The following is a 144179-nucleotide window of genomic DNA, read 5'->3' as shown; positions in this document are numbered from 1 at the left end:
CTCACCCTGACTGCCCGAGTGAGCTCATTAAACATCCTCCTGCACTGTGTGTGGGACCTGGGAACCGCAGTGCTGCCCATGACGTGGTGTGCCACCTCCCTCCACATAGTCCGGCAGACTTGTGGCAAAGGCATCCTGCCAATTGGTACAGGACCGCCTGCCTTCTCTCCACCACTAAAACCAATGCCTCCAAAGCTTCCTCAGAAAACCCCCGGGCTCTCTCCCTGGGGCGGCAATCAGCCATCAGCATTTGTAAATAAGTGCTCCTTCTCTTTGTCCTTCTTCTTGTGGTTGTTAAGACAGCTGTACACCCAACAATGCTGAGAATGAGGTACTGTAGCATCAACAGACCTCCCCTTTAAGCAGTGAAAACAGCCTGTGGCATCATTACTTGCGTTTAGACAACACCCGATATTGGTCCATATTTTCAATGTAACGCCAATGAGTTTGAGTTTTTTACTAGATTTATGGCTCCAATCATTTTAATGAGGAGTGAGGATGAATTTTGTGTGCAGTGTAGACGATTTTCACCTGGCGCTAATTCACCATTTTCAGTCTAAACACTGCCCATTCCTTGGTTATAACAAATTTCTAGCCCTATATGTTTTAATGCGATCACCTCTCATTCTTCTAAATTCCAGAAAGTATAGGCCCAACCTACTCAATCTCTCCTCATAGGACATCCCTCTCATCCCAGCAATAAATCTAGTGAACCTTCGTTGCACCACCTTTAAGGCAAGTATATCCTTCCTCAGATAAGGAGACCAAAACTGTGTATGATGTTCATGAAGAGCGGAGAAAGAGGGAAGTTAACTAGACCTTGACTTCGGTGGATAGGTTCTACAGAACGTAATCAGTTTTAGACCATATGTTAAGCTTCCAGGTAAGGAAGATATGTTTGAAGTAAAGTTCAAAAATGTTCAGCTGCTGCATGACTTTTGGGACCTTTTTAATATTAAAAACCAGCACAAAAAATCTTGGATTCTGATCCTGGAGCAAACTTTATTGGATAGGGAAATAAAAGTTTTAACAGTACCACCGTATAATGGAGCTGTATGCAACTGTGATCATGAAAAGGCGCTGAAAAATATATTTCTCGTGTTGTTTAAAGCATCAACATTTGTTTATGTGGAAGGAGTTGGAATAGAGCCCCTAAAGTGAATAATTAAGTAATGACTCATTCCTGTTACATTTCAGGCTTTCCCCAATACTGATTTTTTGGGAAAAAGGTCTAATGACAGTTTCCAGAATTAGGCTGTGTCCCTCAGTATCTGAGCCTGCATCGTTCGCTCTCTGGCAGACTTAGTTATCTTTTTCCAGGTTGAAGGATTAACCCTGATCATGGTAAGTCACTACTGGAATTTACGTAGGATGTCCACTACATCTCCAGCACCTTCCTCCCCTGTATCACAGAGAAACACAAGTGAAGCAATGCCATCACCTCCATCCTGACATAGACCTATACCGGCATTCCATTACCGTCGCTGGGTCAATATCCAAAGACTGTAGTGGTTCAGGAAGAAAGCCCAACACCACGTTCTTCGGGCAACCCCGAAAGGACAAAAAACAACTTCGCATTTTCAGAGATAGCCTGAATGCCCAGTCAGGACGTCATGGGAACACCATTATTTTCTAGTTCCCCTCCAGGACAAACACGATCCTGACTTGGACATCTATCAGTGTGCCACCATGGGAGCAACGTTAGTGCAAACATTACAGCAGTTGAATGAGAACGCCCACCACCGCCTTCTCAGTGCAACATGGGATGATGTGTTAATAGGTTCATTATTAATAGCTGAGCCTTGTGTGATGGTACATTCAGTATTGAAGGCCAGGCTTCTGTACTAGTGCATTAAGTATTAAGGGCTGTGCCTGGCATGGTGGTACATTTATGTATTTAGCCATGGTGAAGGAAGGCATTCATTTTCTGAAGGAATATACAATCCGTTATGAACTCTCACATCAAAAAATGAAGCACAGGTGATCAAAGGGGAGCTAAATTCTGTTGGGTCAACTGTTGCCAGTGTAGCATTTATTCACCAATAATGTGATTAAAATTGTGGATGGGGGGTGACATGAATCAGTCATTCATGAAAGAAAGACTTATGAAATAATACTGTGTGGCCTTCGGTTGTTGCTGTCCAGGGAGAGTATAAATATTCGGGCACAGGCCCAGCTTGCGCAGGGCATTCTTAACAGGAACTAGTGAAGGACACAACTAGACCTCCATGTTGTAAAGCAGTTGATTAAAGCTTAGTTTATCGCTTAGACCAAGTGCCTAGTAGTTCTCTTACGTCAGGGGAAGTTGCTTTGGAGAGATTTGCACATAGAAATGAATTACAATGTGAGGCTTTTAAGATTAATTAATGTGTATAATCCAACTGAGCTTAGGAACCTATTGAGAAACCTGTTAGTTGCAGAAAAAAGATGGTTAAGGTGGATCATCAAGGAAACTTCTTAAAAAACTTGTATAAGATACTGGGAGGATAGAGTAAACATAGAAGATAGGAGCAGGAGTAGGCCATTCGGACCCTCGAGCCTGTTCCGCCATTTAATGAGACCATGGCTGATCATCCAAATTCAGTACCCTGTCCCTGCTTTCTCCCCATATCCCTTGATCCCTTTAGCCTTAAGAAATATATCTAACTCCTTCTTGAATATATTTAATGAATTGGCCTCAATTGCCCTGTGTGGCAGAGAATTCCACAGGTTCACCACTCTCTGGGTGAAGAAATTCCTCCTCATCTCAGTCCTAAATGGCTTACCCCTTATCCTTAGCCTGTGGCCCGTAGTTCTGGACTCCCCGACCATCGGGAACATCCTGCATCTAGTCTGTCTAGTCCTGTTAGAATTTTATAAGTTTCAATGAGAGTAAATGATGTTGGGAATAGAAGAACAGAATAGACGTGGATACGATAGCAAAATACTGCGGATGCTGGAAATCCAAAATAACAACAGAAAACGCTGGAAAAACTCAGCAGGCCAGGCAACATCCGTGGAGAGAGAAACGGCGCTAACGTTTCAGGTCAAAGACCTTTCGTCAGAACTGGAAAAAAAGAAGGAAGAGGGATAGATTTTAAAGCAAGTGGGGGCTGGGGAAAGGGGGAGAGGATGAAAGAACAAAAGGGAAGGTCAGAGATAGGATAGAAAGCAGGAGAGATAAAGAGACATTGAGAGACATTAAGAGATATTCAAGGAACAAAGGATGGCTCTAGATGAAGTGTGAATGGCCCTGGCAGAATGAAGGACAGCTGCCATGGATTTAAAAAAATGGAAAATATATATATGTGATAGGGGCCGAGGTTATGATCTGAAATTGTTGAACTCTATGTTGAGTCCAGAGGACTGTAGAGTGCCTAATCGAAAGATGAGGCACTGTTCCTCGAGCTTCCATAGAACAATGCAAGAGGCCGAGGGCGGTGAGGTCTGAGTGGGAATGGGGCGGTGAATTAAAGTGATAGGCCACCGGGAGCTGGGGGTCCTGTAAGGGGTTTTCGATCGCCGAGGTTTCTCTCTCTAGCGGCCTCTCTCTCTTGCACAGTAAAAACCTTGAGTGGTTCGACCCACTCGCCCCTTAGGTTCTATACACTGGACTTTGAGGCAGGAACTACAATGTAGAGAATACTCTATAGATCAGGTTTAATGAAAATGAAATGAAATTTTATTGCATAAAGGAACAAATTGAATGTAAGCCAATAAGGTACATGGGAGGGAAAAACAAATCATAATACAGTACTAACCAACATATATACAGGCATGTTATACTTTACCAAAGTTATCACGAAATGGGGAAACACACGGAACATCGAGGGACAACAACTCATAATTAATTATACCCAAAATGCCCACCCCCTAAGCCTAGCTAGATCAGATTATGAGGGGCCAGAAACATGCTCACCAATCCAATTTGAAAGTATAAGATTTTGAAATGTCTGCGTTTTGATCCTCTCAGGCGTCCTGTCTCCACGTGGTCAACGCTGCGGGCTGCGACACTCTCTCTTCTTCCTCGAGGTGAAGGTCACGGACAGGCTGGATGCTGGCAGGCCTGGACGTCGTCGGGGACGGAGACCAACTGTTTGACCATGGTTAGATAGGTTTCTTCGCAGAGCCCAGCTGGTTTACCATTTTCAGATAGGTTTCTTCTGAAGGGCTGCTGTCCTTTGTCTCGTCAATGGCCCGGGGTTTGTCGATGATCTCCCGATGGTTACCCCGGGGCGGGATGCAGACTCGAATCACCTTCTTGACTGGTCTCTGGATCGACGTTCCTCCACGGCTCTCAAAAAGGCAAGCTGGCTCAAAAAGGCTACCGATGGCTACCCCGGGACTCCAGTTATACTTCTCAAAGAAGCCCTTATCTCCCGCCAAATCAAGGTTAGTCTTTGTTTAACTTTTGGCGGGCTTGTAGCACAGCGGGGTAGTCTTTGTTTTTAAAGAATCTTCGGGATGGCCGGTAACTGCCATCTCTGGTCTGGAACAACCCTGTTTTGTCTTTAATGTCCTTCTGATGTCTTAGACAGTGCTTGATGTTCCCCCTATGAATATGAAACTGTTTCCCTTTGTCTGGGTAAACATTTTGATGGCCTTTACCTACAGGCCGATCTGATCGGATCTGCATCCAATCTATATGTATGGGGCTCTGTCTGGTTTTGTTTTCCCTGAAACTGCCTTCCAGAACCTACTGTGGGCTGAATCCACAAAAAGCTGTCTGGGGACTGCAGGAACCATTTTAAAGTGTCCCAAAAGCTGGTCACGGGGTCTGGCGGCCATTTTGTGTGTCCCTTTTTCTGGGCTTCTTTTAAAACAGTCTTCAAAAGTTAAGGCCTTTTCTGCCAATAGACCCTTATAGGACAATGTTCAATTTCGCGAATTCTACAGTCCCCCTTACGGACTGAACAGAGGTGTTCCGCAAAGCGGAATAGACATGGAGTTGTTCTAAAATAAATTGAATATTCACGGCTGTAAAGACTAAGAGGTTCCTCTGGAAGGTGCCAATTTTTTCAGATGATTGGATTGTTGAAATTCAGTTTCTTTTTCTGAATATAATACTGATGGGGAAAGAATTATAGAAGTGAAATCCAATTTTGTTGGAGAAGCAGATGCTTCGTAAGTAGCCCAAAAAATGTGTAGGTGAAGAAACTCTGGAACATGTACCTTAGCAGCTATTCCTTTGCAAAGGAGCTGTGCCAGAAAGTGATCCCTTTTCATATAATTCTGTTACTGGATTTAGTTGAGCAAATGAAAATGTATCACTTAGTCCTTAGTTGGGTTAAAGATGGAGGTTTCTTTTGGAAGCATGGCTCATTGTGGACGCAGTGAACCTAACTTCATGATGGTGTGCAGGATTATATTTTGTTAAAACAAAATGTAGAGGAAGGAAATGTTGAGGAATCTTTCTGCTAGGTTTTCCTTTAAGGGATGGTTGGATGGAAATATTTTGCCACAGTGAATCGAATCAAATGAAGATTTTTAACAGTGAATGATGTAAGAAAAATACTAGGAACTTGGTCTAAGTGTTAAACAAAGCTTTAATCAACTGTTTTACAACATGGAGGTCTAGTTGTGTCCTTCACTAGTTCCTGTTAAGAATGTCCTGCGCAAGCTGGGCCCGTGCCCGAGTATATATACTCTCCCTAGACAGCGCCACCCGCAGGCCGTTCAGTTGATTCATGTCAGTGAATATGCATTTTATCGCTTAGTATGTATTTTGCAGAAATTGTGATTTGCCCAGTTTTGCCCCGTATCAGAGTTTGAAAATATAGTGTAAATGGCATTGTACATTTTTTTTAACTTGCATGCTGTTAAATGTGGCTCCATTGCGCCTTTTTTTTGGCGCTACGGGTGTCGAATCGGGTCCAAAATGGCGTCCGAGGAGCGCGTGCGCACTTCTGGTGCGGCCACTGTGATATGTTTAGTCCCTAATATATTGCATTGGAACCTCAATGGATGTAATTTAGTATCCTAGCATAAGGGGTGAAAGTGTAATTCCTCACTTGGGTCTGAAAGGAGTCTAACATAAACACAGTTGGTCGCAGTTACGTTCACAGGACTAGCTAGTGTAGTTATTATAAGAAACTGTGGTTCTGGGTTTGTCTTCCAGCATAAGACAGATGTCAGCAAACATATCTCTGGTGAAGTGGAACTAACAGAAGCTCTGCTGTTATGCCAAAACTAAGTAGCTAGTTCCTGGCGGCAAACCCATCGGAAAATGCAATCTCTGTAATTCATAGCTGTTTCCTGCTTCCTCTATACTATCTCTGCTGCAAAACCTCAGCAACCAGATCAGACTCTTCATTCATTTCTGAAGTTGCAAACATGGGAAGTGCATGAGTGTCACAGTGATGAACTGACTTGGAGACTATTCAATGCTGAAAATCCAGTTCCTGCTCATCCTCCTCCAATAATTGCTTCAATTGACGTTTGTACGCAAACTGCATTTTTGACAGAAGTTTGAAGCCGTGAAAGAAAGTAAGACTTGCATTTCTATAGCGCCTCTCACCATCTCAAGATGGCCCGAAGCGCTTTGCAGCCAATGAAGTACTTTTGAAGTGTAGTCACTGTTGTGATGTAGGAAATGTGACAGCCAATTTGTGCACAGCAAGGTTCTACAAACAGCAATGTGATAATGACCAGATAAACTGTTTTAGTGATGTTGATTAAGGTATAACTGTTGGCCATGGCACCAAGGAGAACTCTCCGTTTTTCTTTGAAATAGTGCCATGGGATCTTTTACATTCACTTGAGAGGGAAAACGAGGCCTTGGCTTAACGTCACATCTGAAAGACGGCACCTCCGACAGCGTTAGCTACTGTAAATGTTGCATTATGTAATAGCATACTAAATATTACCACACACGGGATGGTCCAACAACTACCATGGAGGCATCATTGTTGAACCCAAGCATATCCTTACACATGCACTTCCGGCACGAGTCACTAGGTAGTGATCAGGCATAGATCTCTGGCCAATTCTCCCCTCCCTAACTGGGTGCACTGAGTTCAATTGTGGTGCCTCCTCTGCCACAGTAACCAAACTCAATTCACTCAGCTTCCTGGTCTATATGACTCAGCTACTCATCGCACCATAGAATCATAGAATGGTTACAGCACAGAAGGAGGCCATTCGGCCCGTCGAGCCCGTGCCGGCTCTCTGCAAGAGCACTTCAGCTAGTCCCACTCCCCCGCCCTTTCCCCGTAGCCCTGCAAAAAGAATTTCCTTCAGGTACTTATCCAGTTTCCTTTTGAAAGCTATTATTGCGTCTGCCTCCACCACCCTCTCAGGCAGTGAATTCCAGATCCGAACCACTCGCTGTGTAAAAAAGTTTTCCCTCATGTCGCCTTTGGTTCTTCTGCCAATCACCTTAAATCTGTGTCCTCTGGTTCTCGACCCTTCGGATACAGATTCAACTCACTGGATGAACTTGCCGAGTTGGTGAAGGAGTGGCCACACTACTTTGGTTTAGACTATTTGGTTTGTATATTTTTTGCTGAAAGCATGTCCCAATATTTCTCCTTGGAGCAGAGAAGGCTAAGAGGAGATTTGATAGAGGTGTTTAAAATCATGATGAGTTTAGATAGAGTAAATAAAGAGAAACTGTTTCCCATGGCTGAAGGGTCGACAACCAGAGGGCACAGATTGAAGGTGATTGGCAAAAGAACCAGAGGCGACATGAGGAAAAACTTTCTTATGTAACGAGTGGTGAGGATTTGGAATGCGCTGCCTGATAGGGCGGTGGATACAGATTCAATAGTAGCCTTCAAAAGGGAATTGGATAAATACTTGAAGGAGAAAAAATTGCAGGGATATGGGGAAAGAGCGGGGGAGTGGGATTGACTGGATTGCTCTTCAAATAGTCCCCTTCTGTGATATGCTATTCTATGATTCTATAATTCTGTCTAATGAACACTCCTTTCTTTTATTAGTTTGCATTTGCTTGCAGCATGGAGATAACCTTAGTGTTAAGAGGAAAAGCCATAGGGATGGGCAATAAATGCTGGCCTTGCCAGCGTCGCCCACATCTCAGTCACTGAAAGCAAACATGCAGGTGCAGCAAGCGGTTAGGAAGGCAAATGGTATGTTGGCCTTCATTGCAAGAGGATTTGAGTACAGGAGCAAGGATGTTTACTACAGTTATACAGGGCCTTGGTGAGACCACACCTGGAGTACTGTGTGCAGTTTTGGTCTCCTTACCTAAGAAAGGATATACTTGCCATAGAGAGAGTGCAGCGAAGGTTCACCAGACTGATTCCTGGGATGGCAGGACTGTCGTATGAGGAGAGACTGGCTCGACTGGGCCTGTATTCACTAGAGTTTAGAAGAATGAGAGGAGATCTCATTGAAAGTATAAAATTCTGACAGGGCTAGACAGACTGGATGCAGGGAGGATGTTTCCCCTGGCTGGGGGGGGGCGGTCTAGAATGAGGGGTCACAGTCTCAGGATACGGGGTAGGACATTTAGGACTGAGATGAGGAGAAATTTCTTCACTCAGAGGGTGATGAACCTGTGGAATTCTCTACCACAGAAGGCTGTGGAGGCCAAGTCACTGAATATATTTAAGAAGGAGATAGATAGATTTCTAGACACAAAAGGCATCAAGGGGTATGGGGAGAGGGCAGGAATATGGTATTGAGATAGAGGATCAGCCATGATCATATTGAATGGAGGAGCAGGTTCGAAGGGCCGAATGGCCGACTCCTGCTCCTATTTTTCTATGTTTCTATGTTTCATGAACAAATAAAAAAAATGTCAGATATTGATATTGCACATCAGAGAACACACATAATCGCCACTACCTTATCAGAAAGAGTCTTACTCGTGCAAAAGTATGACTCCATGACAGGAAATGAACCATGTGGAATTATATCTGAATGGCTGAAAGACTGAAACATCTGCCTTTGTACATCATTTGACAATGCTAATGATATGGAGCTAAAGAATTAACATAATTAAACCTTTTATGTAAATTTGAACAAAACTTATCATACTAATTGCAGGTGCCTTGTGCCATCTGGATAACACTGGGGAGCCATTTATGGGAACCGAGTCTTTAAACACATTGCTTTAGCCTGGTTGTTTCAATGAAGCTTTCTATCATCTGCGGTGCATTGATCAATTATAGCTTGAGAAGAGATGACAACGTGTATGTCAATTATCCAAATATTTTCTTCTGGATGCATCGAATCGTTTCATAATTAATTTTCCACAGGGCCAAGGAAACAAAATTATTTGGGAAAACCCATTCCGAGAAAAGGGAAAGATCAGCGCCAGCTGCACTCTCTGGGTGGTCTGGCGTGGGTTTGCATTGCCATTCATTCTGTTAAATATTGCTCCAGTGAGAGCACCTCAATACAGGACCTGACCCAGCAGTGCAAGTCAGGACACTTTTTATACAGGAGCTGGGATAGTGCGGGAAGGTAGAAACATAGAGATAGGAACAGGAGTAGGCCATTCGGCCCTTTGAGCCTGCTCCGCCATTCAATGAGATCATGGCTGATCTTCGTCTGAGATCATAGCTGATCTTACCAGTTCAGTACCCCGTCCCCGCCTTTTCTCCGTAACCCTTAATCCCCTTAGCCTTCAGAAATATATCCAATTCTCTCTTGAAAATATTTATTGAATTAGCCTTCACAGCCCTCTGTGGCAGGGAATTCCACAGGCTCACCACTCTTTGAGTGACGAAATTCTTCCTCATCTCTGTTTTAAATGATTTGCCCGCTATTTTTAGACTGTGGCCCCTGGTTCTGTGCTCCCCGGCCATTGGAAACATTCTCTCTGAATTCAGCCTGTCCAGGCCTGCCATAATTTTATATGTTTCGATGAGATCCCCTCTCAATCTTCTAAACTCCAGTGAGTACAAGCCCAAACTATTTAATCTCTCTTCGTAGGTCATTCCCGCCATTCCAGGTATCAGCCTAGTGAATCGCCGTTGCACTCTTTCCATGGCAAGAACATCCTTCCGCAGATGGGGCGACCAAAACTGTACACAATACTCCAGATGCGGTCTCACCAGCACCTTGTACAGCTGTAGTAAGGTATCCCTATTCCTATACTCGAACCCCCTTGATATGAAGGCCAACATACCATTTGCCTTCTTAATCGCCTGTTGCACCTGCATGCTCTCCTTCAGTGACTGGTGCACAAGAACACCCAGGTCCCTCTGCACTTCCCCATCTCCCAATCTATTGCCATTTAGATAATAATCTACCCTCCTGTTTTTACCCCCAAAGTGGATAACCTCGCATTTATCCACATTATAGTGCATCTGCCACGTATCCGCCCATTCCCCCAACCTGTCCAAATCGCACTGTAGCCTCCTGACATCCTCATCAGAGCCCACCCCTCCTCCTAGTTTAGTGTCGTCGGCGAATTTGGAAATATTGCATCCAATTCCCTGATCCAGATCATTTATATATATTGTGAACAGCTGGGGTCCCAGGACAGATCCTTGCGGCACCCCGCTGGTCACTGCCTGCCACTCCGAAAATGAGCCGTTTATTCCAACTTTCTGTTTTCTATCCGCCAGCCAGTTCTCTATCCACGTTAATACTTTGCCCCCAATCCCATGAGCCTTAATTTTGCATGATAATCTTTTGTGTGGAACCTTATCGAAGGCTTTCTGGAAGTCAAGGTACACCACATCCACTGGCTCTCCCCCATCTATTTTACCAGTTACTTCCTCAAAAAATTCCAGCAGATTAGTCAAACACGATTTACCCTTTGTAAATCCATGTTGACTCTGTCCGATCCTTTCCCCATTTGTCAAGTGCTCCGCTATTTTATCCTTAATAATGGACTCTAGCATTTTGCCCACAACCGATGTAAGGCTTACTGGTCTATAATTCCCTGCTTTCTCTCTACCCCCCTTTTTAAATATTGGGGTAACATTAGCTACCCTCCAATCCACGGGTACTGTTCCCGAGTCAATGGAGTTCCGGAAGATGATCCTTAGAGCATCTGCTATCTCCAGGGCCACCTCCTTAAGTACCCTAGGATGTAGTTTATCAGGCCCCGGGGATTTGTCGGCCTTCAGTCCCCTCAACTTACCCAACACCATATCCCTAGAGATACTAATTTCTGTCAGCTCCTCCCTCTCATTAGTCCCTATGTTTGCCGATATTCCTGGGAGGTTATTTGTGTCCTCCTTTGTGAATACAGAACCAAAGTATGAGTTTAATTGGTCTGCCATTTCCTTATTCTCCATTATATATTCTCCCGAATCGGACTGCAAGGGACCGACTTGGGATTTTACCAGTCTTTTCCTCCTGATATACCGATAAAAGCTTTTGCAGTCTGTCTTTATGTTTGCTGCAAGTTTACTTTCGTATTCTATTTTCCCCTTCCTGATTAATCCCTTTGTCCTCTTTTGCTGTATCCTGTACTGCCCCCAATCTTCCGGTCTGGTGCTTTTTTTTGCCAGTTGATATGCCCTTTTTTTTGATTTTATGCTGTCCCTAATTTCCCTCGTTATCCACGGTTGAGTCACCTTTTTAGGTTTATTTTTATGCCAAACCGGTATAAACATGTTCTGGAATTCTTCCATTCTATCTTTGAATGCTTGCCATTGTCTATCCACTGTCAATCCCCCCAGAAACACCACCCAATCAATCTTACCCAATTCCCGTCTCATACCCTCGTAATTCCCTTTATTTAAGTTCTGGACCTTAGTCTCTGATTCAATTTCCTCACTCTCCATCTCGACTGAGAGCTCGATCATATTATGATCGCTCTGACCCAAGGGGCCTCGTACAAGAAGATTGCTGATAAGTCCCTTCTCATTGCACAATACCCAGTCTAAAATGGCCTGATCTCGAGTCGGCTCCTCGACATATTGGTCCAGATAACCGTCCCGAAAACATTCCAGGAATTCCTCCTCCTCAGAATTTTTACTAATTTGGGTAGTCCAATCAATATGCAAATTAAAGTCACCCATGATGACAGCTGTGCTCTTATCGCCCGCTTCTCTAATTTCCCTTTTTATGCCTTCCCTCACCTCCATATTACTATTTGGAGGCCTATATATCACACCCACTAACGTTTTCCTCCCCTTGCTATTTCTCATTTCTACCCATACAGATTCCGTTTCATCCGAGTTAATATCCTTCCTTTCCATTGCATTAATCCCCTCCTTTACCAGCAATGCTACCCCACCTCCCCTACCTTTTTGCCGATCCTTCCTAAATATTGTATATCCCTGGATGTTAAGTTCCCAGCCTTGCCCACCCTGCAGCCACGTTTCTGTAATCCCAATCAAATCATACTTGTTTACCTCTATTTCCACAACTAATTCATCCACCTTGTTCCTAATGCTTCTAGCATTAAGATACAAAGCCTTCAGGCTTGCTTTTTTCACACTCTCATTATGAATTAGTTTGGCCCTTTGTGTTTCTCTCCTTTGCTTATTGCTTCTCACCTTTCTACCATCTATTTCTGACTTCATATGACTTCCCTCTTTTCCACTACCTAGGTTCCCATCCCCCTGCCAAATTAGTTTAAATCCTCCCGAACCGCCCTAGAAAATATTACCCCGAGGACATCGGCTCCCTCACAGTTCAGGTGTAGACCGTCCCCTTGGTACAGGTCACTCCTCCCCAAGAACTGGTTCCAATGCCTCAGGAATTTAAATCCCTCTCCCTTGCACCACTGCTCAAGCCACGTATTTAGCTTATCTATCTTACTCTCTCTAAACTTATTAGCTCGTGGCACTGGTAGCAATCCAGAGATTACTACCTTTGAGGTCCTACTTTTCAATTTAGCTCCTAACTCCCTAAATTCAGCTTGTAGGACCTCCTCCCTCTTTTTACCTACATCGTTGGTACCTACATGTACCACGACAACTGGCTGATCCCCCTCCCCCTTCAGAATGCTCTGCACCCGCTCCGAGACATCCTTGACCCTTGCACCAGGGAGGCAACATACCATCTTGGAGTCTCGGTCTCGGCCACAGAAACTCCTATCTATCCCCCTTACAATTGAATCCCCTATCACTATAGCCCTATCCCTCTTTTTCCCGCCCTTCTGTGCAGCAGAGCCAGTCATGGTGCCCTGAACCTGGCTGCTGGTGCCTTCCCCTGATAAGTCATCTCCCCCAACAGTACCCAAAACGGTAAACCTGTTTTGGAGGGAGATGACCGCAGGTGACTCCTGCACTACCTTCCTGCCTTTACCCTGCCTTTTGGTCACCCATTTACTGTCTGAGCTAGCCTTTACCTGCGGTGTGACCAACTCACTGAATGTGCTATCCACAAGATCCTCAGCATCGCGTATGCTCCAGAGTGAGTCCATTCGCAGCTCCAGCGCCGCCATGCGGTCCGCTAGGAGCTGCAGCTGGACACACTTCCTGCACACATAGTTGTCAGGGACAGTGTCCCTGATTTCCCACATGGCACAGGAGGAGCATGGCACGGGTCCGAGCTGCCCTTCCATGACTTAACCCTTACAATACCCTTTTATTTACTACGATTTAGCTTAATTATTGAATTCTACTTAGAATAAGTTTGTGAAAGTACTCACCAACCAGTCACCTACCTGTTTTCTGGTGTTGTATTTTCACTGCCGCCTCCTGTCCTGGAACCTTTTCCACCTAGGTTAGGCTCCTGAAATAAAATAAATTGAACCTACCTTTTCAACTTCCCCTAACCCCTAAAAGGTTAGAGGAGGTGGAAGGGTGGGAGACACTACACTGTAGTGTTTCGGGTTTAGCAACAGCTCCACCTATATAAGAGTTACTGGCCTCCTGCTCTCCCGACTGCACCAGCTGTGAAAGAAAAAGCCCGCGAAAGGTGAGCTTTTAAACTCACCAGTTACTGGCCTCCTGCTCTCCCGACTGCCCCAGCTGTGAAAGAAAAAGCCCCCGAAAGATGAGCTTTTAAACTCACCAGTTACTGGCCTCCTGCTCTCCCGACTGCACCAGCTGTGAAAGAAAAAGCCCGCGAAAGGTGAGCTTTTAAACTCACCAGTTACTGGCCTCCTGCTCTCCCGACTGCCCCAGCTGTGAAAGAAAAAGCCCCCGAAAGATGAGCTTTTAAACTCACCAGTTACTGGCCTCCTGCTCTCCCGACTGCACCAGCTGTGAAAGAAAAAGCCCGCGAAAGGTGAGCTTTTAAACTCACCAGTTACTGGCCTCCTGCTCTCCCGACTGCACCAGCTGTGAAAGAAAAAGCCCCCGAAAGGTGAGCTTCTAAACTCACCAGTTACTGGCCTCCTGCTCTCCCGACTGCACCAGCTGTGAAAGAAAAAGCCCCCGAAAGGTGAGCTTTTAAACTCACCAGTTACTGGCCTCCTGCTCTCCCGACTGCCCCAGCTGTGAAAGAAAAAGCACCCGAAAGGTGAGCTTTTAAACTCACCAGTTACTGGCCTCCTGCTCTCCCGACTGCCCCAGCTGTGAAAGAAAAAGCCCCCGAAAGGTGAGCTTTTAAACTCACCAGTTACTGGCCTCCTGCTCTCCCAACTGCCCCAGCTGTGAAAGAAAAAGCCCCCGAAAGGTGAGCTTTTAAACTCACCAGTTACTGGCCTCCTGCTCTCCCGACTGCACCAGCTGTGAAAGAAAAAGCCCGCGAAAGGTGAGCTTTTAAACTCACCAGTTACTGGCCTCCTGCTCTCCCGACTGCCCCAGCTGTGAAAGAAAAAGCCCCCGAAAGGTGAGCTTTTAAACTCACCAGTTACTGGCCTCCTGCTCTCCCGACTGCACCAGCTGTGAAAGAAAAAGCCCCCGAAAGGTGAGCTTCTAAACTCACCAGTTACTGGCCTCCTGCTCTCCCGACTGCCCCAGCTGTGAAAGAAAAAGCCCGCGAAAGGTGAGCTTTTAAACTCACCAGTTACTGGCCTCCTGCTCTCCCGACTGCACCAGCAGAGGTAGATCAGCCAGGATCTTATTGAATGGCGGAGCAGGCTCGAGGGGCCGAATGGCCAACTCCTGCTCCTATTTCTTATGTTCTTATGTAGTCCCCTAATTGTCAAATCCAAAAACCAGACAGGGGGCAGTATAGTGACAGGCCAGGGTGGGATTGGGAGCTGAGTTTTGACGTGTCTTTTCTTGGAGGCAAACCATAATACTTTCTGCCTTCGCCTCATCAGGCACAGAAATGAGCGCAAAAGGTAGATGTGATTTAAAAACCAGATTTCTGGTCTGTCTCTCTTTTTAAACTTTTTCAGACAAACCGTTTAAAAACCAGACCTCCCAGCCATAAAAGCAGAAGGGCAACAACCCTGTGTAGTCATTGTGGAGCCTGACACGCAAACAATCCTACTTAAAATAGGGGGAAAGTGAGTGAGAGGGATATATAGATTTAAGTCACCAGTGTGAGTTAGCCCATGCGCATTTTGTTATGCATCATATGAATGGCAACATTTAGAACACACTTTATAATTTCTGTACTATACCTTTACAATGCCTTCCTGATATGGAAGTTTTCTCCTCATGTCACACCTCCAACATTTAACTCATAAATCACAAGAAAATCGGTTTAAAGGAAAACACTTAGTTCTCTTTCCCTGATGGGTCCTGCCGTGATGTTATATCTGAGTAGATAATGGCCCTGAAATTAGGATCGGGTGCTTGCCGCGCGCGCACTCACCCTGCGCGCCGACATCTGAAGCCCGGGCCTGCTTGCATTTCCTGTCACAGGCCCGGTTCAGCTGTCGGCGCGATGTGCTTACCTGATCCAGCGGCGTAGTTAGTGCGATGTGCCGGCTGGGATCAGGTGAGCACTGTGCAGCCAATCAGAGGAGGGGAAACTCATCCATGAGTTTGACAGTAAGAGCTGTCAAACTCATGAAAAGTATGGGCTGCCAAAACACTACTTTAACTTTAAATAAAATTTAAAAAAACATCCCACTGATTATAATAACTATAAATAAGTTTTTAAAAATGTTTTAAACAATTAATCAATTTTTTGAAAAAAATAAAATTTTTAAAAATAGGGTCTAAAACTAAACTTACCATCCTGTAAATTCTTTAAAAATAACAAACCTGTGGAAAAAAAATTTCTACATTGTACTAAAAGCCCACTTACCTGAAAAACTAAATACCTGTACTTACGTCTTGTTTTTCCACGCGTAAAGACCGGAGGCCTTTACACGCGCGCAACTCTGGAAAAAAAAAGGAATTTTACTGCGCACGCGCTGCCTGTGCAGTCGCGCGCGTTCTGCCTCTGAACCCCTTCGTTCAGAGGACAGGAAATGCCGATTTTCCCCGCATGTGCTGTGCATTTCCTCCGGCCAGACGCGTGAGTACCCCGACCGTACTCACGCGTTTGGAACGGAATTACTGGGCCGTTATGTATCAGGAAAGCAAACAAAGTTTTAAAATATGGTTCTAGATTTCCTGCATTCCCCCATCGATTTTTCGGTAGACTCGGGGCATAACATTGCTGCTGTAACCCCACCTTCTGCTGTGCGCTTCCCACCCCGGGGGGTCCAACGCCATTCCGTACATACTGAAGCTCCACACAAATGAGGCATGTCCTCTGATTCCTACATTACAGCAGTGACTGCACTTCAAAAGCGCTTCTTTGGCTTTAACGCACTTTGAGACATCCTGCAAGTCTTTCTATCTATTTAAACCGAGGCTGACACTCCAGTGCAGTGCTGAGGGAGCGCTGCACTGTCGGAGGTGCCGTTTTCGGATGAGGCGTTAAACCGAGGCCCCGTCTGCTCTCTCAGGTGGACGTAAAAGATTCCGCGGCCACTATTTCGAAGAAGAGCAGAGGAGTTCTGCCCAGGGTCCTGACCAATATTTATCCCTCAATCAACAGATTATCTGGTCCTGATCACATTGCTGTTTGTGGGAGCTGGCTGTGTGCAAATTGGCTGCCGTGTTTCCCACATTATAACAGTGACTACACTTCAAAAGTACTTCATTGGCTGTAAAGCGTTTTGAGACGTCGGGTGGTCGTGAAAGGCACTATAAAAATGTAAGTCTGTCTTTCTTTCTATCTATTTGCATCATTTGGACGCCGGCTGCAAAGGAGGTCCATTAGGCCCAGGTGACCAGCATTCTAAGGTCAACGGAGGGAGTCAAGGCCTGTGCATGAACTCACAGAGTGTGGCCTTGCACTGCCGAACAGGAGACCATAACATTTTTCAGAAACTAGTTTCTACTTTGTTCCAAAGGCAAAATACTGCGGATGCTGGAAACCTGAAATAAACACAGAAAGCACTGGTAATACTCCGCAGGTCAGGCAGCATCTGTGGAGAGAGAAACAGAGTTAATGTTTCAGGTCGGTGCCCCTTCGCCAGAACTCTGAAAGGTCACCGACCTGAAACGGTAACTCTGTTTCTCTCCCCAAAGATGCTGCCTGACCTGCTGAATTTTCCCAACAATTTTTGTTTCTTCTTTTTTCCACTGGGTTTATAAAGAGGAACGTAGCATATAAGAGCAAGCAGCTCATGATAAATTTGTAAAGCTAATAGTTAGGCCACAGTTAAGAGTACTGTGCAGTTCAGGGTGCCCCATTATAGAAAAGACATTAAATCCATTAAGAGTGGGGAACGCTGATTCACCAGGCTGACACCAAGGATGAGAAAAGTTACGAGGAGAGACTTGAGATATTGGGTCTATGTCCAGTGGAGTACAGAAGGCTAAGAGAAGTTAATAGAGGTAATTAAAATTGTGAAGCATTTTGATAGGGTAAATAGTTCCTCTACTTGGGGAATCAGAGTGGTTAGGAGAAATTCTGTCTGCAGAGAGATAAAGAAAGAAAGACTTGCATTTCTATAGCTCGTTTCACGACCACTGGACGTCTCAAAGCGCTTTACAGCCAATGAAATACTTTTTTTGGAGTGTAGTCACTGTTGTAATGTAGGAAATTAGATCACGGAGTGCTTTGCCAAAGGGAATAGTTGAGGTAGAGATTGTTATGTTGGAATTAAACTCATATGGATGTGGTAATAATGAATTCCTTTTATTTCCAAACCCTTAAGAGCATTCCTGTCAAAGAATACTAAACTAACACAAGAAAAATATAATTGCTACAATGTGCTTGCTCCCATCTACGTTCAGTTAACAATATGCAAGTACCATACATGACAGAGACCATTACATCCATTGCATCCAGAGACCATTACACCTTTTAAGGGAAGAGTAGATAGATGTTTGAAACTGAGAAAGGTATAGGGAGAATCCGGGGCATTGAGACATGATGGGCCGAACAGTCTCCTCTTGTGCTCGAAACCTCTATTGTTCTAATACTTGTTTATCTTTTTCCTTCATTTTGTCAGTGTTTCCTCCACTCAAACAACCTTTGACACAGCTATGTTCAGATAAAAATAACAACAGAAAACGCTGGAAAAACTCAGCAGGCCAGGCAGCATCCGTGGAGAGAGAAACAGAGTTAACGTTTCAGGTCGAAGACCTTTCGTCAGATGAAAGGTCTTCGACCTGAAACGTTAACTCTATTTCTTTCTCCACGGATGCTGCCTGGCCTGCTGAGTTTTTCCAGCGTTTTCTGTTGTTATTTCAGATTTCCAGCATCTGCAGTATTTTGCTATTGTATGTTCAGATAAACACTGGATACCTCTAGGACCAGCATCAAATGGCACTGTAAGTCCAGCAATTGAGAGGAATACTTACCTGGTGGGTGACGTAGACTACAACTGTTGTCGTCCTCAACTCCCTGGAAAATCCCAAACTATTGCTTACAGAACATTTAGGTTCCTCCCATTTGTGAAGTCACTGTTACATGAAGTGTGTTACATAGCACCTTGTAAAATCCAGGCACACCTCGCAATGTGTCAATACAAAAGGAGAGAATAGAAGGAAGATTTTCTATAAATAATGTATTTTTCTGAACTCAATTTGATCAACTTTATTTCAATAGGAATTGTTGATTTTCTTGTAACTTCCTTGACTCCTAACATTAGCATAATATTGCAGACCTTGCATTATGCATGATACAATATGTAGTGTGATGCCTTTAATTGAAATAAACACATTGTCGCATTCAAGATCTCATGCCCTGGTTCATTTATGGTTCAAATTAGGGGTTAACATAGAAACATAGAAACATAGAAGATAGGAGCAGGAGTAGGCCATTCAGCCCCTCGAGCCTGTTCTGCCATTTAATGAGATCATGGCTGATCATCCAAATTCAGTACCCTGTCCCTGCTTTCTCCCCATATCCCTTGATCCCTTTAGCCTCAAGAAATATATCTAACTCCTTCTTGAATATATTTAATGAATTGGCCTCAACTGCCTTCTGTGGTAGAGAATTCCACAGGTTCACCACTCTCTGGGTGAAGAAATTCCTCCTCATCTCTGTCCTAAATGGCTTACCCCTTATCCTTAGACTGTGACCCCTGGTTCTGGACTCCCCCGCCATCGGGAACATCCTTCCTGCATCTAGCCTGTCTAGTCCTGTTAGAATTTTATAAGTTTCAATCAGATCCCCTCTCATTCTTCTAAACTCCAGCGAGTATAAGCCTAGTTTAAGAAGTAGTGCTATATTTTCCCCACTAGTGCAAGAATGACTACAAGTGCATTAACAGTTAGCCTCTGCCCACATGTATTTCCTTCAGTTCTTCTAACCTCAAAGTGCATGTAAAGACAAACAACACTTCGCTTTCAGACCTGTGTCACATCCATAAGTATAATGCTTGCAGAGATACTTTTATACAGAGAACATTATTTTTCTACCTTTTAGCATCACCTGCCCTCTTTAGTCCTCATTGGACAAACACTATTGCACAGCTGAGCATGCCCTGCTATGCGCCTTCTACCATTATTGCCATTGATCTAGCCACCATCAGCAGTGGAGATTGGGAAACCAGGGCGGGGCAGTTTTCCTCTGTGCGCGATGTGTCACAAACTTGTTCATTGTAACTTCGTCCTGCATAATGCACTGAGGAAATTCAATCTCCCCATCCCCAATGTAGAAAACTGTGGCATTAGCCTACATCCCACCAGTCCCATACAGAAGTTTGTAGGGAGCACCAAGGCACTGCTCGAACACACGGTCTGTAAGGGAATAAGAGGATGATTTCAAGGGAAAGGAAAATCGTACGGCATGTATAACGGGGACCCGATCCACTACCGCCCATTTAACATTCCCCCTCCCCCCACCACCCCCTGCCCCCCCACCCGCCCTGTGTTTTTAAAAATCCAAAGGAGATGGCGCACAGTCTGTAGCCAATCCTACATTTTTTATTAAGTTACGGGATTTGGGCATCACTGGCAAGACCAGCATTTATTGCCCATCCCTAATTGCCCTTGAGAAGGTGGTGGTGAGCCGCCTTCTTGAACCGCTGCAGTCCGTGTGGTGAAGGTGCTCCCACAGTGCTGTTAGGGAGGGAGTTCCAGGATTTTGACCGAGCGACAATGAAGGAACGGCGATAGATTTCCAAGTCAAGATGATGTGTGACTTGGAGGGGAACTTGGAGTGGTGGTGTTCCCATGCGCCTGCTGCCCTTGTCCTTCGAGGTGGGAGAGGTCACGGGTTTGGGAGGTGCTGTCGAAGAAACCTTGGCGAGTTGCTGCAGTGCATCGTGTAGATGGTACACACTGCAGCCGCGGTACGCCGGTGGTGGAGGGAGTGGATGTTTAAGGTGGTGGATGGGGTGCCAATCAAGCAGGCTGCTTTGTCCTGGATGGTGTCGAGCTTCTTGACTGTTGTTGGAAAGTATTCCATCACACTCCTGACTTGTGCCTTGTAGATGGTGGAAAGGCTTTAGGGAGTCAGGAGGTCCTTCCCGCCTATCATTATACACGAGGATTCGGAGTTTGTGCACTGAAGCTGGGAATGTCCAATTATAAATACCACAGATGGGCCCCTGTTTATCCTGAGATTGGAGTGCAGCTACTGACCATAATGGAAATATTTATTAAATATAAGCAGTATTTTTTTTGTAAAGTTAACGGTCAACTGGAGGCCACAGTCCTTACTGTCTGGAGATAGAGTTTGTATTGAAATCTCACAGGATTCCAGGCTCAGCCATGCCTGGAAACACACCTGAATATCAAAATTCCTCATTAATAGTGAGCAATGCACACAAGGTGCAAATTGGAATTCTGTGCATATTTGCACATCGAGTCTCTGTGGTTCTGTTTATAGCCCCAAAGTCTGCTCGTGATTGGAAAAGAGAAAATCAAGTCTCCGTGTTGTAGAACTTGTGCATGTTTCCTACCGTCAACTTTTTATTGAAGTCTGGAAGTACTCAACACCAGTTCTGTTTGTAATTATATTGGAAAATTCAAGGGAACTATTGCCTTAACCACAAAGAATTTTTTGGTCAAATGAGAAATAAGAGATTGGAATTTCAGCTTTTTGTGGTTGGTTTTTAAAAAAATGTCCATATGCAAAACATAACTTGTAAACCCTCTGTAAACTTGAGCTCATTCAAAACTCTGCTGCCTCGAGTCCTAACTCGCACCATGTCCCGTTCACACATCACCCCTGTGCTCGCTCACCTCCATTGGCTCCCAGTCCAGCAACCCCTCGATTTTAAAATTCACATCCTTGTGTTCAAATCCCTTCAATGCCTCGCCCCTTCCTATCTCTGTAACCTCCTCCAGCCTTACCACCTTCCCAGATCTCTGCGCTCCTCCAATTCTGGCTTCTTGCGCTTCCCTGATTTTCTTCACTCCACCATTGGCGGCCGTACCTTCAGCTGCCTAGACCCTAAGCTCTGGAATTCCCTCCCAAAACCTCGCTGCCTCGCTACCTCTCTCTCCTCCTTTAAAATGCTCCTTAAAACCTACCTTTTGACCAAGCTTTTGGTCAGTTGTCCTAATATCTCCTTATGTGGCTCGGTGTCAAGTTTTCTTTGATGCTTGCTCCTGTGAAGCATCTTGGGACGTTTTACTGCATTAAATGAAAAAAGAAAGACTTGCATTTCTATAGCGCCTTTCACGACCACCGGACGTCTCAAACGCTTTACAGCTCTACTTTTTTTTAAGTGCAGTCACTGTTGTAATGTGGGAAACACGGCAGCCAATTTGCGCACAGCAAGCTCCCACAAACAGCAATGTGATAATGACCAGATAATCTGTTTTTGTTATGTTGGTTGAGGGATAAATAATGGCCATAAATAACTCCCCTGCTCTTCTTCGAAATAGTGCCACGGGATCTTTTATGTCCACCTGAGAGAGCAGACAGGGCCTCGGTTTAATGTCTCATCCGAAAGACGGCACCTCCGACAGTGCAGCGCTCCCTCAGCACTGCACTGGGAGTGTCAGCCCAGCTTTATGTGTTCAAATCTTTGGAGTGGGACTTGATACCCACAACCTTCTGACTCAGAGGCGAGTGTGCTACCCACTGAGCCACAGCTGACACTATATAAATGCAAGTTGTCGTTGTTGTTACGTTATCAATTTCACTTCTTTCCATTTATTCTTGGTCTGTGGCCTTCTCGAGGTGCTGCAGTCTGTGTGGTGAAGGTGCTCTCACAAAGCTATGTCGCAGTTTGATGCAACTGAGTGACTCGCTGGGCCACTTCCGAGGGCGGGTGAGAGTCAACCACATGGTGTGGGACTGGAGACAACGGGTAAGGATGGCAGCTTTCCATCCCTAAAGGACATTCGTGAACCAATTCTTTTACGACAATCCGACAACTTCACGGTCATTCTTACTGACGCCAGTCTTTTATTTCCAGATTCCAGAATTCAAATTCTCAAATTGCCGCTCATTAGTCCAGGCCTCTGCATTGCTGGTCCAATTATAACATATATTTATATATACAGGTTGACTATCCCTTATCCGAAAACCTTGGGACCAGCTGTGTTTCGGTTTTTGGAAATTTTCGGATTTCAGAAGGAATTATTTCAGACTGGGAAACTCTGAACATTAAATTAATTTGGTAATTAGTATTTGTATTTAATATAAATTTTAGAAGTTCAGGCTACCTCTTGCGACTGTTCCGTGTCTCATTCCCCTTCCTGCTTCTCTGTGCTGCCGCTCACAGTCTGTTTACAGCTCCCCCTGCTCTGTGTCTCATTCCCCTTCCTGCTTCTCTGTGCTGCCACTCCCAGTCTGTTTACAGCTCCCCCTGCTCTGTGTCTCATTCCCCTTCCTGCTTCTCTGTGCTGCCACTCCCAGTCTGTTTACAGCTCCCCCTGCTCCGTATCTGAATTCCTTGACTTAGCGGGGGTCTGGGGCTCGACTGCCGCCGCCAGTGTGGGAAAGCCGGATATCGGCTGACTCCTACGCTAAGCTGGCTCGCAAATCAGGTCAGAAAGGCATCGGCCGCGTCGGGTCATGTTTGGCGCCACTTGGGTTCTGTCGTGCGCACGACTTACGCTCCGCAAAAAAAACTTTCGGTTTTCAGAGGTTTTCGGTTTTCAGAAGTGCGGATAAAGGATAGTCTACCTGTATATATACATACATGCATTCCACCTGTCAGGCCTCATTCAGATTTTGTTCCAACCAACTTGTTTTAAAATGAATTTCCCGCCTTACCATACATTCCTAAATTTGTTCCCCTTCGCTCTCCCGTCGACACATACACATTGGCCCAGTAATTCCTCTCCCAACGCGTGAGTACGGACGGGGTACTCACGCGTGTGCCCGGAGGAATTGCCGGTTTTCAGCATGCACAGCGCATGCGGGGGAAACCGGCATTTCCTCTCCTCTGACCCAAGGGGTTAAGAGGCTGAACGCGTGCGCGGTATCGGGCAGCGCGTGCGACTTGGATTTCCTTTAATTTTAGAGAGTTGCACATGTGTAAAGGCCTCCGGTTTTTACGCATTGAAAAACCACACGTAAGTACTTAGTTTTACAGGTAAGTGGTCTATTAATAAAATTTATTTAAAAATTTTCCACAGGTTTATTATTTTTAAAGAATTTACAGTAAAGTAAGTTTAGTTTTAGCCCCGATTTTTTATATAATAATTTTTTTCAAATTTTAAAATTATTGTTTAAAATAGTTTTTTTACAGTTATTTATGGTTCATTTAAGTAGTGCAATGTTTTTTTTAATTTTCTTTCAAGTTTAAGTAGTGTTTTGGGGCCAGGAGTTTTCATGAGTTTGACAGCTCTCACTATCAAACTCATGAATGAACTTTTGCAACCTCCCATTGGTTGCCCTGTGCTCACGTGATCCCAGCCGGCTCATCGCACTAAGTACGCCGCTGGGTCACACACGCACAGCGCGGCAGGACCTCAAGCAGGCCAGTGAGAGGAAATGCAATGCAGGCCAGGATTGAAATGTCAGCGCGCCGGGTAAGTGCACATCGGGGGCTTGCACACGCGGCAAGCTCCCGATCCTAATTTCAGGGCCACTGTCGCGCTCATGCGGTCTGTTTAGCAGACACGAAAATAACTTTTGATGTATTAAACTGTTGGTACAGTTGGTAAGAGAGTATTCGGCCTGTTCAGGTGAAAATATCAAAGACCGAAGCTCAGTAATGTTAATTTGCACTGGTTGAACAGAAAAGGCTGAATGAGCTGCCATTATGGCTCAGTGTTCAGTGTGGAGCTGAGTCCAAGGGTTGATCCCTGGTCTCTGCTCAGCAGGCAGCTCTCAGCCATGCAGCGTCCAAGACTATACAGTATTGTGTAATAATGTATGTATCCAACAGAGTGAGCTTAGTCCAGCAGATACTGCTGTCGTTCATTTTGATTTTCATCACTTATTTCAATTGCAGTCCCTGTGCACTGTTGGCTCATAAAGGGAGCCAGCACCTCCCCTTCACCAGTTGCGACTGGTGGTTGTTCTCAGAACCCCTGGGCTAGGGAAGAGAACAGTTCAAGGAGGGATCTCCAGTGGGTGCTGCTATAAACTGCTGGTGCACAGGCTTTGGATGGGGACAGAAATGTACATAACTGGTGAAGTGTACATCGTGGGGGGATATGCTGGGTCCCTTCTAAAGAGCACAAAAGTTGGAATCTCTGTGGTCGAATAGCCTGAATACAATCCTGTCTTGGAAATCTGAAAAATGGACTGGTACAGTGGCAATTACAGTTGTCAACAAGAGAATCCTTGTTTAAAAGATGTATTAAAGAATAAACAGTGTAGAAATTCTACAGGTGTGTGAAAGCTAGAATTCAGGCCTTCCCATCCCTACCCTGACTCCACCATCCTGCCCCTCCTGCCCCTCCATCCCACCTCACCTGCCCCTCCACCCCACCCCACCTGCCCCTCCACCCCACCCCACCTGCCCCTCCACCCCACCCCACCTGCCCCTCCACCCCACCCAACCTGCCCCTCCACCCCACCCCACCTGCCCCTCCACCCCACCCCACCTGCCCCTCCACCCCACCGCACCTGCCCCTCCACCCCACCCCACCTGCCCCTCCACCCCACCCCAACCTGCCCCTCCATCCCACCCCACCTGCCCCTCCATCCCACCCCACCTGCCCCTCCATCCCACCCAACCTGCCCCTCCATCCCACCCCACCTGCCCCTCCACCCCACCCCACCTGCCCCTCCATCCCACCCCACCTGCCCCTCCACCCCACCCCACCTGCCCCTCCACCCCACCCCACCTGCCCCTCCACCCCACCCCACCTGCCCCTCCATCCCACCCCACCTGCCCCTCCACCCCACCCCACCTGCCCCTCCACCCCACCCCACATGCCCCTCCATCCCACCCACCCGCCCCTCCACCCCACCCAACCTGCCCCTCCACCCCACCCCACCTGCCCCTCCACCCCACCCCACCTGCCCCTCCACCCCACCCCACCTGCCCCTCCACCCCACCCAACCTGCCCCTCCATCCCACCCACCTGCCCCTCCACCCCACCCCACCTGCCCCTCCATCCCACCCAACCTGCCCCTCCATCCCACCCAACCTGCCCCACCATCCCACCCCACCTGCCCCTCCATCCCACCAACCTGCCCCTCCACCCCACCCCACCTGCCCCTCCACCCCACCCCACCTGCCCCTCCACCCCACCCCACCTGCCCCTCCACCCCACCCAACCTGCCCCTCCATCCCACCCCACCTGCCTCTCCACCCCACCCAACCTGCCCCTCCATCCCACCCCACCTGCCCCTCCACCCCACCCAACCTGCCCCTCCATCCCACCCCACCTGCCCCTCCACCCCACCCCAACCTGCCCCTCCATCCCACCCAACCTGCCCCTCCACCCCACCCCAACCTGCCCCTCCATCCCACCCCACCTGCCCCTCCACCCCACCCAACCTGCCCCTCCACCCCACCCCACCTGCCCCTCCACCCCACCCCACCTGCCCCTCCACCCCACCCCACCTGCCCCTCCACCCCACCTGCCCCTCCACCCCACCCAACCTGCCCCTCCACCCCACCCCACCTGCCCCTCCACCCCACCCCACCTGCCCCTCCACCCCACCCCACCTGCCCCTCCATCCCACCCCACCTGCCCCTCCATCCCACCCCACCTGCCCCTCCACCCCACCCCACCTGCCCCTCCATCCCACCCCACCTGCCCCTCCATCCCACCCAACCTGCCCCTCCATCCCACCGCACCTGCCCCTCCATCCCACCCCACCTGCCCCTCCATCCACCCCACCTGCCCCTCCACCCACCCCACCTGCCCCTCCACCCCACCCCACCTGCCCCTCCATCCCACCCCACCTGCCCCTCCACCCCACCCCACCTGCCCCTCCACCCCACCCCACCTGCCCCTCCACCCCACCCCACCTGCCCCTCCACCCCACCCCACCTGCCCCTCCACCCCACCCCACCTGCCCCTCCACCCCACCCAACCTGCCCCTCCACCCACCCCACCTGCCCCTCCACCCCACCCCACCTGCCCCTCCATCCCACCCCACCTGCCCCTCCACCCCACCCCACCTGCCCCTCCACCCCACCCCACCTGCCCCTCCACCCCACCCCACCTGCCCCTCCACCCCACCCCACCTGCCCCTCCATCCCACCCCACCTGCCCCTCCAACCCACCCCACCTGCCCCTCCACCCCACCCCACCTGCCCCTCCATCCCACCCCACCTGCCCCTCCACTCCACCCCACCTGCCCCTCCACCCCACCCCACCTGCCCCTCCACCCCACCCCACCTGCCCTCCACCCCACCCCACCTGCCCCTCCACCCCACCCCACCTGCCCCTCCATCCCACCCAACCTGCCCCTCCACCCCACCCCACCTGCCCCTCCATCCCACCCCACCTGCCCCTCCACCCCACCCCACCTGCCCCTCCACCCCACCCCACCTGCCCCTCCACCCCACCCAACCTGCCCCTCCACCCCACCCCACCTGCCCCTCCATCCCACCCCACCTGCCCCTCCACATAACCCAACCTGCCCCTCCACCCCACCCCACCTGCCCCTCCACCCCACCCCACCTGCCCCTCCACCCCACCCAACCTGCCCCTCCACCCCACCCCACCTGCCCCTCCACCCCACCCCACCTGCCCCTCCACCCCACCCCACCTGCCCCTCCACCCCACCCAACCTGCCCCTCCATCCCACCCCACCTGCCCCTCCACCCCACCCAACCTGCCCCCTCCACCCCACCCAACCTGTCCCTCCATCCCACCCCACCTGCCCCTCCATCCCACCCCACCTGCCCCTCCACCCCACCCCACCTGCCCCTCCACCCCACCCAACCTGCCCCTCCATCCCACCCCACCTGCCCCTCCACCCCACCCAACCTGCCCCTCCACCCCACCCAACCTGTCCCTCCATCCCACCCCACCTGCCCCTCCATCCCACCCCACCTGCCCCTCCACCCCACCCAACCTGCCCCTCCACCCCACCCCACCTGCCCCTCCACCCCACCCCACCTGCCCCTCCATCCCACCCCACCTGCCCCTCCACCCCACCCCACCTGCCCCTCCACCCCACCCCACCTGCCCCTCCACCCCACCCCACCTGCCCCTACATCCCACCCCACCTGCCCTCCACCCCACCCCCACCTGCCCCTCCATCCCACCCCACCTGCCCCTCCACCCCACCCCACCTGCCACTCCACCCCACCCAACCTGCCCCTCCATCCCACCCCACCTGCCCCTCCACCCCACCCCACCTGCCCCTCCATCCCACCCCACCTGCCCCTCCACCCCACCCCACCTGCCCCTCCATCCCACCCCACCTGCCCCTCCACCCCACCCCACCTGCCCCTCCATCCCACCCCACCTGCCCCTCCACCCCACCCCACCTGCCCCTCCACCCCACCCCACCTGCCCCTCCACCCCACCCCACCTGCCCCTCCACCCCACCCAACCTGCCCCTCCATCCCACCCCCACCTGCCCCTCCACCCCACCCAAACTGCCCCTCCATCCCACCCAACCTGCCCTCCATCCCACCCCACCTGCCCCTCCATCCCACCCCACCTGCCCCTCCACCTCACCCAACCTGCCCCTCCATCCCACCCCACCTGCCCCTCCACCCCACCCAACCTGCCCCTCCACCCCACCCCACCTGCCCCTCCACCCCACCCCAACCTGCCCCTCCACCCCACCCCACCTGCCCCTCCACCCCACCCCACCTGCCCCTCCATCCCACCCAACCTGCCCCTCCACCCCACCCCACCTGCCCCTCCACCCCACCCCACCTGCCCCTCCATCCCACCCCACCTGCCCCTCCACCCCACCCCACCTGTCCCTCCACCCCACCCAACCTGCCCCTCCACCCCACCCAACCTGCCCCTCCATCCCACCCAACCTGCCCCTCCACCCCACCCAACCTGCCCCTCCACCCCACCCCACCTGCCCCTCCATCCCACCCCACCTGCCCCTCCATCCCACCCCACCTGCCCCTCCACCCCACCCAACCTGCCCCTCCATCCCACTCCACCTGCCCTCCACCCCACCCAACCTGCCCCTCCATCCCACCCAACCTGCCCCTCCACCCCACCCCACCTGCCCCTCCACCCCACCCCACCTGCCCCTCCACCCCACCCCACCTGCCCCTCCACCCCACCCCACCTGCCCCTCCACCCCACCCAACCTGCCCCTCCACCCCCACCCCACCTGCCCCTCCACCCCACCCAACCTGCCCCTCCACCCCACCCCACCTGCCCCTCCACCCCACCCCACCTGCCCCTCCACCCCACCCAACCTGCCCCTCCACCCCACCCAACCTGCCCCTCCACCCCACCCCACCTGCCCCTCCACCCCAACCCACCTGCCCCTCCACCCCACCCCACCTGCCCCTCCACCCCACCCCACCTGCCCCTCCACCCCACCCAACCTGCCCCTCCACCCCACCCCACCTGCCCCTCCACCCCACCCAACCTGCCCCTCCACCCCACCCCACCTGCCCCTCCACCCCACCCCACCTGCCCCTCCACCCCACCCAACCTGCCCCTCCACCCCACCCAACCTGACCCTCCACCCCACCCCACCTGCCCCTCCACCCCACCCAACCTGCCCCTCCACCCCACCCCACCTGCCCCTCCACCCCACCCCACCTGCCCCTCCACCCCACCCCACCTGCCCCTCCACCCCACCCCACCTGCCCCTCCACCCCACCCAACCTGCCCCTCCATCCCACCCCACCTGCCCCTCCATCCCACCCCACCTGCCCCTCCACCCCACCCCACCTGCCTCTCCATCCCACCCAACCTGCCCCTCCATCCCACCCCACCTGCCCCTCCATCCCACCCCACCTGCCCCTCCACCCCACCCCACCTGCCCCTCCACCCCACCCCACCTGCCCCTCCACCCCACCCAACCTGCCCCTCCATCCCACCCCACCTGCCCCTCCATCCCACCCCACCTGCCCCTCCACCCCACCCCACCTGCCTCTCCATCCCACCCAACCTGACCCTCCATCCCACCCCACCTGACCCTCCACCCCTCCCCACCTGCCCCTCCACCCCACCCCACCTGCCCCTCCATCCCACCCCACCTGCCCCTCCACCCCACCCCACCTGCCCCTCCACCCCACCCCACCTGCCCCTCCACCCCACCCAACCTGCCCCTCCATCCCACCCCACCTGCCCCTCCATCCCACCCCAGCTGCCCCTCCACCCCACCCCACCTGCCTCTCCATCCCACCCAACCTGACCCTCCATCCCACCCAACCTGACCCTCCATCCCACCCCACCTGCCCCTCCACCCCACCCCACCTGCCCCTCCATCCCACCCCACCTGCCCCTCCACCCCACCCCACCTGCCCCTCCATCCCACCCAACCTGCCCCTCCACCCCACCCCACCTGCCCCTCCACCCCACCCAACCTGCCCCTCCACCCCACCCAACCTGCCCCTCCACCCCACCCAACCTGCCCCTCCATCCCACCCCACCTGCCCCTCCACCCCACCCAACCTGCCCCTCCACCCCACCCAACCTGCCCCTCCAACCCACCCAAACTGCCCCTCCACCCCACCCAACCTGCCCCTCCACCCCACCCAACCTGCCCCTCCACCCCACCCAACCTGCCCCTCCATCCCACTCTACCCGACCCTCCACCCCACCCAACCTGCCCCTCCACCCCACCCCACCTGCCCCTCCATCCCACCCAACCTGCCCCTCCATCCACCCCACCTGCCCCTCCATCCCACCCCACCTGCCCCTCCATCCCACCCCACCTGCCCCTCCACCCCACCCCACCTGCCCCTCCACCCCACCCCACATGCCCCTCCACCCCACCCAACCTGCCCCTCCACCCCACCCCACCTGCCCCTCCACCCCACCCAACCTGCCCCTCCACCCCACCCCACCTGCCCCTCCATCCCACCCCACCTGCCCCTCCACCCCACCCCACCTGCCCCTCCACCCCACCCAACCTGCCCCTCCACCCCACCCAACCTGCCCCTCCACCCCACCCCACCTGCCCCTCCCCCCACCCAACCTGCCCCTCCACCCCACCCCACCTGCCCCTCCACCCCACCCAACCTGACCCTCCACCCCACCCCACCTGCCCCTCCACCCCACCCCACCTGCCCCTCCACCCCACCCCACCTGCCCCTCCACCCCACCCCACCTGCCCCTCCACCCCACCCAACCTGCCCCTCCACCCCACCCAACCTGCCCCTCCACCCCACCCAACCTGCCCCTCCACCCCACCCAACCTGCCCCTCCACCCCACCCAACCTGCCCCTCCACCCCACCCAACCTGCCCCTCCACCCCACCCAACCTGCCCCTCCACCCCACCCAACCTGCCCCTCCACCCCACCCAACCTGCCCCTCCATCCCACCCCACCTGCCCCTCCACCCCACCCCACCTGTCCCTCCACACCACCCAACCTGCCCCTCCACCCCACCCCACCTGCCCCTCCACCCCACCCCACCTGCCCCTCCATCCCACCCCACCTGCCCCTCCACCCCACCCAACCTGCCCCTCCACCCCACCCAACCTGCCCCTCCACCCCACCCAACCTGCCCCTCCACCCCACCCCACCTGCCCCTCCATCCCACCCCACCTGCCCCTCCATCCCACCCCACCTGCCCCTCCACCCCACCCCACCTGCCCCTCCACCCCACCCAACCTGCCCCTCCACCCCACCCCACCTGCCCCTCCACCCCACCCCACCTGCCCCTCCACCCCACCCCACCTGCCCCTCCACCCCACCCAACCTGCCCCTCCACCCCACCCAACCTGCCCCTCCACCCCACCCAACCTGCCCCTCCACCCCACCCAACCTGCCCCTCCACCCCACCCAACCTGCCCCTCCACCCCACCCAACCTGCCCCTCCACCCCACCCAACCTGCCCCTCCACCCCACCCAACCTGCCCCTCCACCCCACCCAACCTGCCCCTCCACCCCACCCAACCTGCCCCTCCATCCCACCCCACCTGCCCCTCCACCCCACCCCACCTGTCCCTCCACCCCACCCAACCTGCCCCTCCACCCCCACCCCACCTGCCCCTCCACCCCACCCCACCTGTCCCTCCATCCCACCCCACCTGCCCCTCCATCCCACCCCACCTGCCCCTCCACCCCACCCAACCTGCCCCTCCACCCCACCCAACCTGCCCCTCCACCCCACCCAACCTGCCCCTCCACCCCACCCCACCTGCCCCTCCATCCCACCCCACCTGCCCCTCCATCCCACCCCACCTGCCCCTCCACCCCACCCAACCTGCCCCTCCATCCCACTCCACCTGCCTCTCCATCCCACCCCACCTGCCCCTCCACCCCACCCAACCTGCCCCTTCACCCCACCCCACTTGCCCCTCCACCCCACCCAACCTGCCCCTCCACCCCACCCCACCTGCCCTCCATCCCACCCCACCTGCCCCTCCACCCCACCCCACCTGCCCCTCCACCCCACCCCACCTGCCCCTCCACCCCACCCCACCTGCCCCTCCACCCCACCCCACCTGCCCCTCCATCCCACCCCACCTGCCCTCCACCCCACCCCACCTGCCCCTCCACCCCACTCCACCTGCCCCTCCATCCCACCCCACCTGCCCCTCCACCCCACCCCACCTGCCCCTCCACCCCACCCAACCTGCCCCTCCACCCCACCCAACCTGCCCCTCCACCCCACCCAACCTGCCCCTCCACCCCACCCCACCTGCCCCTCCATCCCACCCCACCTGCCCCTCCACCCCACCCAACCTGCCCCTCCATCCCACCCCACCTGCCCCTCCACCCCACCCCACCTGCCCCTCCATCCCACTCTACCCGACCCTCCATCCCACCCAACCTGACCCTCCATCCCACCCAACCTGCCCCTCCATCCCACTCCACCTGCCTCTCCATCCCACCCAACCTGCCCCTCCATCCCACTCCACCTGCCCCTCCATCCCACCCAACCTGCCCCTCCATCCCACCCAACCTTCCCCTCCATCCCAACCCAACCTGCCCCTCCATTCCAACCCAACCTTCCCCTCCATCCCAACCCAACCTGCCCCTCCATTCCAACCCAACCTGCCCTTCCATCCCAACCTACCCCTCCATCCCACCCATCCTGCCCCTCCATCCCAACCCAACCTACCCCTCCATCCCACCCATCCTGCCTCTCCATCCCACTCCACCTGCCTCCCCATCCCACCCAACCTACCCCTCCATCCCACCCATCCTGCCCCTCCATCCCAACCCAACCTACCCCTCCATCCCACCCATCCTGCCTCTCCATCCCACTCCACCTGCCTCCCCATCCCACCCAACCTGCCCCTCCATCCCACCTCTGCCTCCTCCATGTCATCTCTGCCCTGCTGCCTCCATCTCGCCTCCCATCTGGATTTAGCAAGATGTGGGAACACACCTTCCAGCATTTCCTATTTTTCTGAGACACAGCTTATACAACCAGTCAAGTCAGGAGGTGTTGCATCTTTGTACCTTGTTCCTTCTAAACAACTTAATGCAGTAACCTTTCAATAAAGAAAAGAATAAGCAATATTCTCGCGAATCAGAGATATTTCCCAGTGTTTGTGGAAAGGCTTTGTTCGACCCTAGAATTGACATGTGCTGGAGGGGCATTAACAGGATTGCATATAAGGGATGACTGACTTAATAACCTAGCTATAGCTTGAGGAATGCCTTGGGTGGATCTGGAAGTAGTAGAGGCAAAATGAATCAACGTTGTGCCCGTCCCTTGATAGGAAGCTCATTGAGAAGCTAGGTCAGGAGTTTCCCAGTCTAATTGTTCTCCACTATTATGAAGGAAAACTTTTTCTCTCTACATTGCCTCAGGAATGGAGCTGTGCTGTGTGCGGGTCGAGAAGCTAACGTTCAAATAATGGATTGTTTGCATTTATTTGGTCTGTCTGTTGCGTGGAAAAAATCTTCTTGAAACATCAATGTTTATTATGAAAATCAAAAGTCCATGAAAAAGCTGTTAAGAGTATAACAAGAAGCGCTTTGCTAGTTGATATCATTAGTACTAGATATTTCTGCTAAGTAAATAAAACCTTATGATGGATGTGTCTGCAGAGCCAAGTCTCTCAAAACCCCTCACAGCTATGTTTAATTCCCAGCCCATCTATCCCTTCTCCTGAAGAGGCTAAAGCAATTCCGTGCCATTATTGTACAACTATTTGGTTTGGAACAACAACAAACTCTTAAAATAGCCCGCGGGGTGGGGTGGGGGTGGAAATAGAAAACAGATATTAGCAAACAGGCCCGAATCCTGCCAAGATATTTCCACAAATCTGGTGAAAGTCCTCAGTGTTCTCCCTCAATAGCTCTGTGGGTTTATCCAGTAAGTACTGCAGACAAGGAAGCCCCCCCAGCCAATACCCGATCTGTGCAAGATAACCGATCTCAGAGGGAATAGTGCTGCGGCACTGCCATTGGCCGCAGCCTCCTTGGATTGGGATGGGGAAACTCAGCCAGAATTCCCACTGCTGATCGAATCGGAAGTGCTTGTGTGTGACCGACGCTCTCTATGGTCCAATTGTCTAATACCACTCACTGTCAAGGCTTATTCAAATAATGGACACTTTGGCAAAGTACCAGAGAGTGACCAGAACCATAAAGAAATCAATGCTTTCTGAAGAGAAGTGTAAGGAGAAAATCAGTGAAGAAAGATTGACATCGATAAAAATGAAGATATTTTTGGCAAGGGAGAGACTTGTGAGCCAAAATATATAATGAATGTATTTTAGGAAGTGGTGACGTTCTGGAAAATCCACTACTTGGAACAAATGTAGTAAAAACATCAAGATTTCAATTTGAATTCCTGCCACAAGAATATTTCTGACATGTAAGAAGAATAAAAATTTGTTTATCAGAATGATGCATGTCCAAATGATTCATAGAAACATAGAAGATAGGAGCAGGAGTAGGCCATTCGGCCCTTCGAGCCTGCTCCGCCATTCAACGAGATCATGGCTGATCATCCAAACCCTAGCACCCGGTCCCTACACCGACAGCCATCCCACCCAAGCCCTATCCCCATAACCCCGTAACCCCACGTATTTAATCCCCCCTAACACTAAGGGTCAATTTTTTTTATCATGGCCAATCAACCTAACCCGCACATCTTTGGACTGTGGGAGGAAACCGGAGCACCCGGAGGAAACCCACGCAAACACGGGGAGAATGTGCAAACTCCACACAGTCACCCGAGGCTGGATTTGAACGCGGGTCCCTGGCGCTGTGAGGCAACAGTGCTAACCACTATGCCACCGTGCTGATTCAGTAATCAAAATTCCCATAAATGCAAGCAATGCTATTCTTGCCCTCCCTGTGTACATCTGCTGAGTGAAGCCACTATAGGCCTTGCATTTCTTCCAGGCCTAGGAATTCTGCCGTTGTTTGCTCTTCAACAATGAAGCTTATGTTGCTCAGAGGATCCCATTCCCTTTCATTGTGGAGGCAAGTCAGCGACTTTCTTTCTTTTCAATGAGTTTTTAATCTTATCCTGATGAAGATGTCAGTCAGCGCTGTGGGAGTACCTTCACCACACGGACTGCAGCGGTTCAAGAAGGCAGCTCACCACCACCTTCTCAAGGGCAATTAGGAATGGGCAATAAATGCTGGCTTTGCCAGTGACGCCCACATAGAAAACAGAAAAATAGGAGCAGGAGTCGGCCATTCGGTCCTTTGAGCCTGCTCCGCCATTCAATATGATCATGGCTGATCCTCTATCTCAATACCATATTCCCGCTCTCTTCCCATACCCCTTGATGCCTTTTGTGTCTAGAAATCTATCTATCTCCTTCTTAAATATATTCAGTGACTTGGCCTCCACAGCCTTCTGTGGTAGGGAATTCCACAGGTTCACCACCCTCTGAGTGAAGACATTTCTCCTCATCTCAGTCCTAAATGTCCTTCCCCATATCCTGAGACAGTGACCCTTCGTTCTAGACCCCCTAGCCAGGGGAAACCATCCTCCCTGCATCCAGTCTGTCTAGCCCTGTCAGAATTTTATACGTTTCAATGAGATCCCCTCTCATTCTTCTAAACTCTAGTGAATACAGGCCTAGTCGACCCAATCTCTCCTCATACGACAGTCCTGCCATCCCAGGAATCAGTCTGGTGAACCTTCGCTGCATTCCCTCTATGGCAAGTATATCCTTTCCTAGGTAAGGATCCCACATCCCATAAACAAATTTTTAAAAAGTGCAGGAGGTGGATCGTTTTCCACTTGTTGCACCCAATGTTCGCACTGAACACTCTCAGCTCAGCCAGTAACAGAAGTAAAATGTAAAGTTCCTCTTACAATGCCTGAAGCGTAATCACAGAATAACTCATATTACTGTAATATTGATTATTCCATTTTCTACCTCAGCTATCCTGACGGTGAGTGACACTGCCCAATTCCGGCTAAATTGCTGTCAGCTTTGAGCTGTAGACTCACATTTACTAGTTTGATTGGGTTAAGCTGCCCAAGGCTCAATTCACTAATGGGCCGGAGTTTCCTCCTCGCTAATTCTGGCCAAACAAAAATGTGAGTAAAGAGAAGTATAGAGCGTTATTGGACTATTTTACCACGTTGATTCTGCCCTGAGCTTTCCTGCCCCTCCAAAAATGAATTTATGTACATCAGTGAAAAGTGAGCACTTTTGTATTCACAGTTGCACAGTCAAATCAAACAGTAAATATAATGGGTCGCATTTTCCGACCCCCACGGGTGTGTACGCGCCCGTAGGGGCCTCGCAAGTGCCGGTTTCAGGCGTGCGAGGCGCATGCGCTAAAACCCGGCACTTGCAATTTGTCAAGAATCCTCTTGACAGATCATTCGCCTGCCCGGGAAAAGGGCCTCTGCAGGGGGAGAGTTCCGCTTTCTGCACAACCTCCGCCCGCTGAAAACCTTTAAAAATCTTACGCCTGGTAAAAGCGTGCGTAAGGTCTGCTTTTACCAGCGTAAGAGTTTTAAAAAATTTCACTCATTTATAATTTTAAAATACTTTTTAAAAAGGTAAGTTTATTTTTAGCCCTGTAAAAAACTTTAATTCTTTTTTTCAAAACATTTATTTTTTGTTTAAAATATTTAATTTAATGTAATTTTAACTCATTTTAAATAGGTGATTTAAAAACATTTATTTAATATTTAACTTTTTTAAGTGATCCCCATTCATATTTTTGAAAGATCTGTGCGTAGAGGCATGTCAAAAGTATAAAGGGGGATTCCCTTCTTTGATTGGTCCCCCTTGGTATCCATGGGGCGCATGCGGTTTGCAAGCGTCCCTGGGATCACCTGGGCCTCTGAGCATTTCGTGGAGCCGAGGCCCAGGATCGCAAGTCTCGGGACCTACGGAGCCAGTGGGGAAGGGCGTAGATTTTTCTCCGATCGGAGGCATCCGCCCGCAGGAAGCCTCTGATCGGAAATTCAGGGCCCATTATTCCAGATTGATGTAGAGTTGCTGAGCTTAATTAGTGGGAAGGTTTTGAACGGTTTCTGCATTTGAAAGCTTAGTAGTTTCAAAGAATTGTTATTTCAAAATAATTGTGATTGGCTGTATTTTTTTCTTTGCCCTTACTAGCAAAATCAGATTCTGAGCAATCACATATTTTACAACTGCACTTTGCCACTACAGGTAGACTATCCTTTATCCGAAAACCTCGGGACCAGCCGTGTTTCGGTTTTCGGAAAATTTCGGATTTCAGAAGGTATTTTATAAGACTGGGGAATTTGTCAGGGGTCGGGGTCGGCGGGGGGTCGGGGTCGGCGGGGGGTCGGCAGGGGGTCGGCGGGGGTCGGGGTCGGCGGGGGGTTGGGGGTTGGGTCGGCGGGGGTCGGGGTCGGCAGGGGGGTCGGCGGGGGGTCGGCGGGGGGTCGGGGTGGGGGTCGGCAGGGGTCGGGGTCGTGCGCACGACTTACGCTAAATGAAAAAACTTTCGGTTTTTAGAGGTTTTCGGTTTTCGGAAGTTCGGATAAAGGATAGTCTACCTGTATTTCATTTGGGGTGGAAATTTCAATTAAAAATGGTAATTCCTGCCCACTTTTTGAATCGGAGATTTTTTTAAAGTGCAGCCAAAAGAGATTGTCATCCTATTGATCCTGGCTTGTTCTGCATCCAACTTTCAGAAGTGGAAGTTTCCAACCAACCAGGAACAACAACTTACATGTATATCGCACAGTTAATGTAACAAAATGTCCCAAGAGCGATATCAATAAAGACATTTTTGACAGCGAGCCTCAGAAGGAGATATTAAGACAGCCAAAGATTGGTCAAAGAGGTATGTTTTAAGGAGCATTTTAAAGGAGGAGAGAGAGGTAGCAATGCAGCGAGGTTTAGGGGTGTGGTGGGGGGAATTCCAGAGCTTAGGGCCAAGGCAGCTGAAAGCACGGCCGCCAATTGTGGAGCAATTATAATCAGGGATGCGCAAGAGACCAGAATTGGAGAAGTAGGCCATTCAGCCCCTCGAGCCTGTTCTGCCATTCAGTTAGACCATGGCTGATCTGTACCTCAATTCCATTTACCCACCTTTGCTCCATATGAATTGATAATCTTAATTAACAAAAATCTCAGTCTTCAATTGACCCAGCATCCACAGCATTTTGCGGAGAGAGTACCAGATTTCCACTACCCTCTGTGTTAAAAAGTGCCTCCTAAATTCACTCCGAAATGGCCTAGCTCTAATTTTAAGATTGTACACCCATGTTCTGAATTCCCCCACTAGAGGAAATAGGTAATAACAACAGAAAATGCTGGAAAAACTCAGCAGGCCAGGCAACATCCGTGGAGAGAAAATAGAGTCAGCGTTTCAGGTCAAACCCTTTGTCAAGACTGGAAAAGCACAGGAAATGAAATAGATTAAGAGGCCAGGCTGGGAGAGAACAAAAGAGAAGAAGAGACATTAAGAGGTATTCAAAACCAGACGAGATGGTGATAGGACTAGTGGAGACAAAAGACGGCTCTAGATTAGATGTGAAATGTTCTGGCAGAATGAGAGACAGCTGCCATGTGGGAGAGAGCAAAAAGGAGGTGGGGGGAAGGGCCAAAACAAAGGTGGGGATAAAAAATAAGTAAAAATGTAATGGGGGCCGAGGTTATGATCTGAAATTGTTGAACTCGATATTGAGTCCGGAAGGCTGTAAAGTGTCTAATCGGAAGATGAGGTGCTGTTCCTCGAGCTTACGCTGGGTTTCCGTGGAACAATGCAAGAGCCCGAGTACAGTGAGGTTTGAGTGGGAATGGGGCGGTGAATTAAAATGATAGGTGACCGGAAGCTCGGGGTCATCCTTACAGACTGAACGGAGGTGTTCCGCAAAGCGGAAATAGGTACTCTGTATCTCCCTTATCGAATCCCTTTATCATTTTAAACACCTCAATTAGATCACCCCTCAACCTTCTATACTCAAGGGAATACAGACCATGTTTATGCAACCTATCCTCATAATTTAACCCTTTAAGCGCTGGTATAATTCTGCTGAATCTGCACTGTCGGCCTTCCAAAGCCAACATATCTTTCCTGGGGGTCTATGCCCAGAAGTGAACTCAATCTTCCAGATGGGGTCTGACCAAGGCTCTGTACATCTGAAGCATCACTTCTGCACTTTTGTATTCCAACCCCCTTGAGATAAAGGCCAATGTTCCATGAGCCTTTTTGATTAATTTTTGTACCTGTACACTAGCTTTTTGTGATTTGCGCAAATGGGCACCAAAATCCCTTTTCTCCTTCACAGCTCTTAGTCTCTCGCCATGAAGAAAATATTGTGATCTGTCTTCCTCAGGTCCAAAGTGCATGACCTCACACTTCCCCACATTGAACTCCGTTGGGCACAGTTTTGCCCACTCACTTAGTCTGTCTATGTCCCAGCCAGCCAGCTCTTCCCTCGTGCAATGTTGGTTTAGTATTTCCTTGTTTCCTTGTCACGCTACCACTTCAGTACTGTTGAGGTGGTTGACTACATCCTCCCACACTCAGCAATTGCTGACGGGAGATGATTTTTAATTAGCCATCTCAAACTGACTTTTCATTTGTGACAACCAGAAGTTTAGATTTGTTAAAGTTTTGTTTTCTGTCTCTACTTTTACCTGGTGTCTCTGGCACCTTGGAACATTTTCAAAGCGTAATTAAAAGTTTGCGTCTTTTGCATTTAATGATATTTAAGTTACTCCTTTGATTTTATTGGGTGCATTTTACCCTCCCGTTTACAATTCATAGCGGTAACCTGATTACTTTATAGAAGGACAATACTTGTTGCATTTTTCAACCAGCAAAGAAGTAAATAAACAATTATTTCTGAAAACTACCGATGATACAGACGGACATAACAGAGGTACGGAATGGTACAGGAGGAAGCTGTATCCCGGGTAAACAGCAGGGTAGCAGAAAGACAAGTGTAGCCCAAGGGAATCTCTCAACCTGTCTTGACAATTAACTGTGATGAGTCTGTGGTCCTCCGGCAGTGTGACGGACGGGTGAAGTTAGGCTGTGGAAGAAGAACTTCCTGACCTCCAGATCTATTTCTACGCCGGAGGTGGGGGAGTAATTGGTGTCAAGTTGCAAAATAATTCCACGGCATAATGAGAGCAGTAAAAAAAAATACAATTATACCACAGCTGTGGTGACAAAGGATCAAAGTTGAATCCTGACTCCCTGCAACTTCCATTCTCAAGTATTCTACAGCAAACTGTCCGCATCAATGGCCAATACATTTTTTAATAGGAGGCCATAAAGATTTTACATTGTTAATAGTCCTCACTTGATTCAGGACCTACGTGATCCTGAAACCTTCTGGAAAACGTGTCCTCAATAATCAGTAAGTGACCGGCAACAGGATTAGTAATGAGATGAGTCATGACTTTAAAAGTTCACAAGCTATGTGCAGTGTGGAATTCTAGTGAAGGTTGTTCTTCCAAATCGTTTAGGAAAAACTCTCATGCCTCGGTCTATTGCCCTTACCATGATCAAAAAAACACATTTTTTTATTTGCTTGTTTTTTCACATCATTTGCAGGACGTGTAAAATCAACTGGCGTCGCCTTCCCACAACGGCTTATCATTGTGAACATTGCCAGTCATGTGGTACGTCGAATCGGCATCTGCTGTTTCCTGACCGAATCATTGCAGTGTGTTGTTTTAGTGGATTTCCCCAAGCTGAAGCTTTGAAAACAAAACACCTTCATCCAAAAAAAAACCCCAAACAGAACATGTAGAGAAATAAACTCTGCGCATGGTGCTACCACTGCTTTCAAAAACCAAACCTGTGCTGTTTCTCTTTATTTACTCCAAAGCTTCGACATTACACAGCTGTGCACTCCCAGGCCGCCTGCCTTTTCTGCAGCCTGGAGGAGTCCGTGTTTCATGTTTACATGGAGTGTGAGAGGTTGCAGCCCCTCTTTCACTACTTGAAGGGGCTGCTCCTCGATTTTTGGCTGCACTTCAGTCCCACGCTCCTGATCTTCGGTCACCCGGTGCGGAGGGGAGCGGGCAGACCGGAGGACCTCCTCATAGGACTGCTCCTGGGCCTGGCCAAAAAATCCATCAATTGGTCCAGGCAGCGGGCGGTCAAGGGGGTCGTTCGGCCCGATTGCCTGCCTCTCTTCCGCGGCCATGGTTGCGCCCGGGTGGCCCTGGAGATGGAGCACGCGGTGTCCGCCGGCACACTTGAGGCCTTCCGCGATCGGTAGGTGCCACGGGGACTGGAGTGCATTATCACCACCGGGAACCAAATTTTAATTTAATTTGTTAAGTTTTATTTAAAGTTTTATTAATTTACAGATAATTTGTTTATCCACCCCATATAAAAAGAGTACTCGGGTCGGGAGAGCAGGCAACACAGGTCTGTGCACCCAGTTTCCAGCACGTTGCATTTCACAACAACAACAACTTGTATTTATATAGCGCCTTTAAAGTAGTAAAACGCCGTAAGGCGCTGCACAGGTATTTTAAGTATTTTAAGACAAAAAATTTGACAGCGAGCCACATAAGGAGAAATTAGGGCAGGTGACCAAAAGCTTGGTCAAAGAGGTAGGTTTTAAGGAACGTCTTAAAGGAGGAAAGAGAGGTAGCGAGGCGGAGAGGTTTAGGCAGGGAATTCCAGAGCTTAGGGCCGAGGCAACAGAAGGCACGGCCACCAATGGTTGAGCGATTTATAATCAGGGATGCTCAAGAGGGTAGAATTAGAGGAGCGCAGATATCTCTGGGGGAGGGTTGTGGGGCTGAAGGAGATTACAGAGATAGGGAGGGGCGAGGCCATGGAGGGATTTGAAAACAAGGATGAGAATTTTGAAATCGAGGCATTACTTAACCGGGAGCCAATGTAGGTCAGCGAGCACAGAGGTGATGTGCGAACGGGACTTGGTGCGAGTTAGGACACGGGCAGCCGAGTTTTGGATGACCTCAAGTTTATGTAGGGTGGAATGTGGGAGGCCAGCCAGGTGTGCATCGGAATAGTCAAGTCTAGAGGTAACAAAGGCATGGATGAGGGTTTCAGCAGCGGATGAGCTGAGGCTAGGGTGGAGACGGGCGATGTTATGGAGGTGGAAGTAGGCGGTCTTAGTTATGCCGCGAATATGTGGTCGGAAGCTCATTTCAGGGTCAAATATGACACCAAGGTTGCGAACAGTGTGGCTCAGCCTCAGACAGGTGTTAGGGAGAGGGATGGAGTCAGTGGCTAGGGAACGGAGTTTGTGGCAGTGAAGGAAATGGGCAGGTGATCGGAGGCTGCACTGGTGGCCAGGGAAAGACTTATTTCAATAATGAAATTATGCAAACCAGGTTTCATGTTCTTCTGGCAAGTTCCACCCTTGCCCAGTGACCTCCTAAAACTGGCAATGCGATTAATCCACTGGCTTGGCGTGCCGATATTGGATTCTTAAAAATGGAATTGATTTGCACCAACACTTGTAAAAAAACATTTTGCTGAAGTATTTATATTTAGTTGTGTTTTTCTCTCTACATTACTTTCTGTTGCTGTGAAGTGCACTATTTTTGCACTATGAGATTTTTTTTTCACCCTCGGAAGATAGGAAGATAATACTGGACAGAGACCAAACTTAAATGCAATTGAACTTGCAGCAATCAAACTGCTGAGGATGGAGAATTCCTTTGGGGATTCCTAAAGAACTCCACCATTTAGATGAGGGTAGGTGAGTTCATCAAGGGGCCACCAAATGCAGATGTAATGACACCTGAGATATCCCACCTATCAATAACCAACATTTAGAGATCTAGAGCTTTCAAGACTGAAGCAAAGGTGGGAAAATGGAGTTCAGGTGCAGATCAGCCATGATCTAATTGAATGGCGTAGCAGGCCCGAGGGGCTGAGTGGCCTCCACTTGTTCTTTGTTTTATTATGTTGCTATAGCCCCTGTACAAGTATTCCAATTGAATGATGCACCCCACACATCGTGCTCATAAATCACGTTTTACATTCCCTTCCACTATAGCTTAACTGCCACGTTGCACCATCCTGACATCTGTTGCTACCTTATCATGGCCCCTTCCAATAGAAAGTCTCTGGGCTAGGAGAAAGGAAGTACAAAAAACACACGTATGTGTCATTTATGTAAGGTCTTGAGCATCCCTGATTATAATCGCTCCACCATCGGTGGCCGTGCCTTCTGTTGCCTAGGCCCTAAGCTCTGGAACTCCCTGCCTAAACCTCTCCGCTTCTCTAGCTCTCTTTTTCCTCCTTTAAGACGCTCCTTAAAACCTACCTCTTTGACCAAGCTTTTGGTCACCTGCCCTAATTTCTTATGTGGCTCAGTGTCAACTTTTTGTCTTATAATACTCCTATGAAGCGCCTTGGGACGTTTAGCCACGTTAAAGGCGCTATATAAATACAAGTTGTTGTTGTTGTTGAGATGCTTCTTGTATCTACTGCCATGCTCCCTCTACTGCCTAACGCATTACTACATCTAAGTACTGCCTGAATAGGAGGAGCAAATGTGGTGGCAGGTTGCTGTTACAGGAAACTCTTTTTTATCCGGCACCGACAGAACTGGCGTGCTGCCGATTGATCAAAAAGTCCGGATTACAGAGAGGTATACTTTTTTTTAATTTATTGATGGGATGTGGGCATCGCTGGCTAGGCCTGAATTTAGTGTCCATCCCTAATTGCCCTTGAGAAGATGGTGGTGAGCCGCCTTCTTGAACCGCTGCAGTCCATATCAAATCAAATCAAATCAAATCAACTTTTATTGTCATTGTTAGTGCACAAGTGCAGTACAACGAAATGTAGGCTTGCGGCTCCCGAGAGTGTACATTTACATTAAGACATTTAAACGTTCCACATACATTAACATAAACATAACCATAATAAAGTGCATTGGCAGATGTGCAGGCTTTAGAGTTTATTTGTGGAGTTCAGTAGGATGACAGCCCTGGGAAAGAAGCTGTTCCTAAATCTGGTCGTACGGGTGCGAATGCATCTGTAGCGTCTCCCAGATGGCAGGAGGGCGAACAGACTGTGGCTGGGGTGGGTAGGGTCTTTGGTGATGGACCGTGACCTCCGTAGACAGCGTTTCTGGTATATGTGCTCTATGGTCGGTAGCCGGGTGCCGGTAATGCGTTGGGCAGTTTTGACTATCCGCTGCAGGGCTTTCCGGTCATAGTAGCTACAGCTGCCATACCATACTGTGATACAGTTTGTCAGGATGCTCTCTATTGTGCAGCGGTAAAAGTTAGAGAGGATCAGGGGTGACAGGTTACATCCCTTCAGCCTCCTTAGGAAATATAGGCGCTGCTGGGCCTTCTTCACCAGAGAGGAGGTATTGAGGGACCAGGAGAGGTCTTCCGTGATGTGGACTCCGAGGAACTTAAAGCTGTCCACCCTTTCCACCACAGCCCCATTGATGTGGATGGGGGGGTGACTACCGCCTTTAGACTTCCTGAAGTCCACAATGATTTCTTTGGTTTTCTTGATGTTAAGGGCCAGGTTGTTATCGGCGCACCACTTCACGAGATGCTGGACCTCCTCCCTGTAGGCTGACTCATCGTTGTTGGTGATCTGGCCTACTACCGTGGTATCATCCGCAAACTTGATGATGGTGTTGGAACCATTAACAGCCACACAGTCGTGGGTGAAGAGGGAGTAGAGGAGGGGGCTCAGCACACACCCTTGTTGCGCCCCCGTGTTCAGGTTCAGGGGGGCGGAGGTGTGGTTACCTAATTTAACAGACTGGGGTCTGTTTGTTAGGAAGTCCAGGGTCCAGTTGCAGAGGGAAGTGTTCAGGCCAAGAGTTTGGAGTTTGGCGGCCAGCTTGTTCGGGACGATAGTGTTGAATGCTGAGCTGTAGTCTATGAACAGCATTCTGATGTAGGTCTCCTTACCATCTAAGTGATTCAGTGCCGAGTGTAGAGCAGTTGTGATTGCATCCTCCGTTGATCTGTTTGCACGATAGGCAAACTGGTGTTGGTCAAGAGAGGCGGGAACACTGGCTTTGATGTGGTGTAGGTACACCCACAATGCTGTTAGGAAGGGAGTTCCAGGATTTTGGCCCAGCGACAGTGAAGGAACGGCGATACAGGTCCAAGTCAGGATGGTGTGTGGCTTGGAGGGGAACTTGTAGGTGGTGATGTTCCCATGCGTCTGCTGCCCTTGTCCTTCTAAGTGGTAGAGGTCGCGGGTTTGGAAGGTGCTGTTGAAGGAGCTTTGGCGAGTTGCTGCAGTGCATCTTGTAAATGGTACACACTGCAGCCACAGTGCGCCGGTGGTGGAGGGAGTGAATGTTGAAGGTGGTGGATGGAGTGCCAATCAAGCGGGCTGCTTTATCCTGAATGGTGTCAAGCTTCTTGAGTGTTGTTGGAGCTGCACTCATCCAGGCAACTGGAGAGTATTCCATCACACTCCTGACTTGTGCCTTGTAGATGGTGGAAAGGCTTTGGGGAGTCAGGAGATGAGACACTCGCCGCAGAATTCCCAGCCTCTGGCCTGCTCTTGTAGCCACAGTATTTATATGGCTGGTCCAGTTCAGTTTCTGATCAATGGTAACCCCCAGGATGTTGATAGTGGGGGATTCAGTGATGGTAATGCCATTGAATGTCAAGGGGAGATGGTTAGAGTCTCGCTTGTTGGAGATGGTCATTGCCTGGCACTTGTGTGGTGCAAATGTTACTTGCCACTTGTCAGCCCAAGTCTGAATGTTGTCCAGGTCTTGCTGCATATGGACATGGGCTGCGTCAGTATCTGACTAAGGTACGAGAGCCCCGTACACGGCCACAGATCCAGGCGTCCCTGTTGCATGGCAACAGGTGCAGGAACCCCGGTTACACGGCCACAGATCCAGGCATCCCTGTTGCATGGCAACAGGTGCAGGAACCCCGGTTACACAGCCACAGATTCAGGAACCCCGGTTACACGGCAACTAATATGAAGTAAAACTTACCTGAACCTATTCCTGAATTTTGCCGGTTAAGAGAGATTTCCGGTTATTTAGGTGCCGGTAAAAAGAGAGTTTCCTGTATTCAGTGTGGGCCTCAAGCGATGGAGGTGGCCTTGTACTGTATCGCCAGGTGCAGGGTTACGAGATGCCATGCTACAGTTGGAGCTGCACCTGACGAGGCCACACCTGCCCACTGTCTGGACCTTCATCAATCCTTTGAGAGGATGGGCTGGGTTGGACGGATCTGCTGTGATGCTTACAGGGAGCGGCCTCATCTCTGTCCCTTTTCCTGCCATAGATAGACACCACCGCAGTTTGACCGACGGTTTTGCATGTGAGTCGACTATAGAGAACCACTGAGGAATGTGCTTCTTGCTGTCATGATTCTATGCAGTCAATCCCCCCAAGCCTGTTAAACCTGGCATTGACAGACTCCTGGTAAGTTAGATACCAAGGACTCAATAGCCCAGTCGCAGTGTTTATGAGGAAAACTGTATCTAGGCTTGGTCCCACTGTCACCAATGTCTGCATGACAGGTGGCCATTGAATTGCCATGAGCTCCATGTGGATCACTGCAGTTGTGAAAATGTGTCACACGTTGCTATTGAGAGGTCAGAGGTTCATTGCTCCACATTATCAAGCAACCCCAGCACAATCTCCAAAGATTTTATGAAAATCTTTTGTTCAGCAATCAACTCCCTTCTGAAGACAGGGCTAGTAGGGGACCAATTCCTGGCTCATTCAGCAGATATGAGGCTAGCACCCAGGGCAGATGCTTCCCTTTCCTCATCCCCTTTGCCTCTTCCTCATTCATGGTTGGTACTTAACCCACTAGTCCCTCCTCAAACTCACTAAATACACTGCCTGCTTGAATTTGTGTTGGTGCTTGTATCAGATGGAGTGTATGACATGATGTGCTCAGATCTTGGGCACCACTGGGTCCTGGCCTCTCATCTTGGGAAGTCTTTGTAGGAAGATGTGTTACAGTGCTTTCAGAATGCAGTGCCTTGTAAGAGAGGTAAGATCCAGTGCTACTGTTGTGCAATATATGCCTGTGTATTACAGAGTGAGAGAGTGAGTAAGGGTAGCAATGAGTATACCAGAACTGAGATCATTGCTGCCTATGTTACCAACCTCCAGTATTAGGACCCCCCAAGGCTTTCTCAGTAAATGAGGGCAAGTTCCTAACTCCCTTGAATGTATGTATTTTCCCACGGCACATTTACACAAACTCAGGAAACATCAATCATTAATCACATCAAAAATGCCTTTAAAGAGCTCTGCTTCTCTCTCCACAGATGCTGCCTGACCTGCTGAGTATTTCGAGCATTTTCTGTTTTTATTTAAAGGGCTCTTGCCTGACGAGACTACCCTCTCCCAACCAGCCAATCATCTAGGCTCTCTGCACCCCTTTTACATATATGTGGAACCTCTAAAAATTAAGTGGGGCCTGTCATAAATCGCAACTTCTACAAAAAGTAACTCAGGAAGTACTACTGAACGGCCAGCTGAGGGCGCCGTCCGAGGAGTATAAATACTCGGGCGTGGGCCCACTTTGGCCAGAGACAATCTGGAAACAGGAAGCTAGTGACTACTAACTAGACCTCCATGTTTTGTTACAAGTCGATTAAAGCCTTGCTCATGTACAACCAAGTGCGTAGTGAGTCTTTATTACGTCAGGGCCCATCTCTGAAAATTCAGCGCAGGCCTGCCTACACTGCAAGCAGGCCCGGCCCTCATTTTGCCTTGATCACAAAGTCAGGGTTTCAATATATTCTCCATTAACCTTGTGTTGTAGCTGTACACGTCTCTGCAGATATAATGAGTTAGATTTTATTGCCTTCATCATGTTGCCAACACTATGGCATGAAGTTATGTGGTGCAATATGAGATGACTTTAAGGGGAAGCTAGATAAACACACGAGGGAGAAAGGAATAGAAGGATATGCTGATGGGCTTTGATGAAGAGGGGTGGGAGGAGGCTTGCGTGGAGCATAAACACTGGCACGGACTATTTGGGCCGAATGGCCTGTTTCTGTGCTGTAGATGTTCTATAACTCTATGTAATACCAGTGTACAGCTGCCTAACATGTTGTCTGAAGATCCCCCCCCATCCCCCGTCTCTGCTATTAAAATAAATGGGTAATATCTCTGCTAAAACAATGGAGACAAATTTCAGATGAATATATTCAGCCTTTGTACATTAGTAAGGGATTTCAGTGCATATTTACCATGGTCTGTGGTAAAAATATAATTCTGAGTCAGGAAAGTGAACATTCACCCTATCAGAGTCATTACATCATCTTTATTTTAATTCTAAAAGCATATAAAAACCACCCTTCAAAGGCATTCTGCTCCTAAATCCTCGGACACCGTGCCTGTTCTGGAACTTGTCTTTCTATATAATGGTCTCCATTCCCCTCGTACAGCCCTCTACTCTTGGTTGGACATGTCTACTTTGCTGTTGTGATTATCCAATCATCTGCTATACTGAACATCCACAAACATCCAAACCTGCAATTAAAAGTTCACCCTCCACCACACAAGCTCAGTAGTCATAGGAGAAGCAAATTAAGTCATGCAAGATTTATATCAATATGAAGAAATGAAGTCTGGCATTGATGGAAATGGTCCTATATCCACAGCAATGGTAACTAGCCGAGGTATTTGTAATTAGTCACACTGCGTTTTCTATTTTTTTTCAACCATTGGTTATTTATTCAAATAGCTCTCACATCACTGACTGAAAGTAAAAGGGAAGACACTGCGACAGAAAGCCCTCCGCAAATGTGTCTTTGTTATCTGCCAGCGTTACTCCCAACTGTTGAATTTTCCTTGGTCTCTGCCCTTCACTGTGTTCCTTGATCCACCTGCATGCGTTGCTCCTTCAGCTCACTGGATAAGTGATCGGATAGATGGGGGAATTTTCCATGTCTTTTGCTCCTTTGGCTCTTTTACACGACAGGAGTACAGCCAGCGGGAGACACACAGTTCTCTCTTCCTCGGCTGCACTTGTTCAACTGCTTTAATACTGTGCGAGACCACGGCCAGCAAGGAGCAAACTTGCTCGGATTCATTAAAGTCTGGGGAAAAAATGGGCAAGTTTACTATTTGGCTGCAGCTCCCTGCGCAGGATCAAAGCAGCTTCGGTGTAAATAGTTCGATGGCATGGTAGACTTTCCTAAGACAGGAACAATATTTTAGGTAAATGTAAAAGTGCTAGCAGAAGCTTTCTATGGGTAAGTGTTCTCAGGACAAAACTAGACAAATGCAATGTCAGGTTTCCTTCAGCTGAATTAGGACATGAAGAACACAATGGGGCAACTGTCCCGATGGCTCGGTCGGTGAATGCCATTAGCAGGGATGAAATCTGGAAACTTTCTGGAACTAACACCAAGGTGTCAGCCATGGCTCAGTGGGTAGCGCTCTCGCATCTAAGTCAGAAGGTTGTGGGTTCAAGTTCCGCTCCAGAGACTTGAGTACATAGTCTAGGCTGAGTGCATGTTTGCTCGAGTTAGATCTATTTCTTAAGGCTAAAGGGATCAAGGGATATGGGGAGAAGGCAGGGACAGGGTACTGAGTTTGGATGATCAGCCATGATCTCATTAAATGGCGGAGCAGGCTCGAGGGGCCGAATGGCCTACTCCCGCTCCTAGTTTCTATGTTCTGTCTTTCTGATCTGTATGGCTCGGTACCACTCTGGGCAGTGTATCTACTCACATTTGAGCTACAGAGGGAAACCATTGGCTCATTGGCTGTGATGGTATTGACTGGAGCTATCTATTCCAATCTCATTTCCCTGCTCTTTTCCTCATATTCATTTATATTCTTAGATAATTTCGGACAGGGTCTACATCCATGAGCATCCATGGGCAGGAGTTCTACTCTGCCGCACTTATGCCAGTGGAGCGAGACTCCTGAAATTTCAATCCATTATGATATACTTCCTTTCGCTGGTCTTCTTCCCAAGATGTACTAACATAAGAAATAGGAGCAGGAATAGGCCATTCGGCCCTTCGAGCCTGCTCTGCCATTCAATGAGATCATGGCTGATCTTCTGCCTCAACTCCATTCACCGGCCCTATCGCCATATCCCTTGATGCCCTTACTAGTCAGAAATCTATTGACTTCTGTTTTGAATATACCCAATGACTGAGCCTCCACAGCCCTCTGGGGTAGAGAATACCAAAGATTCACCACCCTCTGTCTGAAGAAATATCTCCTCATCTCAGTCCTGAATGGCAGACCCTTTATCCTGAGGCTGTGGCCCCTGGTTCTAGACTCCCCAGCTAAGGGAAACATTCTTCCAGCATCCACCCTATCAAGCCCTGTAATAATTTTGTATGCTTCAATGAGATCCCCTCTCATTCTTCTGAATTCAAGGAAATGCAGGCCTAGTTTACTCAATCTCTTCTCATACGACAGTCCCGCCATCCCAGGAATCAATCTTGTGAACCTTCGTTGCACTCCCTCTATGGCAAGTATACTGACATAAGAAAACTACTAGGCACTTGGTCTAAGCATTAAACAAAACTTTAATCAACTGTTTTACAACATGGAGGTCTAGTTGTGTCCTTCACTAGTTCCTATTAAGAATGTCCTGCGCAAGCTGGGCCCATGCCCGAGTATTTATACTCTCCCTGGACAGCGCCACCCATAGGCCGCTCAGTATTATTTCATAAGTCTTTCTTTCATAAATGACTGATTCATGTCATATACTACTTCACATTTCTCTACCCAGTTTCTCCTGCCTTACGATATACTTTTTGTCAGTTCCTACTTTCTCCCCTTCTGGCCTGATTACACTGGCTCATTGAGCAGTGTGGTTCCACAATTACTAGCATCCCCCCACCTCCACCCCCCACCTACCCCACCCCCCTTTGGCTTGTTGTCCAAATGGCCATTCTTCATGTGTGAGTCGAGGCAATGAGAGTTTGCAGTGCAATTGGCTGTGGAAGGCATGACGGCCAATGGCTGGCCTTGCAGACGTGCACTTTCCAGGTGCAATCATTGGACAGCGATCAGAATAGGGAATCATTGCTGATTTTGTCCTCTCCCCTAGCCATATGGTGTTGCGACTGTCGTACTTCCCCTAAATGTTCCCCTGCCTGAGATCAACTAACTCAGCAGGGATGAGGAATCAAAACCAGGACCTTTTGCTATGTATGGCTTTTTGCAAATCCAGCCAGGGCCTTTATCCATTAGGCCTTCGGTGGAACTCTACTATACATTTTTCTAAAGCATTACACATTTACTTATCACATTCACATGATTTGCCATGTTCTCATGGTCATGGCCACTGGTTTAAAGTTAAACAATAAATCTTCATTATAAATAAATAATTTCAAATTTTATTACTTGGAATTCCAGGATTTTTACCTGTGTTTTGGGGCTCACATTCTGCCATTCCGTTTGTTTTTCAATGAAAATGGTAAACCAGTGGTCTTGCATGTCACATACAAAGGAGCTGTGATTTACTATAGTTACGGGCAGGAAAGTGGAGTTGAGGTAGAAGATCAACCATGATCTTATTGAATGGCGGAGCAGGTTCGAGGGGCCGTATGGCCGACTCCTGCTCCTATTTATGTTCTTATGTCATAGCCATGGTCTGAGGTGCGAGTTGGGTAGGATTGATTGGGGAATGTCACTCAAAGGGTTGACGGTGGATAGGCAATGGCAAACATTCAAAGACCGCATGGATGAACTACAGAATTTGTTCATCCCAGTTTGGCATAAAAATAAAACAAAAAAGGTGACTCAACCATGGCTAACAAGGGAAATTAGGGATAGCATAAGATCCAAGGAGAAGACATATAAATTGGCCAGAAAAAGCAGTAAACCTGAGGATTGGGAGCAGTTTAGGATTCAACAAAGGAGGACAAAGGGATTAATTAAGAAAGGGAAAATAGAATATGAGAGTAAGCTTTCAGGGAACATAAAAACTGACTGTAAAAGCTCTTATAGATATGTGAAGAGAAAAAGATTGGTGAAGTCAAGCGTAGGTCCCTTGCAGTCGGAATCAGGGGAATTTATAATGGGGAACAAAGAAATGGCAGACCAATTAAATACATATTTTGGTTCTGTCTTCACAAAGGAGGACACAAATAACCTCCCAGAGATGTCGGGGAACATAGGGTCTGATGAAAGGGAGGAACTGAAAGAAATCAGTATTTGTAGGGAAATGGTGTTAGGGAAATTGATGGGATTGAAGGCCGATAAATCTCCAGGGCCTGATAATCTACATTCTAGGGTACTTAAGGAAGTGGCCCTAGAAATAGTTGATGCTTTGCTGATCATCTTCCAGCATTCGATGGAATCTGGAACAATACCCATGGATTGGAGGGTAGCTAATGTTACCCCACTATTCAAAAAAGGTGGTAGAGAGAAAACAGGGAATTACAGACCGGTAAGCCTGACATCGGTAGTGGGGAAAATGCTAGAGTCCATTATAAAAGATGTAATAGCAGAGCACTTGGAAAGCAGTGACAGGATCGGACAAAGTCAACATCGATTTACAAAAGGTAAATCGTGCTGGACTAATCTACTGGAATTTTTTGAGGATGTAACTGGTAAAATAGATAAGGGAGAAACAGTGGATGTGGTGTATTTGGACTTTCAGAAGGCTTTCGATAAGGTCCCGCATAAGAGATTAGCGTGTAAAGTTAAGGCACATGGGATTGGGGGCAAGGTATTGACTTGGATAGAGACCTGGTTGGCAGACAGAAAGCAAAGAGTTGGAATAAATGGGTCTTTTTCCGAGTGGCAGGCAGTGACTAGTGGGGTACGGCAGGGATCGGTCCTTGGGCCCCAGCTATTCACAATATACATTAATGATCTAGACAAGGGAACTAGATGTAATATCGCCAAATTTGCAGACGATACAAAGCTGGGTGGGCGTGTGTGCTGTGAGGAGGATGCCAAGAAACTCCAGGATGATTTGGTCAGGTTGGGTGATTGGGCAAAAGCATGGCAGATGCAATATAATGTGGATAAATGCAAGGTTATCCACTTTGGTGGCAAAAACAGGAAGGCAGATTATTATCTGAATGGCAATAGATTGGGAGAAGGGGAAGTGCAACGAGACCTGGGTGTCCTTGTGCACCAGTCGCTGAAGGTAAGCATGCAGGTGCAGCAGGCAGTTAAGAAGGCAAATGGCATGTTGGCCTTCATAGCAAGAGGGTTCGAGTACAGGAACAAGGAAGTCTTGCTGCAGTTGTACAGGGCCTTGGTGAGACCACATCTTGAGTATTGTGTGCAGTTTTGGTCGCCTTATCTGAGGAAGGATGTTCTTGCCATGGAAGGAGTTCAGCGAAGATTCACCAGGCTGATACCTGGGATGACAGGAATGACGTATGAGGAGAGACTGGATTGATTGGGCTTGTACTCGCTGGAGTTTAGAAGAATGAGAGGGGATCTCATTGAAACTTATAAAATTCTGACAGGACTGGACAGACTAGATGCAGGAAGGATGTTCCCGATGGTCGGGGAGTCCAGAACCAGGGGTCACAGTCTAAGGATAAGGGTTAGGCCATTTAGGACAGAAATGAGGAGGAATTTCTTCACCCAGAGAGTGGTGAACCTGTGGAATTCTCTACCACAGAAGGCAGTAGAGGCCAATACATTAAATATATTCAAGAAGGAGTTGGATATATTTCTTAAGGCTAAAGGGATCAAGGGGTATGGGGAGAAAGCAGGGACCAGGTACTGAATTTGGATGATCAACCATGATCGCATTGAATGGCGGAGCAGGCTCGAAGGGCTGAATGGCCTACTCCTGCTCCTATCTTCTATGTTTCTATGCCATTGGTTTACAGTTGCTTAATAGGTCAAACTGCATTTTTAGAATGTAGTATTAGAGGATTTTATGCTATCTTATCAGCATAATAAGATAATGCTGACTACAGAATTCATAGTCCATGACTATAGAAACCCAGCAGCCCTGCTCATCACAGATTGAAGAGACTGTTCAATGACCCACAGAAGACCAAGTGACTGATACACACTCACAAATCTAACAGCATCTCCCACATACAATTAGAAACAGAAACACTGTTTAACACCAAGATGTAATCATCTTTGGAATATCACTCTCATATAAATATTGGTACACTTCCAATGGTAAATATTTACAAAATCTCAAGTTTGACTTAACAGGCAAAAATATATCACATACATATGCTTAGATTCCGGCAGAAGATAATGTAACTATCTGTCTAAATGTGCCAAAGCCACAATCAGCTTTTAACTGCAATGCTGGAGACCAAGAAATGGGTCCAGTCTGCACATCTTAAAATAACCTAATCTATGTGCACATTTGGTCTCTTTAAGAAACTGCTGTCATTCCTTCACCTTTGAAAATTTTGAGCATTAAAATGGCTCAGTAGGTGATCGCCAACAGTTACATAGGATTACATCGGATATACGGCACAGAAACAGGCCACTTGGCACAACCATCCATGCTGGCGTTTATGCTCCACTCGAGCCTTCTCCTCTAAATCTATCAGCATCACCCTCTATTCCCTTCGCCCTCATATGCATGTCTAGCCTCCCCTTAAATGTATCTATACTATTCGCTTCAGCCACTCCCTGTGGTAGTGAGTTCCACATTCTCACCACTCTTTGGGTAAAGAAGTTTCTTCTGAATTCCCTATTGGATTTCTTGGTGACTATCTTATATTGATGGCCTCTAGTTATGCTCTTCCCCACAAGTGGAAATATTCTCTCTGTATCCACTCTATCAACATTTTTCATAATTTTAAAGACCTCTTTAGTTGGCTTCTGCTGTAAGTCAAACCAACTGAATTTCTCCCCCATAGAGTTATACAGCACAGAAAGAGGCTCTTAGGCCCATCGTGTCCACGCTGGCCATCAAGCCCTGTCTATTCTAATCCCATTTCCCAGCACTGGGTCCGTAGCCTTGTATGCTATGGCATTTCAAGTGCTCATCTAAAGGCTTCTTGAATATTGTGAGGGTTCCTGCCTCTACCACCCTTTCAGGCAGTGAGTTCCAGATTCCAACCACCCTCTGGGTGAAAAAGTTTTTCCTCAAATCCCCTCTAAACCTCCTGCCCCTTACCTTGAAACTATGCCCCCTGGTTATTGACCCCTCTACTAAAGGGAAAAGTTCCTTTCTATCTACCCTATCTATGCCCCTCATAATTTTGTACACCTCAATCAGGTCCCCCCTCAGCCTTCTCTGTTCTAAGGAAATCAACCCCAGCCTGTCCAGTCTCTCTTCATAGCTGAAGCGCTCCAGCCCAGGTAACATCCTGGTGAATCTCCTCTGCACCCTCTCCAATGCAATCACATCCTTCCTATAGTGTGGCGACCAGAACTGCACACAGTATTCCAGCTGTGGCCTAACTAGCATTTTGTACAGCTCCATCATAACCTCCCTGCTCTTATTCCTCGGCTAATGAAGGCAAGTATCCCATATGCCTTCTTAACCAGCTTATCTACCTGTCCTGCTGCCTTCAGGGATCTATGTACATGCACACCAAGGTCCCTCTGATCCTCTGTCCTTCCTAGGGTCCTACCATTCATTGTGTATTCCCTTGCTTTGTTAATCCTCCCAAAATGCATCATCTCACACTTTTCAGGGTTAAATTCCATTTGCCACTGTTCTGCCCATCTGACCAACCCATCTATATCGTCCTGTAGCCTGAGGCTTCCCTCCTCGCTATTTACCACTCCACCAATTTTCCTGTCATCTGCGAACTTACTGATCATAACTCCTACATTCATATCTAAATCATTAATGTACACTACAAACAGCAAAGGACCCAGCATCGATCCCTGCGGTACACCACTGAACACAGGCTTCCAGTCACAAAAACAACCTTCGACCATCACCCTCTGCCTCCTGCCACTAAGCCAATTTTGGATCCAATGTGCCAAATTGCCCTGGGTCCCATGGGCTCTTACCTTCTTGACCAGTCTCCCATGCGGGACTTTGTCAAAAGCCTTACTGAAGTCTATGTAGACTACATCAACTGCACTACCCTCATCCACACACCTAGTCACCCCCTCGAAAAATTCAATCAAATTGGTTAGACATGATCTCCCCCTGACAAAGCCATGCTGACTATCCTTGATTAATCCTTGCCTCTCCAAGTGGAGACTAATTCTGTCCCTCAGAATTTTTTCCAATAATTTCCCTACCATTGATGCTAGGCTCACTGGCCTGTAATTCCCTGGTTTATCCCTACTACCCTTCTTGAATAATGGTACTACGTTAGCTGTCCTCCAGTCCTCTGGCACTTCCCCTGTGGCCAGAGAGGTTCAGAAAATTTGTGTCTGCAATCTCCTCCTTTGCTTCACACAGCAGCCTGGGATACATCTCGTCTGGGCCTGGGGATTTATCCACTTTTAAGCCCGCTAAAACCGCTAGTACCTCCTCCCTCTCAATGCCAATTTGTTCACGTATATCACAATCCCCCTGCCTGATTTCTATGCCTACATTGTCCTTCTCTATAGTGAACACAGATGCAAAATATTCATTTAAAACCTCACCTACATCTTTCAACTCTACACACAGATTGCCACTTTGGTCTCTAATGGGCCCTACTCTAAGCCTTTCACACTCTGACTATCCCAGTTAATATTGGGGAAGTTGAAATCCCCCACTATTATTACCCTATTATTTCTACACTTCTCTGAGATTTGCCTACATATCTATTCCTCTATCTCCACCTGACTGTTTGGGGGCCTATAGTACACTCCCAGCAAAGTGCTTGCCCCCTTTTTGTTTTTAAGTTCTACCCATATGGCCTTATTAGAGGAACCTGCTAAGATATCATCCTTCCTTACTGCAGTAATTGACTCCTTGATTAATATTGCGACACCCCATCCTCTTTTACACTCCCCTCTCTCTCGCCTGAAGATTCTATACCCTGGAATATTGAGCTGCCAGTCCTGCCCCTCCCTCAACCATGTCTCTGTGATAGCAACAATATTATACTCCCGTGTGTTCATCAACACCTTCAATTCACCTGCCTTACTCGCAAGACTCCTTGCATTAAAATAAATGCCATACTCCCTTGTGCCGTTACATATTTGCTCTTCCTTCCAGGCTGACTTGTTTTTTCCTCTATATTTGGCTGTGCATCACCCCCTACTATAGCTCCACTCCGTATCCCATCCCCCTGCCAAGTTAGTTTAAACCCCCCCCAACAGCACTAGCAAACCTCCCCGCAAGGATGTTGGCCCTGTTCCGGTTCAGGTGCAACCCGTCCGACTTGTACAGGTCCCTCCTTCCCCAGAAGCAGACCCAGTGATCCAGGAAACTAAAGCCCTCCCTCCTGCACCAACTCTTTAGCCACACATTCATCTGCTCTATCCTCCTATTCCTATATACGCATTAGCACGTGGCACTGGGAGTAATCCAGAGATTACAACCTTTGAGGTCTGCTTTTTAATCTGCTACCTAGCTCCCTAAATTCTTGTTGCAGGACCTCATCCCTCTTCCTACCTATGTCGTTGGTACCAATGTGAACCACGACCTCTGACTGTTCACCCTCCCCCTTCAGAATGCCCTGCAGCCGTTCAGTGACATCCTTGACCCTGGAACCAGGGAGGCAACATACTATCCTAGAGTCACGTCTGCGGCCGCAGAAACGCCTGTCTGCACCCCTCACTATTGAGTCTCCTACCACTATTGCCCTTCCACTCTTACTCCTCCCCCCTTGTGCAGCTGAGCCACCCACAGTGCCGTGAACTTGGCTCTGGCTGCACTCCCCAAAGGAACCGTCACTTTCACTGTTTTCCAACACAGGTCTCAGTGGAGCAGGGGCACTATTGCCAGAGCGCTACCCAATTTCAGTTGACTTGTGTTCACAATCAGCCTTCCAGCCTTGACTCCGGCTTATTCCAGTTCTTAAAGGGGAGGTAATTTCAAGCTACAGCTGCTCATTATCAGCATTGATGCACTTGAGTGCAATCTCGCAGCTACTGAGAGCTTTGTGCCGTGGTTGCTGCAAGGGAGGCGAGGAGGGCTACTCGATTCAGTGATGTTTAATTGGAGACGTTGGTGGGGGCAGTGGAGAGAAGGAGGGAATCGCTGTTCCCTTCAGCTGGCAGGAGGCCATTGCCACAGATATTCAGGGCCATCTGGTCGAGAAGTGGCCGAGGAGGTGTTGGCCAGCACTGTCATACACTGAACTCTTACACAGTGCCAGAAGAAATTCAACGACCTCAGTCGGGTGGTGGAGGTGAATACATGCTTGCAGACCTCCTACATACCAGCCTCTGAACCTCTGTCTGTGCACACTGTGTAAACCACCACTTCCCCACCACTCAACCACCGAGCATCTGCATCTACTCAAACCCACATTCTCATCTCATGCCTTGCCTACATTCAAAGTTATTCAACCACGGCAGGCATAGCTGGCCTGTCACTCACACAAGATCCTTTCTTCTGCAGGCCAAGATGGCATATAATACGAGGGAGCAACAGCGAACTGGAGGGGGGGAACCTCAACCGCAAGACCTCTCTGACCTTGAGGAGCGAGTGCTGAGGCTCATTGGCCCGCAGGTGGGGGGGGCGCCATGGCCGGCGGAGACGTCGACCCAGCTGAGGACAACAACGGTATCTTTATCACCTCTCCTTTTCTCATCCCACTTCCCCGTCAAAGCAGAAGCATTTCTCACTTTCCACCTCCTGATACTGTCTGCCTTCCTTCCTCCATACCAGCCCCCCTGCCCTCACCTTAACGCGAGTCTTGTGCCATTTATGCTTTCTGATAATCTCTCAGCAGATGTGGAGCCTGTACCTGAGCACTCCCCAACACACTCAGGAGGGAGAGGAAGAGGAGGAGGAGGAGGAAGAGGAGCCAAGCACTGCGTCACTGCATTTCTCACCCGCAAGCCCCAGCTCAGAGATTGGCACTGCGCGTTCCTTCGAGGTTAGCTTAGCACTGGGGCCTGCACTGGGTGATGCACGGAGGCCTGCACTGGGTGATGCACTGGGGCCTGCACTGGGTGATGCACCAGGGCCTGCACTGGGTGATGCACAGAGGCCTGTACTGGGTGATGCACTGGGGCCTGCACTGGGTGATGCACTGGGGCCTGCACTGAGTGATGCACCGGGGCCTGCACTGGGTGATGCACTGGGGCCGAACGGGCTGCAGCAGGGTCAAGGAGAAAGGGGATATAAGGAAATGCACAAGGGTGATTCTTAAATACATTTTTTATTATACAATCAAACATTATAACATAAACTTAAATTGGAAAGCTAAATGTTTACTGTTGTGTTTCATGTAACTAATGGAGGCGCTAACGGCAGGCGCAAAGCAGCCGAATTTCGCGCCCTAGCTCTTTATTTGGAGCTTAACTCAAAAATGCTTATTAGGGTCAGGTAGAGGAATGTTGTTGCTGCCAATAGTCTAAGCAAAGTTCATTGTATTTGTCACAATGCCATTCCCTTGCTGGTAAATTGTACTGCACTTCTTTATTACAAGAAAATGAAATCTTTATCCCTTATACTGCCAATGCTCCGTGGATGTGTGGTGTATTGTGTGGGATGGCAGTCCTAGTGCCACATTTAAAGAACTAAAATCACTTCAGGGTTGCATGGGGATCAGGCTAAATCAATCTCCATCCCTTCCTGCACAGCATTGCAAATGTAATATGGGAAACTCAGGGGGCAGGATAACTGCAGCTGTTTGTATTGTGGCAAAATATTTTTACATCATGAAATATGATCTGAACACATTTTTGCAGCAGCACACACATTACACAATTTTGCTTAAGGTGATGTGGTCATTATTTCAAAAATATTGCTTTCTGTTCACCGGGGGATGCAACAGTTGTTCCAGGGCTCGGGCTCCATTATGTTGGGGAGGTCAGCCTGTGCACCCCGAGGCAAATCTGGAGCTGTGTGCTGCTCTCTGTTATTAAAGAAAGGTTTCCTCATATTTGTTGGTCTCTGGAGAAAGTGTAGTTTGAATGGTAGGGGTCTGAATGCTGCAGCGTACAACCAGCAGTAAAATGAGACCATAAGGGAGTCGAAGAAAATAGGGAGAAAATCTTCCCTATTGATCATTTTGGCAAAATGGCCAGGGAGAGCGAGAAAAGGGGACATTCCGCTTTGCACCCACGCTAACTTTTTAACTAAAATGATCAATCGGAGGGATTTTTACTGCTCCGTCTTCATCATTGAGAAGAGAGGCAGATGCACTGCCAGCAAAGTAAATGATGTTGGAAAGAGAAACTCAGAAACTGTAGTGAACTGAATGAGAAGGAATTAATAGATTAACTCAAAGATAAGAAGCTAAGTTTTATATTAGACTTACGTTGCTAACAATTCTTTTCAACCAACAAAATCATTGTGCAACCATAAAAAGTGACACAGTTGCCCTCTGTCAACTCATTCCTTGCAGTCGCTAATGACTCACTGCTCCTGTGGGTGAAGGGATCGGATGCCAGGAAGCAGTGGATGGTCTGTGGAGACTCTGTGGAGAGTTACGTGACACCTTAGCCGCAGCAGCACTCGAAGCAGGCTCAAGGTTCCCTTCTGCTTGTCCATCTGCTGCGTCAGGGGAGGTCTGACAGGAACCAGAACTCAGCTGGGTGGAGGAGGTTATCTACTTCATGACACACTCAGTGTGGAGTCTCGCCACTAACTCAAATCTCCTCAGTCGCCTAGCCCAAAATAGATGGCACAGTATTCATTCGGAGTGGGGAGGGCACTCACTATACATGTGGGTCAGACTGATTGTAACACCATCCCTAACTTTAGCAGAGACTGTTTGAATTGTAGTGTAGATATCTGATAAGCTTGTTTGAAAGACACCTTGCTATCCTGTTATCTATGCCTGCATAGTATCTTGCCTGTCTACCATACTAGACTGAACAGCAGTGCACACTTTATAAATACCTACGATCTTTACCTCTTTGCAGCTTCTTTTGGGTCTGCTGGGTTTAGTAGCTGCTTTTTGTTTCAGGCTTTTGTAGTTGGTGGCGTCGAGATTCAGTTGTGGAGATTCACAAGCCTGTTTCTCTCCTCTCGCCGTGTGGCTGTCAAGTGTGGCCGAGGAACAGCTGCATCATGTGAAGGTGTCCCCAAGTGACTGCATTTTCTGTGCCTGTTGCGTGTCTGCAACCGCCAGGCTGGTGTCTGCAATCACTCATTCTGGTTCTGAAACGTAGCCTGTTTTGATCAGAGGTGTCAACACAGAGCAGATCCTAGCTGTGAAAGTTTTCGCGGTGTCAATTACGCACCCGAGGCATCGCCTGGTGCCGGAAATATAAATTTGAGTAAAAGCAGCAAGTTGCTTCCATCGGACAGGATTTGGCCTGTTTGTACTTTATTCTCACATTATTGTTCTGCTGTCATTGAGGTGCCAGCCGTGGCTCAGTGGGTAGCACTCGCTTCTCTGAGTCAAGAAGGTTGTGGGTTCAAGTCCCACTCCAGAGACTTCAGCACAAAATCTAGGCTAACTCTCCTAGGGCAGCAGTGCTGCACTGTCGGAGGTGCTGCACTGTCGGGTGAGACGTTAAACCGAGGTCCTCGCTGCTCTCAAGTGGACGTAAAAGATCCCAGGGCAGTATTACGAAGAAGAGCAGCAGAGGTGTCCTGGGCCAATATTTATTCCTCAATCAATACCAAAAACAGATACAGGAAACTTTGTGCTATCCAGCACCGACGGGACCGAGCTGTTGCCGTCCCATCAAAACTGCCGGACAAACCAGCGCTAATGTTGAAACATACAGAGATTTTGAGCTCCATCTGGCAACAAACCCTGCTTCTAAACAGTCGGCCGTACCTTGTAAGCGTCTCTGTAGCTTAGCAACAGCTTCAGCGAGACCTTGCAGAGCTTGACTGTTGAGAAAAAAGCAACGAAAAGAAAAAAAACCCTAACGAAACGGCTCCTGATTTTTGCCGGTGGCTCAAGCTTGCCGGACATTTAGCCTCCGGATAAACTAAAGTTTCCTGTAACACGGCCATTACCTCATTGCTGTTTGTGGGAGCTTGCTCTGCACAAAACTGGTGCAAAATTACAACAGTAACTACACTTAAAAAGTATTTCGTTGGCTGCAAAGCACTTTAGGTCGTTCTGAAGTCATGAAAGGCGCTATATAAATGCAAGCCTTTCTTTTGTTTTTATTGACGCAGCTGCTCTGAATCACTGATTCTCTTCAGTTATTGATAGAGTGACCAAGTCGCATCGCCTGCTAACTGCAGGGGTGCCAGTGTACAATGCGTGTACCACTGGATGTGTAAAGCTCTGCAACTTGATAACAATGCAAGCAGGTTTTTCCAAGCTTTGGAGAAAATCTAGATTTGACCGAGGAGATAAAAACAAGTAATAACAACAGAAAATGCTGGAAACACCCAGCAGGCCAGGCAGCATCAGTGGAGAGCGAAACAGAGTTAACGTTTCAGGTCTGGGACCTTTCGTCAGAACTGGAAAAAGTTAGGGATGTAACAGGTTTTAAGCAGGTGCAAAGGCAGGGAAAAGGGGAGGAGGGAAGAAGGAACAAAAGGGGCGGTCTGTGATACGGTGGGAGGCAGGAGTGATTAAAGGTTGCAAATGGGGATGGCAGAATCATCAACAGCTGCCGCCTGAAGAAATAGGGGCAGAGGTTATAGTCTGAAATTGTTGAACTCAATGTTGAATCCAGAAGGCTGTAAAGTGCCTAATCGAAAGATGAAGTGCTGTTCCTCGAGCTTACGTTGAGCTTCATTGGAACAGTGTAAGAGGCCGAGGACAGAGAGGTCCGAGTGGGAGTGGAGCGGAGAATTAAAGTGACAGGCGACCGGAAACTCGGGGTCACCCTTACGCACTGAACGGAGGTGTTCCGCAAAGCGGTCACCCAATCTGCTCACAATGCGGTCTCCCCAGTGTAGAGGAGACCGCATCGTGAGCAGCGAATACAGTATACTAAATTGCAAGAAGTACAAGTAAATCGCTGTTTCACCTGGAAGGGGTGTTTGGGGCCCTGGACAGTGGGAAGGGAGGAGGTAAAAAAAACAAGTCTCCGTATTAGATACATCAAGCTGGCATTTCTGAAAATGATCAGGGAGCCATTCGAGATTGCTGCCATACTGTGCCGAGCAGCAAGTGACAGAAGGTCACCAGCTGCCCAGTGAGCCGCAGTTGGCCCAAAAGGAACCGAGGAGAGAAAGGCGACATGAAAGAAGCTTATAATTTCCTGAAAAATGTTTTTTGAGGGATCGCGGAGCAAATGTCGATAACAGAAAAGGCATCCATCCCAGTTCTTAACTTTATAATCGCTTGCATTTTACAGCTCAACCTCTGAGACCATTTCAAAAAGTACGAATGATTCAGAGGGACCTGGCTGTGCGAAGGTTGAGTTGCGGCTTCTCCCACACCTGGGGAAAGGTGAGAGGGAAGTAGGGAACATAAGGCAAAATCCAGAAGGCCTGTGTAAAGTGGTAGAAGGCAAAGTGTTGTTGCAGTTATAGGTTATTATTAAATACGCTCTTTTCTCACTACTTAACAATGTTTGAGAGTTTTGTCCGGAAGAAGCTGAACAGTTTGCGCTTACGAGGGTGTTCATAACCGAAACGTAGATTTTGTAATAACTTGGATATTTTTGAGTGCCAATCGATTCCAGACATGTTGGGAACAGCCCGAGTAAAAACTGAACTACTTTGGGAAAAGAACACATTTGATGCAATGTGACACAATTTTATTTACTTATTGCTGGCACATTCATTAAAATAATATGAATTACGTCAAAAGATATTTTTAAAGAAAAATGTGTTCGGGTCAAAAGCATTAAAATTTAAAAGGAATTAAAAACAAAATTGTGTTTTGTTCAGGGGTTAATTGGCGGTGACCCTGTCTGCTCTCAAGGAAGTCTAACTTTAGATGATTACAAGCTGATTGAAGAGAGGCTGAATGTGACCTTTCAAATAGATAAGCTGCACTGGCTCAATCAGTTAACCCATGAGTAAAACGTGGTTACATTTTATTATTTTAAAGGTGGGCTGTCTGGTACTGATGTAGCTTCCAACCGTGTTTGTAGATATACAATGAGATAAAATAATAATTTGTGTTTATATGGTGCCTTATCATGGTTATGTTTTGGGGGTCTTTACGCTACATATTTTTTCTCAGATTCAGCATCGTAGACAACATCAACAACTTGTATTTATATAGCACCTTTAACATAGTAAAACGTCCCAAGGCGCTTCACAGGAGTGTTAAAAGACAAAAAAAATTGACACTGAGTCACAGAAGGAGAAATTAGGGCAGGTGACCAAAAGCTTGGTCAGAGGTAGGTTCTAAGGAGCGTCTTAAAGTAGGAAAGAGAGGTAGCAAGGTGGAGAGGTTTAGGCAGGGAATTCCAGAGCTTAGGACTTTAGGCAACAGAAGGCACGGCCACCAAAGGTTGAACAATTATAATCAGGGATGCTCAAGAGGGCTGAATTAGAGGAGCGCAGATATCTCGGGGGGGGTTGTGGGGCTAAAGGAGATTACAGAGATAGGGAGGGGCGAGGCCATGGAGACATTTGAAGACAAGAATGAGAATTTTGAAACCGGGAGCCAATGTAGGTTAGCGAGAACAGGGGCGATGGGTGAACGGGACTTGGTGCGAGTTAGGACACGGGCAGCAGAGTTCTGGATCACCTTAAGTTTACGTAGGGCGGAATGTGGGAGGCCAGCCAGGAGTGTGTTGGAATAGTCAAGTCTAGAGGTAACAAAGGCATGGATGAGGGTTTCAGCAACGGATGAGCTGAGGCAAGGGCGGAGACTGGCGATGTTACGGAGTTGGAAATAGGCGGTCTTTTTATGCTGTGGATATGTGGTCGGAAGCTCATTTCAGGGTCAGGTATGACACCAAGTTTGCGAACAGTGTGGTTCAGCCTCAGACAGATGTTAAGGAGCGGGATGGAGTCAGTGGCTGGGGAACAGAGTTTGCGGCGGGGACCGAAAACAATGGCTTCAGTCTTCCCAATATTTAATTGAAGAAAATTTCTGCTCATCCGGAACTGTATGTCAGACAAGCAGTCTGGCAATTTAGAGACAGTAGAGGGGTTGAGAGAAGTGGTAGTGAGGTAGAGCTGGGTGTCATCAGGATACATGTGGAGATAAAATAATGAGATAAAAATAATAACTTGCGTTTATATTGTGCCTTATCACGGTTATGTTTTGGGGGTTTTTACTCTAGATATTTTTTCTCAGATTCAGCATCTTAGACCAATCAAGCCTGTGAGCTCTCTATGACCCGAGTGGATCTTTACCTATCTGATATCGAAGCAAACAGGCCCAGAGATCTAGCAGAAAGCTCTCGTTACTGTATTTCAGCTATTGGTTATATCACATGCCCTACAAGGATCTTCCTCAACTTTGCAAGGCAGTGCATTAAACACTTCAGACAGTGTTTTAGACTCTAAACTTCCAAACAGAGTTAGTAATCAATGAAAGATCGTAAACAAAAGAAATGACACACTTCAGATTTTCAAGCATAATTATTTCTCCTCGGAAGATGAAAAATAATGAACAGCTGTGCCTGCTGTGCTACACTGCTATGTGAATCAGACCAGTCATAACATCAATACCTGTTAACTTTTACAAGACAGTTTACTACTCACAGAGTGTCTCTGGTCTATCTCTCTCTGGTCTATCTCTCTCTCTGGTCTATCTCTTTCTGATCTATCTCTCTCTGGTCTATCTCTCTCTGGTAAATCTCTCTCTGGTCTCTCTCTCTCTGGTCTGTCTCTCTCTGGTCTATCTCTCTCTGGTCTATCTCTCTCTGGTCTATCTCTTTTGGTCTATCTCTCTCTGGTCTATCTCTCTCTGGTCTATCTCTCTCTGGTCTATCTCTCTCTGATCTATCTCTCTCTGATCTATCTCTCTCTGATCTATCTCTCTCTGATCTCTCTCTCTCTGGTCTATCTCTCTCTGGTCTCTCTCTCTCTCTGGTCTATCTCTTTCTGATCTATCTCTCTCTGGTCTATCTCTCTCTGGTCTGTCTCTCTCTGGTCTATCTCTCTCTGGTCTATCTCTCTCTGGTCTATCTCTTTTGGTCTATCTCTCTCTGGTCTATCTCTCTCTGGTCTATCTCTCTCTGGTCTATCTCTCTCTGATCTATCTCTCTCTGATCTATCTCTCTCTGATCTATCTCTCTCTGATCTCTCTCTCTCTGGTCTATCTCTCTCTGGTCTATCTCTCTCTGACCTACCTCTCTCTGATCTCTCTCTCTCTGGTCTATCTCTCTCTGATCTATCTCTCCCTGATATATCTCTCTCTGGTCTATCTCTCTCTGATCTATCTCTCTCTGGTCTATCTCTCTCTGGTCTATCTCTCTCTGATCTATCTCTCTCTGATCTATCTCTCTCTGGTCTATCTCTCTCTGGTCTATCTCTTTCTGGTCTATCTCTCTCTGGTCTATCTCTCTCTGGTCTATCTCTCTCTGGTCTCTCTCTCTCTGGTCTATCTCTCTCTGGTCTATCTCTCTCTGGTCTATCTCTCTCTGATCTATCTCTCTAGTCTATCTCTCTCTGATCTATCTCTCTCTGGTTTATCTCTCTCTGATCTATCTCTCTCTGGTCTATCTCTCTCTGGTCTATCTCTCTCTGATCTATCTCTCTCTGGTCTATCTCTCTCTGGTCTATCTCTCTCTGATCTATCTCTCTCTGGTCTGTCTCTCTCTGGTCTGTCTCTCTCTGGTCTATCTCTCTCTGATCTATCTCTTTCTGGTCTATCTCTCTCTGATCTATCTCTCTCTGGTCTATCTCTCTCTGGTCTATCTCTCTCTGATCTCTCTCTCTCTGGTCTGTCTCTCTCTGGTCTGTCTCTCTCTGGTCTATCTCTCTCTGATCTATCTCTCTCTGGTCTATCTCTCTCTGGTCTATCTCTCTCTGGTCTATCTCTCTCTGATCTATCTCTCTAGTCTATCTCTCTCTGATCTATCTATCTCTGGTCTATCTCTCTCTGGTCTATCTCTCTCTGGTCTATCTCGCTCTGGTCTCTCTCTCTGGTCTATCTCTCTCTGATCTATCTCTCTAGTCTATCTCTCTCTGGTCTCTCTCTCTCTCTGGTCTCTCTCTCTCTGATCTATCTCTCTCTGGTCTATCTCTCTCTGGTCTCTCTCTCTCTGGTCTATCTCTCTCTGATCTATCTCTATAGTCCATCTCTCTCTGGTCTCTCTCTCTCTCTAGTCTATCTCTCTCTGGTTATCTCTCTCTGGTCTATCTCTCTCTGATCTATCTCTCTCTGGTCTATCTCTCTCTGGTCTATCTCTCTCTGGTCTATCTCTCTCTGATCTATCTCTCTCTGGTCTGTCTCTCTCTGGTCTGTCTCTCTCTGGTCTATCTCTCTCTGATCTATCTCTCTCTGGTCTATCTCTCTCTGGTCTATCTCTCTCTGATCTATCTCTCTAGTCTATCTCTCTCTGATCTATCTCTCTCTGGTCTATCTCTCTCTGGTCTATCTCTCTCTGGTCTATCTCTCTCTGGTCTATCTCGCTCTGGTCTCTCTCTCTGGTCTATCTCTCTCTGATCTATCTCTCTAGTCTATCTCTCTCTGGTCTCTCTCTCTCTCTGGTCTCTCTCTCTCTGATCTATCTCTCTCTGGTCTATCTCTCTCTGGTCTCTCTCTCTCTGGTCTATCTCTCTCTGATCTATCTCTATAGTCCATCTCTCTCTGGTCTCTCTCTCTCTCTAGTCTATCTCTCTCTGGTTATCTCTCTCTGGTCTATCTCTCTCTGATCTATCTCTCTCTGGTCTATCTCTCTCTGGTCTATCTCTCTGGTCTATCTCTCTCTGGTCTATCTCTCTCTGGTCTGTCTCTCTGGTCTATCTCTCTCTGGTCTCTCTCTCTCTCTCTCTCTCTCTCTCTCTCTGGTCTATCTCTCTCTGGTCTATCTCTCTCTGGTCTATCTCTATCTCTCTGGTCCATCTATCTCTCTCTGGTCTCTCTCTCTCTCCGATCTATCTCTCTCTGGTCTATCTCTCTCTGGTCTATCTCTATCTCTCTGGTCTATCTCTCTCTCTCTGGTCTCTCTCTCTCTCTCTCTCTCTCTCTGGTCTATCTCTCTCTGGTCTACCTCTCTCTGGTCTATCTCTCTCTGGTCTATCTCCCTCTCTCTGGTCTATCTCTCTCTGGTCTATCTCTCTCTGGTCTATCTCTCTCTGGTCTATCTTTCTCTGGTCTATCTCCCTCTCTCTGGTCTGTCTCTCTCTGGTCTATCTCTCTCTGATCTGTTTCTCTCTGGTCTGTTCCTCTCTGGTCTATCTCTCTCTGGTCTATCTCTCTCTGGTCTATCTCTCTCTGGTCTATGTCTCTCTGATCTGTCTCTCTCTGGTCTATCTAGTGCTATGGTCTGTTTCTCTCTGGTCTGTTTCTCTCTGGTCTGTTTCTCTCTGGTCTATCTCTCTCTGGTCTATCTCTCTCTCTCTGGTCTATCTCTCTCTGGTCTATCTCTCTCTCTGTCTGATATATCTATCTCTGGTCTATCTCTCTCTCTGGTCTATCTCTCTCTCTGGTCTATCTCTCTCTCTGGTCAATCTCTTTCTCTTTCTCTGGTCTATCTCTTTCTGGTCTATCTTTCTCTGATCTATCTCTATCTGGCCTATCTCTCTCTCTGATCTATATCTCTCTGGTCTAGCTATGTCTCGCTGATCTATCTCTCTCTGGTCTATCTATCTCTCTCTCTGGTCAGTTTCTCTCTGGTCTATCTCTCTCTGGTCTATCTCTCTCTGATCTATCTATCTGGTCTATCTCTCTCTGGTCTATCTCTCTCTGGTCCATCTCTCTCTGGTCTATCTCTCTAGTCTATCTCTCTCTGGTCTATCTCTCTCTGGTCTATCTCTCTCTGGTCTATCTCTCTCTGGTCTATCTCTCTCTGGTCTATCTCTCTCTGGTCTATCTCTCTCTGGTCTATCTCTCTCTGGTCTATCTCTCTCTGGTCTATCTCTCTGGTCTATCTCTCTCTGGTCTATCTCTCTCTGATCTATCTCTCTCTAGTCTATCTCTCTCTGGTCTATCTCTCTCTGGTCTATCTCTCTCTGGTCTATCTCTCTGGTCTATCTCTCTCTGGTCTATCTCTCTCTGATCTATCTCTCTCTGGTCTATCTCTCTCTGGTCTATCTCTCTGGTCTATCTCTCTCTGATCTGTCTCTCTCTGGTCTATCTCTCTCTGGTCTATCTCTCTGGTCTATCTCTCTCTGGTCTATCTCTCTGGTCTATCTCTCCCTGGTCTATCTCTCTCTGGTCTATCTCTCTGGTCTATCTCTCTCTGGTCTATCTCTCTGGTCTATCTCTCTCTGGTCTATCTCTCTCTGGTCTGTCTATCTCTCTTTGGTCTATCTATCTCTCTGGTCTATCTCTGGTTTATTTATCTCTCTCTGGTCTATCTCTCTCTCTCTGGTCTATCTCTCTCTCTCTCTCTCTCTCTCTGGTCTATCTCACCCTCTCTCTGGTCTATCTCTCTCTCTGTCTCTCTCTCTGGTCTATCTCTCTCTCTCTGGTCAATCTCTCTCTCTCTCTCTCTCTCTCTCTGGTCTATCTCTCTCTCTCTGGTCTATCTATCTCTCTGTGTGATGGCTTCAGGTTTGAGTGTTCAATTTGATCAAGACTAACTGAGAAATACCTTTCAAAAACTGACCAGGACAAAGGAAATTTAAATATGTGTCACTTAAACTCAAAAATAGCTGCCAAGCAAACATATACACAAGTAAAAGCTACAAGATGCATGTATTTTAATTGAATGTCTTAGCTCCTTCCCTTAGATACCTGACCATTCAGAACAGAACTGATTACCCAAATGGGCGCTCCCGGCAAGAAGCAGTACTAGTTGACTGGGATATTGTGGGACTGCAGCCCTTAATATTCCAATAATTATCACATCCTCAGGACACCCCTAAAGCACTTCACAATCAGTGGATGTTTTGAAGTGTAGTCACTGGTGTTTTATGAACGAACAATAGAGTGCAGTCCTATATTTTTTTTACAATTTTTCTCCATCACTTTTTCCCCTGTCTTTTGCTTCTCATGCTCAGCACCCTCTCTGCCCAGTACCTCATCCAAACAGCGGTACCTAGTACAAGGCTAGGCAGCGAGTGTTGACAGGTTATACACTTCAGGGAGGCATAAGACCCAATCCTGCTGACGCCTGATATCCACACGTACGCATGGATTGCGATCAGGAGCAGGACACATGGCTGAGCTTCCCTTCTATACCCATGGGTCATAGCAGCCCAACTGTAGCATTCTATCATCACCCCACTGACTCCGTCGACAGGCCAGGGTTCGAATCTGCAACCTCCTCGGTCTGATTAGCCCAGCGCTGCACTTCCCAACTGTGCCACCAGGGGAGCTGTCAGCCCAGTGTCTTTTAAAAGGAAATGGACTTTGAAAATGTATCACATCCTTTCCAGTGGGCGCTCCTGAAATAATTAAAATTGAAAATAATGTAGTCCTATAGCTTTCAGCGTTACATTACAGAGCAGCTCGCCACTGCTGGGAATTTAACAAATAATTTGATCTTAGTCTTCAGTCGCTGCGGGAAATGTTTTAATTGTCCGAGCCTAATAATAGATTGTTGGAGGCTCCTAAAGAATGAAACAGACTGGTTTTAAGTACCAGACTGAACCTTGCGTGCTGTGTGCCACAAGTGTGTAACCTTAAACACATAAAGCACTGCAAATAACCCTGAGAAAGTATGCTTTATGTGCACTGCCCTGCTAATGGTCAAAGGTGTGAATCACTGAGCAAGCTGGCAAATGATTCAGCAACGGCAGAATAAAATGCTTTAACATCACATTATTGGTGTCGTGCTACCTGTACTAATGACTTATTTACATTTTTTCTATTATTATTCATTATCAAAAGAGTTTGAAACAGCTGTCTGCGTGGAAGTATACTGGACAAGCAGGTTGGTCATAATACTTAGGCTAATCAAATTGGTAAACATGTAGAAGACATTTATTCCAACTACATCACCTACAAGGCAGAATATTGTGATCTAGGTACTTTGAGCAATATTAATGGCACTCCATACATTCTAATATGGGTTTGATATGCCAGTAAGTGATTAACCCTCCAGCAACTGGAAGCTCTAATTTAGCCAATTATGATCAAAAGGATTTAATTAACTTAAGTAACGTTGCGTATTCCAACACGGCCAGTGAATACCATTTGAATCAAATTCTATTAACAGACACAGAATTAATGTAATATATTGAATAACATTTTTCCAATGCTCGGTGTATGTGTAATCCCTGTGTAATACTGTGATACATCACCCAACATTATTCGTGATATTTTCTATCGTTGCTGATCAGCCTACTATGGAAAACGTACTTGTTGTGTTCCAATAGGAAATTCCTGTGTCACAAATTCAAGTTTGTGGCAGATATTTACTCTGATTCAATGGTATCAGTCACTTCCTCTGGTTGCCTGCTTCTTATGGAAGTTGACTCCCACTGCCCTATATCTACTAGCACGGTAACAGGACCCGGGAGAGTAACAATAAGGCTTCCTTGTGCTCTGGACCAGATCTCCATGTCCTACGCACATGTACTGCTTCGATTTCTCTGAAGGCAGGCTGAGGTAACTCACCAGGACACATGAAGCGACACTGAAGGTCAACGTAATTCATCTTTCAATTAGGCACTTTACAGCCTTCTGGACTCAACATTTAGTTCAACAATTTCAGTTCATAACCACTGCTCCCATTTTTTCGGACAGCGGGGGCTGGTAATGGTTCTGCTGTTGCCTTTTACAGCTCCTCTAGACCCATCTTGTGTTCCTTTACTTGTTCTATTTCCACCCCCCTTTGTCTTGCACCATCATCCCTTTTGTCATTTAATCACTCCTGCCTTTCACCCTATCACAGGCCTTCCCTTTTGTTCTTTCCTCCCTTCCTCCTCGCCCTTTCTTTCCCTGCCTCTGTACTTGCTTATAAACTGATAAATCTCCAACTTCTTCCAGTTCTGACGAAAGGTCATCGACCTGAAATGTTAACTCTGTTTCTCTCCCCACAGATGCTGCCTGACCTGCTGAGCATTTCCAGCATTTTCTCTTTTTACTATCTGAATTAACCCCAGACGGGCCAACATTCAGTTTGATTCGTGAACAGCTTTCGTCCACAGTAGGCAAAACATACAGAGCACTGAGCATGATGGGAGACACTCGGTACAATCAGTATAACTTCTGTTTGCGTTCTGTTACAAAAATAAAAGCACACATGTTCATTTAGTGTAAAAGTACAAACTTTCCCTGATTGGTGCAGAGGTTCTGTCCTTGCAGCCTGCTGTTGTCTGACTGAATTTGTGGTACAGGTTGAACGTGCAAAATCCGGAGTTCCGGAATCCGGGATGATTGGTGGCAGGGTCGTCCGGAATCCGTAACATGTTTCGGAATCCGAAACTCCGGATTTTGGACACTCAATCTGTACTTCAAAAAGCCATTAACCTTTGCTGTCTTTCTTTGAAAAATCCTATGAAAAATGCGAGCAATAAAACTTTAGTGTCGTGTTTTATCCTCCTTAATCTGCACAGCTCCACTAAGTGTTTCCGCCAGGCTGCGGCCACGGCACCATGCCGCCCCGGTGGCCTAGTGTGGGCCATCGGATGCTCTGCAGAGCTCGCAACGTCCCTCCCCTTTAACAGAAGGGGAGGGGTGGAGAAACGCGTCAGTGCTACGCGGGAGCGGCCCAGGCATTTCCGGACTTCGGAACGTGTTTCTGATGTCCGAAGTCCGGAAACGCCTGAGCCCAGGTTGTGATATTTCCAGACTTCGGACATCAGAAACACGTGCCGAAGTCCAGAAAAACACGAAGACCGGCTCGGCCTTGGTCCCGAGGTTGCCGGATTCGGGACGCTCAACCTGTATCTGTATCTTGATTTTTAAAAGCCTTTCTTCAAAGGCTAGTAGAAATCAAAGAAGTTTGTCAATACCAAGATGGATGTCTTCCTGAATGGCCAGACGTTGCTAACAAATTGGCCATTGTTTCGGATCTATGCTAAACAACTCCTCATTCTGTATTTTAAATACCTCTGGTCTGTCTATGCATTCACCGCTCAGCAAGGGGAAGCCCTGAAAGACTAACACCTTTTAAGCAGCTGTTGCTCAGAATACATATTACAACCCACTTATGTTTCACGTCCCGAACCATGACACCCTGCAATGGTGTAGATAATAATTGATGTGTGCAAACTGGCAAAAACCCAATACATTAATGAAAGCAGGTCGACAAGGTAAGAGAACAACATATCCAGAAAGACTAAGGGGGAGAAATTGAGTATAGCCCCGTTTGGGGCGCCAGCCTCGCCAGGGCGCTAAAAGTAGCGCCCCGGAAACATTTGCGCCCCCGCACCGGAAATTGAGTTGTTGCGCCCCAAAGGGAAGCGCGGCGCTACTGGAGGCGCCCCGCATCCCTCTTGGGGCGCTGCGAGTGAATATCGTGGCGCTACTGCGGCACATCACGCTGTGGTATTTCAGGCCTTCCTCCCCTTCTTAAAGGGGAGGGGCCTTGTGCAGCGCGATCTGGGGCCCAGCTGGGCCCCCGAGGATCGGGAGTGCAGGCAAAAAAGCCCGGCACCGAGGAGAAGTGCCGGGCTCTTGGATCGCAGCCGGCACTCCGCGGGGGGGGGGGGCGGGGGGTTCAGGAGACCGGGGACGGGGGCGCAGGCAGGTGCTGGTAGGCAGCCAACAACAAAAATGGCTGCCCCGCACCTCGCCTTTAATTTGCGCGTCCCTGGCCGCAGGTACGCCCCCCTGAACCCGTCGGACATAGCGTCCGGCGGTAAATCAGGGGGCGCTGCCAAATATCGCGGCCGGGGCGTCAGCGGGGCGCTGCACACACTGATGATGTCATCGGCAGCGGCGCTGCGCTAACAGTTAGCGCCACCACTAACGTCCCGCGGAATTTAGCGGGAGGCGTGGGCAGTGCCATGCCCAGGCGCCAATTGGCTTGCGACCCACTTAGCGCCCTCTTAAGGCGCTAACGGGTGGCGCAACCTACTGAATTTCTCCCCCTAAGAATTTCACCAAGAGACGAACATCTGTGAATGATATACAACTTGCATTTATATAGCGCCTTTAACGTAGTAAAATGTCCCAACGTGCTTCACAGGAACGTTATCAAACAAAATTTGACACCGAGTCACACACGGAGAAGCATCCGGGAAGACACCGAACACCTCGAGTCTCTTCGCCAGGAGCAAGCAGAAGCCAAGCGCAGGCAGCGCAAGGAGCGCACGTCAACCCAAGCACCCCACCCACCCGCCCCTTCAACCACCGTCTGCCCCACCTGTGACAGAGACTGTAGGTCCCGCATTGGACTCATCAGTCACCTGAGAATTCATTTTTAATGTGGAAGCAAGTCATCCTCGGCTCCGAGGGACTGCCTAAGAAGGAGAAGATTAGGACAGCTGACAAAAAGCTTGGTCAAAAAGGTAGGTTTTAAGGAATGTCTTGAAGGAGGAGAGAGTGGTAGAGAGGCGGAGAGGTTTAGGGAAGGATTTCCGGAGCTTGGGGCCCAGGCAGCTGAAGGCATGGCCGTCAACGGTGGAGCGATGAAAATCAGGGTTGCACAAAGGGCCAGAATTGGAGGAGCGCAGAGATCTCGGAGGGTTGCAGGCAATGTTCCCTCTCATTTCTTTTTTAGGCCGCGCGGTATAAAGGAAACATTGGTTGCAGAGCTGGTGGAGCTTACAGAGATAGGGAGGGGCGAGGCAATGGAGGGATTTGAAAACAAGGATGAGAATTTTGAAATTGAGATGTTGCCCGACATATACCGATGGAGGAAATGAAGGAAAGGACACTAGGTTAAAGAAAATGATTAAAATTACATTTTATGAAGCAGATATATAAAACTTCACAGGTAAATAAAAATCTTACTGGTGTTTCAAACTTTATACACCTGAAATTGTAGTTAGCTTCGTTACATTACATCACTTACAGAAAGATTAAATACAAATCATTTAGGTAACAAATGCCTCCATTTACAATGTCTTGAATTAACCGTCAGAATTCCACCAATCTCTCTTCAGTAAGATTGTTTTCTGGACTTCCAGTGACTGACCTCATCAAGCAGTTGCTGTTTGCTTAAAATATCGTGTGGCACTTTGGCCTTGTTGTGTCAGTGCTGTGATCGGGTCAAACCGCAATGAGGTCAGCATCGAATGACTGAAAAACTGGCCCTCAGGTCAGCTGCAAAAACACTTTAGGAAGGCCGTGAAGGCTTTGGGGAGGGTACAGAAGAGATTTACTAGAATGGTTCCAGGGAAGAGGGATTGCAGTTGCATGGATAGACTAGAGAAGCTGGGGTTGTTCTCCTTAGAGTAGAGAAGGTTGAGAGGAGATTTGATGGAGGTGTTCAAAATCACGAGGGGTCTGGACAGAGTAGATAGAGGGAAACTGTTCCCATTGGCGGAAGGGTCGAGAACCAGAGGACACAGCTCTAAGGTGATTGGCAGAAAGGCGACGTGAGGAAAAACTTTTTTACGCAGCGAGTGGTTAGGGTCTGGAATGCACTGCCTGAAAGGGTGATGGAGGCAGATTCAATCGTGGCTTTCAAAAGTGAATTGGGTAAGTACCTGAAGGAAAAAAATTTGGCTGCGGGGAGAGGGCGGGGGAGAGGGACTAGCTGAAGTGCTCTTACAGCGATCTGGCACAGGCTCGACGGGCCAAATGGCCTCCTACTGTGCTGTAATCATTCTATGATTTTGATTTTAAGAGAGATGGGTCCCAAAATAGGGTGACTAGATGCAAAGTGAAACAGATAAATACACTCCTAGCAGCCTGCTATCCTGTAAGAAATACATCCTCTCTAATGGGCGAGGACAGTGGTGATTCGAGGTGACTGTACGGGTATGGGTACTGCCACCTAGACCAATGTCATATGTGACTTTACAAACACAACAGCACACTGTGCATTGGTCAGAGGGACTAAACGACAGGAATAGCCATTCTCGTTATGACACCATAAGTAGCGTGTATATAAGGATAAGATTCCTTGTGAGTCTTATAATGCCACAATAAATCCATTCTGTTTGCATCTGGAGAACAAAGAATCTTTGCGATTAAGCAAAGTCGGCAGCCCCAACTGTGCGATTTTGACCTTGGCTATTAGCTGCCTGTCATCACAATTACTGCTGTTGAATGTCACACGAAAGGACAGCGTTCCTTTCTGTATCTGTCTGCACATCTGCTTGAACCACTGCAGTCATCATACTTGATGTTAAATTCAGATTAAGGTGATCCAAATTATTGAAACCAGGTGTGACAGCTCTCCTTTGATCTTGCAGCAGAAAGCAACGACATTGTTTATTTTGGCAACACTTCTATTTTGAATGAACTAGGTTGTCCCTTTTAATTTCTTGTTTTTTTCTCTTGCTATATATTTAGTAACATTTTCCCCTCAGCTGGGAGCCCATTGTCATGGGCTGTTGCCTGACAGTTGATACCATGTACTTATAATTTCCAATAACTACCTCGAACAGGACCAATCATTTATGGATCAAGGTTAAGGTCTTCCTGATAGCTGAACATCAATTTCCTATTTTTAAAACAGGTCCAGTATTGGGATGCATTGCTAGGATGATCCAATATAAAACAGAAATCACTATTATATCCATGTGCAAGGCCGTAGTTCAGCCTCATCTAGAATACTGTGTTCAGTTTTGATCCCCTCACATGCTGGGTGATATACAGCCCCTGGAAAAGATACAAAGGTGAGCCACAGGATTGATACCTAACTTAAAAACCCTTTGTTACCACGATGAGACTTTCAGCTCATCAATTCAGACTGGAAACTAGCCCAGTGATTAAAGTATTCTAACTCATTAAACCATCCAGTCCCATTTTCCCTCTGATTATCTTTAAACAGGCTTTTTTTTAATCCACACTTTCGTCTGGCCTTTTTCTTCCCTCCCACATGACAGCTGTCCATCATTCTGCCAGCGTCATTCACACTTCATCTAGAGCCGTCCTTTGTTCCTTTACCTGTCCCATCACCACCTCCTCTGGCGATCAATATCTCTCAATGTCTCTTTATCTCTCCTGCTTTCTATCCTATCACTGACCTTCCCTTTTGTTCTTTCATCCCCTTCCCCTTTGCCCAGCCCCCAACTTGCTTTAAAATCTGTTCCCTTTCCTGCTTTTTTCTCAGTTCTGACGAAGGGTCTTCGACCTGAAACGTTAACTCTTTTTCTCTCTCCACGGATGCTGCCCTGGCCTGCTGAGTTTTTCCAGCGTTTTCTGCTGTTATCCCCAGAGGTTTATTGGAGCCAGGGTGCACTTTCCTTACTTGTCTGGCTCTCCATGTCATGTTGTAGTTTCATTCATTATACCGGAAACTCTCTTTTAACCGGCACCTAAATATCCGGAAATCCCTCTTAACTGGCAAAATTCAGGAGTAGGTTCAGGTAAGTTTTACTATATATTAGTGGCCGTGTAACCGGGGTTCCTGGATCTGTGGCCGTGTAACCGGGGTTCCTGCACCTGTGGCCGTGCAACAGGGACTCCTGGATCTGTGGCCGTGTACGGGGCTCTCGTACCTCTTACTATACCTCTCTGTAATCCGGGCTTTTTGATCAACCAGCACCACGCCGGTCCCGTTGGTGCCGGATAAAAAAGAGTTTCCTGTATGTGAAGCATTTTGAGACATTTCTGAGAGGTGTGATAAGATGCAGAACACATTTTTGTTTTTATGTTACACACGTGTTTCGTTGTTAAAGTTAATAAAATCTGATTTCACTTCAGCAGCGTATATATTGCAATAAATCAGTTACTCAGCAGTCCCAGAGACAAAGTAACTAGATAGAAAATCTTTGTTAACCCTAGTAATTACTGAAAAACGTTTTAACACTTTCTTAAAGTCCCCATTGAACGACAACTGTTTTGTGTGCATATTATTTCACAGAATGCCTGCAGATACGAAAAATTATTGACTGAGCAAAAAAATTAAAGGCAATGCCATCAGGAATTAAAGGTAAATTAAAATTTTCATTAATTAAAGCCATTTCAGAAACCAGACTGCCTGGATCCAAAACACTGATGGTAATTTGTACAAGATTTTTTGTTTTAATTAATGGATTTCAGTATTCAATGTGTGACTTTTCTTGATTTTGAACAAAGTGATAGTTTAGCTCAGATGAGTTGCACCTAATTTCAACAGTAACTTGGATTCAGAATGCGAGGGATTGAAGTTGTTTAAATTCAGATGGATTCAGGTCTCTGATATGGCTGGGAGCCCACCGTGACAGGAATCTAGGTTACAGCTGTCATGGGGACCTATCTGTTCAGCACTAAATATAGTCTTGTGTCTGTGATGGGGCTGGGGACATCACTTCTCTCTACAAAAGACATCATCTAAAGCAGGTAAAGATAGATACCAGCACGTTCCATCTCTCACTGGTTGGATGGGCTGAAAGATAGGCTGATTTGTAGCCTGCTGTGCATCAACGGAGGGGTTGCCATTCATTCAGTTTTCAACTGGATGGTCCAGTTTTTCATTGGTCATTCCAGAAACTTCTAAAATGTAAACCAGACGCCAAAGTATGGGTTTATTGAAATTAAAGCTAAATTCAGCCAGGCTATGGTTGTAGCCCAGAGCCTCGCTTGATGGGAGCACTGATTGGAGCACCAGGTATGGCAGTCAGAGCACTCGACGAGCAGCAGTCTCAATTTTCCATTCATTATTTTGAGAGCGCAGCGAATTGGGTGCGCTGACCTCCAAGATGTTTCTTCAATCCGCAGGCCTGTCACGCAAGGCTCTGCGCCAGCAGAAAGCCTGACTGAAATTATTCTTAAACAGGCACTATTTTCCCACTTACTTCCTTGCCTTGTGATGTGTACGGATTAATTATTAAAGTTTCCAATGAATTTTCACCAGTAGCAAAACAAACCTCAGCACTCGAGTCGTAATCTCTCCCCCCACCCCCCCCCGCTTTTCCTGAGCTATTCCCACTCCTGTCCCAGTCTGGGGCTTGGCAAGAGATAGTACCCGACTGAAAAACAGTAACAGAAGTAAAATGTCAATGGTGATTCTATTCGGGGGAGTTCCTGTTCCGGTTTGGCTTTGTGGGCAGGGAGAGTGAGAGCATGAACCAATTCCTACTGCTTTTTGCAACGCTGGCAGTTGGATCAAAAGCAACAAATACCAAGGTCTGGGAACAGGTCACGTGTCTGTGAATTTTCTTTTATTCGTTTATTTGATGTGGGCATCGCTGGCAAGGCCAGCATTTATTGCCCATCCCTAATTGCCCTTGAGAAGGTGGTGGTGAGCCGCCTTCTTGAACCGCTGCAGTCCCGTGTGGTGAAGGTACTCCCACAGTGCTGTTAGGGAGGGAGTTCCAGGATTTTGACCCAGCAACTGTTGTGTATGTAATAGGTATGTTACTTTAAACCTATGGCCAGGGCAGCACTATTTTGTAGGGCGTAGTGATACCGTAGTACCACTCCTGGCCATAGGGGTATAAATAGTACTGTGGGTACTGATCTCCCCTCAGTTCCCACCTGTTGGTATTAAGTAAAGACCTACGTTGAATCTTCCAAGCTGTCTCTTCATTATTGGATTAAGTATAGACACATACTTTACACTGGCGACGAGTAAGGTTCGAACTCACCAGTACACGGTGCAACAAAGGAACGGTAGCAGTACGGAGAGAGAAGGAGAGAGGTTTCTTACCAGCCAGCCTGCAGAGTCCAGCGTCGACCGAAGGAGGCCGCCCAGCACTTCGGGTTCGGGAGGAGCGGCAGAGAGAGAGAGGTTTCCAGCGGAGGCCGCAGCAGCTGAGAGAAGAGGCTGAACGGGCGCTCCAGCCACGGGGCAAAAGTCCACCCAGGGCCAGGTAAACTGAAATCCTTCCCGGGGAACGGGAGCTGCAAGGGCCAGAACGGGCAGGCGATCTGGGGAACAAACGGAGCCACGAGGACTAGCGGGCCACGAGAGGGGAAGATCTTTGTCAATAGCTGTGGTGGCAATAACGGGAGCTGCAAGGGCCAAAAATAACGAAGCTGGAGAGAGGTCGTTAGCAGCAGCAGGAGAAAAGGCGGGAAAAACACCATCTAGTGGACAAAAGGGGAAAAGTTTGTTTTTCTCTTCAGCAGTTTAAAATTTAAAAAAAACAAAAACGCCATCTAGTGGAGAAAGGCGGGAAAAGCTCTTCAGCAGTTTAAAATGTCTAAGGAAGGTTGGTTGTCAGCATTTGTTGAGGACACAGAAGAGTGGGATGCCTATATCGAAAGGCATGAACTTTATTGCATAGTAAACAAGGTGGAAGATGACAAAAAGGTAGCAACCTTATTAAATTGTATGGGGGCAAAAACATACGGTCTGCTGAGGAATCTTCTTACTCCAGAAAAGCCAGCAGACAAAACGTATGCCCAAATTGTTGATACGTTAAAGGTACATTTAAACCCTAAGCCACCATTTATAGCGGAAAGGTACCGCTTCTACAGATGCGACCAAAGGAATGATGAGTCGCAGGCAGCCTATTTAGCTGAGCTCAGAAGGTTGTCCAAACATTGCCAGTTTGGAGCCATATTGGCGGACGTGATCAGAGACAGATTTGTCTGTGGCATGTTAAATGAGAGTACACGAAAATGGTTGCTAGCCAAGAAACAGCTCAGCCTAGATCAGGCGATTGAAATAGCATCGGTCCACGAAGCAGCAGCACAGGGTGCTGCTCAAATGCGACAAAACACAACCTGCTATGACACCCATGAGGTGACATTTCACAAAGGTAAATGCTACCGTTGTGGCAAAACCACCCACGACCAAAGTAATTGTTGGTTTCGTGATAAAATATGCCGGCAGTGTGGAAAAAAAGGGCATATAGCGAAAGTTTGTCAGTCGGGTACGAAACCCAATAGTGGGGGCAGTCCGAGCAGTACCAAGGCAAGGACAAAAATACATAAGATGTCTGACAGTAGATCAGACGAGTCACAGGAAGGCACAAAAGCAGAGCCTAAAGGTCTGGGATGTCTCAAGTTATATGGTGTAGACAAAACGGAGGACCACAGCACCATGTGGGTTAAAATGAAGGTAGCCAGCGTCGAAGTTAATATGGAGCTGGACACGGGTTCAGCCCTATCAGTAATTAATGAACAAGATTATAACAGGCTGTTCAAACGCATTCCCTTAAAGGATACGGAAATTAAATTAAAAACATATACGGGACAAAAAGTTTACCCGAAGGGAAAAATGCAAGTAACAGTTAAATACAACGGCAGGAAAGTGCCAGGACTTTATTTATACGTCCTACCAAACGGTGGACCACCACTTTTGGGTAGGGAATGGATAAGAAAAATCCATTTCGACTGGAAGTCGATACACGAGTTGAAAGTAGAGACCACCAAGGATGATACAACCATTACAAGCAGGCTGTCGAAAATATTGGCAAAAACGCCAGAGGTGTTCCAACAAGGGCTGGGGACCCCAAGTTTTGTAAGGCCAGACCGGTGCCTTACGCCATTTGGCCAGCTGTGGAAGCAGAACTGGATGCCTTAGAGAGTGCAGGTGTCCTTACAAAGATTGAGTGGAGTGAGTGGGCCACGCCCATCGTCCCAGTTATAAAGAAATCTGCAAATAATACACCGGGGGAACCAAAGAAGGTTCGCATTTGTGGGGATTTTAAGATAACTATTAACCCAGTCCTGCACACGGTACAATATCCGCTGCCACGGATAGAGGACATATTCGCATCAATAGCTGGGGGTAGACACTTTACGAAGATTGACCTTTGTCAAGCTTATTTACAGATGGAGGTGGAACAGGACTCGAAAAAGCTCCTAACGATTAACACACACAAGGGATTGTACCAGTACAATCGCCTGGTATTTGGTGTGGCGTCCGCCCCGGCAATATGGCAGAGGACCATGGAACAGGTCCTACAGGGCATTCCAGGAACGCAGTGCTACCTGGATGACATCCTGGTGACAGGACAAATGGATAACGACCACCTCGCTAACCTGGAGCGAGTACTTCTGCGGTTGCAACAATACGGACTCAGGGCGAACAAGCAGAAATGTGAGTTTTTCCAGGAACGTATCTCATACTGTGGTCACATTATAGATGAGGAAGGCCTGCATAAGTCCCCGGAAAAGATCGAGGCAGTAGTGAAGGCCCCGCCCCCTGAGAATGTATCTCAGTTACGATCATTCTTAGGCCTTATAAACTATTACCATAAGTTCCTCCCGAACTTATCATCCATTTTACATCCACTAAATTCCTTGCTGCAAAAGGGAGTCTCCTGGAATTGGGACGAAGCGTGTGAGGCTGCTTTTAAAAAGGGTAAACAACTCATTACATCAAAGGAAGTGCTCGCACACTTTGACCCAAAAATGCCAATGAGGTTGGCATGTGACGCCTCCCCGTATGGTATAGGGGCAGTGTTGTCACACAAATTTCCCAACGGGACGGAGAGGCCAATAGCATTTGCCTCAAGGTCGTTAACTACAGCCGAAAGAAACTATGCGCAAATCGACAGGGAGGCCCTCAGTCTGGTGTGGGGTGTAAAAAAATTCCACCACTACCTGCATGGGCAACGTTTCACACTATTGACGGATCATCAACCGTTGGTGTCGATATTTAATCCAACAAAAGGGGTGCCCCTGATGACGGCCCAAAGGCTACAGAGATGGTCACTGTTCTTAGGAGCACACCAGTACCTTATCGAATATAAGGGTACCAAACAGCATGGCAATGCGGATGGCCTGTCGCGGCTACCCTTGCCTGCCGAGATCGAAGAGATAGTACAGGACCCCGTGGAAATATATCATACGGCTGTTATGGAACACTTGCCCATCACCAGCCAATGTATCGAGCGGGAAACATGGAACGACCCGACATTGGCAAGGGTTTACGAGTTAACCGTGAAAGGCTGGCCGGCGCAGGTTGACGCATCATTGCCGGCGTTTTCGGCAAGGAAGGACCAGTTGTCCGTCTGCCGGGGCACATTGATGTGCGGAGCCAGGGTGGTGGTCCCTCAAAAATTACAACATAAAGTGTTGCAGGACTTACACGAAGGTCATCTGGGGGGTGTCAAAATGAAAAGCCTCGCCAGAGCCTACGTCTGGTGGCCCGGCATTGACAGGGACATTGAGGAAGCAGCAAAAGCGTGCCAAGGGTGCCAGATGGTACAGAACGTACCACCACAAGCCCCACTACATCCGTGGGAGTGGCCCTCAACGCCGTGGCAAAGGATCCACGTGGACTTCGCTGGCCCCTTCCTGGATGCGATGTTCCTTATTGTAGTGGACGCCCATTCAAAATGGCCGGAGGTCATAAAGATGTCATCAACGACAGCCGAAAAGACGGTCGCAGTCTTAAGGATCATTTTTGCCCGAAACGGGGTGCCCGAGCAAGTCTGTTCGGACAATGGGCCACAATTTGTGGCAGAAGAATTTCAAGCATTCCTAAAAAGGAATGGAGTGCGACATTATACGTCCGCACCATATCATCCGGCTACAAATGGGCTGGCAGAGCGCTTTGTACAGACTTTTAAAAAGGCCATCAAGGCGATGGGGGAGGAAAGGTTGCCACTACAACACAAGGTGGACAACTTCCTATTCGCATACCGTAATGCTGCACATATGGTGACCAACCAGGCCCCCGCCGTCATGTTCTTTAATAGAAGGTTAAGGTCTCGCCTTGAATTGCTCAGACCAAACATTCGGAGAGATGTGGAAAACCGAGTATTTCGTAGGGCTCCTGACAGACAGACACGGAGCTTCGAGGTGGGGCAGCAAGTGTTGGCCCGTGATTATCGGAATGAAAAGTGGCGGTCTGGTACGATAAAGGCCCGCCAGGGACCCTTGATGTACACAGTTGAGACAGGGGAAGGCATAATCAGACGACATGCTGATCAACTTGTGGAGTCCAGAAACCCAACTGATTCACTACCTCAAACGTCTCAGCACATTGTTACAGCGGAATCGCGGCCCAGCTCGTCGTTACAGAGGGCTCAGGATTGCGAGGAGTTCAGCACTCCAGTGATCTCCACGGCACAGGATGTGCCATCAGACACCGACGAGTCCAGCGATGAAGGGGTGACGGAAGTACCGCCGCCTACACCGAGACCGACTCGAGAAAGACGTTATCCTAGTCGAGATAGGAGGCCTCCTCAGAGACTGAATCTATAACATGTTTCTGTTTATATATATATAAGTAGACAACTCTTGATGTAAATATGTTATGTATATTGTGTTACCAAATGTTATTAGCCCTAGTTATGGGGCATGTATTGACTTAATTGCACGGGTACGTTTTAATTAAAAGGGGAGGAATGTTGTGTATGTAATAGGTATGTTACTTTAAACCTATGGCCAGGGCAGCACTACTTTGTAGGGCGTAGTGATACCGTAGTACCACTCCTGGCCATAGGGGTATAAATATTACTGTGGGTACTGATCTCCCCTCAGTTCCCGCCTGTTGGTATTAAGTAAAGACCTACGTTGAATCTTCCAAGCTGTTTCTTCATTATTGGATTAAGTATAGACACATACTTTACAGCAACAATGAAGGATCGGCGATATACTTACAAGTCAGGATGGTGTGTGACTTGGAGGGGAACTTGGAGGTGGTGGTGTTCCCATGCGCCTGCTGCCCTTGTCCTTCTAGATGGAATAGGTCGCGGGTTTGGGAGGTGCTGCCGAAGAAGCCTTGGCGAGTTGCTGCAGTGCATCTTGTAGATGGTACACACTGCAGCAATGGTACACCGGTGGTGGAGGAAGTGAATGTTTAAGGTGGTGGATGGGGTGCCAATCAAGCGAGCTGCTTTGTCCTGGGTGGTGTCGAGCTTCTTGAGTGTTGTTGGAGCTGTACTCATCCAGACAAGTGGAGAGTATTCCATCACACTCCTTACTTGTGCCTTGTAGATGGTAGAAAGGCTTTGGGGAGTCAGGAGGTGAGACACTCACTGCAGAATACCTAGCCTGTGACCTGCTCTTGTTGCCACAGTATTTATGTGGCTGGTCCAGTTAAGTTTCTGGTCAATGGTGACCCCCAGGATGTTGATAGTGGGGAATTCGGTGATGGTAATGCCGTTGAATGTCAATTGGTATATGCCTCTGTGATTGACAAGGGGTCAGAATTGGAAGATGCCTTTGTGATTGACAAGGTGGGGGTGGGGGGGGGGAACCTTAAAAGTCCAATAAAGAGCTTGCCCGATGAAGGGAGAAAGTCTGTTTTCTTTCTTAAATCTCATTATTGTTTGAAATGCTTTCTAACTTTCTTTAGTTCTCATTAGTTGGTGAATAATGAAAATCATGAAGGGATTTCCTCTTACATTTAAACCTTTCATATTTTAATTATTTTTAATGCTAAAGGTTCTGACTCGAGAATGAAAAGAAAACAAGAGATTGAATGTCCCTGATGCATTCCTCTGAAGATGAACTTCTGGAAAAGTGCCCCTGGGTAATGAAATTATGCTGCTTATACCATAATCAAGGAATTATATTAATGAAGTTCTTCCCAAAACTAAAAACCTTCTAAAGCAGACTGAATGCTTGATTAGGGTTGAAATTTTCTGAGATGTTGCAAAGATGGCAAGACAGAATAAAGATGCACTTGTGTCTGAACAAAGTTATTGTAACAATGTCAAAACGCTGGAGCTCCCTGCTCACTATCCTGTGGAAGTAAGGAATGAGATTGAACTGAAACACAGCGAATGACAAAAATCCTTTGCCAATCACCTTATATCCGTGCCCTCTGGTTATCGATCCTTCAGCCATTGGAAACAGTTTCTCTTTATAGAGTCATAGGGCAGGATTTTCATTTGGCCGTGGAGGTGGGATTGGAGGCGTGTGGGGGGTTAAAATCTCAAAATCGGGGGGCACGAACCCATCCCGCCCCCAACCCGCCTCCATGCCAGTTTCAAAGGAGGCGGATACCCAACCTGTGCTGGGACCCGCTTCCCCGAGGCGGGAAGGGGATTAGTGCCAATTAACTGCCTGTTAACAGGTAGTTAACAGGCAGTTTTTAGCCTAATCCCTATTTTTATTGCTGAAGTGTGGGATTCCTGACAGCTCCAAACCACGCCAAGTTAGCAAGGCAGACCGTCGGGCTGAAGGACTTGGAGGGTTCGAGATGTCCGGTGTTCAGGTGAGTGATGGGTGCATGAGTTCAGAGGTAAGTGTGTTTGGTGTGTGTAAAGTGTTTAAAGAGGTTTTACTTACATTTACTTACCTTTACAGCCATCCTTCCTTCAGGTCTCAGGAGTCCCTCATCTCACCAGCACAGAAAGCAGAATGGCCGCGAGCTGTCAAAAGTTGCAGCATTCAGCTTTCTGTTCTGGAGAGAACTCTAAATCAGCCTGAGAGGAAGGAATTAACTTGGAGTACAGACTGTCAGTGTTTGACAGCTTCAAAGAGCTGTCAAACACTGATATTTCATCTGTCAAAAGCTTTTGACAGATGAAATGTCAATCTGTGACGTCACCTGTTGCCGGGTGGTCCTTAATTGGCCTGCTGAGCCCGCTGTGCGGGCTCAACAAGGTCAATCAAGTGAAAATCGCATGGGTTGGCTACAACTCGATGGAGGCGGGACTACAACCCCGAAAGTTGTAGTCCCACCTCCTACACACCTCCTCAATGAAAATCCAGCCCATAGAGTTATACAGCACAGAAAGAGGCCCTTCAGCCCATTGTGTCTGCGCTGGCCATCAAGCCCTGTCTATTCTAAACCCATTTTCCAGCACTTGGTCCGTAGCCTTGTATGCTATGCCGTTTCAAGTGCTCATCTAAATGCTTCTTGAATGTTGGGAGGGTTCCTGCCTCTACCACCCTTTCAGGCAGTGAGTTTCAGATTCCAACCACCCTCCGAGTGAAAATGTTTTTCCTCAAATCTCCTCTAAACCTCCTGCCCCTTACCTTGAAACTATGCCCCCTGGTTATTGACCCCTCTACTAAGGGGAAAAGTTCCTTTCTATCTACCCTATCTATGCCCCTCATAATTTTGTACACCTCAATCAGGTCCCCCCTCAGCCTTCTCTGCTCTAAGGAAAACAACCACAGCCTGTCCAATCTCTCTTCATAGCTGAAGCGCTCCAGCCCAGGTAACATCCTGGTGAATCTCCTCTGCACCCTCTCCAATGCAATCACATCCCTCCTATAGTGTGGCGACCAAAACTGCACACAGTATTCCAGCTGTGGCCCAACTAGCGTTTTGTACAGCTCCATCATAACCTCCCTGCTCTTATATTCTAGGCCTCGGCTAATGAAGGCAAGTATCCCATATGCCTTCTTAACCACCTTATTTACCTGGCCTGCTGCCTTCAGGGATCTATGTACATGCACACCAAGGTCCCTCTGCACTTCCTAGGGTCCTACCATTCATTGTGTATTCCCTTACCTTGTTAGTCCTCCCAAAATGCATTACCTCACAGTGTTCAGGGTTAAATTCCATTTGCCACTATTCTGCCCATCTGACCAACCCATCTATATCGTCCTGGAGCCCGAGGCTTCCCCCCTCGCTATTTACCACTCCACCAATTTTCGTGTCATCTGCGAACTTACTGATCATACCTCCTGCATTCATATCTAAATCATTAATGTACACTACAAACAGCAAGGGACCCAGCACCGATCCCCTATTTACTCTACCTAAACTCTTCACTATTTTGAACATCTCTATCAAATCTCCTCTTAGCCTTCTCCGCTCCAAGGAGAACAACCCCAGCTTCTCCAGTCTATCCACATAACTGTAATCCCTCATCCCTGAAACCATTCTAGTAAATCTCTTCTGAACCCTCTCCAAAGTCTTCATAACCTTCCTATAAAGTGTGGTGCCCACAATAAATAATTAATAAATAAATAAATAATCATTTTATTTTGCAAAGCCAGTCATGACTTAAGGGTTAATTGCTCACATTTTATTTTGCTTCCTACAGTGATGACTAAGTACAAGACAGTGACAGGATTCAGGAATATTTTAGAAGTTTCATTTAATTTCATTACGGGGCAAAGGCGGGTATGCGGAGTTAGGGTACAGATCGGGTATGATCTCATTGAATGGCGGAACAGGCTCGAGGGGCTGAACGGCCTGCTACCGTTCCTGTGTTCCTATAAGTATTCCTGAAATCAAATGATCTCAAAGGCAACCTGGAGTTTTTCTTTAGTTATGTAGATCCAATGGTGCCCAAACTATAATCCATGGCGATGCAATATAACAGCAGTTATCAGTCACAATTACAGGCACAATTATACACTGGCAGATGGGCAGGGACAAGCAGCATCAAATCCTTGCAGGCCTCACTAAAAACGGGAAAAAGATAAATTAAAAATAAGACGGGCCTCAAACAAGAATTGCCAGATAGAAATCCCACTTGGGACCTGCAGACACCGAGCCATCTCCTGCTTCCTGCAGTAACCAAAGTCTTGAAGTTGTCTGACATTCACCTTGAAGATGGAAATGAAAAGCACGGCATCATTTAGTTACTGTAGCACTCATTATTCTGAGCCATCTCGGCAATGTGCTGCATTCTAACAGTACAACAGATCCCGTAGGTATTAAAATGTTTCACTTAAATAACAGAAATTGAAAACCCTCAAAACTATTTCCTGTCTATTATTAAATGTTGCATTTTAATCTGACGATATAATATCCTGTGCGCTCTCCTCTTCTGAAATATGTTCTTTCTCTCTTGCCAAAGTAAGCACAGTTTAAGATTAAGATAACACTTACTGATATTTTCAGGGGGCCTAAACACGCAGCTAAAAAAAAAAAGCAGTGTGAGCGCTGTTTCAGTTAGTTTCAAAATAGGAATTTTATAATAAAAAATGTCTCATGTTTAGATAGCGCGCGGAAACATCCCAATCAATCAATTACTTTTAAATGCAGCCACTGTTGTTCTGCGGGCCAATGCAATGAATGGATGAAAGAAGGAACTTTTATTTGTGTAGCCTCTTTGACAGGATGTCCCAAAGTGCTTTACTGTTGTAATGCAGGGAACTCGCGCACACAGCAAGATCCCACAAGCAAAAATGAGACGAATGGCTGCAATGGAACGGATCGTCGGGCGGGGTGTGTAACAGCCAGCCGATCCCATGCTCGCAGGTTTTCACCACTGCCAAAAGTGAAAATTTGCCCCCACCCCCCATCCCGCACGCCCCCCCCCCCACCAAATCTTTCTCCGCAAGTGGTCACACTGCGACTTTGTGATTAGGCATTAGAATGTTCAATCCTGCAGCATAGGACTGTTGCAGCTGCCTTTCTTCCTCTGAGCTGGAGCATTGTACTGCCGCAAAGAACTAGCTGCGATTTCCTACCGGAATTTGTCGAGGCCTGCCTTAGGGCCCGAAATGCTCGGCACCCGTCGCAGCACGTGTCAGAAGCTAGAGGCCCAAGGCTCGTCCAAAACTGGGCTTTGAGCCTGGTCTGAATAATCCCGGCGAACTGCGGCTGCCTCTCGGGACCTCCCGAGGCAGCTCCCCCCCCGGTTTCCCCCTGGACCAATTTGGGCCGGTTGTGATGCCAGCTGGGGCCCTCGGGAAGGTCCTGGGAGCGGAAGGGGGAGGCACGCGTAGGCTTCTCGAGAGCAAGACGCAGACACGCCACACAACCCGCTGGTTTCAAAGTGGCAGCAGACAAGTAAGCAACGGGTTGGGGTCGCGTCGTGGGATTTTTAATTTTTAGCCCCCCCACCCTCCAACCGATGTTCCCTGTCATTTTTTTTTGGGCCCGCACAGCCCCTTTAACGGGCTGTGCAGCCCATTCAAAAGTCCGCGCATACACGTTTTTTCCAATTTAAAAGCCGGCTCACCAGCTGCACGAGACCCCTGGAGCGCCTGCGCGGCCGCGCGGCTTAAAGGAACCATCGCCTCCAACCTTCTGTCGCCTGTTTTTGGGAGGTGGGGCGGGGGGGGGCGTAATAATGATCACATTGGTCTGGATTTTCATTGAGGAGGCGGGTAGGAGGCAGGACTACAACTTTTGGGGTTGTAGTCCCGCCTCCATCGAGTTCTAGCCAACCCACGCGGTTTAGACTTGATTGACCTTGTTGAGCCCGCCCAGCGAGCTCAGCAGGCCAATTAAGGGCCACCCGGCAACAGGTGACATCACAGATTGATATTTCTTCTGTCAAGACCTTTTGACAGATGAAATATCAACATTTCACAGCTGTTTGAAGCTGTCAAACACTGACAATTTGTATTCCAGGTTAATTCCTTCCTCTCAGGATGATTTAGAGATCTCCCCAGAACAGAAAGCAGAGGCTGCAGATTTTGACAGCTGGCGGCCATTCTGCTTTCTGTGCCGGTGAGATGAGGGACTCCCGAGACCTGAAGGAAGGAAGGCTGTAAAGGTAAGTAAAGGTTAGTAGAACTTCTTTAAACACTTTACACAGACCAAACACACTTACCTCTGCACTCATGCACCCATCACTCACATGAACACCGGACATCTCGACCCCTCCAAGCCCTTCATCCCGACGGCCCGCCTCGCTAACTTGGCGTGGTTTGGAGCCGTGAGGAATCCCACACTTCAACAATGAAATTAGGGATTATGCTAAAAACTGCCCGTTAACAGGCAGTTAATTGGCACTAATCCCCTTCCTGCCTCTGGGAGGCGGGTCCCAGTGCGAGGCGGGTACCCGCCTCCTTTGAAACTGGCATGGAGGCGGGTTGGGGGCGAGATGGGGTCGGGACCCCCGATTTCGGGATTTTAAACCCCCACACGCCTCCAATCCTGACTCCACGGCCCAATGAAAATCCAGCCCATTGTGTCCAATTCTGGGCACCGCACTATAGGAAGGATGCCAAGGCCTTGGAGAGGGTGCAGAGGAGATTTACTAGAATGGGACCAGGGATGAGGGGCTTCGGTTATATGAGAGACCAGAGAAGCCGGGGTTGTTCTCTTTCGAGCAGAGAAGGCAATGGCGAGCTTTAATAGAGGTGTCCAAAATTATGATGGAGTGGATCGGGAGAAACTCCTTCCACTTTCAAGAGGGCCGATAACCAGAGGACACAAATTTAAGATAATTTGCTAAAGAACCAAGGGCAAGATGAGGAGAATTTTTTTTTTGCACAGTGAATTGTTGTGATCTGGAACAAAGGGCGGTGGGAAGCAGATTCAATAATAACTTTCAAAAGGGAATTGGATAAATACTTGAAAAGGAAACATTTGCAGGGCTCTGGGGAAAGAGCGAGGGAGTGGGACTAATTGGAGAGCTCTTTCAAAGAGCCGGCACAGGCACGATGGGCTGAATGACCTTTTGTGCTGCGATAGCAAAATACTGCGGACGCTGGAAATCCGAAATAACAACAGAAGACACTGGAAAAACTCAGCAGGCCAGGCAACATCCGTGGAGAGAGAAATAGAGTTAATGTTCCGGGTTGAAACCCTTCTTCAGAACTGAGGAAAAAAGGCAGGAAATGAAACAGATTAAAAGGCAGTTTGGGGGCTGGGAAATGGGGGAGGGGATGAAAGAAGAGACATTAAGAGATATTCAAGGTGAGACGAGATGGTAATAGGACAGGTAAAGAAACAGACAATGGCTCTAGATGAAGTGTGAAATGCACTGGCAGAGTGAGAGACAGCTGCCTTTTGTGCTGTATCATTTTATGATTCTACGATAATCCCATGAATTCCTTGTTCTTTTTAAGTAAGCGGCACAAGCAGAATTTATGGAGCGTATACATTTTCCGGGCCTGATGAGTTAGTGAACTGCACCACAGATGGAAAACTTGGGCTGGGATGTTTCTTTCAGCTGGCATTCACAGAGAGGCTTCCCCGAACAGGAAGTTGTTAATACAACAGCTGGAAATCTGAAATAACAACAGAAAATGCTGGAAACACTCAGCAGGCCAGGCAGCATCCGTGGAGAGAGAAATAGAGTCAACGTTTCAGGTCTGGGACCCTTCCTTCAGAACTGGAAAAAGCTGGAGATGGAACAGATATTAATCAGGTGCAGAGACCGGGGTGGGGGGGGGGTAATGGGTGTTTAGGAGGGGAGGAAGGAATTGAAGGAACATACTGTGCTTATGTAAGAGGCAGGAAAGATAAAATGTTGCAAATGGGAATGGTAAAAATCATACAGCATGAAAAATGGGGGCAGGGATAATTATCTGAAATTGTTGAACTCGATGTTGAGTCCGGAAGGCTGTAAAGTGCCTAATCGAAAGATGAGGTGCTGTTCCTCGAGCTTACGTTGAGCTTCATTGGAACAGTGCAAGAGGCCGAGGACAGAGAGGTCAGAGTGGGAGTGAAGTGGAGAATTAAAGTGACAGGACCTTGACTAGGTGATCCAAACGCTAAATGGAGATAAAAATGCTTGGCTGATGAGAGGAAAGATACTCCACCAAAGACCTCATTACAGCATCCTGGTCAGCTTGTCACTGAACAGAACTACCTGAGGCATAGCAGTGTTCAGTGGTTCACCCCTAATGGCCCAAAGATGGACAGTTTCTCCGAGCCATACCGAGCAGAAAGATGCCTTGTTTGATCTCCCAATACCCCTGGGTTCGGGAGAGATTTTTAAAAAAAGACCAGACTTCCTGCTCCTGATTGGTACACAGCAACCCCTGATGTCAGATGAGTTCAGGATCAGGCTCAACTCTGATGCATTTCCATAGTCGAATAGCCTACCAGGCCTTACACATGAGTAATGATCACCTGGATTAGGTGCTTGGGTGCAATCATCAGCCTGTATTTCAAAGGAGAGGAAAAGAATTGCACCTTTCACAACCTCAGAAAGTCCCAAAGCGCTTTACAGCCAATGAAGTACTTTTTGAAGTATAGTCACTGTTGTAATGTGGGAAACGCAGCAGCCAATTTGCGCACAGCAAGCTCCCACAAACAGCAATGTGATAATGACCAGCTAATCTGTTTTAGTAATAACTCCCCTGCTCTTCTTCATAATAGTACCATGGGATCTTTTATGTCCACCTGAGAGGGCAGACAGGGCCTTGGTTTAATGTCTCATCTGAAAGATGGCACCTCCAACAGTGCCGCACTCCCTCAGTACTGCACTGAGATGCCAGCCTGCATTTTCTGCTCAAGCCTCTGGAGTGGGACTTGAACCCTGAACCTTCAGACTCAGAATGCGTTACCCACTGACACCATTTCAGCAGAGGAAAAAAGAAAATCAAGCAAAAAATATTGCGGTTTGGCAGCAGAGCAGGGCTGAGTGCACGAGCAGTTCTACAGAATGGGGATAGTTGCAAGTTCAAGTCTCACTCTGCTCAGCTCCTCCTCTGAGCTGCATTGGGTGAGGGACACAGCAGAGGGTTCCCAAAGGTTGAGAGATAATCAGGAGGTGAGTTTCACTCCAGGCTGGTCCCTGATGCCACCTACACAGGGCATTGTGGAAACTCTTGGAACAACCGGTGTGTCTGGCCTAGAAAAATCCCAATTCCATTCTTCCTTTTAATCTAGAATTCAGGGGAGAAGTTTTTCGGGGAGGTCAGCGTGCACATTCGGTGGTGGGTCGGGTGGGAAATGTTTTTTGACAGCGGGTCGGGACCCCACTGTCAAACCGCCGCCACGCGACATTCCAAAATGTTGGGTCTGTCAGGGCTGAACAGACACGACACGCAGCAGCAGGAGAGGCAATTCGGGTCATTATGATCTTGTTAACAGCCCATTAACAAGTATTTTGAGCTCACCTTACCATTTTACGAGGTCGCCCATGGGGGTCCACGCTGCTCGGGGATCACATCAGGTAAGGCGGTCGGGAGTTGTATGACCATGGGATCATCTCATTACTTGACAGCTCCAAATGTGCTATAAAAGCTCCCATCTCACGTCTGTTCACTTTCCAAGCTCAGAAGCTGTTGCTTACTGCATTCGGAAGGCAGATTGAGCTTTATGCAGGTTGCAAGCGTTTGGAGCAAACTCTCTATCCAGTGTCACCTCATTGGAACAACCTCTCTCATCATTGACAGATCGGCCGCGATTTTGCCGACGCTCAGAGGGCAGGTTTGGAGGCGGGTCAGAGGTTAAAGTCATTTTGATTGACGGCGGGTTCCGCACCCGCCGTCAACCCGCTTCCACATAACCTTCCCAAAGGTCGGGTCCCCGATTTGCGAATAGACCCGACACCTAGCAGCGGGAAATGGATTGAAGGCAATGAACTGCCTATTACCAGGTACTTGTCAGCAGTTTTCAGGCTCTTTTTCGATTTTCCAGCTTCTGGGTCGGGTTTCACGACATCCGGACAACATGCCAGCTAAGTGTGGCATGTTGTGAGTCTGGTCTGATGTTTGTGAAAAGATGACAGCTGCAGAAGTGGTGTCAAGGATGCAATGTCGCACATGGTGAGTTTCAGAGCAAAGAAAATGTTGGTTACTGCATTTTTAATACAGATACAGATTTCTTCAGCTTACAAGTTTTTAAATCCAACTGTATGTCCAGTGCCACCTCATTGGGAGAAACTCTCTCACCAGTGACAAATCGCTTCTGTCATCTCATCTGCTGCTGCCATTTATTCCAGCAACATCGGAGCCAATGAAACAATCAGACCTTGGTCCTCCGAATCCTTCCACAATCACCCCCAACACCAACATCACCAACCTCATCACCAACCTTCGCCGCCATCACCTGATGCTGCACTGGACGCAGGGCATCAGCCCCTGACAAAATTGCTGGCCAGGAGGCCAGCGATGGCATCACCATGGCCAGACTTTCTTCACTTGATGCTGTAAACCCTGGCTGCCACGTGATGCACCAGGTTGATACCATCTCACACCAGCACCATGAAGCATCCCTTTAATGTCCAAGCCATTCCATGCACACACATCACTATAGCGGGGCGGAGGGAGTTATGACTGAACAATCACTGGAACCCAGTAAGACACTTCTCAAGGTGCGCTCAGATCTGTCCAATAAGGGGCACTTTTTGAAAAAGAGATTTCACTGTATGACAACACATTACCAGAAACTTCACATGGACATTGGCTAAACCTCTCAAGTGCCCACCCTTGTGTGTTGATAGTTGGTATGCTTGCAGTAGAATGAGGGTGAGTGTGAGGGGTGGCTAGTGAGATGGGGAAGTGATAAAGTAGATAGAGAGGGTTAGGTGGAGGTGCAAGGTAAGTTGGTGTCCTTGGGAGGTCTCTTCCACCCTTAGAAGGGAAGAGAACCTCCCTGCATACTGTGACTATCTCCATAAGCATATGGAGGGAGTCATTGGACAGCCTGGATGCAAGAGTTCTCCTTTGTGCAGTGATTGTCAGTGTTTTCAGCACCTCAATGCTATCAAAAACTGAAAAAAACAACTTTCAAAATAAAATTGTGCGTGGTGCCTTTAAGGAAACCAGCAAATGACGCGTCACCAAATGACGTCATCAGACCCGCTTCCTGTTAATTTGCCAGTAACAAGGCCAATCAAGGGAAAATCATGTCTGTAGAGCAGAGGCAGCTGGGGGCGGGACTGGAACCCAGAAACCAGCTGACCCGCACCCGTCCCGACACTGTCATCTCAAGTTCACCTGCCATCTATTACATCAGCATCGGTGCCCTTGAAATTATTTCACCTTGGTCCTCAGAATCCCACCACGATCAGCCCCAACACCAGCATCACCAGGCACACCAGCAACACCAACAACAACACCAACCTTCTCCGCAATCAGCTGGTGCTGCACAGGACACAGGGCATCAGCACCCGACCACATTCCTGTTTGGGAGGCAAGGGATGGCCTCACCATGGCCAGATTTACTTCACTTGACGCTGTACACCCTGGCTGCCACATGATGCACCAGGTTGGCACCACCCCACACCAGCACCATAAAGAATCTCTATAATGACCAAGCCAGTCCTTTCACACTCATCACCATTGCAGGGGGTACCGTTATGTCTCACCATTCACTGCAACTCACGAAGCCACTTCCAAAGGTGCAAACAGATCAGTCCAAGAATGCAAAGTGTTGAAAATAAAGGTATCAATGTTTGACACCACATTAACAGAAACTTTACATGAACATTGCATAAAACACTCAAGTGCCTACCCTTGTGTGTTGTTAGTTGGTACGATTGAACTAGGATGAGGGTGAGTGTGAGGGGTGGCTAGTGAGATGGGGAAGTGCCAATATAGATAGAGAGGGATGGGTGGAGGTGCAAGGTAAGTTAGTGTGAGTAAGGATGTGCAGGAGTAGGGTAGGGAAGGCAGAGCGAAGGGAATGCGATGAGTGGCACAGCAAGATGATGTTGAGTGTGGCTTTGCAGTAACATTTCATGATCTTCTGAGATCATTGAAAGGTTTGCGCCACTGCACCCTGGTCCTCCTGACGACATCCCTGCTTGTGTCCTCCTGTGCAATGTACAACCAGACTGCGTTGGTGTCCTGGGGAGGTCTCATCCGCCCATTAGAAGGGAAGAGGACCTCCCTACGTGCTGTGACTCCCTCGAGGGAGTCATGGGAGAGTCTGGATGCAGCCGTGCACCTCTGTGCAGTGCTTCTCAGTGTTTGCAGCACCTCGATGCTGTAGGACACTGACAGCACAACTGTCAAAATCAATTTGCGCATGGTCCCTTTAAGGAAACCGGCTGATGATGCTGGGTGGGTTTAACAAGCCCTATCAACGTAAAATCATTCTACACAGTGGGCTGGAGCCAGCAGCGGGGTCGGGACCCGCCACCGACATCGCCCGCCGAGGTTGGGGAAATCACGGCCTGAGTGTTTTAGGCTCAGGGGGAAATTAAGTGAAGAAATTTTTTTTTTTAAATGACCAGATATCCTATTAAACTGCTTAAAGGCCTGGACATAAAGATAAAATAAAAAAGGAGGGAAATAATTAATTTGAGTGAGCAGTTTTCAATAATTCTTTGCTCTTTCTGATAGTTTTATGATCAAATAACCTATTGCCAGGTTATAATTACCGTGAATACACTGCAGATATGTTTAAATAGCCCATTAACAAACTGTTATTGATTGGTGTCTGGATCAAATACAATTTTTTAACATAATGATTGGTAGATATGAAATATGGTTAATTATACAAATAAGGCAGGTAGCAAGGTATCCTTCAGCAGGGTTTATTCTGTCCTTATGATGTGTCTGGTTCAGCAAAGAACTGGGTGAGTAAAACTGTGGGGTCCTTAACAGTCCAGGAGCAAGATCAACCCAACTGATATTTTTTTTATTCGTTCTTGGGATGTGGGCGTGGCTGGCAAGGTCAGCATTTATTGCCCATCCCTAATTGCCCTTGAGAAGGTGGAGGTGAGCCGCCTTCTTGAACCGCTGCAGTCCATGTGGCGAAGGTACTCCCACAGTGCTGTTAGGGAGTTCCAGGATTTTGACCCAGTGACGATGAAGGAACGGCGATATACTTCCAAGTCAGGATGGTGTGTGACTTGGAGGGGAACTTGGAGGTGGTGGTGTTCCCATGCGCCTGCTGCCCTTGTCCTTCTAGGTGGTAGAGGTTGCGTGTTTAGGGGAGGCTGTCAAAGAAGCCTTGACAAGTTGCTGCAGTGCATCTTGTAGATGGTACACACTGCAGCCATGGTACGCTGGTGGTGGAGGAAGTGAATGTTTAAGGTGGTGGATGAGGTGCCAATCAAGTGAGCTGCTTTGCCCTGGATGGTGTCGAGCTTCTTGAGTGCAGTTGGAGTTGCACTCATCCAGGCAAGTGGAGAGTATTCCATCACACTCCTTACTTGTGCCTTGTAGATGGTGGAAAGGCTTTGGGGAGTCAGGAGGTGAGTCAGTCGCCGCAGAATAGCCGCCTCTGACCTGCTCTTGTTGCCACAGTATTTATGTGGCTGGTCCAGTTAAGTTTCTAGTCAATGGTGACCCCCAGGATGGTGATGGTGGGGGATTCAGTGGGCATACTGATACAAATACAGCAGGAAGCAGGATATCCTTTAGTCATTGAATGTCAAGGGGCGGTGGTTGCAGATGGTCATTGCCTGGCACTTGTGTGGTGTGAATGTTACTTGATGTCTTCCAAAGGGAGATCGGAGTAACCTGGACCCACAGGTTATTTCAATGGGTGACACTGCTTCCTTCCAAAGATCACATTCCTGTGCAGAATAACTATGGTGGAATCTACTAGTATTTGCTTCAGAAAAGGAAAGTTCAACACATACAGGGAACTCTCTTTTAACTGGCACCTAAATGTCCGGAAATCTCTCTTAACCGGCAAAATTCAGGAATAGGTTCAGGTAAGTTTTACTATATACAGTATTAGTGGCCGTGTAACCGGGGTTCCTGGATCTGTGGCAGTGTAACCGGGGTTCCTGCACCTGTGGCCGTGTACGGGGCTCTCGTACCTTGGTAACTATACCTCTCTGTAATCCGGGCTTTTTGATCAACGGGCACCACGCCGGTCCCGTCGGTGCCGGATAAAAAAGTTTCCTGTATTGTGCTCTTCATACAAATACTGCTTGATCTTAATTTTAATCCATCATTATAAAATCAAGCAGATTGCAGTCAACTTGGCTTGCCCTAATTTAAAGTGAGTTCAATTGATTTACAGGCTTTCGTATGAAAGAGGCAACAATCAGTGACCATGTGTTCGGGCTTGACTCCTTTTTCATGTTTCCATTTATCAACTATCTTTTTACAATGTCAGGGCCGGGTTACCTCAGTAGTCATTAGAATCTTATAAGCAAAAGTCTTCAATCAGTCTAAATTCGGCAGAACCCTGTGTCTACAAACCGCTTTCCATACTTCTTGTAATTCTGGCATTTTCAACCCCCAAAATAGTCAACACACAACACAACACTGGGGATTCCCGAGGGACAGTGAGCTAAAAAGCTCTCTTGTTCTTGGGGTGGTACATCTCGATGGCAACTGTTTTGTGTTACTAACGTTATCTTGTCATTTACTGAGCCTTAGGGTGTTTAGCGCATCTAAAACGTTGCACAAAAACCTGTTTGCACTTTTCATATGACAATATTATATATTATTTCTATACAGATCAGGGTTAACTTTGAAGAATTAGTTCCTATCTCTGGTCCTGTAGAGCATTTCAAGGTAACAGTCAGATTCATCCATTTGTTCTTTGTAATGCCAGAGGTCCAATTTACAACCTGCGAGTGATCCAAAGGCAGCTGCTAAAGTTCATATGCAATTTTATTTCATTTACTTCATCGTTTTAATGTATTTCTGCATCTAATTATTTTTCAAAGGAGCATGTAAACAGTTTCTGAGATTTTGTCCAAATATTGCATTACACCTTTATCCATGAACTCCTGATCACCTTTCCAAGGCATGGATTTAAAGTAATTGGTCAGAGGTTTAAAGGGGAGCTGAGGCGAACTTTTTTTCACCCAGAGGGTGGTGGGGGTCTGGAACTCACTGCCTGAAAGGGTGGTAGAGGCAGAAACCCTCATCACATCTAAAAAGTACTTGGCTATGCACTTGAAGTGCCGTAACCCACAGGGCTACGGGCCAAGAGCTGGAAAGTGGGATTAGGCCAGCACAGATGCGATGGGCCGAATGGCCTCCTCCTGTGCCGTAAAGTTCTAGGATTCTATGATTTTATTACACTTTATTTCTTCTAAACCAACTTTCACTTACACACAGTTGCTGATGGCTTGGCTCAGTGATAATTGCAGACTCTCCGTTTTTAAACAGGATGCAGTGTGAGATTCGAGTAGTAACCCTGGATCGTGCTCTCTCTGCTCCATTAGGATTTTTTTTTTCATTTTTATTACTTAAAGTCTTTTTTGTCTCTCTTTTTCGCCCTACTTCCTCTCCGGAAGGTGTTGACTCCTGCTTGGGTATAGTTCCCCAGGCATCAGTCGCTCCACAGTACCTTTCCCAAATTACCATTCTTCACGTCTGAGCCTGGACAGAGAGTATTTTCGAACACTTCAATAGTGAGAGGGCAATGTAGTCAAGCTGAATTTCACTGATTGCTTTGCTTCATATATTCATTAAAAAGCAGACACTGTCTACTGATCAAATGATCAAACTGGTTCGGCTCATTGATGGTAACTTGTGAATGATATTTGCATCGCTTCAGACACTTTGTGTAATACAATGATTGGATGGTGTCAATCCTACTAAATATAATATAATCATATTTTGGTATGTAGCATTCTCCCTTGTATATTTAATATACAGTGTTAGGTACATGTGAAAATCTCTCCTCATCGGGATAATGCTACTAGTGGCCACAATTTTGGGCCCTTCCCGCCCCTTTGACACCAGTTTTTCCAAGTGTCAATCGAGCTCAACTTCGTCAATGCCCTCCTCACCTCCCACCTCTACCCTACACAAATGCCACCTCATCCGAAACTCCACTGCCCACACCCTCTCCCACCGTAAATCCTTTTTGCTCATCACCCTGCCCGGGCAACCTTTACTGACTTACTTTCACCGAATACACTGCATTCAAAATCCTTTTCCTTGTTTGCAAATCCCACCGCAGCCGCATCCCTCCCGCCTTCAGCCATACATTCCAGCCTGTCTTTCCCCCCATCATATATGTCTGTCGTTCAATGGCATAGCCTTCAGCCATCTTAGCCTTACTCTCTGGAATAACAACAGAAAATGCTGGAAAAACTCAGCAGGCCAGGCAACATCGGTGGAGAGAGAAACAGAGTCAATGTTTCAGGTCGAAACCCTTCGTCAAGACTGAAAAAGCACAGGAAATGAAACAAATTAAAAGGCCAGTTTGGGGACTGGGAGAGAACAAAAGAGAAGTGAAGAGACATTAAGAGGTATTCAAAACGAGCCGGGATGGTGATAGGACTAGTGGAGACAAAAGACGGCTCTGGGTTAGGTGTGAAATGCGCTGGCAGAATGAGAGACAGCTGCCATGTGGGAGAGAGAAAACTCTCCGGAACTCCGTTCCTTAACTTCTTTCCCTTACTACTTTGCTTCTTCACTCTTAAACCCTCCCCCTCTTTACAAGTGTGCATTCAATCAGCTCTCCTAACCTTTCCATTACCGCTTTCCTAGCTGGAGCAGATTTTATTATATTGAAAGGTGCTATATAAATGCAAATTGCAGCTGTTGGTTCAACGTAAAGACTAACCTTGTCTGAATCTGGAGGATGACTTCATTTATTGTGCAACTGCAGCCTTACTTGCACTGGTTTATCTTGACTGTATCATGCGATTCAATCCATGGATAAAACACCTAATTCAGCAGATTGCTAATATTTACACTGCAGGGGACTGCCAATGCCTCGGTTCTGTGTGCCTACACCTCAATACTGCTTACATACATACATCGGAATATGATAACATCACCATTGGCAATCGGGATGCTGTCTTCAGGGAACGATCCTTGGCTAACTTGTACTGTGCCGACACCTTTTTACTTTTCTTTTTGGCATCTGATCTCTCGATAAGTGATTGTTCCTCCATGCCAGGGCTGACTGCAGAATACAGAATACATAGAAACATAGAAACAGAGAAGATAGGAGCAGGAGTAGGCCATTCGGCCCCTCGAGCCTGCGCCGCCATTTAATGAGATCATGGCTGATCATCCAAATTCAGTACCCTGTCCTTGCTTTCTCCCCATACCCCTTGATCCCTTTAGCCTCAAGAAATATATCTAACTCCTTCTTGAATATATTTAATGAATTGGCTTCAACTGCCCTGAGTGGCAGAGAATTCCACAGGTTCACCACTCTCTGGGTGAAGAAATTCCTCCTCATCTCAGTCCTAAATGGCTTACCCCTTATCCTTAGTGGTTGTACATTAAAGGAGCACCATTGATGGGATCCTTCAACAGTTAAAAGTGCTTTGTAATGCAAAGCAAGGGAAAGGCAGAGACTCGGTGCCGTAGGGGACTCACCTTTACGTGGGACCAACAAGCTGCTGTTGACTGTTCGTTTACCCTACCACACCCAGAGCCAGCTATCAGGGACGATTTTACCGCTCCCCAATTGGCAGGACCGGAGCAGGAGAACAGCTCAACTAGAGCGGTTCCATTTCCCGCTACGTTCGTACCGATCTGCGATTTTAAACCCACTGATTTTGGCCGGTGGTGAGGCTGCGGTTAGCATGGAATTTTAACTGGCTGCAGAGGAGCAAGAACTGGGGTATATTTGGTACTGACTAACATCACAAGGTGACAGCCTTTCATTTTTATTGTCTTTTTCTTTATTAAAGAAGAGCTAATGAATACCAGGACTGGTAGAATATTTCTGAGTTCCATCGGGTCATATGATTTCATTGCCAGCTGTAATAATAATACAAAGATACTGTTGTATACTTTTGTCTTTTTTCTCCAGACCTGTACCCAGCCTTGTTTTATATGGAATAGAAATACACTGTACGACAAAGGAAGCTAGTCTTAATGCTTGATAACCTTGAAATACCTTGGAACAATATTGTTCGTATTAACAATACTCCATTTAGTCTGACAACCCATGTAGAAATGAGTGTGAGATTACTTTGTGAAGATTATTTTAATGAATGTGGAATGTCAGTCACATTCTCAGGTAGTTATAACTTTGTGATGAATGAACTAACCTGCCTTTGTTTGCACTGTCATTTCATATCACCTCTATAGAGTTTAAACTCTGGGTTCAAGCCCAGACGAAAAATTATTTTTGCTGGAGCAGATTTTACTCCAGAGTGAATCTCAAGTTCTTTTCCAAACTACTCAAGTGCACACTTTCTACCCAGTCCAGGGGCAGACATAGGAACTAGTCAAGGCAGAGGAACCACTTTGCAGACAACATTGGATGAGCAGGACTGTGTTATTCAATGGAGAGTCTTTGCAAATCTGGCATCAGGGAGATTTGCACAGGATGGACTAATCTAAGACACTCCCAACTGAAAAGAGTGTGAATTCAGGACACTAACTTGGAGGGAGAGAGAAAATAGAAGACAAAGTTCTTTTTGTCCTTCTCTGCACGATAGAAGCACCGAGCCTTCAGGTACACACGAGTGAGATGCAATGCAGGTCTTTCTCAAACGTGACAGAATGCCAACCTGTGCAATGTTCCCAGGTCATTATCAGGCAGCTGCCCATTTTAGCCACGAATCAGGGCCAGAGGAGACCCGAAATGGTAAGTTTAATTTTTGTTAAATGATTTCCTTGTGGGGCCAGAAGGAGCAGGAGGGCCCCACGAGGATCGGCCATACCTACAGCGATGTCGCTCCCCGCCAATCACGGGAACCCGTGCGGGACGGTCCGGCAGCTGATCTCACGCACTGGCAGGCGGCCTACGGGCCCAGCGAATTTGTGCCGCTCCCCACCAACTTCCCGCCCGGAATGTGTGGGAAGTCAGCCAGTGGCATTTAAACAAGCCGTTATTCTTCCAGAACGATTTGGCCCAATAAAACTATCTACTTTACCCAACCGCCCCTTGCCCCAAGAGTGGTTTCCTGGCTTCAAATGAATAGGGTCATTCTAACGACTACCTTATTTTCACTGGTCATTGGGAAATGCATCTTCAGTGCCTGGTTCATTCATATGTAAACTCCTCTTCGCCTGGGCAGCTACAGTATACGGCTTTGAGGAGATTTTAAACTTATGCAAACCCACTTTAATTCTCCACTTAAACATAACATACTTCCAAATCTTTTCTTTGAAAAATAGAGAAAGATATTTGTAGGAAGTATGAAATGAGATAGTATACTACCTTATTTTACAATAGCAAAATACTGCGGATGCTGGATATCTGAAATAACAACAGAAAAAGCTGGAAAAACTCAGCAGGCCAGGCAACATCCATGGAGAGAGAAACAGAGTTAACGTTTCAGGTCGAAACCCTTCTTCAGAACTGAGGAAAAAGCAGGATCTACCTTATTTTCCCTGGTCATTGGGAAATGCATCTTCAGTGCCTGGCTCATTCATATGTAAACTCCTCTTCGCCTGAGCGGCTACAGTATACGGCTGTGAGGAGATTTTAAACTTGTGCAAACCCACTTTAATTCACCACTTAAACATAACATACTTCCAAATCTTTTCTTTGAAAAATAGAGAAAGATCCAGAAACACGACACTCGTGGATTCCTGGGATCTATCAGTGAGGAGGGGAAAGGGCATGGGGGTCTGACAGCTTTAGAGCCGGGGTGTTGGGGGGCCGGGGAGGGGGGAAGGTCCTGGGGTTGGCACTATAAGATCTCTGCAAACATTGGCCCAGATTTTCCGATCGGAGGCTTCCTGTGGGCAGATGCCTCCGATCTGGAAAAAATCTATGAACTTACCTGCTGGTTTCGTAGGTCCCGAGACTTCCACTCCTGGGCCTCTCCTGGTCCGCGCGCACAGAGGCCCAGGTATCCCAGGGGGTTCGCAAGCGTCCCTGGGATCGCGTGGGCCATGGGGAAACCAATCAAAGAAGGGAATCCCCCTGCACATGCGTAGACCTGTCAAAAGTATGAATGGGGTTCACTCAAAAAACACACTAAAACATTAAATAATTTTTTTTAAATCACGTATTTAAAATTAGTTAAAATTACATTAAATTAAATATTTTAAACAAAAATTTAATTTTTTGAAAAAAATAATTAACATTTTTTACAGGGCTAAAAATAAACTTACCTTTTTTAAAAGTATTTTTACATTATAAATGAGTGGGAAAAAAATTATTTTTTTACTTTTAAACTCTTATGCTGGTAAAAGCAAGCCTTACGCCTACTTTTACCAGGCGTAAGATTTTTAAATAAGATTTCAGCGGGCGGAGGTTGTGCAGAAAGAGGAACTCTCCACCCGCAGAGGCCCTTCTCCAGGGCAGGCGGAGGATCTGTCCAGAGAATTCTTGACAGATCGGAAGTGCCGGTTTTCAGCGCATGCGCTTCACATGCCTGAAACCGGCACTTGCGAGGCCCCTACGGGTGTTTACACAGCTCGTACACACCCGTAGGGATCGGAAAATACGGACCATTATGTGCTTTGTGTTCGGTTCCTGGAAAATAATTAAATATCAAAGCTACATAAATAAATATAGAGATTCCATTCTCTCTGTCTCTGCCACTCTGGAGATGTAAACACATGGCTGCTTTAATATTTTTCAAAATGTGAAATGCAGTGTGTAAATTTTGCATCTCTTGTAAAGTGGCTGGGAGGGCAGGGCTCGCAATCAGCTTCCTCAGTAAATTGCCAGTCTTGCAGGAATTACCTCAGAAAACATTATTTAGCTGAGCGAAGAGTTTCAAAGTAATTTTTTGGGTAAACACCTAATTTACATTGTTATCAGGTGTAATATGCAATTTTTTTTTACCTCAACAGCAAATAATTAGTGTTTCACTCACCCTTGGCAGTTGGGCGAACAAATCTTATATAAGTAGCGATTAGTGTCTACTTTTCGCTCTCTTTCTCTCTCTCCTCCACTTCAGCACTGTCTTTAATGAAAACACTCAAGTACGCATTACCTGGATAAAGTTTTTAAAATTTATCCTCTGACCTTTCTTCAAATTAGTGTGACCGAAAGGATATGGTTCAGAGGCTGAAAGAATTGCTCCTGATGCTTCCTGTGAAATTGTACACAGTGCGTACGCTCAGAACACAAAATCTTCCTTCAGCCAAAAACATCACACCCAAAGCCCGGCTTTCGAGAGTGGCTGAGGCTTTCAGGAAAATAAAATTGAAGGCACTCAAAAAACACAATCAAATAATTATTTGTTAGTCCACCTTCCGATGGTTCTGTCCATGGTCATTCTATGCATTTCTGTGCAATATCTACCTCCATCCCTCCCACTCCCTCGCTCCACATTGTACTGAAAAGACCTGTACCTCAGACAGTTCTGCTCACAAACCCCAGACACTGTCATCAGGCATTTCTTTTTTCTCAGGTTTCTTGTTTTGTTATTTGCTATCCTCTCCTCAAGGGGTTGTCCCTTTGCTTCCATGGTCACCAGGAAGCTCTGTGGTGCCTTACCCAAGTGGCCATTAGTTATGAGGGAACATTGACAGCGAGTAGGCTATTGAACTGCAGGAGATCGAACTGCAGCTGAGCACAATTCTGCCCACACCCATTGTTCACACACATGTACATCTGGCAGAGGCACTGAGCTCACTCACAGCACAGACTGGGGGATCTTACTGGTTCATCTACTCAATAGATAAACTCACTGAGCTATTTGAGGAGTCCTGTCATCAAACATTTTCACCTTTTCTAAGTTCCTGTATTCCACTAAAGCAACAGTTTAGAGAGTAAGGGAGGCTGGTGAAAATTTAATACCTTTTGTGGGTCGGAGAGTTGGCATCGGAGCGATGGAAAATGCAAGCCGATTAATCTCAGTCCTTCAACAGATGCTGGCACGGAACATGAGCAATTAAAAAGGGAGGAGTGGAGGTTATCACTTCCAGATCCCGAGCACCAAAATGAAAATACTTGCAAATGCAGTCTCTGTCGAGTATCGAGCACCAATTAAACTGCAGTGCTGGACACAAGAAAGAAAGAAAGATTTGCATTTATATAGCGCCTTTCACGACCACCGGACATCTCAAAGCGCTTTACAGCCAATGAAGTACTTTTGGAGTGTAGTCACTGTTGTAATGTGGGAAACGCGGCAGCTAATCTGCGCACAGCAAGCTCCCACAAACAGCAATGTGATAATGACCAGATAACCTGTTTTTTTGTTATGTTGATTGAGGGATAAACGTTGGCCAGGCCAAGAGTAAATCAAAGCACTGGGATGTCTTTCAGCTCACCTACACTGATGCTTCATTCTGCAAATAATCAAGGACAGCAGTTAGCGTTGTGTCGTGACTATTGTCACATCTTTCCTGCCTTTACTTTCTCGGCTGATTGAAGCCCTCTTCCAACATGGTGTGGTGCTCAGACATACAGAGCATGAAGACCCTTTCACCTGTGATATTCGCTGATCTCAGCCAGGCTGACCATGAGGACATTACAGTTTAGTTGAGCATCTCTCGGCTAGGGAGATGGCAAAACTGGTCAGGACTCCTGCTTTGGGTCACAACCAATGTCCCCCGTAAGCCGCGCTGCCTCCTGCATGGCCTGCCTCCCCCAATGCGCGGCTCATTCAAATTTTTGGCGCATGCGCGGTATCTACAGTACAAAGGACGGTGAGCGGCCTGTGCGGGACCTTACAGACGACTGCGTGGCTGCAGCTTAGCGGGAACATAGGTCACATAAGAACATAAGAAATAAGAGCAGAAGCAGGCTATTTGGCCCTTCGAGTCTGTTCCGCCATTCAATAAGATCATGGCTGATCTTCGACCTCAACTCCACTTTCCTGCACTATCTCCATGTCCCTTGATTCCCTTAATATCCAAAAATCTAGCGATCTCTGTCTTGAATATACTCAACGACTGAGCCTCCACAGCCCTCTGGGGTAGAGAATTCCAAAGATTCACCACCCTCTGAGTGAAGAAATTTCTCCTCATCTCAGTCCTAAATGGCCGACCCTTTATTCTGGGACTGTGACCCCCGACTCTAGACTCCCCAGCCAGGGGAAACATCCTCCCTGCATCTACCCTGTCAAGCCCTGTAAGAATCTTGTATGTTTCAATGAGATCGCCTCTCATTCTTCTAAACTCTAGAGAATATAGGCCTAGTCTACTCAATCTCTCCTCATAGGACAATCCCCCCGTCCCAGGAACCAGTCTGGTGAACCTTCTTTGCACTCCCGCTATGGCAAGTATATCCTTCCTTAGGTAAGGAGACCAAAACTATACACAATACTCCAGGTGTGGTCTCACCAGGGCCCTATATAATTACAGTAAGATGTCTTTACTCTTATACTCAGCCACTTTCCTCTGAGTGACTACCTTCAGGAATGGGAGAGAAATTCAGAAAAAAAATTGGAGGAGGAGAAATTGGGTGCTTATTGTACACTGTATTAACAAGAAGAAAACTATATAATTAATTATACTTGATTGAAGTCTTGAAATAATTTAATTATAGAAAATATAGATTGTCCCTCTTACTATTAAAAATATCAATGTCAGAATACCCTGATAACTCAAGTATTAAACGTACTGTCTGGTGGGCAGAGATGCAAAGGCAAGAAGGTTCTTGCATTTGACCCCTGGCACGCTGAGTAAACTGACCTCAACTGGGAAGCGTCAGGGGTTCAATAGTTAGTCTCAGGTATGGGGGAGAGGAGGGAAGTCAGCCTGGATTCTCGTTGATGATTGGTATCCAGTGACGTGCAGAAAGCAGGCTCAGCCTCCCCATCCAACCCCCTTCACACAGCTGATTCGATGACTAAGCTCACATCTGCATCATGGCCACTTGGGTGAGGTGTGGGATGACAACTGGTACTCGTGGAACTACAAAGGAAGGGGGGTGGGCGAGTAGCAACAGTTTGACAATCTACACTAACCATCCTGTAGGCCATGTACAAACACCCTATTATGAATCACAGGATGGGATTGTTCGGTTTCCTGGACCTTACAATGTGCTGTCTATGCTGTTTGATAGACCTTGAGGCACTGTTCGCAGCTAGTTCTCATCAATTTTCTTCTCACCGTGCCTTGTCTCATCAGTGTAGTTGTAATGATATGTGTTAACAGTGAGAGGTTTTTTTGCTATTCAAAATTGTTGTTGGTATACCTTCTTTAAAATAACACATATAATGCAAAGATTTAATATTTAATTTTCACTCTGCTGACATTCTTATAGACTGTTCACCCTATATTTTTGTGCTTCATGTCATTATTGAGGAATCGTCTGTTAAGATAGTAACACCACAGGTTCTGTCTCACAAAATCAGTATTTCTTACGACCCTGTGGCATTATTCAATGTTAAAAGTGCTCTATGAATGCAAGTTGTTGTAGCAATGGTAATATTGTAACAGTGAGGTTTTTTTCTTTCCCTGACAGTAACTGTGTTACATTCACTGCACAAATAATTGTGTCCTCTGAGGTAACAAACTAATCTACAAGAAGAACTCATTACAGATGTACAACAACTATAATATTGGACACCGCTATCAATATTGCCTCTCATTTTCGGTGGCCCCTTTAAGGCTCACTCAAACTCCTGCGCATGTGCGGTTTTTCCATTGAGAAACCGGCAAGCCGCCTGCGCGGGAGCTTTAGACAGATCCGCGGCCACGCAGCTAAGCGGAAACATTGACCACTATATATGTATCTAAAAAGCTGTACATTATCCTGTCTCCAGCCTTCATCGTCCTCTATCGCATGCATTATTCCATATGTAATTAACAGAATAAGCAAATGCGCTAGTTTGCAAAGCTGCTAATTCCTGGTCAATAACAGCAAAGACAGTTTAGCAACATCTGGTTAAACTCCCTATGGGCGCGCTGTCATCTACTGCCATGTTTCTCGTTGTCTGACAATGCCCATGAAAGTGTGAGTATAAAAACGAAACCATACTGAGAGTAAAGTCTTCAGCAAGAAACTGAGCAGGATGCATATTTCATGAGAAAGTAGCTCTTAATATGTTGTGGGTTGACACAGTTTACCAATACACCATGATCCCTTTTAATCAGGTAATTAGCAGTCCCTTCTTAACATTCAACAGGGCACTCTGACTAACTTTAATATTCTTTTGCTTATTTCACACAACACTGGATGGTACTTTAAGGGAAGTCAAATGCATTCCACTCCATTATATGAATAAAAGCTAAAATAAGATGCCTGAAAAAAATAAAGTTAACACAGTAAATAAACTGATCAACCGAAGAATGGAAAATGCATTATTCAGGAGGAAGCTATCTTCTTTAATTTTATCTGCTCCCAGCACCCCTCCAAAGGCAGTGCCATGTGCTGAGATGTGCTTCCAGGGCCAGCTGCCATGTTGAAGTGGCCTAGATCATGACACGGACTGACTATCCAGGCTGTAGTTGACATCATACTGAGCCTCGTCATGTCCTCATCTGACTTCTCACTCGCCCCTTTCCCAGGGCAGGAAACTCTCGATTTACTGGCACCTAAATAACCGGAAATCTCTGTTAACCGGCAAAATTCAGGAGTAGGTTCAGGTAAGTTTTACTTCATATTAGTGGCCGTTCCTGGATCTGTGGCTGTGTAACTGGGGTTCCTGCACTTGTTGCTAAGCAACAGGGACGCTTGGTCTGTGGCCGGGGTTCCTGCAGCTGTTGCTAAGCAACAGGGAAGCCTGGATTTGTTGCTGTGTACGGAGCTCTCGTACCTTTTAAACTATACCTCTCTGTAATCCGGACTTTTTGATAAACCGGCACCACGCCGGTCCCGTCGGTGCCGGATAAAAAAGAGTTTCCTGTAATTGGTCAGGCTGTAAAGGCATGTAGTGAGGTCGCTTTACTCGTTCTTTCAGACAAGCACAAAATTATTTCTGGCACACTACAGGAATACTAAACTGCTTGGGTTAATATACATATATTTACAAAAAAATGTACAAAACCCAATAGTCTGCAGCGTCACCTTGGAATAGTTTGTAAAATGTCTGTATCCTCCAAATAATGACATTTGATAATTCTGGTTGGGAAAAACAGAATAAATCTGATACTGAATGGCTCAGACCAATTTCAAAAAAGCTTAAAATACTCCAATTCAGATTGGCCATGCTTTCAACCGCATTCCCTATTCCTTTACAAACATGACTCAATTTACTCCAGTGGTCTCCCGGCAGGCATCCCATAAACTTCAGTTCATCTAAAACTCTGCTATCCTGCACCAAATCAGACAGGCCCATTGCACCCATCCTTGTTGATCCACGTGGGCTCCTGGCTCCCCAGTGCCTCAAATTTAAAAGTCTTGTCCTATGAAATCCCTTCATAGACTCATCCCGCCCTATCACTATAGTCTCCTTCAGCCCTACAACAATTCCTGTCCTGTCCATTCTTCTGACCCCAACCTCTTGTGAATCTTCACTCCCCTACCCTTCACCCCACCATGGGTGACCGTCCCTCCCTAAACCATCCTGCCTCTCCACCACCCCCTCCTCCCTTAAAACCCTCCTTAAAACACACCTCTTCGACCAAGCTATTGATCGCCCTTTCTAATCACTCTTTCTTTGGCTTGGCATCCGTATTCCTCACCCCTCTGTGACATTGTTGTTTGGCATTCTGCAAAGAAGGCGTAAAAGGGTCTGTGCACTGTCGTGTTTTGTATTTTACAAACAGAAGAAAGAACTCCTTATAAAGATACAAATGATGTGGGAATTGGGCCGCCGTGGGTTTGTACACTGTCCGAGGCCTGGGTTCAATTCAAGGCCAGGTTGATGGAATGAAAGACTCCTCTATGGTGGCTGTAAGCTTTCTGTGAAATGAATTGAAGTACCTCAATCCATTTCCCAGTGGGCATGAACCCAAAGCACAAATCTGCGTGTAATTCAATACTAATTAGCATTAAATGCCAATTTTTTAGTTGAAAGCCATGAGGATGGAACAATTCACAGTGTTGCAGTGGGGGGTGGGGGGGGGGCTTTCTGAGGTTAGAGTTAAGGTACATCTTTGGGGCATTGGAAAGTGCACACACATGAATTGGACTTAGAACCATATAGGTTTACAGCACAGAAGGAGGCAATTTGGCCCATGTGTGTGTGCTGGCTCTTTCCTGGAGCAATCTAAAACAACTCCCACTGCCCTACATTCTCCCCATAGCCCTGTATCTTCCTCGGCTTCAAATACTTATCGACTCTTTCCTTGAAAAATGCTATGGTCTCTGACACAGCTTCCCCCTGTGACAAAGTATTCCATGCTTAATAACCTCATGTGTAAAGAAATTTCTTCTAACCTCTCTCCTCCCTGCCTTAGTGAACAATCTTAAATTGCTGGCCCCTCATCATTGATTCACCGACCAGAGAAAATAGTTTTTCCCTATTCACCCCATCAAAGTTCTTCATTATTTTAACAACCCATATTCAATTTCCTTTTAGCCTTCTCTGCTCCCCTGAAAATAGTTCCAGTATTTCAAGTCCATCTTAACTATAATTTCTTATCTCTAGTATAATTCTGGTGAATCTTCACTGTACAGTTTTTATGGCTTTAATGTCCTTTCTATAATGGGGTGCACAGTACTCTAACTGTGGCCTAACCATTGTACATTGTACGTGGCTGTGACATGGTGCCACCACCTCATTTTACACCCCCTCCGACCCCAACCTCTTCCCCGCCCATCCCACATGGTCAAACAGGTTGCTAACATTCACCATCTAGACTCAAGAATGCCCTCTTGGGTAAAGTACAGGAGGACTACCAGCATGTGTGGATCTACGCTTGTATGCGAGTCAGCAACGTTAGGAGAGGAGGGGACTGGGGAAATAAAAAAATTAGGTTTTGGGGTACTTACAAAGGGTTGATGGCACAGAATTTCTTTTCGCGCCATATCTAAAGAATAAAAAAAGCAGTATTGATAGACTATTGGGTTACAGATCTTGGTGGCCTGTATCCATTCTGTTTTGCATAAACCACCACAAACCTGACTGTAGCAATAAGCCATCCATGATTTTAATTAGGGTTGCCCTTTCATAACAGGATTCATTTATCAGGTGCCCACCCAACCATCATTGACTGAAGCCAATAAAATTCAAAAGCACTTCATCATTTTCTGTCTACACCCATTATGTCAGTTGATCAGTTTTATCATTGTAAAGTCCCAGTTAATTGAATATAGTTTTTTTTTTAAATTACACATTTTATCACATTGACAGTTGTGTTCTACATCAACACAGCTGTAACTTCTTGTGCAAGTGAGCCACAACAAGACAAATTAAAAACTTATGTCACTCGGTTCATTTGGTAAATGCACTGCCTCGTGCAGAATCGTCACTTCACATTGGGTGAAAGCAGTGAAAACTGAACCCGATATTTCATTCCACTTACAATGCAATCTATTAACTGGTGATAGATAGTGAATCATACAAAGATAATATTGGAGATGGAATCAGCTTCTGCACAAGGAAAAGCCCTGTAAAGGAATGTATTTTCGTGAAAGCGGTTTACACTAAGCCATTTCCACTCACTCGTACCAAGGCTATGCTACAATGGCGAGTCAAGGCAAGATGGTTGTTCAAGTTTGAAATGCAATCAATGAATATTGATGGAAAAGCATTGAGTACTTTTCAAATTACAGTACAGCCTTGGACAATGCTGGTCTATGGGATTGTTACCTTGGAGCTCTAAATTAAAGCGCGCTGTACAGCACGATCAGATTGTACTTTGGCAGTGACCCGCATGACTGCAATTTATCTCACTTCTGCCCTTTGAACTTCCTAAAAGAGGTAGCTCTACCAGTAGCCCGGCATGATTGAGGCCTTCTGCAACTGGTGGGCGCCGGAAGGACTGGAATGCATCATCATCCCCCCGAAACCAAATTTTAATTTCATTTGTTAAGTTTACTTTAAATTCGATTTAATTTACAGTTTATTGGTTGTCCCCCTATAAAAGGGGTACTTGCTTTTTTATTGGTGATGACACCAGCCATTCAAAGTAACCAACCAATAAGAAGTAGCTCTACCAGTAGCTAAGCTACTGGAGGTAGAGATCTTCACACCAGCTGGGCTACTGGAGGTGCAGATCTTCACACCAGCTGGGCTACTGGAGGTAGAGGTCTTCACACCAGCTGGGCTACTGGAGGTAGAGATCTTCACACCAGCTGGGCTACTGGAGGTAGAGGCCTTCACACCAGCTGGGCTACTGGAGGTAGAGATCTTCACACCAGCTGGGCTACTGGAGGTAGAGGTCTTCACACCAGCTGGGCTACTGGAGGTAGAGATCTTCACACCAGCTGGGCTACTGGAGGTAGAGGACTTCACACCAGCTGGGCTACTGGAGGTAGAGGTCTTCACACCAGCTGGGCTACTGGAGGTAGAGATCTTCACACCAGCTGGGCTACTGGAGGTAGAGGTCTTCACACCAGCTGGGCTACTGGAGGTAGAGGCCTTCACACCAGCTGGGCTACTGGAGGTAGAGATCTTCACACCAGCTGGGCTACTGGAGGTAGAGGTCGTCACACCAGCTGGGCTACTGGAGGTAGAGATCTTCACACCAGCTGGGCTACTGGAGGTAGAGATCTTCACACCAGCTGGGCTACTGGAGGTAGAGATCTTCACACCAGCTGGGCTACTGGAGGTAGAGATCTTCACACCAGCTGGGCTACTGGAGGTAGAGATCTTCACACCAGCTGGGCTACTGGAGGTAGAGATCTTCACACCAGCTGGGCTACTGGAGGTAGAGATCTTCACACCAGCTGCTTCACCCCATCTGGCTTGTAATCAAGAAGGTCTAACATATAAAAAAAAGATTTCACTTGACCTGCATTTAACGAGAATGGTTATCCCAGTAAAGATTATGAACCCTTTTCAAGAACCGTTATCCATATTTTTCACTTTATTTCACTAACAGAACATTTGTATGCTCTTTAAAATAATTTTCTAGAAATGTTATAACCATCTGTAAATTCTTAACATAATTTTTAGATCTGCCATTATAGAACAGCGTGTATTATTTACACAGCTTCAAATTGAGACATAACAGATTTACTGGAGTCTCTACCTCATGTTGATTATCCACAAACACTGTGAAATCTGTGCTATAATCTTGATTGCACTCTTATAACATACCTCTAACACACGTGGGGGTTGAAATTTCTCAGTGCACTGGTTAAAGTGTTCACATCAAAATCCTATGTTAGCTAATACAACAAAAATAAACTGGCCAATTAATCCAGTCTGGTTTAATTAATTAATTAATTAATTAAAACAGTGCAGTGAGGAACTTCAGCCCTCATAGAGAGGACAAAGTGGAAAAGGTTTGTGAATGGTCTCTCCCATGCACTCCCTGCTCAAAACAGCTCCTGATCTTCTTGCCTGGTCCAGATTCACAAAGGCAAAGGTAGGACAATGTTGAGCGAAGGGAGAAAGTATAAAGTGTTTTTTGTGCTTCATTTGAATTCTGAGGGATTGATGACTGTACTGGCAGAATGCTGCTCATCGTGCATTGCACTCTTATTTTCTGAATCCATTGTCTTCAGGTACGCCGTTACTATTTTTTTGTGGTCAGAAAATAGAATTGTTCTGATTCTTGAGCTATATATTTTTATCTTTCTTCCCCACCGCCGCCCCCCCACCGCCCCCCTCAACAACCGTCCCACCTTGGTTGACTCCTTGCTGGATGGAGCACAATTCCATGGGTGTAATGCACCCTCCAGATCCTCACTATATTTTAAGGTGATTGGCAAACGAGCCAGAGGCAACACGAGGAAACGTTTTTTTGCGCAGCGAGTTGTTGTAATCTGGAAGGGCAGTGGAAGCAGTTTCAATAGTAACTTTCAAAAGAGAATTGGATAAATACTTGAAGGGGGGGGAATTACAGGGCTATGGGAAAGAGCAGGGGAGTGGGATTAATTGGAGAGCTCTATCACAGACACGCTGAGCTAAATGGCCTCTTTCTGTGCCGTAGCATTCTATGATTCCATGAGCCTTGCCAGTGGATTTCATGAAGCTAACCAAGGATATGAGGCATTGCAGCTCAAGCAGGGGTTGCTGGTTAATGGACACAAGTGCGAATCATGGCCAATTTTCCCCTCCTTGACCCAGTAGCATTGAGACCAATTCTGGTGCCTTTAGCACCTCCTTGACTCAGATCAGCTGACTCCATACAGACCAGAGATCCAGCAGCATGTTTCATTCTTCTACACCGGCAAATCAACTTGTGCGTTTGCTTTTAATATCCTTAAAATGCCTATGAGAAACTGTGGGCAGGGTTTAAGGCAAATCTGATTCTACTGTTTAATTGATATCTTGAATACGTACCAAAGCTATATTAATGTTCAAGAAATAATGGCTGGAATTTTCTGGGGTGGTGGCAGGTGCGATCGGTAGCGGGTCAGGTGGGAAAGTAGTTATGTTTGAAAGCGGGTCGGGAACCCACTGTCATCCCGCCCCCACGTGCCTTTCCCCCCGGTGCATCTGTCATTGCAGAGCCGACCCGACTGGCAGCGGCGGGTGACCCAATTGAGATGATTAACAGCTAGTTGTCAGACCCATAACAGGCTTTTTTAACTTGCTTTTTAAATTTAACTGCATGGCCATGGCAACCACGCTGATCGGGAAGAACGTCTGTCAACCTGAAGCGAGAGTTCAGTGGTCATTGCTCCAGCTGATTACTTGACAGCATCAAATGTACAGTAAAAGCTCCCACCTGACAGCTGATCACTTGCCTCAGGCAGAAACTGTTGCTCAGTCCATTTCCAGCACAGATTCTGCAGGCTGCAAGTCTTTCCAGCAAAGTCTCCATCCAGTGTTACCTCATTGGAAGAACTCTCACCATTGAAAGAATGCTTCTGTATTCTCTACTTCACCTGCCATCTATTCAATCAACATGGGTGCCGTTTATACTGTCCCACCTTGGTCCCCAACACCAGCAGCACCAACAACACCACCACCAACTTCTCCGCAATCACCTGATGCTACACAGGACAGAGGGCATCAGCCCCCGAGCACAATGCTGCCTGGGAGGCCAGGGATGGCCTCATCATGGCCAGATTTAGTTAACCGACACCATAAAGCATCCCTACAATGACCAAGCCATTCCTTTCACACTCATCACCATTGCGGGGGGTACCGTTATGTCTCACCATTCACTGCAACTCACTAAACCACTTCCAAAGGTGCACACAAATCTGTCCAAGACTGGAAAGTGTTGAAAATAAAGATTTTTATGTTTGACACCACAATAACGGAAACTTTACATAACCATTGGATAAAACCCCCAAGTGCCTACCCTTGTGTGTTGTTAGTTGGTATGATTGCACTAGGATGAGGGTGAGTGTGAGGGTGGCTAGTGAGATGGGGAGTGATAATGCAGATAGAGAGGGATGGGTGGAGGTGCAAGGTAAGTTGATGTGAGTAAGGATGTGCAGGAGTAGGGTTGAGAAGGCAGAGCGATGGGGATGTATGAGAGGCACAGCAGGATGAAGTTGAGTGTGGCTTTGTACTAACGTTTCCTGATCTACTGCGATTATTGAAATGTTTGTGGCACTGCACCCAGGTCCTCCTGACCACACCTCTGCTTGTGACCTCCTCTGCAATCTGCAACCAGGCTGTTTTGGTCTCCTGGGGAGGTCCCTTCCGCCCATCGGAGCATATGGAGGGAGTCATGGGAGAACCTGGGTGCAGCCCTTTGCCTCTGTGCAGTCTTTGTCAGTGTTTGCAGCACTCCAATGCTGTAGTGCACTGACAGCACTATGTTAGATTAAACTTCAAATGTAATGTGGCCATGGTCCCTTTAAAGGTCCCATCATGATCTTCATGAATGACATCACCAGACCTGCTCCACTTAATTGGGCGGGGCTTAATAGGTCCAATTAATGTAAGTTTGTTTTCAGCAGCGGGATGGAGCCAGCAGTGGGGTCGCGACCCGGCACGGACACCGCCTGCACTAGACCCACCGAGGTAAGCAAAATTCCAGCCAATGACTATTTTACTACAGTCTAAAGCTGCTTTTATATTGCATGAGTCCTGTGCCAGTTCCATGGGTTCCTGCAAAGCCAGTAATTCCAAATTCAAGTTGATTCATTTACTAAGGCCAGCTACTGAGGAAATCCTGGTTTAAAATAAAACAGCTTTAATGATCCTGGCAAGTTTATTTTGGGATGTGGACCGGTTACTCAAGACCCACGTGTTGGGTGTCTGCAGCCTAATGCGGCATTTAACTCGAGATGAAAACAACATCTCTGAAAGAAGCAGAGTGAGAGAGGCATGCTGAGGAACTAGAAGGTTACAGCACACTACATTAAAAAAAATCACAGTTGTGAAAGTAACCTGGGATATACATAGCATAAAAACTAAAACCTATTCCAGGCAGAAGATTGAATGCCTCCATGGGTGCCCTGTATGCTTAACAAATGGCTGGTAGTCTTATTCTCTTCAGTTATTAAGTATTGTAAATCTCTGTGTGAGAGAGAATAGCTGTGATTCTGCATGTGTGTGGGTTAGTTAGCATGCTCGAGAATCAACAATTCCAAGGGTGTTTCTGTAATTCCCAAAAGCGGATTTCTTGCTCAGATGATCATAGAATGTTACAGCACAGAAAAAGATCATTCCGCTCTTGTGTCAGTGCTTTTTCTTCCTCCTATGAAACACAGACTAATCGCATGAGCCTTTTCCAACCCCCCCCCCCCCCCCCATATCCTTTGCAAGCAAATATCGAATTCCCTTTTAAAAGAATGTATTCTGCCTTAGCAACAGAAACACAGACAGGCAAAAACAAACCTCAATTTGTGGCCAATATATGGGACTTTTCTAAAGGCGTCGTCACTCGAATAAAATGGCGACTGATTTAAAATGTTACTGTAACTGGTGAAATTTCAAATAGCAGTCAGTTTTGTTTTGGCCTCGTCACAAAGCATTGGGCAAAGCCAGCTGACTAGTTGGGGCTGCAGCAGGAGTCCCCTAACGTGGCACTATCGTGCTGCAACAACAACAACTTGTATTTATATAGCGCCTTTAACGTAGTACAGTGCAGCACAATGAAGGCATCTGTGGCAGTCATTCGTCCTGTTGAGAAACGAGGGGGGGAGAGAGAGAGAGAGAGAAACCGAGGGGTGAATCTTCACTTTTACTGTCAAGTGGCGACGGGACGACCGTTTGATTTTTGCTTCCATTTATTTCAGTATAATCTCGGCTGATATTTCAGTGCAGCACTGAGAGAATGCTGCATTGCCAGAGGTGAGGATCTTTCAGATCAGATGTTAAACCAAAGTCCAGTCTGCCTATTCAGGTTGTCATAAAAGATCACATGGTGCTATTTGAAAAAGATTACGGAGTTCTCTCGGTATCCTGGCCAACGTTCTATGTCAGCCAAAAGAGATTAAGTGGCCATTTGAACTTATTGGCTATTTGTGGGACCTTGCTGCGCACAAATTGGCTGCTGTGTTTGCGTAGAAAACAACAGTGAGTAGACTTCCAAAGTAATGCATTGGTCGGAAAGCACATTGGGACTTCCTGATGACATGAAAGGCATTGTATGAAAACAACTTCTTTCTTTACGATAACAAAATACTGCGGATGCTGGAAATCCAAAATAACAACAGAAAATGCTGGAAAAACTCAGCAGGCCAGGCAGCATCTGTGGAGAGAGAAACAGAGTCAATGTTTCAGGTCGAAACCCTTCTACAGAACCTGACAAACGGAGATCCCGTCGAAGAGAGTTCTGTAGAAGGGTCTTCGACCCGAAACGCTGACTCTGTTTCTCTCTCCACGGATGATGCCTGGCCTAGTTGAGTTTTTCCAGCATTTTCTGTTATTATTTCAACTTCTTTCTTTCTTGCTTAAGACTAGAGAAAGTAGGCGAAGGTTGGCAACCTGGAAAGTTTTGGGGCCACTTGAAGGCGCGCCGGGGATACTGCTGGTGCTGAACCATCTGAAACCACAGAGCTTAGCAGCACGGCGCATTTCCCACTGCTTGCCTAGATAGGAGCACCCTACCCATTAGGGCATTGGGCTGGCAGGCTGTTCATTTGCAGCGGAGGCGGGAACACATACAGACGAACTGTGACTACTATATAGGAGGAAGAATTGTGGTAGGTTGGACATTTTTTATATGTGTGATCACAGATCGAAATCTGATTTTGTGTAGAATGCACTTTGTATCTAGCCCTGTTCCTGGGATTAGGGACAGGGTCACTGGCAAGGCTTGGAAGCTAAGCTAGAGCCAGGCCTGGTTAGTACCTGGAGGGGTGACCATCCGGGAAGACCAGGTGCAGAAGGTCACAGAAGGAGCCCTGAGGAGGGGCGGTTGGTGAGAAGGTCACGGAAGGAGCCCCGGGAGGGGCGGCTGGTGAGCTGGCCCGGGCGTTGGGCTGAAGATTGTCGGACAGGAGGAATGGTGGAAATGGAATGGCGGCGCGCACAGACGCAGCGGCTTTGCTTCTCCCAGGACGGTGCTATTTACATTTAATGTTAATGTTATTTGTACTGGACTCATGGGAGCTTGCAAGATTACATTTCGTTGTTCATGTACTTGTACAATGACAATAAAATTGAATTATTATTATTATTAACAATCCATCCATTCCATCTTGTTCGAATCTACTACTGCAGTAAGGAGATTATTTTTTTTTGCTAAAATACAAAATCTGCTTTATGAATGACAATATACTCAGAATAGTTATTATTAATAGGACTACATATATTGGGACACCTGTCAACATTCAATCTGCTATTAGTGCGGAATGATTGAATTTGACTTTTCCATACAATGCAGGCCTTCAAATTGCAGGTCTTTAAAGAATGTCTGTCCATCAGACGTGTTTACAGGATGTGCCGTGTTAAAAGGATATTTTCAGAACTGAGCATGAGAACGAGAGCATGAGAATTGGCTGCTGCCATTGCTAGTTGTACAATATGGGAACGCCACCAACTCCAAGTTCCCCTCCAAGTCACACATCATCCTGACTTGGAAGTATATCGCCGATCCTTCATCGTCGCTGGGTCAAAATCCTGGAACTCCCTCCCTAACAGCACTGTGGGAGTACCTTCACCACACGGACTGCAGCGGTTCAAGAAGGCGGCGCACCACCACCTTCCCGAGGGCAACTAGGGATGGGCAATAAATGCTGGTCTTGCCAGCGACGCCCACATCACATGAACAAATTTTTTTTTTTTAATTTATTTGGACTAGTGCTTTTTTTTGTTACAGCACAAAATAATAAGTTTCAAATATCGTGAACATGTGCCAGAGTTTACGCAACATCTCCAATATGATAAGCAGACTGAATTGCATTGGAACTAAAAATAAAACATGTCGGAAGCCGACAGCTCTGTTACGTGGAAAGAGAAAAAATATGTCCCTATTTCAGGTAAAGCCCATTTGTTTGAACTGCTGAAAGGCCTCCACCCAAAATATTGTACCCCCCCCCCCCCTTTTTCAGATGCTAGCTGGCTGATTTGCTCCCAGTATTTTCTGATTTTATTTCAGATTTCCTGCATTTGTTCTTTTAAATCCAGCATTCTATTTCCTGTTCATGAGAATGTGAAATGTTGGATTCCTAAAACTTAACTGCCATTGAGGCACCTTGTATTATTTCATCCAGTTTTGGAAAAAAATACAAACCTGATACATTAGTCAACACAGACATAGGGCTCGATGTTCCAAGCCCCGAGGAGGCGGGCATGGAGGCGGGACAGCTGGTAAACTCTGAGAAAGTGGGGGCAGATGGCAAACCCGCTCCCATCCCGCCTCCGTGCCCTTTTGCCAGGAGGCGGGAGGATGTGTAGCTTCGGGTCCTGTCTCCTGGAGGCAGGAAAGGCTTTTAATTCTTTTAACTGCCTGTTAACAGGTAGTTAACAGGCAGAAAAAGGGATTAGTGCCATTTTACCTTCACAGGTGAAGGCTTCCTGACCTCGGAGAACCCCACCGGGTTGGAGGAGACGTGGAGGAGGTCTGGGGTGGTCGGAGGCACGTGGAAGTAAGGTGTAGAGGTGAGTGATGGGTGCAAGTGTGGAGTGGTAAGTATGCAAGGTGAGTGATAAGTTTAAAAAAGTGTTCACTTATCTTTTTTTACTCCTATTGCCTTTAGTCGTGCTGGATCGGGAGAGCGGACAGCCACACAAAAGATTATTGCTTAAGATAAAAAATCACGGGATTGGGGGTAATATTCTGGCATGGATAGAGGATTGGCTATCTAACAGAAGGCAGAGAGTTGGGATAAATGGTTCATTTTCAGACTGGCAATCAGTAACTAGTGGTGTTCCACAGGGGTCAGTGCTGGGTCCCCAACTCTTTACAATCTATATTAACGATTTGGAGGAGGGGACCGAGTGTAACATATCAAAGTTTGCAGATGATACTAAGATGGGAGGGAAAGTAGTGAGTGAGGAGGACATAAAAAACCTGCAAGGGGACATAGACAGGCTAAGTAAGTGGGCAGAGATTTGGCAGATGGAATACAATACTGGAAAGTGTGAGGTTATGCACTTTGGCAGGAAAAATCACAGAGCAAGTTATTATCTTAATGGCAAGAAACTGGAAAGTACTGAAGTACAAAGGGATCTGGGGGTCCTGGTGCATGAAACTCAAAAGGTTAGTATGCAGGTGCAGCAAGTGATTAAGAAGGCCAATGGAATGTTGGCTTTCATTGCTAGGGGGATAGAATATAAAAATAGGGAGGTATTGCTTCAGTTGTACAAGGTATTGATGAGACCGCACCTGGAATACTGCATACAGTTTTGGTGTCCATACTTAAGAAAAGACATACTTGCTCTCGAGTCAGTACAAAGAAGGTTCACTCGGTTAATCCCGGGGATGAGGGGATGGACATATGAGGAGAGGATGAGTAGATTGGGACTCTACTCATTGGAGTTCAGAAGAATGAGGGGCGATCTTATTGAAACATATAAGATTGTGAAGGGGTTGGATCGGGTGGATGCGGGGAGGATGCTCCCGATGATGGGTGAAACTAGAACTAGGGGGCATAGTCTTAGAATAAGGGGCTGCTCTTTCAAAACTGAGATGAGGAGGAACTACTTCACTCAGAGGGTGGTAGGTCCATGGAATATGCTGCCCCAAAAAGCTGTAGAAGCTACATCATTACATAAATTTAAAACAGAAATAGACAGTTTCCTAGAAGTAAAGGGAATTAAGGGTTATGGGGAGCGGGCAGGAATTTGGACATGAGTCTAGGTTCGGATCGGTCATGGCCCTGTGGGTAGCGGAGCAGGCCCAGGGGCCGTGTAGCCTGATCCTGCTCCTATTTCATGTGTCTAATTCTGTTAGATTCAGGAGATGGTTCTGTGCTAGTAGATTGGCGGTTAGGATCAGATCAGCCATGATCTTGTTGAATGGCGGAGCAGGCTCGAGGGGCCGATTGGCCTACTCCTGCTCCTATTTCTTATGTTCTTATGTTCTTGTCAATTTCAGGTAATGGCTGATGGACCCTCCGATCCACCAGACATCTGAAATTTACTTTTTTACAATGTTTTTTCAGTCCTCACCACAAAAACTAATCAAACTAAAGAGAATGTCAGTGTTTGACAGCTTCACAGAGCTGTCCAACACTGTCATTTCTTCTTTCAAGAAGTCTTGACAGATAGCACGTCTGGCGTTGACGTGATCTGTCAGTGACTTCTTCCCTAATTGGCCTGCTGAGCCTGCAGGGCGGGATTAACAAGCTCAATCAGGGGAAAATCCCTCTGAATGGTCAGGCGAGGATGGAGGCGGGACATTGACACGACAAGCAGCAATGTCGCCTCCATTGGCAAAATCCAGCCCATGTTCTCAGCAAGCAATGGTTCCACAAATAATTATGTCAGCACTGGTAGCCAACAAGATGCAGTGTTTTCTTTTCAGGCTGGCCATTGACGGAAGAAAATCCTCTCCTATTTAATTGCTCGCTTAATTGCTCGCAAAATCCATTTAATGAAATCTAATAAAAACTCTCCTATGTTGGCATTTCCATTCATATCTTCCTGTGCTTTCAGAGAGCAGCAGTAAGCCGAGTATCATCACCATCTTCTAGTGAATAAACCTGCCCAACAAGCTTAAAAAAATAGTTAATAGGAATTATAACAGAAATGGAAAAGCATCCACTTTTAAAATTGGGCTTGCAATGTACCTGAAAGTGAACTACAGCAAGGGGTTCTAAATTGGAAGACATTTCTATTTATTTCTGAAGCTGGAGTGTCCTTTTTAATATAGACTAGTCTTCATGTAGAGCCAACTCGGTGGTAATGAAATTGGTGCTGTGTGTGGATATGAAGGTACTCTATGAATTGGTAAGTACATTGACAGCGGCTACATCTAGCCAGAGCTTTCCATGGGGCTTTGGGAAGTGTTGTAGTCTGCTGGTGGTTGAAACAATGTCAAAGAAAAGGGACACTCCTCGTGCTCTTTATTTGTTTGTTTGAAGCTTCTTATTTACGGATTCTCTATGCCATTAAGAGCAGTGAGCCATCACAATACCCACTGAGAGAAAGCCGTTTTTCTTCTTGTATGTAGTTGGTTTGTGCTGTACATTAATTTTTTTTTTAATCGGGCAGTTGACCCCTCCCCAATGGGTCAGAAGCAAAATCTTCTACTCCCGCGCAGCCAGCGTGCCGGCTTTTAAATGGAAAAAAACGCGCATGCACGGGAATTTGAATGGGCCGTGCAGCCCCAAAAAAATGAAAGGGAACATGGGTCAGAAGTTCTGCATTTACTGCCCAGTGTTTGGTGCCATTCGCAGCTCCTCAGATATTGCAGCGGTCCATGCCCACATGCAGCAAGACCTGGATGACATTCAGGCTTGGGCTGATAAGTGGCAAGTAATATTTGCGCCACACAAGTGCCAGGCAAAAACTATCTCCAACAAGCGAGAGTATTAACCACCGCCCATGACATTCAACGGCATTACCATCGCTGAATCCCTCACCATCAACATCCTGGGGGTCACCATTGACCAGAAACTTAACTGGACCAGTCATATAAATACTGTGGCAACAAGAGCAGGTCAGAGGCTAGGTATTCTGCGGCGAGTGTCTCACCTCCTGACTCCCCAAAGCCTTTCCACCATCTACAAGGCGCAAGTCAGGACTGTGATGGAATACTCTCCACTTGCCTGGACAATCGAAAGTCATGTAGTCGATGCGGTACACAGCATCCACCAAAAAAGTGTCCAGCATATGGTAAAAAATGCAATAGTTGCAACAAAAACAACCATTATGCCCGTTGCTGCAAGAACCAAGCGCAACAAAGCAAGGTCCATACAGTAGATGAGAGCAAGATAGAGGAGTTCTATGTAGATGTTGTGTCTGAAAACAAAAAAGAAGAAAGAGACTGGATGTTGACACTAAAAGTGAATGACATACACATTCCATTTAAATTGGATACTGGAGCACAAGTTAATGTGATATCAGAGACTGATTTTAAGAAAATTAGACCCAGACCAAAGATACATGGAATAAAAGTGAAAGTGACAGGATACTCAGGTACTGATATACCAGTGAAAGGAAGATGCATTGTCAAAGTAATACACAAGGACAGAGAGCACACGCTAGCATTAATCGTGGTGCCAAAGGATGTGCAAGCCATACTAGGTTTAAAAGCCTGTGAGAGACTGAACCTGGTAAAGAGAGTCCTCATTGTGGAAAGCGAAGGAGAGACAGTCTATGATGAACTCATGAAAGAGTACAACGACCTATTTAAGGGTCAAGGCTGCATTCTAGGAGAACACATGATCAGAGTAGATAAAAGTATGACACCGGTCATACATCCATGCAGAAAAGTTCCGTTTGCTCTTCAAAAGCAACTGAAGGCAGAGTTGGACAGGATGGAAAGCCTGAACGTGATTCAGAAGATAGATGAGCCAACTGAGTGGGTGAGTTCCCTCGTCGTAGTGGACAAAAAGAATGGAAAGCTCAGAATTTGCCTGGATCCAAGAGATCTAAACAGAGCAATAAAGAGAGAGCACTTCAAGCTTCCTACACATGAGGAAATCATGGCACAGTTTGCAAATGCAAAATATTTCAGCAAGTTAGATGCATCATCAGGATTTTGGCAGATGAAGCTGGACGAAGCAAGTTCAAGACTGTGCACGTTCAACAGTCCATTTGGCAGATACAGATTCCTAAGGTTACCATTTGGCATTGCCTCAGCTCCTGAAGTGTATCACAAGACTATCCATATGATCTATGAGCACCTGGAGGGAGTTGATACATCAATGGATGACATCATAGTATGGGGAACCACGAGAACTGAGCATGACGAGAGACTGAAAAAAGTGCTGGAAGCAACAAGGAAAACAAACCTGAAGCTGAATAGAGAGAAATGCCAGCTCGGGGTGACAGAACTGACATTCGTGGGAGATATCCTTAGCAGTGAGGGCATCAGACCAGATCCCAGAAAGGTGTCCGCCATTGAGAATATGCCAAAGCCACAATGCAAAAAGGACGTGCAGAGGTTTAATGGAATGATCAACTACATGGGGAAATTCATATCCAACCTCTCAGAAAAGATGGCGCCACTGAGAAGACTAACTGAAAAGAACATAGAATGGGAATGGAATCATGAGCATGAGAAGTCATGGAGCGATCTAAAGAAACTGCTCACAGAGGAACCAGTTCTGAGGTTTTATGACCCAGCGAGACCCATCAAGATATCATCAGATGCATCACAGAGTGGGCTCGGTGCCGTTCTTCTGCAACAATATGACTACTGGCAACCTATTGCATATGCATCGCGCTCAATGACAGACGCGGAGACACGATATGCTCAAATAGAAAAGGAGCTGCTCAGCATCACATACGCCTGTGAAAGATTTCACCAGTTTGTGGCAGGACAAGCAATCAGTGTAGAGACTGACCATAAGCCCTTGATTGCATTGTTCCAAAAGCCACTAAATAGCTGTCCGCTTAGAATACAAAGAATGATGATCAGGCTGCAACGCTATACACTGAATGTTGCGTACACACCGGGTAAGCTGATGTATACAGCAGACACGTTGTCCAGAGCTGTAGACCCAAGTGAGCCCACAAACACCACAATGGATGACAAAGTGAACGCATACGTGGACATGATCACAAGTGCACTGCCCATAGCAGATGCAAAAATGGAGCTCATAAAGACTGAGACAAGCAAAGATGAAACAATGAGACGACTGAGAAGAAGCATCTTGGATGGATGGCCCAACATGAAGCAAGACTGCTCACCTGATATTGCAGAGTACTGGAACTGCAGGGCGGAACTATCAGTGGTCGAAGACATCATCTACAAAGGAAGTAAAATAGTTATCCCAAAGAGTCTGAGAAGAGAGATGCTAAAAAAGATCCATGGAGGACATCTAGGAATCGAAAAGTGTAAGAAAAGAGCACGAGAGGTGATGTACTGGCCACGAATCAACCAAGATGTGACAAATGAGGTGTCAAACTGCACAATATGCCTGAAATATCGAGCAAGCAATCCGGTAGAACCACTAAAGCCACACCCAGCGCCAGACAGACCTTACCAGAAGGTAGGCGCTGACCTATTCGTATGTCAAGGGAAGGACTATCTTGTAGTCACAGACTATTACTCCCTGTATCCAGAGGTTTGTAGACTGCACACCACCACTGCAGATGCTGTGATAACATGTATGAAAGCCATATTCTCCAGACATGGCGTGGCAAGCGAGGTCTTCACAGACAACGGACCTCAGTTTTACAATGCAAGTTTCCGACACTTTGCCAAAGAGTGGGACTTTGTCCACACAACGTCAAGTCCTCACTTTCCACAGTCCAATGGACTAGTGGAAAAATCGGTCCAGACAGTGAAAAGACTGATGTACAAGGCAAAAGACAGTGGAACTGACTTCTACCAGAGCATGCTTGTATACCGCACAACGCCGCTCGAGTGTGGTATGTCACCAGCCCAACTCCTGATGGGACGTCGGCTAAGGTCAAACCTACCCATCCCGGAGAACCTCCTGAAAACAAAAGAGGGGGAGAAAGTGAGGAAGTTCAAAGAGCAACAGAAAGAAAAGCAAAAGTACTACTATGACAGAGGAACACAAAACCTACCTGAACTCCACACTGGTGACCAAGTAAGGTTGAAAGACAAAACAAACACATGGACTCAGAAGGGAACTGTCCTGAGTGAAGTTCAACCAAGATCATACACCATTCAGACAGATGAGGGTGCTGTTCTGAGAAGAAATCGTAGGGATCTTCTCATGGGACCAGCCACAGCAGGTCAAGAGACTGATACTGTTGAACAACCTGATCACACAGCTGAGAACACATCATCTGAGGCAACAACTCAGATTCAAGGACAATCAATCAGAAAATCCTCAAGACACGTGAAGCCTCCTGAGAGACTCATTGAGCAAATTTAAGGACTATTGTTATAGAAGGAAGTAATGTTATCTTATTCTTTCTTCAAGTTCTAGTGTATTGACATATTTCATGTGAACACACAAAGCAAGGTTAAAAAAACCTTGATCATGATAATGATAATGTAAGTTCATTAAGTGTTACAGTTAAAATGCAGATTAATACAAAGAAAACATGTTGTTAGTTAAAAGTAAAATACTTTTGTTTTAAGGAAAGGAGATGTAATGATATCAGCAAATAGAGGTGGTATTTGCCTCTTCGATTATGATGCCTTAATAGCATGTTTGCAGGTATTGATTACTTATGCCTGACCAGCAGAGGTCATGTGGGAGACAAGCAGTTTGGGTTTAGTTTCAGTTTCATTTAAGATGCATCACTAGCTTGATGTCTCCTGTAAATGCTGTTAAAGGAGTTGAACAAGACTTTGGATTAAAACACATTCTCTTTCATAAAAGTCTCATCATTGAACCCACAAAGAAATCAATACAGGCTCTCTCTCTGCCGTCGGTCGGCTCCAGCCGCCGCTGCTCGGGAAGGGTCTGCTCCGAACCTGTCGTCGGTCTCTTCCTGCTCGTTGTGGCTGGGGAACCAAGCCCGGCTCTCCACAGCCTCCCCAGCAAAGTTGGATCTCTGCCTGACTGCTGGGCGGTTGCTCGTGGTCGACGCCCGTGTTCCTGGCCTCGACTTTTTTTTTCTTTTATGTTGCAGGTAGATTCGAATCGACACTCGTCGCCACTGTTGGATCCGTGGTTCAGTGGATAAATAATCACACGGATGCTGTACATTAACAAATAACAGGTCTTCACTGGAGGAGGGTAATCTCTAGACTGGGGTACAGAGGCATGCGCAAAGCTTACATACCGGTGTGGTCACTGCCGGTACTACAGTATACAGGAGCTGTAAAAAGTAGTTCTGACTAAAGGCACATACACTACAGCTCACATCCCATGAACGAATAAAAAAAGGTTGAAGCAATTGTGACCATTTGTCCTTCCAAAAGAGTTGGGTGACCTGTCGCTATATTAGGTGGTTGGGCAAATAAGCAGAATTTGATGAAGATATGATGCCTGTGGAAACATATTTACTTCAAGAACACTGACTCTCTGAGTCCCAGTGGGCCAAAAGCTTCCTGAATTGTATATGTAGTGGGAAGAAATTAACCCTGCAGATGGACTCTATTCTCAGATACAGAAAGCCTCCCATGGCTCATTTAAAACAAAATTATCTACAGGCTTTTTTGGGGAAGCAGTTGCTCTCGAATCTTGAACTCTCTTGTGATGTAATTAACCTCAATGTTCTCTTGTTTTTCCAATTTGTTATACACACTGATTTGCATAATTCACTTCTTTCCTGACTCATTATACTGACGTTCAAGGAAATAATTTTCAAATTACGAATTACAGCTCTGTATATTATTCACTACTACAATTTTAAACCGATTAACTGATCATTCATCTCATTTGCAGTTTGTGGGATCTTGCTATGCATAAAAATGGCTTCTCCATTTTGTTCCATGCAATAGTAACTGCACGGCACTTCAAAGTAATTCACTGCATATGAAGCACTTTGGGATGTTTGAGAGACTTCATAAGACAATAATTAAAGGGAAGTCTTTCCTTTTTTTAAATACGGACTCGGTGAGAAATATTTAAAAGGAAATTCAGGTAAAAAGAAAAGAAAGGCTTGCATTTCTGTAGCACCTTTCACTATCTCAGGACGTCCCAAAGCACTTTACAGTCAATGAAGTACTTTTGAAGTGTCGTCACTGTTGTAATGCAGGATACAATGATGATCATGTGCTGTTGAAAGACAGACATATTTTGTTCTGTGGGTAAAGTGGAAAACGAGCTTTGACTAAACTGGAGAGATCTAATTATGACAGGAGTAAAATAATGTTTCTTTAACTTTGCACACAGCTGTGCGAACATACGAAATTGAGGGGCAGGAAAAAAACAGCTCGTTCATCAAGCTTGCCCCACACTATGACGATGAGCATCCTGACTAAACATTCCATACTACATCGCCCGCGCCACCCCTACGGCCGCCCGCCCCCCCCGCCATCCACAGCCATGTAATCTCCTTGGAGAGGCAAAAAAAACTGGAAAAATAAACAGGGACAATAAGGAAAAGAATACCCTGGAAAATTCCCCTCTGACCCCCTCAGGCGATCGAAACCAGTCCGGAGTTCACACGGAACAAGTGTTATCTTGCCTTCTATATGATGCCATCTCTGCCCCAGTCCAGCTTCCTGAAGACAGAGTCCGTACCCACCCACCACACCAACTGCCAAGGTATTGCAGAGGCTCACTACTCTCTGGGCAAAGAAGAACCACCCAACTTCCAGTCGCTTCCTACATAAGAAATAGGAGCAGGAATAGGCCACTTGGCCCCTCGAGCCTGCTCCGCCATTCATTTAAGGTCATGGCTGATCTTGGGCTCAAAGCCATTTCCCTGCCCCCTCCCCATAACCCTTCACTCCCTTATCTTGCAAAAATCTGTCTATCTCCACCTTAAATGTATTTAATGACCCAGCCTCCACAGCTCTCTGGGGCAGGGAATTCCACAGATTTACGATCCTCTGAGAGAAAAAATTCCTCCTCATCTCAGTTCTAAAAGGGCGACCCTTTATTCTGAAATTATGCCCCCGAGTTCTAGATTTCCCCACGAGGGGAAACATCCTCTCTGCATCTACCTTGTCGAACCCCCTCAGTATCTTATGCTTCAATAAGATCACCTCTCATTCTTCTAAATTCCAATGAGTATAGGCCCAGCCTGCTCAACCTTTCTTCATAAGTCAACCCTCTCATCTCTGGAATTAACCTAGTGAATCGTCTCTGAACTGCCTCCAATGCAAGTATATCTTTCCTTAAATAAGAAGACCCAAACTGTACGCAGTACTCAAGGTGTGGTCTCACCAATACCCTGTACAGTTGTAGCAGGACTTCCCTGCTTTTATATTCCAACCCCCTTGAAATAAAGGCCAACATTCCATTTGCCTTTTTGATTACTTGCTGTACCTGCATGCTAACGTTTTGTGTTTCATGCATAAGGACCCCCAGGTCCCTCTGAACTGTAGCCTTTTGTAATCTCTCTCCATTTAAATAATTTGCTTTTATTTTTTCCTGCCAATGGATAACCTCACACTTTCCCACATTATACTCCATCTGCCAAATGTTTGCCCACCCACTTAGCCTGTCTATGTCCCTTTGCAGATTCCTACTCTTACATAATATAAACTCGTGTCCCCTGGTCGTTCCCAATCTTTTAAACTGGAATAATCTATCAATAGGCACGTGATCCAGCCCTTTCATTATTTTATAGTCATCTATCAGGTTAATTCTAATTCTACAGCGGCACTAAAGTAAACAGACCATGGTCCTTAAGCTTATCTAAATAGCTGAGGTTCTTTAAGCTGGGAATCATTCTCGTAGCTCTCCGCAGGACTTTTTCCAAGGCCACTATATTGCCAAACATGTGGGGGACCAAAACTGGGTGCAGTACTTCAGATGCAGTCTGACCAGCAACCAACAACAACAACAATTTGTATTTATATAGCACTTTTTAACGCAGTAAAACATCCCAAGGTGCTTCACAGGAGGATTATAAGACAAAAACTTGACACCGAGCCACATAAGAAGAAATGAGGGCAGGTAATCAAAAGCTTGGTCAAAGAAGGAGGTTTGAAGGAGCGTCTGAAAGGAGGAAAGAGAGGTAGAGAGGCAGAGAGGTTTAGGCAGGGAATTCCAGAGCTTGGGGCCTAGGCAGCTGAAGGCACGTCCACCGATGGTTGAGCGATTAAAATCAGGAATGCAGAAGAGGGCAGAATTAGAGGAGCGCGGATATCTTGGGGAGAGGGGGGTGGTTGTGGGGCTAGAGGAGATTACAGCGATGGGGATGGGCAAGGTCATGGAGGGATTTGAAAACAAGGATGAGAATTTTGACAAATAGTGACAAAATAGCGTCCTTTGAGAATAAATGTAAATATACTCCCTTTAATTTTTGTTACCCTGTGCATTTGGTGCCATAAATGATTACATAGAACACCGAGAACCAATTTCACCAGGGATAGAATTGTTAGCATACCTAGAAGCATTGTACTGCAAACATTTACCGCCTGGGTTTAGTTGGCGCTCTGTACTGAAGTGCTCAAACTGGAAAACTCTGATCCCAAATTACATCACCATAGCGAGGAAAATAAAACTGGTCCATCCTAATCTACAATATAAAGCTAGTCCTGTTTGATTAATTGGCTTTACCAGCAAGACTACAGAATAAAACACTCATAAATACTATTTATTAATTCATTACTTTAATTTGAATATTTCCATGCAAAAAACATTGGTTGGAATTAAAACATCTCAACTGGAGACAACACTTCTTTCTTTTACTGTTTATAGATTTAAATAGAATATTACGCAATAGGCCTTCATTTAGATTTTAGCAATATGAGCCCACAACACAGAACAGACTTGCATTTTGCACTATCCAGCAAGAGTTCATTATTCTTACTTAGACACGCATGAAAGATAGGACATGGGCACTGTAAATGCACAATAAAATGATCCAGTTGAGGGAGGTGGGTGAGTAGCCTCTGAAGCTTAAGTAGATTTTCAGAGTAATGTAAGGTAGCCACACATTGGCCACGATTTCGCCCACCTGGGCAGCTTCATAGCGGGAAAGACCGGTGGCAGGTGGAGACCCCACTGAAAAATAAGATTTTCCCTTAATGGACCTTGTTAAGCCTGCCCTGCACATTTCCCGGCCCAATTAAAAGGTGTGGGTCTGGTGACGTGATCGGATGACGTGATTTCTGACGGTATATTTAAATGGGCCATGACCCCATTTGCAGTCACTTGTGATTTCAGTTAATGCATTGCTGTCAGTGTGTGTAGCTGTCCATAATGTCTTCCCATCATCAAAGAGCAGCGCCTTGTGAGGGCACGTCGGGAGGTTCTCTTCCCTACTGACGGCAGGAAGAGGCCTCCCCAGCAGACGAAGGCAGCGTGGCTGCAGATAGCGCAGGAGGTTACGGGGCTGTCAGTTGTGGTTCGGACTTGGGTACAGTGCCGCAAGAGGTTTAATGATCTTCTAAGGTCAGGAGAAGTGAGTATAAAACCACACTTACCTTGATGCTGCTGTGCCTGTCACCACATCCCATCCCCACCACTCTGCATTGCCAACCCTACTCCTGCACACTGTTACTCACCCCAACATCCATTGACCCTTCATCCATCTCTCTTTATCAACATTATCATGTCCCCATCTTACTATGCACCCCTCACACTCACCCTCATCGTAATGCAATGATATCAACTAACTTCACAAAAGGAGGCACCTTAGTATTAGCACCCCATCGTATTGTAGCGGCACCACCAAGTGTCCCTTACTTATCAGACATAATTCTCTTTAACGCGATGACGCGGGTGAACGCGATGATGCGGGTAAACGCGATGACGCAGGCAAACGCGATGACGTCACGTCGCACATCACATGACCACCCCAAGCGTGGGAAAACGCGATGACGTCATGACGCACATCGCGTGACTGCCCTAAGCGCGGGAAAACGCGGTGAGGTCATGACGCAATCCACGGGACTGCCTGGTCAGTCCTCGTGGCGTCTCCGTCTGGTGAAGACCTATTTTATGGCTCTCCTGTAGCGAGCTCAGCAACCTGTTTGAATTCCTCTGTTCCTGCATTAAAAACCTTTTGATTGTTCTCCTGGAGTCGAACTCGATTATTAAGTAGGCATTCGTCCAACACCTACAATTGGTGAATCCGGATACCTACAGTATCATATTCTCCCTCAAGGTGTAACCCATCTATTCCTTGCACTCATTCCATCACACTCACTCAACCTCTTCTTTCCCTCCTTGCAGGAGAAGAGAGCCCACAATAAGAGGGAGAGGGAGAGAACTGGAGGAAGACCACAGCAGAGGAGGCAGCACTCGATATAGCAGGAGTGGTGGAGCAGCCGGAAGTGGGGGACGGAGAGAGGGGCTCATTAGAAGAACCTGGTGACAGAATTCTTTTGCATGCCTTTCATCAGTCACTTTTATATGAGGCCTAATGTCTGCAGAAAATGAGTGCTCATCATGTGGAAAATGGTATGTGTCTGCAGTTGACATCTCGTATATCTAATGATGTCTTTACTCTCCCACAGGTCCATCAAGAGGCGCCCCACACCCCCCACCCCGCCCCCACTATCCAGGATGAAGAGCAAGAACACGCCTTAGAGGAGCCTCCTGCCTCTGAGGGCGCAGCGTCACCTCATACACGGCAAGCCATCACCAGTGCAGATACAGACACCTCAGTGAGTCCGGCGTGGAATAGATTAATGTTGTCACCTGGTGTCTCACAGATCACAAGTGAACAAGTGCAGATGGTGGAGATAGGGTCAGCAGTGGAGACTCCTCGTCGGAGGGCACAGGAGTCTCCTAGCTCTGCTCAGCTGCATGCAGATGCTGTGCCTCGGGGGTCATCCAGGAAGAGGGCAATCCTGGAGCTGCAGGAACAAGTGCAGGAGGCTCAGAGAGGTTTCTTGACCGCGGTGACTGCGAGTGTGCAGAGAATGGAGCACCAAACATGACCAACACCGTGGCGTACTCACTGGCAGCTATAAGTTCATCCATGGATAGGATGGCCACCTGCATGGAGGACATAATGCGCCAGTCTCATGAGAACATGGTTTCACTTCAAAGTAGTTGGTCTTCTATGGAGAAGAGAAACCAGAGGCTCAGACGCCCTTTCTAGAAGGGGTATCAGTGTAGATGAGGGCCCTCATGGCCCCATTGAAGTGCAGCAAGGCGCTCTCAAGCGCCTTGCTAGCAAGGAAGTGTGGGTAGCCCATGAAAGGGATGATGGCGGGAGGGGACATGGAGGTGGGGGCTCCTCTCCAAGCGCTCAGACTTCCACCCCCTTACGAACCCCTCGACTAGAGCCCCAGATGCCTCCTCGGACAGTGATGGCCAATTCTGCCCCTGCACAGTCGCAGGAGCAGCAGACTTTGGCAGGGCCCTCACAGGCTCCATAACCCAGAGGCCGACCGCCAAAGGCATCTTTCCAGAGCATGGAGTCGAGGAGGCTGCGTCTACCTCTGCTGAAGCCATAGGGTTAGCAGCACGTAGAAGCACTCGGAAAAGAAAGATCCCACACAAATAATCACAAGGGTAGTCACACAGGTGTGTTTTTCATTAATAATGTGATGTTGCAATTCTATGATTTAGCTGTAATAAACCATTTATTGTTCCATATATGCAATCCTTCCCAAATGTGTATGTCAGGGTTGGGGAGCCACGGGGCCGTATAAATACGAGGCCGTGCTCTCCAGGCAAAGGTAGGATCTGGACCCAAGTGCAGAAACCAGACAAGAGACAAATATACAATACTTTGTTTGAACTTTACTAAATTCACACATAACCAGATTAACACAAGGGACACAGCAATATACATAAGAACTAGAGACAAGAGAACTAGAGACAAGTTACAAGACAGCTAGTCAAGATAGGAACTCAGGACAGCTTCCATGAGGAAGCCCACTTGTCTATACTGAGCTTGCAACAAGCTACCACAAGGGGCAACCGGCTTGCCGAGGCACAACTCCAGACAAGCTACCCCGAGGGTAATCGGCTTATCAATGCAAGGCTCAAGACAAGATCCCAACGGCTCCCACATAGCAACACGCTAGTCCAAACAGCACCTTACCAAGACAAGCAGCTCAACAGAACAAGACTTAAATACATCTTAAATCCAGAAACAAGAACACAGACTTAGATACATAACTCGAGAGAACTAGAACACAAACTTAGATACATAACTCGAGAGAACTAGAACACAGACTTAGATACATAGCTCAAGAGAACTAGAACACAGACTTAGATACATAGCTCAAGAGAACTATGGCAGCCAGCTTGTGAAGGCAAGCTGCCATAGAGGAAAGGCTAGTCACACAGAGAACCTAGTCAAGACAAGGAACATTGTCAAGACTAACTCCCTGGTTCACCCTAGTGAGGACTGAGCACTGAGTGAAACAACAACAGAACTTATATACCAAGAAAACCAGGTGCCACCCATAAACAGCTAACCGGCTGTTTAAGACTAACAGGGTTAGAAACAATTAACACCAAAAACTAGGACAATTAACAAAGGAACAAAACAAGTGAAGGTGCCATCTAGAGGTTACAAAAAGGAACTGACTGGCACCCTCACAGTGTATGCTCAAATAGAAGTGGCAGAGTGAACGGTCAGGGCTCCTTTCACATCCACCAACTGTGGTGAGAGTCCAAGGAATGGCATGGTCATTGTTGGACTGCTTGCTCTATGTTGTCGGTGTGGGGTGATGGCAACCTGCGTACGCCTGCCGCAGACACATTTCTGAGCTTTTAAAGTTATGTAAATGTGCCGTTGCTGCAGGCATCCCTGGCGTCACGGGCAGCAATGTGGTCACATACTGCTCACAATGGCACCTCTGGCTCCTCCAGGTCTTCCTTATCCTAGTTTTCAGATTCATGTTGCGCCTTCTCCTCCTCAGAGGATGTGCGCTCTGCGCCATCTTCCTCATCCAACGCTAAGCCTCGCTGCTGCACTAGGTTGTGCAGGGCGCAGCAGATCACGACGATTCTGGAGACCCTGGCTGGTGTGTATTGAAGAGCTCCTCCAGATCTGTCGAGGCATCTGAAGCGCATTTTGAGTAAACGTATTGTCTGCTCGACGATACTTCTCGTGGAGATGTGGCTTTCATTATAATGTCCCTGAGCTTCGTTAGCCAGCCTCCTCAAAGGTGTCATGAGCCACGTCTTCAGGGGATAGCCCATGTCTCTAAGCAGCTAGCCGGAAAGACTGTTTGTTTGGCGGTGCAAAGAGCTGAGGGACGGTGGACTGGCGCAGGATGTACGAGTCATGGCAGCTGCCAGGGAATTTAGCACAAACACGGATGATAATCTTCCTATGGTTGAGGGAGTGGAAGCCTTTGCGATTGACAAATGCGACTGGGTTGTGATGGGGTGCCCTGATGGCCACATGTGTGCAGTCCATGACTCCCTGCACCCATGGGAAGCCAGCCAGAGCTGTGAAAGCAAGCGCCCATTCATTGACACTGCCTTCATCACTTGCAAAGTGGATATAATTTGCGGACTTGTTAAAGAGGGCATCAGTGGCCTGTGTAATGCATCTGTGCGCGGCCGACTGCGAGATGCTGGCAAGGTCTGCTACAGATGCCTGGAATGAGCCTGAGGCGAAGAAGTTGAGGGCAATGGTGACTTTGACAGCCACTGGTAAGGAGTGTCCACCCCTTCCTCTGGGCTGCAGGTCTTGCTTCAGCAAAGCGCAAACGTCGGCGACGACCTGGCACGATAGGCTGAGCCTCCTTTGGCACTGCTGCTCCGTCATGTTGAGGAAGCTCATCCTCTGCCTGTATACCCTGTGTTGGGGGTATCCTGGGCTGATGCCCTCTGCCCTGTGCAGCATCAGGTGGTTCCGGAGAAGGTTGGCGCTCTTGTTGTTGCTGCTGATGGTGTGGCTGGTTCTGCTGCTGATCGCCATCAGATTCAGAGGACCAAGGTGAGAGAGCATAAATCACGGCCATTGTGATGTAATATATGGCAGCTGCAGTTGAGATGACAAGCAATCTGTCAATGTTGAGATGGGTTGTTCCAAGGAGGAGACAGTGGATAGAGAGATTACTGGAAACACTTCAAAAGTGGATTCCAAATCATTAATGCTCCAGCTTCTAAGATTGGGAAGTGATCAGCTGTGAAATGGTAGGTTTTAGACCACTTTTGCAGCTTTCACCTATTCCCAGCAATCCACAATCATTGAGAACCCAACATACTTACCTGACGTGATACACGCTCTCCGGGAACCTTGTTGAAAACCTGGTAAAATAGTAAGTGCATGGAAAATGGAGCTTAACTGCCTTTTAGCAAGACTGTAATAATCTGAATTGGCTGACCCGCCGCTTGGTGTCGGGTCGGTTCAGGGATGACAGACCCGACACTTGGGAAACTGACCAGGAGGCGGGTTTACAGCGGGATACCGACCCGCTGTCGATCTTTGTGATTTTGACAGCGGACCTGCCTCCAAACCCGCCTTCTGAGCGCCAGCAAAATTCAGCCCACCGTATCTGACCTGTGGCACATCCAATCTTTAAACTCGTCGATGCTGTCACGGACTGCGGAGTTGAAAAATACTCTGTTCTCAGAACCTCGATAAGCCCATGTTCATGAAACGGGAAGTTTGTACAGTAGTCACTTTTCTGGACTGGAAATGTGCTGAATACCTTTCTTCCAATCTTGTGGCTCTCTCGTCTCCTTCCTTCCCACTAAGATCAATCAATGAAGCCATTCAAGTAGTAAACCTGACTCATCCGTCAGCAGCTTACTTGTGATGCACCATATATCAAGCAGTTTCCTTCACCTGGTATATGCTACTTTTGACCTCAGGCTATGGCGGACTAGCTTACTCAATATTAGTCAGGTCAAGGAGCATATCACTAAGTAAAATTGGATAACTTCTCTTTTTCAGTTAAAGAGGTCCTAAATGTGGTGCTTCCACATTTTGAAAGCACCTCTAAAGGTAAATTAATCATATCAGTTGGTATCATGCCTAGGGTATTGAAACAAATTGAAGTATTTGTTCATTTTGCTCTTATCATCCATTTGCTGATCTCTGCCATCACCCTCTTCCTCTTGTCTCTCTGTTGATGAAAGATTTCTACTTCAGCTAGCACTTGCAGAGCTTTTTTCTTCTTGTTGTTTTATTCATATTTATCAGCAGAGTCACTTCTATTTTCATCTAAAGTGATCACGAACCAAAGATATTCAAAATATTATGATAAAATGTGTGTAATTATACAATGAATAATTGTTTGGAAATGTGCTAATCAGAGAAAAAGATGCAGTGGAAGAATGTGTGTGTGTGTTAATGAAAAGGCCAAGATATCAGACACTTCTGTAGAAGTGATAAAGAACAAAGATGTAGATGTAGTTTTTTGATATTTTAGATGTTTTAAATGGTCCCCGAGTTCCTAAATGGATTTGCCTTCAGGAATTTGGTAATAAATTGCTCTGGAGCAATTGCCATCATCATCAGACTCGTCAATCTAGTTGATTTGATTTTTTTGTAGTTTTCCCAGTAACATCATAAATTTGAAAATTGCATATTTATTAAACTTTCTTTCTTATTTGCTTAACACTGAGAGCAAATTGCGTAGATGTAATCCGGGCACAGACCCAGTCTGATGGGAGCCGATGATCTTTTGTCATGCCCAAGGAGTTAACAGATTGTTCTAAAGGTATGAAAATAGAGCAACAAAATGATCTCTTATTTTTTGGAGTTGCATTTATAATGGGCAATGTTCTAGACTCTGGGGCATTGAAGCCCCTTTACCGACTGGAGGTAAATTTGACTGAAGAATGTTCTGTAAATTTATTTCCACACAGGCTTAAAATTACCAGAACTCAGGGGTGAAGGTTGGTTGTTATGCCAATTCTCTGAGCTAAATTGAATCCTGCTTCTCAAAAGTGTAAATCTGCACGAGATCCCCTATATTGTTCACCTACACAATTTCCATTATTACTCGCCTTGAAAATCCAGCCCAACACTTACTATCTTGCCTCACATATGAAGAACAGCCATTTTGATGAGGTAGCAGAGGATTGTTGGGCCTGTAGATCTGTATCCCAGCCTCAATCACTGCCTTTAGGGGAAAAACTGGGGGCTGGTAACTTTTATGCCTCATCTCCAGGACCTATGAATAAGTTAAAAATAGGATGCTAACCTTGTTGTATATGACAATTGAGTTTAAATGTATGCCTTTAACATCCGATGACTTGGCACTGTGCAGTCTTGTTTTAGCCTATTATTTGCACCGTCTGATAATTACTTGTTTTCCAGTGGACACATTAGCTACTTAGACAGAATGCTGAAATACAGATGCTAAAGAAAAATTAATTAGGAGTCAGAAACCACTTTGCTGCATTGAACATGATGATGTTGGCGTGTAATTTAACATTTGTTTGCAAAAAAGCAGAGCAGGTGCAAGCTAATGACAAGATCAACTTTAATTATGATTTTAATTAAATATCTAAGACAGTATGAGGTATGGTAACTAGTCCAGAGCTGTTGAAGAATTTGAGATAAAAAGAAAAGGCTTAGGGACAGAATTGAAATGGAATGCTCAGGAAGGGCAAAATGCATTTTATTTAATGAAACTTTCAGTTCCCCAAAATGCTGGGAGATGGCAGAAAACAATGTTAAATATTCATGATTTCATGTTTAGCGGAATTTACTCTTTACATGCTTTGTCATAATGGCGTCGTTTTAGGGGTTTTTTTTATTTTGTGAAGAGCACTACAACTTTAATTATGCATTTTTACACAATAGCAACTTTCTGTCTAATTTGTTGCACATTCTCAACAAAGTGCATGAGTCTTATCATAAGAACATAAGAAATAGGAGCAGGAGTAGGCCATACGGCCCCTCGAGCCTGCTCCGCCATTCAATAAGATCATGGCTGATCATCGACCTCAACTCCACTTTCCCGCCCGATCTCCATATCCCTTGATTCCCATAGAGACCAAAAATCTATCGATCTCAGTCTTGAATATACTCAAAGACTCAGCATTCACAGCCCTCTGGGCAGAGAATTCCAAAGATTCACAACCTTCTGAGTGAAGAAATTCCCCCTCATCTCAGTCTTAAATGGACGACCCCTTATCCTGAGACTATGCCCCCTGGTTCTAGACACTCCAGCCAGGGGAAACAACCTCTCAGCATCTACCCTGTCAATCCCCCTCAGAATCTTGTATGTTTCATAAGAACATAAGACGTAGGAGCAGGAGTAGGTCATTCGGCCCCTCGAGCCTGCTCCACCATTCAATAAGATCATGGCTGATCTGATCTTGGCCTCAACTCCACTTCCCTGCCCGCTCCCCATAACCCTTGACTCCCTTATTGTTCAATGAGATCACCTCTCATTCTTCCTTACTCCAGAGAGTATAGGCCCATTCTGCACAACCTCTCATCATCGGACAGCCTCGGTGGCCACCCAGGAGCTCAATGTCATTTTTTCCTCTATCCGCACTGCTTCCACCAGCTCCTCAGCCCAGCAACAAACCATGGGCAGTACAACTCGGGAGGTGGCCATTTCCAGTGGTATTTAAAGGGATCCTCCCTCATCTGTCAGCTATAGCGCTGCAAAGATTTGAGAGCCGTGTTGCTTGTATTAGTGGTGCTTTGCCAGTGAGGCAATTTCAAAATGCTCATAGTGGCTGTACAATGTTATGAACTATTAAAGGGCTTATGGCAATGAACTTTGTCCTTTATTATGAGTCTCTGTAAAGTCTGTGGGTTGTACGGTTAATAACGACACAGACTACAGGAGTAACAACAAACAGGTCTTTACTATTCGAAGGTCAGGGCGAATCTGCCCCAGCAATCCTGCCACAACACTTATATACTGGTGTGGTCACTATCGGTATTACAGTATACAGAAGCCAAACAAATAGTGCCACACCTAAAGTAGTTCTCTTAAAGGTGAACGGTTACATTCAATAGTTCCCTTAAAGGTAGACGGGTACATACACTACAATCCTCCCTTTTTAGCTTATTAATTAGAGTCCCCGTTAAACATACATATCTTCAACTTCCTATAAAACAAATTACAGATATAATCTCGGTGGAGTCAATGTCATATAAAACAATTTACAGATATAATCTTGGTGGGAACAGTTCACAGGTTCAGTCTCTGCGGAAACAGTTCATAGATTCAGTCTCTGATCTTGACTCGTTCCAAACAACATCTCTTTGGTGTAGCCGGTTCACATGGCTAGCGTGACTCCTCCATAGCCTTTTTCTTGACGTAACAGCTTGAACTTTCGTCCTGTTGAACCAGCAGTGCGGACTTTTACAACCAACTGGCTGTCTTGATATTTTCCAGTTTTTCAACTAATTTAGTTCCTTTCGTAGTGTCCCGCCTGAGATGGTAGAAGTGCTAATATTTTAGACAGTTATTATCTTCTGCTTCTTCTTTTTCTTTTCTGCCTTTTTGACACTCTCGGAGCTCCTTTCTCGGCTGCCAGCTGTAGTGCCACCAACTCTCTATGTTCCTTAGACCTTAAGTGCTTCATCCGGATTTCAGCACTTTGGGAGTTTTCATCACAAACTGAGCAGACCAGATCCTCGTAATATTCAGTGTCACTCAACAGGTCATGGTAATATTCGGGGTCGTCCTGAGTTAGGCCAGTGAGAGGCCCTTCTACTTCCTTCTTATCCATCTGGACGTTAGCCGACGGTGGTTCCTTCCCTAACCATCTTTCTTGAAAAGACTTCTTCAAACATTCATATTCATTCCGCTCTTCCGGGGATGTCTGCCATTCCTTCACTACTGGCCTCATTTGTGAGTTCAATACCTTCCCTTCCATCGGGGATTTCGTTGTCAGGCTATTTAATCCTTCTACTGGAGTATCTGTTTCCACCCCCTTCTGTTCCCCTTGACGCAATTCAGTGTACTTTTGGCATCCTTGTAAAAGCTGTGTTGCCCCCTCAGCTATCTCCGTGACTTTTGGAAGCTCCGAATTCTTTCCCTTTGAACCCTGAAACTCGTGTTCCCATTTTGGAGTCTTGTCCCTCAGCGTGTGTAAGAGTTGGCTGGCCGTTAACTCTTCTACGGGGACACTGTGGATTAGAGTCTTCTCCATTTCATCCACCTTTCCCTCCAATGTTTTCACCTTCCTTTCCTCCGGTACTTTGGTTTTAAGCGCTCGAAGAAGTTGCGCCTTGATGTTCTCTAACTCCTGTTCAGGGGCCATTCCTACAGTCTCTGTGATCCTTCCAGTTGCCTTTCCTTCCACTGCCCGGATTCCTAGTTGAATATGTTCTTCAAGTTGTTGAACCTCGGCCATTGCCGCCTCATATTTGTCCTGGGTTGCCTTCAATAATTTAATGAGTTCTTGGACATCTTGAATTTCATGTTCTGCTATGTCTTCCACCTCTAATTTTTCATCGATGTATGGAATCTCTACCGATGAGTCTGTCTTGGCCTGGAGCTCATCAAACATTTCCTGCAGCCTTTGTAATTCTCGCTCATGTTCAACCTTTAGCTGTTCAGATGCTTTCACTAAAACTAGCTTTTCGGAGGTTGCCGAGTTAACCCCTTCCAGGATTGTAGTCTGGGCCTGTTCATACTGTTCTTTCAACTTGTTACACTCTGCTTGCAACGAGTCGTAGAGATGAACTGGGATAAAATCCTGGCTTCCTGAAGATTCCTCTTCCTTTGGTTCGTTCTGTAAATATTCTAGTTCCTGAACAGCATCAGGGGAATGTGATTGGTATTTGGCCACGATGGCTCTATGGTCGCTCTCTGCTTGAGCTAGCTGTCTCTGTTGTCTTTCCAGGTTCTCCCATTCGGTGTCCCAGAACTTTTCCATATTTTTCATCTCTTGTACGAGACGGTCACTCAACTGTTCTAATTGTTGTCGTACTTTGACATAAGTTTGAGTCCGAACTCGGTGTTCTTCCGTCGTGGATGAATCCTTTGCTTGAACAGGCTCAGAATTCTCTGTCAACCTGGAGTTCTGCTCTGCAGCTTTATTCTTCTTGGTAACATAAGTCCTTCTGCATGTCTTCGTTTCCTTCCCCATCATCGGCAAGTCCCTTTTAGCCTTGTCTTCCATATTTGAATTGGTCTTATCGTCATCCATTTCAGAATCTGAGCTGATAGCTTGCACCGAGTCCTCCCTCATTATGGCTTTTAGGTAGTGCCATTCCATATCTATTTTCTTAATCCACTCCCGTCCTAGAAGTGGTGGTCCTCCTTCAGGTAATACGTACAAGTTCATTCTTGGGTGTTCTTTACCCCTATCTCTCACCTTGACTCTTATTTTCCCCATGGGGTATACGTTATGCCCCGTGTATGTCTGTAATACGAACTTGGTATTTCTTAAAGGTATGTGAGAGAATAGCCGGTGGTAGTCCCTTCGGTTGATGACTGATAGAGCTGATCCAGTGTCCAGCTCCATCCTTACTTGGACTCCAGCTATTTTTAGTATGACCCAGATGGTTTGTAGATCCGTTTCTTTACCCACATTGTGGATTCTCAGACTACCCAGCTCCTGGTTGTTTGGGTCTGAGTCTGAATTCTGTTCGTCTGAACTCTTCTCAGCCACCTTGTGTATCTTGTTGTACTTTTCTTGTGGTGGCTTCCTTTGATTGTTGGTCTTCTTCCCTGACCGGCATACCTTCGCGATGTGACCCAGTTTGCCACATTTCCTACACTCTTGGTTCTTAAACCAGCATTGATTCTGGTCATGCGTTGTCTTCCCACAACGGTAGCATTTTGTTGTGCTTGAAGTAATTTGGTCCACCCCGAGTGCCGCCGCCTTTAGTTGCATTTCTGCCGTTCCTTTCGCTGCGGCTTCGTGCGATGCAGCTATAAGGACAGCCCTGTCCAGTGTGAGGTCGTTCTCTTCCAGTAGTCGCTTCTGCGTCCCTTCTTTGGACAATCCGCATACGAACTTGTCCCGCAGTGCTTCTGTCAGATTCCCTCCGAACTGGCAGTATTTCGCTAGCCTACGCAGTTCGACCAAGTACTCCGCATTGCTTTCGTCTTTCCTCTGCGTTCTTGCGTAGAATTTGAATCGTTCAGCCAGCATCAACGGTGTGGGGTTCAAGTGGTCCTTCAGCACAGCCACAATCTCTTCGAAGGTCTGATCCACTGGTTTATCTG

This window comes from Somniosus microcephalus, chromosome 26, assembly GCF_052327205.1.
Source record: "Somniosus microcephalus isolate GS21.2 chromosome 26, FLI_Smic_1.0, whole genome shotgun sequence".
NCBI lineage: Eukaryota > Metazoa > Chordata > Chondrichthyes > Squaliformes > Somniosidae > Somniosus > Somniosus microcephalus.
Note: the sequence above shows the minus strand (reverse complement) of the source record.